Consider the following 144179-nt stretch of genomic DNA (forward strand, 5'->3'; position numbering starts at 1 on the left):
AATCCTCATTCTTCTTAGGTTTTCCTCATTTTTCTCCACCTACACCGTGGAACGTATCATCCCTATTGTCTCTGTCTGTGCTTATGGGGCTAAAACTATTCTGTGATTCTCTTTGTGCTAATGCCTCACAATGCCTCATGTAATAGCATGCTCTACAATTGCTTCTCCATTTGTCTAGTGCTGGGTTTGGCATACTAAGTTTATGTACCAATTATGCTCTTTCACAAAGCATCTCTTGGTTCCATTGTCTGACTGGATACTAGACCGAGTGGATCACTGGGCAGACCTTTTATCCTTTTGTGTTCTTAATGACAACCATCTGTTTCCTAAAGCAATTGAAATCTTCAGTTATTAGCATAAAGGAAAAACATTGACTCTGGGCACAGCCTCACACTACTGGTACATGCCTGGGGCATCAGTTACCACCAAGGTTTGCCTGTCCACCTTTCTCAGAGAGAGTCTGGGTGAAACTGGGGTTTCCTTTCAAGAACAGATGCCCACGCCCCATGTGGTTTTAAAAAAACATGCAAACTGTATATACAAGAATATTATATATCTTTGGAGTTAAATAAATAATATAGCCATCATCCCTCTCAATAGAATATTATTGGATTCCACCCAGTCCTCTGCGTACCCCTCCCCCAACCCTCCCCCAGTAATGCCAATATGCTTTTCATTATACAAAGAGTAGGAGTTGTTTGAGAGCAATACTTTCTGGATGAGTAAGTCAGATGTGATTTCCAGGTACTTTGTGTGAAAGATGCTAGCAGCAAACTTGGGAGTATTCTGCGGTTTCACATTCTATTCAAACTGATGTTTACGGAGAGCTGTTTCTGATTCTGACTTCACAACCACTGCAGCACAATAGTGTACTGAGAACAGATGTGTCAGTAAGTTGTGGTCAATGTGAAAAATTAATTTTTGCCACAGTTGGGGACACGTACTTTTATGGCAACGGCCATTAGAATATTAAGCTGAGCAGTGTTGCAGATGGTGAAAAGCAGAATTCAAACAGCAGGAGGAAAGGTGGAGAATACCAGTGAGCCAGTGTCCAAGAAAAATGGTTTCTGATAGGCAAGAACTTTGCTGTGAAACTACGTGAGAAAACTTGCGAGAGAATTTGGTCGTGGCCATAGGCATTCTACTCAAACAGGAATGCTAGTGGGATATCGTGTGCCTGTCCCTGAAGTGTCCACTCCTTCCAGGACGGCCACCAGTTCCAGTACTAAGAAAGGTGTCTCAGGGGTGCCTGGGTGGCTCAGTTAAGCGTTGACTCTTGATTTTGGCTCAGATCATGATCTCACGGTTCATGGGATGGAACCCTGCGTCAGGCTCTGCGCTAACAGTGCAGAGTTTACTTGGGATTCTCTCTCTCTCCCTCTCTCTGCCCCTCCCCCACTTGCAGGCGCTCTCTCTCAAAATAAACATTAAAAAAATGTGTCTCAAGGACCATAAAAGTGAGAACCATTACTCCAGCCAGCAGATATTTGTGAAGTGGTTTAACAAGTTTTCATTATTTATTCCCTGCCACTAATGTACCCTTTGAAATAATTTCACTGTCTGTTCCGTCCACCACTAATGAATTAGAAACACTCATGTCTGCCCAGGGCTGGAGGAAATGCAATGCAATTCTACCACAGATTTGGTGATGTCTGTATGCAGCGACTAAAAGATCCAAAAAACTGGACATAATTTTCAGTGCTATTCAGTTTGTGAGAAGATTAAGTTAAAAACAACAACAAAGAAACTTGGAACTTTAAGGAAAATTGCTTTCAGAACTTGGTGGGGGGGGGGTAGGGGACACATTTGAGGCCATGAGGCAGAAACCCTTGGAGAGATGCCCAGAAAAGTAGTATTCCCATCAATCCTTCTCTATCCATCTCCTCTCCCCTAAAAAAGGCATGACTTCCTATTCTAGAACTAGAATGTGTGTGCTTCTTGCCTGTAGGACTTGCTGAAGATGATATGGCTGCAATTGAGTGACTTGGATAACTTTCTTCACCTTTAAGATGAAGTATATGGGTGCCTGGGTGGTTCAGTTGGTTAAGCATCTGACTTTGGCTTAGGTCATGATCTCACAGTTCATGGGTTTGAGCCCCGTGTGGGGCTACGCTGACAGCTCAGAGCCTAGAGCCTACTTCAGATTGTCTCCCTCTGCCTCTCCCCTGCTCACACCCTCTGTCTCTCAAAAATGAATAAACATTGAAAAAAAGAAAAGATGCTGTATTAAGTGGCAGCCTAATTGATATGTGAACCATGTTCTTTAGGATGAGGTGTTTTTTATTTAAGTAGGCTTCACGCCCAGCATGGAGCCCAACATGGGGCTTGAATTCACAGCCCTGAGATCAAGACCTGAGCTGAGATTAAGAGTCAGATGCTTAACCAACTGAGCCATCCAGGCACCCCAGGATGAATTTTTATATCTCAGGAAACATACAGAAAATCTTCACTTGCATTCTTTTTTGTTATAGTTAGGATAGCCATATAATCATTTATCCTCAAAACCAGGACACTTGAGAATACAAGGAGGGTGCTATTAATAATTACACCTGGACAACATAAACCAGAATTGTTCCAGGCAAACTGAGATGTATGAACACTTATAGTACAACCTTGGTGTTCAATAAATGTTTTATCACGTTATGTAGCTTTTAGGCCCCAAGCATGATAATCTAATTTTTTAAGTTTATTTTGAGAGAGAGAGCAAGAGAGTGGGGGGAGGCAGAAACGAAGAGAGAATCCCAAGAAGACACAGGGGGTGACCTCACAAACCATGAGGTCATGACCTGAGCCAAAATCAAGAGTCAGACACTTAACTAAGCCACTCAGGCGCTCTAGGACAACCTAATTTGAAAGAGGAATATTAATATAGGTATTATATACTAGAGGTGTAATCTTTTAGTTATGCTAATGCACCAAATACATCCCTTTGGCTAGAGGGAAGAGTGTTCCATTTTCCCCCTTGTGTACTTCGGATACTTTGAGCATTCTGATCTGTTTTATCGTAAGGTAAGTGAGTGAGCACAGGAAGCTAGTCAATTGCAGCAAATCGCACTGCTGAGCTGAGCTCAAAGCTAAAAACTCTGTTCCCTGGAGTCCCCAGCAGTTGTGCTGTTCACTGAACCATGAATGGATGCCTTCTAGAATTTGATCAGATTTCTATTGCAGATTCACCAGAGGTGGAGACTTATTACTACTTTTCAGATAAGAAATCTGGTGAAGTTTGTAGAGTTCACATTAATCCTCTTCATCCCACTTCTACAAAAAGCGTGGGTGCTAGTTCTTCCTAATCATTAGTCATGTAGTTGGGTCTTTTTTTTGTAGAGATTTCTTTGGGCATTCAAGAAGGGATCCAGGTATTCATTAAGTTTAGTCCTTGGGATTTTTGTGTGTTGCAGTAACTAGGCAACAGTTCAGATGTTTTAACTTAGCATGTCCTGTACTAGCAAGTTTAAAAAAAGAACTGTCAAGCCATACTTGGCAGAACCTTCCTTGGACTCTCCCACCCTCTGTACAGTTCTCCTGTACATCTTGGCTGTTCCTCCACTGCTAACAGAGACCTCTTCTGTCTCGGCCACTCTGACAGCCTTGTCCAAGCCTTTCTCACCGAGGGGCAGCTAGATACCCAGTGTGCTCAATAATTGGTAGGACTGCAACTAGGGGTTTGATCACCCATTACCTTTCGTTAACAACTTTATATCCAGATCTTAAACCTACTCTTAACTGCTACGCCTTTGAACATAATTTGCCTTTGTTTATGAAGATATAACTAAGTTCTAAGTAGTTTAAGAATTGTGCTTATCCATCAACTATAAGAATATGCATTTCAGGGGCGCCTGGGTGGCGCAGTCGGTTGGGCATCCAACTTCAGCCAGGTCACAATCTCGCGGTCCGTGAGTTCGAGCCCCGCGTTGGGCTCTGGGCTGATGGCTCAGAGCCTGGAGCCTGTTTCCGAGTCTGTGTCTCCCTCTCTCTCTGCCCCTCCCCCGTTCATGCTCTGTCTCTCTCTGTCCCAGAAATAAATAAACGTTGGAAAAAAAAAATTAAAAAAAAAATATGCATTTCAAACACAAACCCTAGCTCTTTAAAGTGAATATCCAATGAAACTGATTCAGTTGACATAAAACGTGTAAAAGGCCAGCTGCGTAATGTTCAATGTTAGATGGATTGGACTTTCTAGGTATACAATTTTGGAAGCAGAACTACAGCACTAAAGCAACCAGGATAGGCACATGTAAGATGTTCTTAGTAGCAGCATTCTGTAGTACATTGGTATACATGAAAAGCTTTGCTATCAGTCACACCTAGGATTCTAATCTCAGTTCTTTACATAGGAACTGTGTGATCTCTATAACCTCTTAGCCTTAGTTGCATCATCTATAAAATGGGGATGAGAACTGTCCTTGTCTTAGAGGTTTGCTGGGAGGCTTAACTGAGATAGTGCACATAAAATGTTTAGTAGTGTCAACTACTTGTTTTTGTCTCCTCCTAGATTGTGTATTATCTCAAAAGCAGAGGTGTTAAGAATCAAATGAGCTAACGTATGTAAAATGTGCATAGAAGCTATCATTAGCCCCCAGCAAACGAAGCCATTAAGTAGGACAATATATGAAGCTCTATTTAACTTGATCTGTCTAAAAAGTTAACCAGTTATTTTGGGAGTTTTCCCACAGCTTTGGAACCTACCAGTGGCAGCTTAAGGGAACAAGAACAAGTGGAAGAGAAAAGGCAATGGTCTAGACTGGTAAGCAAGCAACTGCATAAAAAGGGTACTGGATGCCTGAACAAAAAGTAGACAAACCCTAAGCCCTGGTGACAGAGTTGGCGCCATCCATTATTACTATGACTTTGGGAATTTACTTAAATAACCTTTTTAAGGTTTCCTTATCTCTAAAAAAGGATTCTTTTTAATCTACCTAACTTTAAGGATTGCTGGTCTAAATGGCGGTTTAAAAAAGAGGCTTAACATAAAATAAGGACCACAGCAAAAACTGACCAAAGTGTTACATTTCCTCTTAGATGATACTAACACTAAGCATAGCTTAGATTCTAGGTGGCCTGAGATTCTATTATACTTGTGAATCTAGGATTGTGATTTCAGCAAACCTCAACAAAGAAACCATCATCTACAACCATTTCTGAAATTTAAAAGCAGCAAAACATCTGTTCCCCCAAGCAACTTATCTGTAAGTGCTATGAACCAACTTGTGTCCCCCCAAATTCACATCAAAGTCCTAACCCTGGATGTGATGGTACTCGAGGATGGAGCCTTTGGGAGTAATTCATTTAGATGAGGTTACAAGGGTAGGGTGCCCAGATGGGATTAGTGTCCTTATAAGAGACAACAGAGCTTGCTTCTTCTCTCTCCACTATGAGGACACAGTGAGAAGACGGCCATCTACAAGCCACAGAGTCCTTACTGGGAACTGAGCAGGACCAGCACCTTGATGGGAGGACTTCCTGTCCTCTAGAACTTTGAGAAATAAATCTCTGTTGGCTAAGCCACCCAATCTGTGATGTTTTGTTATGGCAGCCCAAGCTAATACAATAAGTAAAATGATAAAGTGGAAGAGTGGAATTGCTTTAGTCAAAGCACAGAGTAGGGAGGGACTAAGCTCTACCTTCTCCTCATCCCTGGAAGCGCAGGGCACCACAAAATGAGTGAAAATGGAACTGTTCAATGCCCACACGAGGAGAATCATGTTTACATGCCATAGGAACAAACTGAGGGATGGCCCAAATTCTCTTCTTGTATTAGAATTGTGTATTGCATTCTCTTACTGAAAATAAGTAAGCGAATAGGATTCTATTTTGCTTTAGAAATCTGCTGCAAAAGGATTGGTGCTAAGTTTTAATATGGTGGTAAAAAGAGAACCTGCTTGGGTCAGGTCCCCAGGGAAGGTGTTGGCTGAAACACTATCATCTCATGATGGAAGGAACCCTAGCCCACCTTTAGGAGATAGGAAGTAAGACATCAAATGCAACTTAAAAAAATTTACAGTTGCACGGTGTCCAATTATAAGGCAAAAAGCAGAAGGCTCTTTCAAAAGCATAATATAGTACAAGTGACTCGTTTATAGCCCCAACCACACTGGGGTTCAAGGCAGGCTAACAAACCCCCCTGTGGAAAGGGAATGGTGAACTGTACCAAGTTTATTAATGTGGCCCTCACCACAGGCACAGTAGTTATGACAAGAATAGAACAATCTTTCATAAAAGAAAGTGGGGGTGGTGGTAGCTGGGGCAGAGAAAGTCTGATTATACAGATAACCTGGTTACAAAGAATGACACAGCCTTGAAGGGAGAAGAAGAAACCCACACAATGGACACCATGTTGCTGAAAGTGGGTTTGTGGAGGGTTGTTCCCAGGCAGCCTATTTAAATGCCTTCGTGAATGCAGGTCACACACAGAGGAGCGTCTCAGACCCTTCCTTCCTTCCTTCCTTCCTTCCTTCCTTCCTTCCTTCCTCCCTCCCTCCCTCCCTCCCTCCCTCCCTCTTTCTTTCTTTCTTTCTTTCTTTCTTTCTTTCTTTCTTTCTGACAACAATTTTGCAGTTAATTAGACTAAGGACTTCTCAGGGAAGCTCAGAACTGGGCTGCAGAATAAGATACATGGAAAAAATTTGAAACCATGAAAATACATTTTTTAAAAAAGTTTTCTGGTATAATACACAAAAGCAAACAAGTTTATCTTAAAAAATATCAAGTATCACATCCATAGACTATTCCTAATTATAATTACTTCTTAAAGCAACATATGTCTTTGTTTACAAATACAGCAGCAGGTGATAAACCTAACGTTTCAAACAGATTGCTTACAGTTCATAATACAAACAAATGTCTAGGTCTCAAATCACATTGTAGGCAGTTTAACTTAAAATGCATAGACAATTACATACATTAAATTTGTCATTATTAAGTCAACTTAAAAAAAATCACAATATTAAGAAAAAGTACAAAAAAAAAAACCTTTTTATAGAGCACGCATAAGAAGTCAAGTTTACTTAATGGCAACAAATCAGTATCTGCTAACCAGGGACAGGCAGTTTAAGTGCCTTCATCCAAGGAGGAAGTGAAGAGGAAAAACGTCCCGTTACTTTGCACACATGAATAGCTGCACTGACAAACACTACGATCTTGAAAAACATTAATTTCTTACTTAAAAAAAAAAAAGGTATACCATACTTTGCTCTTTAAAATGTCCAAAGGCTGTTCTATAATTTCCACCAGCGGCAAATTAAAATGTTTATCTAGGTAAACCAAAAATGGGTGCACTACTGAATTTTCCAATGCCACCCCTAGACTGTAAGCCTCTGCAGGACAGGCATTCTCTTTCATCTCTGTATCTCTGGAATCTGGCAAAGCACCGGGATCAGACACTTAAGTGTCTCTTAAATGAATGCAGTTCTCAGTGTTTTCTATAGCCAGAAGCTTGCATGGCATTTCTTTAATACTGATTATTTTATTGACAATTTTTCTTTTACTTGGCAGAATTCTGAAAATAAAAAGTGTCTGTCTTCAATACTAAATATTGCTTAAGATTAAATTATAGTCTTCCCTGAAAGTCACCCTTTACTTTCTATGCATAGTACATATATCAGTGTGATTCATCTGATTCTAACCTTGTTTTTCAAAACCAACACCTGCAGGCCTGTGCTTAGCTTTAATTTCCAGGGTTTATAACCCTGGCATTTTATAAATCTAGCACTAGATTATTCAGGGTGAGGAAGGAAGACATTGGCACTCATCACTTAGAAGTATAGGCAACTAATTGATATGCAAACCAGGCACAGTATTGTAATTGAGACTTGAGTAGGGCTTCGTTCATCTATACCAATAGTTTCAAAAGCTGTACGTTTGAGTACGGTATGTAGCGAATTATTTGTGAGGTAAAATTTTATGGGCAAAACTGACTTCTATGCCAATATTCTGTTGTAGTGGTGTGCCAGACCAAGGCCAAAAAGTCACCCCCTTTCTTCTCTCCCCTTTTACTATTCTCTACTGAAAACAATAAACACTAAAAACAAGGCAGAAAGGAGGCGGCCCTGGGGTAACTAAAACAAATGTATTGTCTACTCCTGAATAATCGATGCATTACTTTATACAAAACAGGGCTGTGGAGTCAGACTTGTAAACAGCCATCTTCAAAAGCATGAAAAGGTGTCAGGCTAAGTCCAGTATGGACAAGCCAAGGTAGTTCACACACTCATTTAAGGAGCCTTGATTCTTGAGAAACTGCACGTGTGATAAGGACCTAAGGTCTTTATTTTCATTTTTTGTTGTCATTTTTAGGTTCGACATTTCAAAATCTAAGATTCCAACTCCAGAAGCACTATTCCTCAACACATCTCAATGATTTCCATCAAATTTGTCTTAAAGTTCTTGCTCTGAGACAGTCCAAGTGCCAGCATATCCCACACCATGTATTCCCTTCAAAGACCAGGCAAACTTTTCTAAGAAACGGTCTCCTCCCTAAACGGATGCCAGCCTAGGACTTGTTTCGAAAGCAACATTATTCCCCTGTAAAGAAAAAAAACCTTCCTCGCAACCTTTCCCCCATTCCTCCACTGAAATAACTTCTGCTTTTAACTTTACCCTGAACCTAAAAATACGTTTTTGTCCCAGAGTGCCCACAAGAATGAAGACTCTCCCAAGTTGAGAAATAATGCTCTAAAAAGCTAAAAGGAGTATAAAAGTAAATTCTAGTCCCTTTGATTCCCATTCTTATGTTAAAAAAAAATTTCCCAACTACTAGTTGGAAAGTCCTCGAAAAGCAAAGAAAAGGTGTTGTGTCATGGCCACACTGGGCAGTATGGGTTACTAGCCAAATGTATATACTTATTGGGGGTAGTAATTCCAAATCTTAGGCTCCTGGTCCTTCCCAATCCTTTAGCAGATTTTCTCCTCTAATAAACAGACTCTGCAATGACAGATTCCCAAACATGCTGCCACTTGTTTCAGTCAAGCATCATCCTCTAGTGTTAAATATTGTATCTAAAGCCAGAGCTGTCAACTTACCCCAATGTAGCACAACCAAAATAACCACAAGGAGATTTTTGCTATCTCACTTTTCCCGTCTTATTCCTCCAGTTAGCTGACAGGATATTGCCCGATCCCTAAGCTAAAATACCTCCTAAGGCTCCTGCCTTGTAAATGGGAGGCTACTTTGACAAAAGATTCCAACAGTGTTGTAGATAGTCGCAGATTGCCTTGCAAGGGGAAGAAAAAAAAGACCGCTTGTGCCACTATGTAAGAGCTGTCTAACGACATTCCCCAGTCTGAAAATATCTAAACAATTCAGTTTCAATTCTGAAAGCTTGACTCTATCATCTACTTAAAAAGGAGCTTAAACACTGAATGTTCTTCTCAAAGATGACCATCTTGCTTTCTTAAAAGGAGGTAGCTATCAAACCATTAAATTGGCAGCATTTGGCATTCTTGACATTTCAACTATAAGAGAAACAAACTACTAAATATCTCATTTCTAAGCAAAAACAAGAGCTCTAACATAAATCTCTCCTATACTAGTCAAGAAGTTCACAACATATTTTAGTAACCCGACGGATACATTCAAAGTTTCAAAATGTTATCTGACAAATAACATAGTCAGTTCTAAGAATCTAAGAATCTGATTTAAAGATAAGGTGCCAAAAAACTACTTAGGCTATTTTGGTGGTTACACTTATTTAAGCAACAGTCACACTGCTTTCAACTCAACTGCAGAGATCTACACTTATTATTTTCAGTGTTAGAACTAGAGGACAGTTGTGAAGGATGGCACTCAATTCTACCTGTTTACCTGTCAACAAATACAGAACTGACCAATTAGCCTTAAGCACTTTACAGACAGATGCAGGAAACTATGCAAGAGACCATGACCCGGCTTAACCAGACTCCGAAAGACACACATTTTGATCACGCTTGTACAAAGAGAACAGTCATGTCTAAATGACTGAAGTTCTTGAAACGTAACTGCTTTACGTGTTTACACTAGACCCCTAAAGTGTGCCAGTTTTCCGAATCAGAGAGAAACTAAGGGATGTGCTCCTTCAAGAACTGAGGGAGAGCCATCTTCCTGGAAGGGTCTGGGTAGAAGAGCGTTTTGTGGGAATGCAAGTTACTTGTCACTATGAAGCAATTTCCAGGGCTTCCTCTGGCTTGAGGTTCAAGACAGAGAGAATTATTTCCTTCTCTGAGTTCTTTCCAAAGCAATATTGACATCTCAAAATCTATTCCAAAGTAATACAGAGATCGCTAATTCTCTAATAATAATTTACACACATGTTGGCCTGCATTAAAAACAAAAAAGTTTTCATACATGGCAGATTTTAGACATGTGTGACCCATCTGGCTAACAATGAAGCAAATCAGGTGGAACTCAAAATGAAAGACAAGTTTTTACTAAAAGATCAAGGATAAAAGCAAACACTGCCTGGCTAATGAACTCAACATCAAACAATAATTACCAATAGCTTTAAAACGTACATCCAAACTACAACCTCAAGAGGACCAGATTTGGTCATCCTGTAGACAGGGCAGCTCAAGATGTTGAGAGGCATCATTTGTTTAAATTATGACAATGTGATTGTTTTCAAAGTGTGTTTATTTAGGGGAAAAAGTGATTATAGAAAAATATTTGAAATAATTTGCCAATGAGGTTGCAGATTCTAACAATAATCCACATCATCTTAGAGTTTTAAGTGTGTGGTTTCATAATTTAAACAAATCAAAAACTTGTTTTAGACAAATTGTATCAAAGAGCTATTCAATATACTTCATCACTTTAGCGTTCCATAAAAACCAAATAAAAATCACATTTGAATGATTTACTTTTACATTTTTATCTGATTGTATCCATCAGATGTACTATACATCCAAGTTACAAGAGGCAGATATCTTCTCTGAGAGGTGCAAGAGTTGTTCTTTCATGAATGCCCTCTAAGAACAGTGAAACCACCAATTTTTATGTATGCATTCATGTGCATACATATGTACTTCAAAAAGCAAAGCGTCCTCTCTTCATCCATTAACTTAATGGTAAGACTGCAATAGAAAAAAGAAAAAGTAAACCTCTAGATTTTGTAAGTGGAATTTAACAACTCCTTGCTGTGGCTTAAAATAAACGTATTGCTTAATAAATCCAAACAGCAAGTCATCTCATTTATTTTGGCTACAATTTACAAAAAAAATTTTAAAGAAAATACACATAGCAAGAATTTATACTAATGAAAGTGAGTTTTGGGAGCATTTTATTAAAACTCTTTTTCTGGGGCACCTGGGTGGCTCGGTTGGTTAAGAGTCTGACTTCAGCTCAGGTCATGATCTCATGGTTTGGGAGTTCAAGCCCTGTGTTAGGCTCTGGGCTGACAGCTCAGAGCCTGGAGCCTCCTTCAGATTCTGCGTCTTCTCTCTCACTCTGCCCCTCCCCCACTCATGTGTGTGAGTGTGTCTCATAAATAAACTTTAAAAAATTATAAAAAAGAAAAAAGATTCTTTTTCCTTTACAGTTGAGGTGGATATTTGATTAATCTAGTTGGAGATCTGATTATTTTGTTAAGAGTAAGTTGACTTTTTTCCACTAATGAGAATCAGGACTCTGAAGATTCACTTGGCTTCCTTCCGGGAGGAAGTGGGCTGCTTTTCTATTTGGTCATATGCCCAAGACAGGTTCTCCAACTAAGATGTCAACCCTACTACTCTGGCTTGGCTGACAGTAAAGCATGAAGCATTACCTGTAACTGACAATGCAGAATAGTGATAGAATATCGATCTCAATGCTGCCGAGGACCTAACAAAACTCTGGCTGAGAAACACTATGGAGAGTTACAGGAAGAATAGGCAACGTTATATATTCACTGCCTTAGATTCTCTAAAAATCGCTCTCTGTATCAAGTCAGACCAAGATTGTTTTTACTGAACTGTACTTTGTGGTGAGGCTATAAAACATGATTGAGAAATGTTTAAAAAAAAAAAAGTCCAATGAAATGCACCTGAGTTTACCTCAAGGATGTTAAGGATATTGCTTACCACATTACAAAGTCTTTGGGGATCTTTGGGAAATTGTCCTAATTTCAGTACCAAGAATATGTAGGTTTTATTCTTTTAAATGCTTTATCTCAAGCTTGAAATGTACTCTTATATACACACACCCCTTCTCTTAAAAAGTTTTATAAGCTTTCTAATCTATTCAAACTGGAGGCAAGTAATCTTTCAGTTGTGTTTATGTGACTATTAGTGCATTTTAAGTAATAAATTTAACTCACATGGGGGCCACCAGGCATCGGTGGAGCACCAGAAGGTCCTGAAGGCACTTGAAAAGGATTGTTGGGAGTGGGATAGAGTCCTGGTGTGGGATATGATCCTGCAGGGGCAGGATATGGTGCTGGTGGTCCCCAGGCTCCTGGTGGAACAGTGCCCCATGGAACAGGTGGTGCTGCCCCTGGTGCTTGGGGAGGAGGTGCGGGATATGGCCCTGGAGATGGATATGGCATATTAGGGGTAGGATATTGCCCACCCATTCCTGGTGCCCAAGGTCCAGAAGACATGGATCCCCATGGACCTAAAGGACCAGCAGCAGCTGGATCTGTGGGTGCACCATATGGTCTTGGAAGCTCCGGAAAGGGCATATTTGGTGTAGGATATGGCCCCGTGGGGCCAGGGCCTGGCACAGTTGGGGCTGGATAAGGACCACCAGGTGGGGGACATGATGGTCCAGAAGGAGGAAAGGGTGCTGGGGGTCCTGGAGGTGGTCCGGTGGGAGGCACAGAGGGATACATTCCTGTTGGTGCTGGTCCAAAAGGCACAGTGGAGGGTGTTGCACTTGGTGGGAGTCCAGATGGCACAGAAGGTGGAGCACTTGGGTTATTCCAAGGGTTAGAACTTGGCCAGCCTTGAGGAGGTTGGCCAGGTTTTGTATTGCTCACAGCAGAGGTTTTGGCAGGGGAGTGTTCAGGTAGCGCATCTGCCAACTGGAATACAAAACAGGCATGTCTTATCAATCTTCAGGGATGAGCCATGTCAAACATGATTACATACACATAAAGGACAGTAAGCTACAGAATCAGGGATTATAAACCTGTAGAACATCTTCAAAAGGCAGGCTGCTCAGTTTAAAAACAATTCATTTAATATAAAAACCAACTTCACAATGCAAATTCTTTAGAGAAGATCAAATTTTCTAAATATAATAAATCAAAATACCGTGGGTTTGAATCCTGGCTTTACAGCAAACAAGTTACATACCCTCTCTGAGCTTTAGTTTCCTCATTAAAAACAAACAAACAAAAAACTTTAGCATTAACTCGAGGCTTAAATAAGATAGTTAATGTAATATCCTTAACATAGTGTCTGGTGTATATAATATCCAATAAATGCTATTATTAACATTGCCAAGTTACTAGAGAACACAAGTAACAACACTTCTTAAATTTTTTAATTTAAGGATTCATAAAGAAATACATACAACAACAAATTTTCAAACATAATATATCTAACTCAATAAAGGCAAATCATCTATTAAAATCACATGTGCCTCCTGCCCCCAGCAAGAATCACACAAAGCATCTCTTTCAAATTAAAAGACTTGAGGCCCATAGTTAGAACTATGTCATTTTTTCAACAGTCAAAAACCTTATGAAGGATAAATGTATCAACTTACCGAAAATTCATCAGACATTTTCCTAAAGAAAAGAAAGAAAGAAAAAAAGAATACTTCAAAACCAGTGCTTACCACTTCTTGTATATCCTGTGAGGAACTTTCTCTGCATATACCACTTTTACTTAATCATGTATATAATGTCTTTTTTCTTTTTTTTTTTAATAGGGAAAACTTCCATAGCACTTCATGTGGTTTTACAAATGTCGTCCCTGTTTACTGGCTGCACGTCATATAAAAGTGATCCCCAATATAAAAAAGTGATCTGCACTCTCATTTTGGTGGTGGTTTAGGTCATTTGCATTTTGAGCGGTTTAAAACGATGATACAGTGAACACTTCTGAACACATATCCTTGTGAATCTGTCACCAGGAAAAAGTACTAGAAGTGAAATTTATAGTCAGCAGGTAAGGCTATCTAAAATCCATCTTTTTTTAAATTTTTTTTTTTCAACGTTTTTTATTTATTTTTGGGACAGAGAGAGACAGAGCATGAACGGGGGAGGGGCAGAGAGAGAGGGAGACACAGAATCGGAAACAGGCTCCAGGCTCTGAGCCATCAGCCCAGAGCCCGACGCGGGGCTCGAACTCATGGACCGCGAGATCGTGACCTGGCTGAAGTCGGACGCTTAACCGACTGTGCCACCCAGGCGCCCCTAAAATCCATCTTTTATAAAGGTCATGACACTTTAGAGTCCTTTGCAAATTTACACTATCTTTTTAAACTTCTCTTCACCACTGGATATTTAAAAAAAAAAAATTTTTTTTAACATTTATTTATTATTGAGAGACAGAGAGACAGAGCATGAGCATGGGAGGGGCAGAGAGAGGGGGAGACACAGAATCTGAAGTAAGCTCCAGGCTCTGAGCTCTCAGCACAGAGCCCGACACAAGGCTCGAACTCACAAACTGCAAGATCATGACTTGAGTCGAAGTTGGACGTGCAACCAACTGAGCCACTGAGGCACCCTGGATATTTTTTAAATTGTAAACAGTTTTTAATTATGGCAGGTTAATAACTGCCACCTTGTTGTTTCAACTTACATCTTTAAAATTACGTGGAAAGTAGAGCTGCTTTTAAATTTCATGCCCAAATCAGAATAAATTTATTTTGTGAATTTGCTCATGTCCTTGGGCCACTTTTGTCAATTTCTAAAAGGGAAGTACAATTAATACCCAATAAAATGCATGGGATGTGAGGTGTTCAGGTCAACAAGCTGACAACTATACATGCCCCATTAACCAAGAAAGATACAGACATTTTCCTTCACTACAGATTTACTCATGCTAACTTTCCAATCAACTTCTCCTTCCACTCAGCAATCATTTTCTTAGTTTTTGCCTATTCTTTAACTTCACAATGAACAGAGTAAGATAGTATGTACTCTTTTTGCCTTTGATAATTTTACAACTTAGTAGTAAATCTTTTTAACGCTTTGTTAAACTGTAAGGAAATTAGCTCTGAAACATGAGACAAAATTCACCTATGCTTCGTAACAGTAGTAATATGGTTTCATTTAAAATTTTTTTTTCTGAGCCTAAATGTCCCATCAACGGATGAATGGATAAGGAAATCGTGGTTTATATACACAGTGGAATACTACATGGCAATGAGAAAGAATGAAATATGGCCTTTTGTAGCAACGTAGATGGAGTTAAGTGAAATAAGTCATACAGAGAAAGACAGATACCATGTTTTCACTCTTATGTGGATCCTGAGAAACTTAAGAGAAGACCATGGAGGTGAGAAGAAAAAAAAAGAGGTTAGTGAGGGAGGGAGCCAAAACAGAAGAGACTCTTAAAAACTGAGAACAAACTGAGGTTTGATGGGCGGTGGGAGGGAGGGGAGGGTGGGTGATGGGTATTGAGGAGGGTACCTGTTGGAATGAGCACTGGGTGTTGTATGGAAACCAATTTGACAATAAATTTCATATTTAAAAAAAAATTTTTTTTAATCTTTTTTTCTTTCAAGTAATAATTGCCGTATAATCTATCTCTTCTCAATGGATATGACAGCTACCCCTAATACATTCTACTGCCACTATGAGCAACAAATACTTCCTAACAACAAATACCTACACAGTGTTTACCATGAATAGGCACTCTGCTAAAAGTGTTTTACATAGGTGATCTCATTGAATAGATGCAAAATTCTTTTGCCCAGTTTACAGCTTCAGAAAAGGAAGCTCATCAAGTTAACTTGCTTAAAGGTACAGAGCTAGTGGCAGGTAGAAAGGGGTTCAAACTCCAGTACAGTCTGATTCCAGAGCCAAGGTTTTTAACCACTAGGCTATAGAGCCTCCATTATTTCCCACAGATAATGTGAAATCTGATATTTTCTACTGATCTGCACCATAATATTCCATCTTAATTTCAGTACCTTTATATTTTTAACAAATTTTTAATGTAAGTTGACCTATTGTTACTGTTCACTCCCCACCCCAGATTTTCCTGAATATTGTTTATTTTTTCCAGATCATTTAGAAAAATAAGTAAGAAGAATTCGCTGCTGTTTTGGTTGGAATTGCATTAAATTTACAGATTAATATAGGGAACATGCAATATATTCAAAACATCAAAACTTTTCATTCAAGAACAAGGTATGTCTTCCTAGTTCCCATCATTGTCATTTGTCAATAGTTTTTTAAGCTTTTTTGTTTTTTTTTTTTTTATTAATGTAGGGCTCAAACTCACACCTCCAGTATCAAAAGTTGCATGCTTTACTGAGGCAGCCAGGCGCCCCTATTTAAGACTTTTTTACATTTTAGTGTATTAATTTCGTAAGTGGTGATATTACTAAATTATTTTATTCCTGACTCGGCTGATTCTCTGGGATTTCAGGTAAAGAATTATGCCATTTGCAAAAGAATAATTTTACATTGTCTTTCCAAACTAACTTCTTTTCTCCTTTGTGTTAGCTAAACTTCACAATGAAATGTTAAATAGTGATAGTGAGCACAGTGGTCTTCTTGTTCCCAACTCTTCTCAAAACGCCTCTAATGTTTAACTAAAATGCCCAATTTTAGTTTGAGATTTGAAAAAATTAAAGAAGTCTATGCCTATGTTGCTAGATTTATTTATTTCCATTTTGCTAGAGAAAAAAACATTTAGGGAAGACACTGAATTTCCTCAGATCTTTTTGACATCTAATGAGTTGATCTCAGTTTTTCTCCTTTAAGCCATCAACTTAGTTAATTACATATAAAAATTGCTTAATACTGAGCCATCCTTGCATTCTGAGAGTTTTGTTTTTTAGTATTATTAGTTGTGAGGAATGATAAAAAGAATATGAAGCCTAAGTCAGAACTGCTATAACCTTGCTATTTATCCAGAATGTCAAAAAACACATCTTAAACGTAGAGCAAATACAATTATCCATTCACTCCCATGTTAAGGTTTGTTTTATACTAAAACAGCACATCACACAATAGTAAATTCTTAGGACTAACACCTGAAGAAACTTTTCATTGCATGAAAAGTTTAGTCTATATAAGACTAACACACTTTTTAAATAGGATGAGCCTTTCTGAAACAAAATGGTTCTGTATCAAAGTTCACATTAATTCTGGAGAGGGGAACAAAGCAATCCACTCATTTTCATGTGGTCTTGCTATATGGGTCTTCAGAATTACTCCTTTCCCAGCAACTCTGGCTTTCCAAATTTGAAGTTAAAAATTAAACCCTGGAAGATAAAGGAGGTACGGGAATCTTTTTTTTTTTTTTAATTATTAAGCTTTAAAAACTATTTTTTTAATGTTTATTTATTTTGAGAGAGAGTTAAGTGCACACAAGCAGGGAAAGGGCAGAAAAAGAGGGAGAGGGAAAATCCCAAACAGGCTCTGCCCTGCCAGCGCAGAGCTGACGTGGGGCTCGAACCCATGAACCGTGAGATCATGACCTGAACCGAAACTAAGAGTTGGAAGTTTAACCAACTGAGCTACTCAGGCGCTCCAAGAATCTTTATATATGTATGTATATTTTTAGAGAATACATATAAGAATCTTATATTCTTATATGTAAGAGAGAGAGGATCCATGTGGAGCCCAACATGGGCTTGATCCCAAGACCCTGGGATCAGGATCAGAACAAAAATCCAGAGTCAGAGGCTCAACCAACTGAGCCACCCAGGCATCCTGTAGGTTCTCAAATCTTATGATTAAAGTAATGAAGCCCAATGAGGGACTCAAACCCATGACCTGTGAGTTCATGACCTGAGCCAAAACCAAGAGTCAGAATCAACTGACTAAGCTACTCAGGCTCCCCTGCAGTGTTCATATTAATGGGAAACATCCTAATTTACTCTTTTGAGAATACTTTCATTGTAAAAAGGTAAGAAATAGAGTTGCACATTAGTGTTTGAATGTGAGAAGAGTTACATCATTTTTAAAAATCTAGATTTTCTAAAAATCTATTCCCAAATATCTGGATTATGCTAATTATTAAGATGAGGCCAATGTAACTTTGAAGTGGCCCTCCTACTCCTCCCCAAAAGTTTATAATCAAGAAAGATTTCCATTCTTTCTCTTTTGGGAATACTCTAAAGCTATTACTTCTAAAACTTTCCATTACTACTTTATGGCAGGATCTATGCATCACCTGAAAAATACTAATTTTATTTTCGAAGCAGCAAGAATAGTAATTTTATTTTACTTCGAGGTTTGTTTATTTTGAGATTGAGAGAGAGAGAATGAGCAGGAGAGCGGTAGAGAGAGAAAGAATCCCAAGCAGGCTCCACACTGAAAGCGAGGGACTCGAACTCACGAAACGTGAGATCATGACCTGAGCTAAGTTCAAGAGTCGGATGCTTAAGTGACTTAGCCACATAGGGGCCCCAAGATTTATAATTTTATTAAACAAATTTTTAAAAAATGTTTATTTATTTTTGAGAGGGTGGGGAGAAGCCAAGAGAGAGGGAGACACAGACTATGAGGCAGGCTCCAGGCTCTGAGCTGTCAGCACAGAGCCAGACACAGGGCTTGAACTCACGAACCGTGAGATCATGACCTGAGCCGAAGTCACATGCTTAACTGACTGAGCCACCTCGGCACCCTGAGATTAGTAATTTTAAAACAGTACAAAATTTCTTTTGACATATACTAGAAGAGTAAAATATTTCTGTAACTCATGGCTTTTAGAGTAAAATGGCAGTCCAATCACAAGGTTTTAAAAAGTTGAACTCCATAAATTACTTACTAGTGACTACTCAACAAGGAATATTTCAAAGGGCCATCAAACTGTGATGCAGTGATAAAGAGTATAGGAGTAGACAGTTATGAAACCTAGACGTCAATCCTTCTGAATAAGTCTTTTGACTAAGGCAAACTTTAACCAGAGACCATTTATCATCCACAAAACAGTTGTTAAATCCTGACTACTTCACAGATAATTAAAAGTAACATATTTAGGGGTGCCGGGGTGGCTCAGTTAAGCTGCTGACTCTGGTCATGATTTCACAAACACCTCACGGGTCTGAGCCCCACATCAGGCTCTGTGCTGAGGGAGCATGCTTGGAATTCTCTCTGACCCTCCCCCACTCACATTCTCTTTCTTTCAAAATAAATGAATAAACTTTAAAAAAAAAGTAGCATATTTAATAATCTATGAAGTACTACAGACATGTAAAATGAAAATGAGAAGAAACTAAGAAAAATCAGGACTTTTGCACTGATTTGTTTCGTATGTGGGGAGATGACAGTAATATACCGAAAATACAAATTTTGAGTTAAAATACATCATTGTTTTTAGTATTGGTCTTTTTACCAGATACATTCTGTTTTACATTTGGCAACTCAAGGAACTCGGTCCTTATGTCAGCCATATTTTCTACATTTCCTTGGATACTTCTGTCTGGAACATACATACCAAGCACTTTGTTGGGCTTTGGGGAAGTGAATAGTACTGTGTGGAATAAATGCTTAAGGAATTCACAGTGTGGTGGAGAACTACCCTTTAAACAGTAACTACCTTACCTCAGGTGAGCACAGGGCACCGAGAGAACCTCAAAGAGCTCCTAAAGGAATCAAGGAAGGGAGTCTCAGGGGAAGAATCCTGAGAGGCAGTTCCTTTGCAGCCTGGAAGAACAATGAAGAAAGAGCTGGGTGTAGGGAATGGTGGGACAGGCCCTAGGAGAAAAGCCAACTGCGGAAAAGCTGAAGAGTACACCCTGGGAAGTGTAAGCAGTTCAGACTGGTTGGAATACAGAAAGGGGAGGAACAGGAGTCTTAGAGGGCCTTTAGTCTGAGGTCTGAATGTCTCAGTCACATTCAGCTCACCTGAGTGACCCTCCGTTTCTTCAACTATAAAGAACAGGCCAGTGATGTGAAAGACTACAAGGGACTCATAAATCAAGTGCCTATAATAACAGCGCTCGAAAAATAGTGGGTGGCCACCTCCTCTTCCTGCGTACACAGGCATATAGCTAGCACAGGTTAAAAGAGTTACAAATGCCTACATATAACTGCAGCTCTTCACTGGCTGGCTCTACACAGCTTGACCTCTCCAAACGTCAGAGGTAAAAGCAGGAATAATATCAACCTCACAGACCTGCCCTGGGACTTACATAATAAATCTCCTGGTCACTTTCTGGCACACAAGGAAAACTCAACAAACGTTAGCTTTTACGATCGCTACTCTAGGTCCGCAAACCTTTATCTGCGCTTCTCAAGTCAGAAACTTACGAAAATAAAAGAAACATTCCCAAGTTTGGCATGAAACATTCCCAAGTTTGGCGTAAAACTTACTTGGTGGCAAAACCGGACTTGATATTTATAGTTTCCATAAAGTGTAGCACACCTATAGCTACACAAATATTAATTTGAATTAGGGATGCTGCCCCGACTTTGCGGGGGTGAGATCTCTTGTCTATGCACCTTATTCTCTAAGATCTGAAGAGAAAATCCAAAGATTTCTCAATTCCAAAACACACTGGCCCCAAGGATTGTAGTTAAGGAATGGGTCTCCGTTCCTCCTGGAGAGAGGAAAAGAACGTTCTAACATACACAACCCAACTCAAGTTTTGAGGACAAACTAGTTTTGAATGGGAGGTTCAGAGACACCAGTACCAAGGAAATTTTCTGTTCTTCCAGCCCAATGAATACATCCGAACAAAGAACTTCCCAAAGACTTCTGAAGGCTACCTTGGCCTGTAGTGAAGGTTCGTGTTCAAGACAGGCCTTTACAATCATCAGGTGTAAGGGTGCTATTTCTTTAGCAGTAATGCCACAAAAAGTTTTTTTCGGGCAGGTTAGTATGGTGTGAAGCGTCAACGTTAAAAATTTTATCCAGTAAAAGCACTGCTCTTGATTTTCAAAGAGGAAATGGTTTTAGCTATATACAAGCTTCCAAGCGTAACATAAGCTCCTAAATCCTAAAAAACAGTATCACAGAACTCAGCACTTCTCACGGCTTCTGTCCTGTGTGTTCATCGAATGTATTTGCCATCAAGTCCTTTGGTAATGACCAGAACGTTGTCACACTGCGGATAATCTTAAACAAGTGCCAGATTCCTCCAAGACTCTATTCAGGCCTCTCTCTCCCGTTTTATTAGACACTAATGAATCGGGGTGGGGGTCGGGCCCAGGAGGTGAGAGCCCGGAGCCCTTTAGGACCAAACGAACAAAGGGAGTCCGGGATCAACCGGAGCGAACCGGCCTCCGAGCGGGTCGCGCCGCCAGGGAAGGGGTGGGGGAGGGGCCGGGCCCGCTCGCCGCCCCGCCCCCAAACCGATCCTGACGTCAACAGCGGAGAAACCCGTCGGGCGCGACGTGACCTGCCTCCGACGCCTTCTCCCTGGGGGGTTTTGGGGGGGCAATCGGCAGCCCGTAGGAAGATGGCGCGGGCAGACGCTGACTCCCAGCCCCCGAAGAGGCGACTCGAGGTACCTCTGTTACCACGCCCGCCTCTCGCTTGAGCGAGCTCCCTTGCTCCCCTCAATGATCCCCCTAGCGCCGAAGCAGCCTCACCCAGCAAGATCCGACACCGCAGTAAAGTCTACAAGCGGCGATGGGTCCGAGCGAACCGGGTGCGGAAGAACCGAGCGCGAACTGACTGACGGCAGTGGCGGCAGCGGCAGCAGCAGCGGCAGCACTAACAGCGCGCAGCTCCTCCTGGCGCCGGAACAGGAAGCGGCGAGCGCGCCGCCCCCGCTCGCGCTCTCCCCTCCTACCGGGGCTGGGCCGGGCCGGGCCGGGCCTCGCGCGCCTCCCGCAGGCTCCCTGCGGCACTGCAGCCTGCCCGGCGGGGCGGTGCAGCTTTCTTTTGGTGGGCGGGAGGAAAGCTCCCTGGTTTTCCGGAATTCTGAGCACTCGGTGGAAATTTCTGTAGCCAGTGACGTTTTGAGTAGCGTGGCGGAAATTGCTAACTTGTTTCCTGGAGTGGCTTGAGGTCAGATTCTGGGTTTCCTATGCTTAGATTTATACAGTCGGGCCTCGAAGCTGGCTGGGTGTGGATGCAGCCCAATTAGGGGATACCGGCCCAGGGGCCAAAATTGGGGAGAGCTAAAGGAACAAAACAGGAAAGAGAAGACGTTTACAAATGGCTTGACAATTGATATTAACTAAAAGAGCAGCTGTCTTTGCAGCTTCTTCCTGATCAATGCCTCTCCTCGCCACGTGTTCATCTCTGAATAAACCTTTTACCTATTTACTGTCACGTCTGAAGGATGATTGACACATTTCCCCAGCCATCAAGGAAACTGCTAGCGAGTAATGAAGATGCCATAAGTATATAGTATGCAGTATATATAATATGTATATGTAATACATATACCAAAACATATTGGAAGTGTGCAATATCTTTACATTTTGCTTTGTGTAACCCCATAGTGGGTCACTGGGGAGGGGCACTTTACTAGAAACTACCTAAACTAAGGTTTCCTGAGTATGCTCCACCAGTACACACACTTCTCATACTGAAAAACGAGTAATAGAGAAAATGCCAATACCTCAGCATAGGGAACTTATTTTTAAACAGGGAAAATGGTCTATGTAAAATGGTATTAGCCTGAATTACATTAATGAGTAATCTTCATTACTGAGATTTTTGGTCAGAAAATTTTTGTGCCCAAGTCGAGTGCCTCATCTCACCTTGGTCCAGGTCACATATCAGAGTGACAGCCTCGTTTTCCCACGCTCCCAGCCAATAACAGCATAGTGAGAGTTCTAGAGCTAGACCGTTCCTGTCCCATGTGGGCTCCCACAGGCACCCTTTGCTGAGAAACTAAATCCCCATTTAGCTTTTTCACAACTGTCCTGCAGTCTGAACCCCACCCTACCCAACCTTCGAATTTCTTTCATGTATGTCAGACTTGCAAAGTGGTATGAAGACTTCCACACTTTCTTTCTTCATAGGTGTTTTCCCCAATAAATCTTGCACCTTTAATGACATCTTGGCATCTGCTTCTGGAAGACCCAAACTGACACACCGAAGATGGAAAGTGTATTATAAATTAGAAAATGTGTAATATAGATTTTTAAATTTTTTTCAGATTTTAAGTTGAATGTGCTAAGTCAGGATATACAATGTTTTAAAAACAAGACACAAAGCCTTTGTATTTTATATATGAAGTTTAATTAAGAAGTGAAAATTTATTCAGGTCAATTTATTTGAACTCACACCGAAGAAGAAACATTCAACTCCAGGATTAGAAATAAAAATGTAAACAGTCTACTTCTTTTTGGGTACGGGGAAGATCACACAAGCCTGATTGACAAGAGTACTAACAGCTTTGCGAAGTTACTACTTAAACTCTGTATATTCAAGTATATATCAAGTTCATACTTGGTTTACACAGAATTTATTCAATCCTAGCAAAGTCAACAAAATTTAAGTAAACCTCCTCTCAAGTTTTACTTTAAGTCTGAAAGCTTAGATTTGATTACAACCACAACAAAAGTGATTATCTTTACTACCTGCAGATGTAATCAACTTTTAAAATAACTTAGGCAAACATCAATTTTACATAAACCTTATTAAGAGTAGGAGGAAATTGGAACTGTTCATCCAATTCCTGAGTCTAAACCATAAATCCATATTGTACTGTTATCTCTATTGTCAAACCAAGCCAAGAAAGCCTATTACAGACTAGAAGTGAATGTGAATTTGCAGGGTCCACTAAGGGATACTTTGAAAATCTATCATCACATTACTTTCAAGAAATTACAGAAATTATTTTCAAGTATGCTCCAAGAGTCACCTCTTAAATGAAGAACTAACCTTCAGCAAGTCAAGTGACAAGTATTATTTACCTACATTTTGTATGCTAGATGAAGGTAAAAATTTAGGATTGAGTAATCTATTTGAAAATAAAAAGTAAACAAAAAATAGATTCTGGTTTTATTTGAAATAGGATTCATGTGCCCCAAGTCCCTTCCCATTGGGTTATATCCATTAGTCTATATTTCTACCTAGAAGCCAATCCATTTGAAAAGTTACCTCCATTATGTGTCCAACATTATTAACGTATTAGTACAGACTCTTGTAGCACTGCTCACTTCTAGTATGCCATTAAAAAAAGGGGAAAAAAAAACCTTTGTGCTTTGCATTCATTTTTTAGAAATAATAAACGTAAAACTGATTATGGTTAAAACCAAAATTGTAAAGAATTTTTTCCAAATTAGAAACAATAATCTGCATGACTTAAAATCTTTTATTCATTTGGGTATTAAATTACTTAACACACAGGTTTACATTTAAACATTGTTCTCCCTGTGTTGTCTCAAGAAATAATTATGTCTATTTTCCTGTGAAGTCTGTCTACTAAAATCAATGTATAACCTATTGATTACACAGATTTTAGCTATAATCATATCTAAAAGTGACAAAAAAGATTATAAATGAAAGCTAAGAGTATATTTATAAGAGTTAGGTTTTAAGGTTTTTGTTTCATAGGAAGAAACCTATTATGTGGGTCTATAAAATGATCCAAACTTCAGAGAGACAGGAAGCTGATAACTTGATTTGTCTTCTTAATGGCTTTGGCTCATGAATAAATGATAATGGTTTGTGTTTTTCTTATCAAAAGAAATGGAATTTGTATGAGTCCTATTTGCCACATTTGCTCTACTTTTTAAAGGATTTCTAATTGCTAAGACATTCTTTATATTATTTATAATAAGTCAAAACTTTAACTGAAAGCCATTCTTTGACCATTAGCTGAATTTCAGGAAAGAAAACAGTTCGGTTCACCAAATCAATAAATCTAGCCACAGGCTGACTAAAAGCTTCCTTTAATCTTCTTCCTATTAGGTCTTCCTCTAAATTAAGCCATTCCCTGTATGAATTATTTAAGTGAATGGCATGGCTATAGAAAGATCACATATGATTCTTTATACAAAAATGCTCAAGGAACCTAAAAACATATCCATTCAGCATATTTCAGGAATTATAGTATGAATCAAGATGCTGTGTAGCTTAAAAAAAAGAAGATGCACGGTGGTGGCAGTGGTGGCGGTGACGGTGGTGTCCTGAAAAGCTTGAGAAATAGAAAAGTCAAGTTTATTTCCTGATTAGTGCAGAATGATTCCCAAAGGGCAGTTAAGTGTCTGGTCCAGACCAGCTATTAGCGATTAAGTAGTTCCCTTTCACTGTCAAGGCTCTTCCCTGAGGTGATGCCTAAATTCTTAATTTTAATATTTTATCTTGTTTCTTTTAGCTCCATCCTTTCTCACCAATAACTCTACACATTTCCACCATGCTGAATGCTTTCTCAACTCTGGAATTTACACTTTTCAAATGCCAACAAACTTAGTTACAAAATTTATATTTAGATATATTTGTATTTTTCCTTGTGTTCCTCTCAAAACTTAATCATTTTAGTTATATGTTCCAATAATTACATATTTCACATTTTTAAATTTAGTTTGTGAATACTGGATGCTCTTCCAAATGTGTCCTCACAAAGTCACTGAGAAAGAAATTAACCTTTCTAAATTTCAATTCTTTAATGCTTTAAAAATTAATTTATTATTACTCTTCTTTTTCCTTCATGGTAAACAATTCCCTTCTCCAGTCTTTATATTTCTACTTTCCAGATTTCTTTTCACTGTAGCAAACATCAAAGGAAAAATACAAACCATTTCAGAGTAAATAAGTCTCTTCCCTGCTCTCATTTATTAGATCTACTTCAAGGCTATATATATGGCAGTATTTTGAAAATGTTAACAGCTATTAATACCTTGAAGTTGGAAAAATAAGAAAGCCAGAGAAAATATATCACAAGCAACCAGTTTGAATATATGAAAAGCTACTTAGATCTTGATTTTCATATAAACATTAATTTTTACCATTATAAAAGACAACGTAATTATATTTCATTTTTCTTTATAAAATTACTCTTTAACAGAATACTTGTTAGCTAGTCATCCCTTAGGTTTTTCTGTACTGATAAAAAGTTATTTTTAAAAGAAAAATATTTAAAACAATAATTGTTTCACAGAAACAGAAAGTCTCATTATCAAATTCTGATAAAAAACTATAATCACGGGTAGATTCTTACTATACTATTAATGTTCTTTCACCAAAAATGGATATTTAGGAAGTGTTCTGTTGGTAAACAAGACAAGCTTCTCAGTGATCTACAAAAGCGTCACAATAAAAGATGAGGTAGTATGAGACTTCTCTACTTTTGTAAAAGGGAAATATCTTTAGAAGAGATATTTATCCTAGTATCGGTGTTAATGATATCCTGAGCCTCATTACTCCATAGACAGGTGCCATACTTAGTAGTTACCCCTCACTGTAACCAAGACAATTTTGAGATCACTGAGAAAAAAAAAAATGATAGAAGATAATGGTAACAGAGATTTTCCTGGTTCAATTTTGTGGTAATGGCTAAAAATTTATTTTAAAGCTATTACTGAAAAATGCCATCTTTATGTTAACAGAACTGCAGGAAAGCAAAATGCCACTTCAACATAAAAGCAATGATACCTATGAAACACCTGTTCTGAGTTGGAAAGTTGAGTCAAATTTCTTTCAATCCAGGTAGAAGTAGCTTACTACTGGACCTAAATTAGCATTGAGAAATCAATTACTATGATATTAAAAATGCCACTTTGTACAAAGGGCTAGACAGCTCACCAGAAGAAACTACTATCTAGGAAATTATGCACTGACTATTAAAAAAAAGAGGAGTTAGATAGGCTATCACTCCATTTACCTTTATTATACTGGGATAATGATGTTTCTAAATATACTTCCCTATCGAGACAGTAAATTTAAAATATTAGTCCCAGTGCCCAGTACTGTTCAGTATGGCATAAGCCATGTAGCTCTCAAAATGTTTTCCCTTTGTTGAAGCCACAGTAAAGACATGTTAATTCTGAAAACAGGAGTAAGTATTTGAAAACTGAAAATCAAAACCAATATCAAGCTTCTTAAAAACAGAGCTCCACGTTTACTTCTTAAATCTTTAGTCAAGCTCAATTTAAAATAATGAAGACTACTTAGGTCCTCCTTGGTTATCAATGGCAATTTGTAGCTGTTTATAATATTGTGGCATTTCCCCAAAGTAACAGGCTCAGAGTTTCTATAAAAAGGCTAATTAGAAGCAACAGTTCATAAGTAAATACAGAAAAACCCCATAGTTGCTTAAATATGTTAGTAACTACTAGTTACTGATAGTGTTATCATTACTTTTTAAGCTTCCAGTGAGAAAGGAACAATATTCATGTTCTGAAAAGAGCAACTCATCTAAGTTGAGTGAAAGACCTATTCAAAAATAACAAATGACCACGCCACAGTGTAGAAAATAAATTCACCTCCAAAAAGTCATGTTCTCATTTGATTCTTCCCAATCAATCAAATTTAGTAGTAGTTAATATTTAAAGTGAAACACTTCAAGTTTAATTTTAAACCATTTTGTTACCTTCAGCATTCCTATTATTAAATTACAAAACTCAATTACATTGGTATAGATTGTGAATTATAACACTCAGCTTTACTGAAGAATTTTAAAACAACTCTGAAAGGGGGACAGGGAAACTATATTTTATGTATAGGAATGCCAATGGCATAGGTTAACAAGGAATTTACATTAGGAAAGAACATAAGATTATTTTTAAAGAAAAATACAAAATACCGATTACTTAACTGTATTTGCATTGCCTACCAAATTCCAAATATCCCTGGATCATAAGCAAATTACAATTAAGAAAAAAAATCTTACAATCTATTTGGTAAAAACAAAAACCAAACACGTGGTCAAAAATATTCATTAACCCCTACTGTGTAACTTTAAACAATTATTGTTATCATAAGAAAAATAAACTGATCTGGAAGTAAAATTTAGGGCAGAGATTTATTTTGGATTTCAACTGCCCTTGTAGAAAAATTCAAAGTGGTATAAGAAAAATAAAATATTAAATGAAAATATGTATATAATCATTCTCATATACCTACACTTTTCCTAGCACTGTTGTTCTGGTGCATCAATCCTGAGTACTCTAACTTTTGATTTATAGTGATATTCCTTCAGATATAATTTCATAGAAGAAGGAATTGGAAGGGCATCAATGCCATCGTAAGTTGTACAGTTACAAATAACTGTTCTGCATATATGTTGCAAGGAAAAAGGGAAAGTCCGAATTAAAGGAGTGGATAAAAGTGGTTCAAAGAACATACAGGCACTTGGGTCCTTATAATGTTCTAGGAGCCCAGTAATGTCAGGAGAATGGAAGACACAAGGATCATGTGCATCAAAGCTAAAATTGTGATTCCACTGTTCAATTCTAGCGTGAAGAGAACGACTATAGCGTCTAAAACTAACAGAGAATAAATAGTCTTCCTGTGCTGAGTCTCGAAGTAAAAAGGTACCCTCTGGTTTTCCCTCTAGTAGAGCTTCAGCTGCATATTTATCCATAACTCCCCAGTAACATGGATTGTTATTGATCTGAAGGAGGTCTGGTACAAGACAGTGGACGTAATCAATCTGGGTATGGTACTTAGGAGGTGTTTCCAGCTGCAGGATTTCTTCATCCATTTCCCATTTGGGTTTGTTTCTTTTTCTGGAACTTGTGCAAAGTGTAATAATTTCATCATCTGAATCCATATCACTATCTTCTATACTGTTATTTGAAACCAGGTTCATCACAGAGGCAGTCACAGGACCACCTCTACATGAAGCATTGTTGGTGGTTATGACACAGGGCTGAACATCAGTATGTGAGAAGCAGTTCACCTCTTCTTCCACATTTCTTCTTTGTTTTAGCTGACCATCCCTCAATTCACTCTGAGCCAAGTCTGTGCTTACCCACTCACTGGATTTGGGATTTATAGGAGCAGTGTGTCGTTTAATAAAATGCCACCTAAAGGCTAAATCTGATCGAGGTGGAAAAGGACACTTATCTAACATGAGTTCACTGATATGAATTTTCCTTTTAGATGGAAGCCCCGAAGAGTGCCGACCACTACAATTCTTTATTGGGAAACACTGCCCCACGGCATCTTGCAGTTTCTGTTTAAGAGATCGGCCTAAAAATCTATGCCCACAGGAATGATCTAAATCCAACTCGATGGATGAACAGCTGTGCTTCCTTTCTTGGCTCCTTAAAGGAACTTCAGTTTTCTCTATAGCATTCACTGTTTCAGCATCTGAACAACTTTCACTCTTTTTTGACCAAGATAATTTCTTTCCACTCCACACATACCCGTCCTTTCTGTCAGCACTTCTACTTCGACTAGTTTTGGGCCTTACATCTACATTTTTGCTAGTATTTTCACTACTTTCTGCCATTTTGATAAATTATCCACAAATTCCAGTGTTATAAATACTGCTTTTTTAGTTTTTCCAGGAGGGAGTTTCTTCTGGGCACTCTCTGGATGTATCTAAAGAAAAAAAAATCATTAGTCATTTGTCATTCATTTTGTATACAGTTTATATATTAACCCCCGACAGAAGATGAAAAACCAAAATTAGTACAGGTACAAGATAAGAGTACTGGATATATTGGAAGGCAGTTCCAAGATATTTTGTTTTCATTTAAATAATCTGCTTTACTATATACTAATAATTTCATAGGGCCAGGGAGTCAAGAACCTGAGTTCTTTTCCCACACCTAATTCTCGATATAGATTAGAAAAACTGAAGCTTCCTCTCTTAGCCAAACTGTATGCTCAAAATGTGAATAATTTCTAGTCTTGAGATACAGCTTATGCCAATATTTCCTCCCCTTATTTTTATTTCACAGCAAACCAGTCAGTGAATTGTTTGTAAGAGACAGTGAGAAATCTATGACTTGGTGTTTGAGAACCACTACCCTATAGTTCCTTTACTTTCCTCTCCTTGTTTTATTTCCTATTGATTGAAAATACGAACTTTTAAATTATAAAATCTCTTAAAATTTTATTAAATAATCACCACTGAACAGTATGAATGCCATGCAAGCATTTGCAACGCAATTCTGTCAACTCATTTCAGTAACTGCTCAATTTCACTATTAGTCTAGGCAATTCTTAGAAAATATGGAATAGAATAAGAATTTTTTATTTTACATACACACACACCCTTGTATTTTTCTTGGTAATTCTGAGAAACAGGTATAAACTTCTATAGGGCAATGACGTTCCCATGAAATTGGCTAGATATAGGGAATTTACAATGTGAAATACTGAATTTTATTAAGACAAATAGTAATGATTGGTCATAGATGGGATTAAATTAACTCTTCTTAGGTGGAATAAGATTTAAACCCAGAATTGGGGGTAAGGATTCTATAATCTCAAATATTTTACAGATCAAAGTTGAATTTGGAGACTGAGAAAATCAGTCTCACTCAGCACACTAATTATGATTAAGTTTCTGATTATGTCAGAGGAACATTACAATCCTGTCAAGTAAATGTTTATAGCCATTTGAATGTATTTTCAAAGCAATATGATTTGAAACAAACATCTGTAGTAAATACTTAAGCAAGTACCTAAAACTGTGAACTAATGAGTCAGACTTGCCAAATAAAGTACTCCATTGCTAAACACTGAATGGCACCTGGTGATTATACTGATTATTTTTATTTAGTGGGTTCACTAGTATATAGTCATTTAAAATCTATAGGGAAAATATTTTTAATTATAATTTTGGAAGATACATCATCACTTAGTATGCCAAAATTACATTCAACAGTATGCTCTGGCTGTTTATTGACTAAATTCCATTGAGCAAAAATAAACAAGGAGAAGAAACAAAGTAGGCTGAAGAATATGAAGAGTCATGGATTAGAAGAGACACTTGTTACTAAGAGACTGCACACATTTTTCTTTTTTTTTTTTTTTTATTTTTTTATTTATTATTTTTTTTAAATTTTTTTTTTTCAACGTTTATTTATTTTTGGGACAGAGAGAGACAGAGCATGAACGGGGGAGGGGCAGAGAGAGAGGGAGACACAGAATCGGAAACAGGCTCCAGGCTCTGAGCCATCAGCCCAGAGCCCGACGCGGGGCTCGAACTCACGGACCGCGAGATCGTGACCTGGCTGAAGTCGGACGCTTAACCGACTGCGCCACCCAGGCGCCCCTGCACACATTTTTCAAGATAAAAAAGTAATAAGGGAGTCCCAAGCAGATATTTTTCATTAATACAACATAGTTTCTACTTTTTTTCTTTTTATGTTTATTTTTATTTTTGAGAGAGAGAGACAGAGTGCAAGTGGGGGAAGGGCAGAGAGAGAGAGAGAAAGAGAGAGAGAGAGAGAGAGAGGGAGGGAGACACAGAATCTGAGGCAGGCTCTAGGCTCTGAGCTATCAGCACAGAGCCCAACACGGGGCTCAAACTCACGAACTGTGAGATCATGACCTAAGCTGAAGTCAGATGTTTAATCGACTGAGCCACATAGGTACCCCAGTTTCTACTTTTTTTACTCAGTTGTGAAAAATATGTAAGATTTGAAATGCCTGGTGATTTACTAAAAAAATCAATATAGCAGTTTATTAAACTCTGTGACCAACTCAACTACACTGGATATGAGCTCCTTCATCTTGCCTCCCTGTTACCCCTACATTGTACTGTTCCTATTATCAGAGATAAACTCTCTCTCTGTTCTTGACGACATTCCCAATTTACCAGGGCCTGTTTCAGTTTCTCTCAAGTTCTGTCTTCAATAACCAAGTCTCCTATAAAATCCTATAGTGATTCTAATGCTTCTTTAGCTACTATACCTGCTGCTTTCTATTACTAAATATCTTAGTGAGTAGTATAACTTCATTTCCTCTCAAAATGAAAGTAGCTTTTTGTTTTTTTCTGATTATAAAATAAATAATTGTCCGGCTTGAAATGGCCAAGTGGGGGCACCTGGGTGACTTAATTGGTTGACCATCCACCTCTTGGTTGCAAATCAGGTCATCATCCTAGGGTCATGGGATTGAACCTTGCATCAGGCTCTGCACTGAGTGTGGAGCCTGCTTAAGATCCTCTCCCTCCCTCCCTCCCTCCCTCTCTCCCCCCACCCCTCTCCTCTCCCCCACTCATGTTATCTCTTATTCTCTCAAGAGAATAAGAATTCTCTCAATAAGAGAATATAAATAAATAAAATGGTCAAGTGAAAATCTTTTCACTTCATCCTTTTCTCATAAGTTAGCCCAAAACAAGGAAAAATCAGAAATTAAAATACAAAGCTTTTATCTTCAATGAGACTAGCAGATATCTATCACCTGAATCACAAAATATGAGGACAGAATATGAATGGAGGACCAATATCTGACTCAGCAACAGAAGAGGTACCAACAGAGAGGTAGGTAACAGTAGGCACAGAAGTGACATGAATGAGAAGCAAGCCAACAGAGTGGGCGAAGTCCAGGAACCAGAGGCACCAGGTACTATAGAAAATGTGGGTGGAGAACAGGGTGGAAAATGGAGAGGTACGTACTTCCAGCAGATGTATAGCTCTGGTTCTTACTCCTACACTTAGAGGAGATGGGATATGTATCATTTGGAGAAACTGAACCAGAGAGGCTCAGGGCTTTGGATACCAGACACAGGGGTAGAAGGGAGGTTGGGATTAAAATCAGAATGAAAGTTCCTGCCTCCTTCTTCAATCTGGCTTCCAGAACTCCAGCATCCAGACTCGTATCTCCTAATAGGGAATTAAAAGAGACTTTGCCAAAGAATGGAATGGACAAGGAGAAAAGACCTCTAGATGCTGACACCTGGGACTCCTCCAATAAAAAGCTGGAAGGCCACCCAAGCATACAGAGAAGCTTGCTAGTCCATAAGCCCCACCTACTCACAGCTGTCAGGCAGCATTGTTGTGCTTCATTCACTCTGGAATATGAATGAATAGTCATAGGTCATCAGACTTTTGAGGAAAGTCTCTAACAGAAACTAAAAAAACATTAAGAACTGAAAGAAAACAATACCTATAAAAAGAGCAGAACACAAAACTGATTTCTTCCAAGTTAAGAGAAGATATTACATCTATGAATGAGCAAGAGAAGTATGGGACAATCAGAGAATAAGAAAGCTTTGGGAATTAAAAATATGATTACAGAAATAAAATATTCAATAGGAAAATTGGAGGATAAATTGAGGAAATACTAGGAAGTAGGAAAAAATGATTAGAAGAGATAAGAAAACTAGAGGAACAATACATACATTTCATACCAAATAACAAAATAAAGGGGGAGAAACTATACAAGAAACCACATTAGGAAATTTCCTAGAACCAAAGTACATGAGCCTCCATAATGAAAGAGCTTTCAGTACCCAGCACAATGGGGCAAAATACACAATGGGCTATATTATTCTAAAATTTTACAACCCTAGAGATGAAGACATAATATAGTTAAGAGAGTAGATCTCACGTTAAGCATTCTTACCGTAGTTAAATAAACAAATAAGTCTAAGCCAAAAAAAAAAAAAAAAAATTAAAAAAATAAAAAACAGTCTTCTTGTGGGAAAAAAGTCACAAAGGAATGTAAATAAAATGGCATCTGTTTCTCAATAGTAATATTAGGAGCTAGAGGCTAGTTTTGGAATCTAGAAGCTAGTTTCCAACTTTGAAGAGACAACCAAATTATCAATCAAGTATCAGGATAAGAGGGGCACCTGGGTGGCTCAGATGGGTGAGTGCTCAACTTTGGCTCAGGTCATGATCTCACAGTTGATGAGTTCGAGTCCCACATCAGGCTCATTGCTGTTGGCATGGAGCCTGCTTTGGATCCTCTGACCCCCTCTTTCTACTCCCCCCTCCCGGCTTTTGCACTCTCTCTCAAAAACAAATAAGCATAAAAAAAAAAACAACCACAAATTTCCAGACATGCAAAACATCAACAATTTTACCTCATACTGGAAGATACAGTCTTCTAAAATTAGAGTCGTACAACACATCAAAAGATATAACACAGGAAATAAGACATTTAACATAGCAGAAAGGAAATCTGAATTCTTAGGGTGATGAAGAAGGAAAGTCTCTAGACAACAGGGTATCCAGAGCAACTAGTCGATAAAATTACACAAGGCCATAGGCTCCAAAGCGGAGGATCTTGAGGAAAAAAAAAACAAAATAGAACTGACTTTCCCCTGCTTGTGCTCTCTCTCAAAATAAATAGACATTAAGAAGAAAGAAGAAGAAGAAGAAGAAGAAGAAGAAGAAGAAGAAGAAGAAGAAGAAGAAAGGGGTGCCTGGGTGGCTTAGTTAGTTGAGGATCTGACTTCAGCTCAGGTCATGATCTCGTGGTTCATGGGTTCGAGCCCCGCATCAGGTTCTGCGCTGACAGCTCAGAGCCTGGAGCCTGCTTTGGATTCCGTGTCTCCCTTTCTCTCTGCCCGTCCCCTGCTTGTGCTCTGTCTCTCTCCCTCTCTCTCAAAAATAAACATTAAAAAATTAAAAAAAAGAAAACAGAATTGTAAAACACCTGACTCAGCCATGAATGATATTTACATATTCACCAAAACTCTGATATAATTGAGAAAACAAAATGAAAAGAAGGAAACTAAAAGAGTTAAATCCTCATCTATCATGAGAGAAACTCAACTGATGTCTGTTAACTGATGAACCAAGAAAGAGAAGTATAAGCATATGATTTAGAAATATAAAGGTAAATATCAGAAAAACAGAGATTGAAAGTAGATGCCTCTGGGATGGGTTCAATTGCAGCATTTCTTAGCTTATCTAAACTTCCAGTTTAATTTAAATTTTAACCTAGACACATATATTGTTTTGATAGAAATAATAATAATTCATACTCACTGGGACAAATTCAAACTAAGCTTCAAGTTATCAGGAAAAACCCAAAATTATCCATAATCCTACCACCCAGCAGTAACCATTTTAACATTTTCAATATCTCTATGCATGTATATGACAAGGATGCAGTTCCACAGCACAATGACAATGGGCATTAGTAATATGGTTTGAGTCCAGTTTATTTTATACTAGCCATATCACCTGAAACCTCAGTTTCTTCCATCTGAAAAATGGAGATATTAATGCCATCTATTTCATTGAGCTGTTGGGGATTAAACAGAATAATGTATGTTAAGTACTCAGCCAGATCCTAAATGTATTAAGCACTCAATAAATTTTTTTTAAAGAAAGATAGTAGATATATTGTTTTATTAAGGCACGTAAGCCAGTTTAACAGAAATAGTTAATGACAAAAATCACAAGAATACTTCTGTCTCTAGCCGAATTCTAACTACAAAGTTTATGAGCAAATATAATTTTCAGGAGGATAACAAAATGTTTCAAAGTGAAAAGGGATCAATATGCCAGATATAGCTGAAACTCAACAGACCACGAAGCTAGAGAATAATTTGACATTTTCCCCCAGAGAACTAGTTTCCAGCCTTAATAAAGTTTACTTGCCAACATAACAGGTTTACTTCGGCAAGGCTTACCAACTTGTATATGCTAGGTACCTATTAGTTAAGTATCTCTGGATTTTAGGTTAACTGTTCTTATGTGTGTAAATGCTGTAGGTGTCCACAGAATAAAATGAAATACCATTGCCCTAGATGAATTTTCCATACATTTATCTGTACTTCGAGTTTGTGCACAGAAAATCTTGACTTATTTTCAAAAGTATCTCAGAACTATGGCCTTATATAAATTTCACATAGCTATTCTTTTGCTAGAAAATTGAGTTCATCTTCAGAAGTTCATCCCACTTTTATAAATTATTGCAAAAATTTGATTTGGTAAAATGTACCATATCAATATATGTATATGGGTTAGAATGTCATTTAATGTTGTAATCTTCAAGGTAATAAGAAAATTTAACTTCTATTTATATTTGTATAAATAATAGAAAAATTAAAATTTATTAATATTGAATACATGGTTGGCAATGTTCCCATCACTTGTTGTCAGATGGTTACGTGCTGGATGGTGTGCTGTTCCTGGGAGAAGAATAGGAGTTCCAAAAAGTTGAGGACCTGATGCCAGCCCTCTCCAATTCTTTGTTCACCTTTATGGATTGCACCTGCTTCCATGTTACTGGAAAAGATTTATGGATTATATTACCTTAAATAAGTAAATCTTCACAATACTTTGTAAATAGACACAATGATGGAAATTTTATAACATACTAGGTTTGCTAGCTACCTCAGAGCAAAGTACTTAAGTTGTTGAAATTGAAGATGAGTTATGCATTTTTCTTTCACAAAATGACAGGTGTTCTAAAATTGATGATCTTTATTTACTGGGATAAGTTGCTCTCAGCAGCTATTTAGCAGATATATGAAGAAAGAAAGGCAAAACAAAATATCTAAGTGGTCATTTCATGGTATAGGTAACATCTTAATTACTATGAAAGTAACTGCTTAAAAGAAAACATGCCATGGAGAAATCTTTTTATAAAAAAGATATTCAAATTTCCCTATTACATGATTTTTTTTACAAAAATGATAAAAATGCATCATGTATATAAACTCTCACATCTTTACACTTAAGATGCATGGAAAAATAATTTTCTAATCTCTTTCACAAGTTTCATTAAACCTTAAAATTCTTTTTTTTTTTTTTTTAATTTTTTTTTTTTTAACGTTTATTTTTTTTTTATTTTTGGGACAGAGAGAGACAGAGCATGAACGGGGGAGGGGCAGAGAGAGAGGGAGACACAGAATCGGAAACAGGCTCCAGGCTCTGAGCCATCAGCCCAGAGCCCGACGCGGGGCTCGAACTCACGGACCGCGAGATCGTGACCTGGCTGAAGTCGGACGCTTAACCAACTGCGCCACCCAGGCGCCCCAACCTTAAAATTCTTAAAAGTAAAAAAATTAAATCACACTGTTACCAATAAAAATAACATTAATTTTTAGTGAGAACAAAATTATTTTTATTGTTATATTTTTCAAGACTAAAGATGAATTTTGGAGAAGTGCTTTGGTGTCTTGCCTATACAGGTAAAATCTGAATGTAAAAAAAAAAACTGTAGGGTTCTAAATCTGAACAAATCCTTTCAAATAGCCTATCATTAATTCTTGGAATTTTATGGACTTTGCATAAACGAAGCAGAAGAGACACAAATTCCTAAGAAAGTAGCTTTACTACCATTTTAATGTAGTATAGAAATCAAAGATGATATTTTAAAACGTGCTGACAAATCAAAGATCTTTGTTGGTAACTGCAGAGGTGTTTTTTGTTTTGTTTTGTTTTAAGAGGGTGAAAAAAAATCACTTGGGAGAAGGTTGCTTTGGCTTTTGATTCAATAATTAATTTGTTATGAAGGCAGCTAAATTACATTGCTCTGGGGAGTACACAGTGACATCTTTCAAAAAAATTATTTCTTTAAAAAAAATTTTTTTTTTAATGTTTATTTATTTCTGAGACAGAGAGAGACAGAGCATGAGTGAGGGAGGGGCAGAGAGAGAGGGAGACACAGAATCAGAAGCAGGCTCCAGGCTCTGAGCTGCCAGCACAGAGACCAACGCGGGGCTCGAACTCACAAACCATGAGATCATGACCTGAGTCGAAGTCAGTCTCTCAACCAACTGAGCCACCTAGGCGCCCCCAAAAAATTATTTCTTAATAAGCAAGAGGCAAATATCTAAAAAGCAAATTTATATAAAAGTCATTTTCAAGAAAGCAAGTTCCCAGATTCAGTAACCATTTGATCCCAAATACTACCACTAGTTGCAAGGATGGTGAAATGAAAATGAAATCCAACATGAACATTCTACAAGCAAAAGCTTTAAATAACATTTAGTTAGTTCTACTGAATAAGGTCAGATAGGTGATTTTAATTCAAGATTTCTACAGAAAACTGTTAAAAAGCCAGTAATTAAAAGGTTAAACTTCATCAATCTGGAAAACTCATTGTATTCTCTCTCTATAATGTTGGATACCAGAGCATTATTGTATATATTAATTATTCATTGAACAAGTACTTTATCTATAATGCTGATACATATCTAAGACCAGAATTCATGTGAATACTAAATTAAAATAAATTTGATCCTAATAGAATTATTTATTACACTACATTAAGAATTTAAAAATAAATTATTACTCTGGTAGTAATTCAGACCTGGGAATTTCTTACCAAATTCATGATTCCAAAGTTTACTTGCCATTATGTGGCCCAAAACTCCCTGAAAGCATTCTGATCATAGTCTGTGATATTTGAATTAGATTCTGTGGGTCATAGTCCTTAACATTTGATCATAGTCTGATACTTAAGGAGGATTCTGTGGCACATTTAGGGCCCACAAATGGAATACACTGGATAGTAGATGACAGATGAATTCCTTGAAATGTTAAGAAAAAAATGTGAAAAATAAATTTGTTCATATGAAAAAATCTCCGAACTAAAATACATTTTTTTCTCATTACAAAAGCAATACAGGTTCATTTTTCAGTAAATATTTTTAGTGTCTCTTTTATTCATGCTACCAAGGAAGGGCTCACGAGACTTGATCCGATTAAAAAACAAAACAAAACAAGCAAAAGGAATTATTGATTAGTACCACTACATTCTCCTCTTCTCCCCACTCTCCATTTACTTTCCCAATTATAGGTTGCTTATGTCACTGTCCCCCAATCTACTTTTGTGGACACTAGTTCTAAAAGATGTTAATACACTTTCTAGAGAAATAGGGGTTTCTTTGACAAACAAGTTTAGTAATGGCTTCCCCTCTGAAAGATCATGTTGCACATTTTGTAAAGGTTCTGAGAGGTCCTTCAGTTAAGAAGCCTGGTTAAGCCCTAGTTTCCTATACTTGGCTTACAGAAATCCTTCTAGAGCACATTTTAGGGGAAACATTAACTTGGTCTAATATTTAAATGATTGTACATTCCCTGAGCCAAAAAGAAATGTCTGGGAACCTGTCACTGAAGAAGGTGAGTAAAGAGAGCAGAAAACTAAGCTGGCAGTACCTAGACTTTTAAAAGTGGAAGGACCTTAAAAGAATCTCAGAAACCAGAACCTTTAAGATAGAGGATTGCAACTCTTTAGGGAATAAACTAGATTGAACGGATGTATTTTTTCTTTCCAATTTGTAATTTTTAAATATAAAAACAATATATGCTCAGTATAAGATATATGGAACATTCAGACAAGTTTAAAAAGGAGGAAAAAACTATAATTCAATTACCTAGAGACAATCAGTTTAGACATTTTAGCTTATTTCCTTGCAATCTTTTTTCCTATGAAAGAAATTCAGTCTAAAGAGAAAATTTTAATGGTTTAAAGATCTATAAAAAATTAATAATCTGCACTTTTTCACTACACTATATTTAAAAATGAAGCATGGTGGGGTGCCTGGGTGTCTCAGCTGATTAGGAGTCCAACTGGTGAGTTTGGCTCCAGTCATGATTTCATCGTTTTTGAGTTTCAGCCCCACATCGGGCTTTGCATTGACAAGTGTGGAGCCTGCTTGGGATTCTCTCTCTTTCCCTCTCTCTCTGCCCATCCTCTGCTGGTGCACACGCTTGCAGTCACTCTCTCTCTCTCTCTCTCGTTCTCTCAAAATGAATAAATAAACTTAAAAAAAAAGTGAAGCATGGTGCAGATGAAATAGCATAAGGGTCTAAATCATCAAACATGGGCTAAAATTCAGAATTTGTCACTTACTAGTTATGTCACCTGATTTTTAAAATCTAATTTAGCTTCAGTTTTCACATTGTAAAATCTGGATAACGCAAGCTGTCTCCTGTTTTCACTGCCAGGATTAAGGCATATGAAAATAGCATAGCATTGAGCTTAATGAAAATACATATTTGCTACTTTCTATTATTATTCAGGACTTTTCACGTAGAAGTTAATTTCTAAAAACGAGAGGTTGGAAAGTTGCAAAATTTTTAAAAAGTAACAAGAGGAAACAGGCCATCTATAAGGCTAGAAAATCTACACAAAAATATACCTCGAAAATCTGAGATGGAGGAGGCTTCAGCATCTGAAATATCATAAAACACTTTATGTTATTCCTGATATTAAACAGTGTCTTTTTAGAAAGTTATAAAACTTTACAAATTCTTTATAAAAATATTATGGGTATAAATAACCAAACTTTTAATTATTAAAGAAACTGTAGTTTCTTGCAAGCTAACTTAGTAAATATATAGATTTCAACAGAAATAGTAGGTAGGTTTTTTTTTAACTAATTATAAATTATTCTTTCCACTGTTTTGCAATAATTACATATGCTTACATTTTAGCCTGGGTGACGTTTTACCTATGCTAGTTGTTAACAAACTACTATAAGATGATTCTTTTAAGATGATTCATTTAAATAAAATACTTTAGTGTCCTGATATGTTTTATTAAATTCTAAGTTTTATGGCAACAGTTATGATTTGGAGAGGCAGTATAGTAGACTACCTTGAACCAGAAGGAAAAAGATCTGTGCTCTAAAAAAAAAAAAAGACATGTGTTCTACTTCTAGTTCCGACATTTGGTAGGAGTATGACTTTGGACAAACCACAATCTTTCCAAATCTTGGTTTCTTCATCAATAAAAGAGTGATTATATTTGTCTTGCTGTGTAAGGATCCACTATCCATGTTAACAACATAATCAAATAGTATGGCTGTCTTTAGCCACAGGAACTGGATAGCTGGAAATAGAACTTTTACTATATTGCCTTTTACACCTTAGGAAGTTTATACATATGCCAAGTAATATTTACTCCAAAAATTAAATAGCTGGTAAATTTCAGGACACCTTCAGAGATACACAAATCAGATTTCTAAACTGTCTTCGTTGTTATTTTTTTCAATACTCTGTTCCCTTCAGTTATTTTAACCTTCTCTTCCAGCCTTCTTTCACATAATTAGTGATTTTTACATCGAGTACATATTTTATTGAAAAGGCATTTTTTAAACTCCTTCCATAAGGTAATACTGATATACTTCTCAGATAAACTGAGTCTCTCCGAGTATATGATATAGATAACACTCATCACCATCAGCAGAATGATAATATATATTCGTGTTCTCTCACCCTATTGCCCTTGAGAACAGTATTTGTGAACCTAAGGGTTCTAAAAGTGGTCGCAACAGAGCAAAGCTAATCTTCATTGCATTGAAACTGCGACCTTGGGATCATTTTCAGTGAGTTCATTCAGCTACCCACTCCTGTGAGACACACACTATGAATGATAAATAAATCCATTTGGAAAATTTTAACAGCCAGATCAGTGACAGCTACAATGGATTTTTTAAAAAAGCTATGTTATCCTAAATAACCAAACAATTTTGCAAACATTTAAGTTACATGCATTTCATTACTACACTAATACATGTTTGAATGTCAGTTTCCATTAACAAGACCATGAACTCATTGACATTAAAATTTGCAGGCTTTTGAACGAGAAATGGGACTTGTGAAAATATTATACTCGCAAAAGAATACATCTTTTAATGTTTGAAAACTATTTTAAAAATTTTGCTTAATGATTTAAACAAAAATAAATTCCAATTTGAATAAAAACATTAAGTACCCACCCACGCACCCTGTTAATAACACCAGACATTAGTAACAATTAGTTTTATACATCCATGAGTATCTCCTATATACTATAACAATCAATGGAAGTAATGTCTCCATTTTAGAGATGAGGAATATGACATTCAGAAAAAGTAAAGCATATTCAAGGTCATACAATGAGTAACTGACAGAGTGAAAATTAAAACCTACAGTTGTTTAACTCTAAGGCCCAAGTTCTTGTCAAACGTGAAATTTGTAAAGGAAATTTTTCTTTAACGTATGAATCACAGGGCCTGATTGCTAAGACAGAGTGAAGGGAGAGAAGTACAGACACCATTCAGAGTTTAAAGTTACATGGTGTTATAGATATCATAGTTAGGTCATTTTATACCTATAACTGTTGGTCCAATTTATAGATTCTTCTTAGCCTGAGGTCTGAATATTACTACCTTGAAATCTCATCATGATATACTCAGTATAGAGACAAATATTATCAGAGTTCATCTTTAATCCCATAGTTTATCCAGTTATATTCACTTGGATAAAAAAATTACAAATCAGTCTATGTTAAAACTAACAAATGATATCCAAATAAAATTAAGTCACTCAGAAAGAATCATCTCAGGTATCTTTTGCTGTTGCGGGAAATCAACAATAGGTTGGCTATTTTCCCATAAATCCCAAGTTCATTTTTGGCTCATCATTCTTCCTCTTCATTCATATACCAAACTTAAGTATCTAGGAAGCCTACTGGGAGCGCTAGTACTCAAAACAACTCTTCACACAATGCCAAGACCTTAAGAACAATAGCAAGTTTGTGTAACTGTGCAACTTTTCACAATGGGACTAGATTAAAAAACAATGGGGAAATCTCTATAACAAAAAAAGTCTCATTTATGTCATAAACTAGTGTCCGATGGAGACTACAAGGTGGGTACCACAAAAATATGCAATTGTGAAGGTATTCAACAGAGACTGTTCCACCAACATGGGGACACAATCTAAACCATAAACTTAATGGCCAAGACCCTTCGCGCAGACTGCAAGCAGCTAAGTATTCAACAATATATTTTAGTTCTGGCTCTTCTTTTAGATCTAAGTACTCACTCCAGTGAACTTCAGGTCGGGTCTAAACGGGGAAACCCAAGTTACTTTCTTCTTCTGGGATATATATATATATATATATATATATATATATATATATATGTAAAGAGTGCCCCCCAAATAAGCATTAATGTACAGGCCATACCTCCAGAGACTGAGAACTAAGATTAAAGTCTTCCCTTCTTTATCTCCATAGAAACGACAAGGTGAGGGCGCGAAGGATGCCAAAATGAAAGGTTTGGGAAGAGTCTTGCTCTCCCGGGGAGAAGATGCTCAAATACCTCATTCTTTAGCAGGGCCCCACGGAGGGGCTGGACAAGTTCAGGAACTCGGATATGGTTGCATGTTAGGAGAGCCTGGAAAGCGGTAGCAGACCCCAATCGACAAGGCCAGGCAGCAACCACCCTTCCCCCACTCACCTTTCAGAGCGCAGCTTAACTGGGGCTGTCCGAGTAACTGCCGCCATCACCATCGCCATCACTCTGGGTACTCGCTAAGGTGAAGGGAGGCCCAGTCACTCCTGCACCTCCTGTAGGTCCTATAAGGCGGATGCCTTTCTGCAAGCTGACACCCCTCGGCGCTGGGTTCTGGTCTCAGAGGATGCGGTCACCGCCTCCACCTGCTCCCAAGGCGCTGCCATCACTTCCGTGTTCGGCACCCTCCCTTTCTTCCTCACTCCCCCAAGCAACCGGCTTTTTCCTTTGCAGGCGGCGCGTAGCTGACGCCACCACCCGGCGACTTCGGTCTTGCTCTGCGCCGGGCGTGGGCGGTCGGGCGGGCCGGCGCAGGCGCAGTGGTAGCGAGCACGCCAGAGCGCGGGAAGCGGCCCGGCGCGGGCGTTTGTTCCACGCTTTTCCTCACCGGCGTAGCTCGGTTCTCTCGGTGAGTACCCCCTTGCGCTGCCAGTGGCCTTACAGCGCACCGAAGGGAAACGTGTCCCCTTCCCGGCTAATTGTCTGGCAGACCCTCTGCTCTGTCTTGTTTGTGCCACTCGGGTGGGGGGAAAGGGGGCCACCGGGAGACTAACTTCCCTGCTTCTTCAGCCACCGGCTTTTCCTCCCCTTTAAACTAATACTAGTTTTGATAAAACATTTTTAGGTGGGTAGAAGGAAAGATGCCTGCCACCCAGAAGCCGATGAGATTTGGACATACCGAGGGACACACAGATGTCTGTTTTGATGATTTGGGGAGGTAAGGTACTTTGAGAAACGAAAAAGAACGTTTGAGGTGTAAATATTACAGAATTTATTGTTCTGCGTCAGATAAGCAGCCTAAAATGACGCAACCAGACAGAAAAAAGACTGAAGTCTAAAATGGCACATGTATTTTCCTTAGGTTTATTGTTCGATTCGGGCCGTCCTTGTAGTTTTAGTATGTCTAAAAAGTTAACGAGTGTAAAATCTTACTTCCAGAGGAGTTGGAAAGATGTGAGCTTTCTCCCATATTTATCTTTTGTTCACTTGCCCTCTGCATCCCACGTGATTATTTTGTCAGATGGCTAGCTGCCTCTTTCTCAAATTCAGTGGCCCTTTCTGTCGTTTTGGTGTTGTGTCTTTCCTTGGCTTTTGTGATACTATTTCCTTTTTTTACTGTTTCTAACTTTTGACTTTTTTCCCCCCAGCTTACTTCCTTTGCTTAATTGATTGTGATCTTTTCCCAGGGTTATTCTGGTCTCTTTTTTATCTTTCTAAATCTCATTACTCTGCAGTACTATCCAGTTTCGTGGCTTCCACTGTTACTCCTATATTGATTGACTTATTGAAAAAATATTTGCGTGTCAACTCTGGTGGAGGCTAGAGATACAGTAGTACAAACAAGTCTCTTCATTGACCTTAGAGTCTTTTTAGATTGACCGACATTCTGCACAGATTAATCACCACAGTGAATGTACGTTTAGAATTATACTTAGCAATATTAAATGATAGGTATAATGATAAGCATATATGAAAGAATGTTGATACAGTTTGGAAGGTGGGGAAGGTTTCTCAGAAGAAGTGTTTCTTGAGATGAGATCTGAAGATTGAGTAGGTGTTAGGGAGTATAAAGAGATGGGGGGAGGCAGTGGGGTGGTGGTGTTGGCATTCCAGGCAGAGTGAACCCTGAAAAATTCCAGTGGGGTAGGGACCATGGTATGCTCAAAGGACAGAAAGAAAGCTAGTGATGCCAAAATGTAGAGTGTGATGCAGAGGTTGATGAGAGATGAAATCTGTGATGGTAAGCATTGGGCATCCTATCTAAGACCTTCTGGGCTTTATTGAGGAATCTTGTTTTCATTTTAAAAGCCATAGGAAGGTATTAAAAACTTGAAGCAGAGAGATGTGATCAGACTTTTTTTTTTTAGTGTTTGTTTATTTTTGAGAGAGAGACAGACAGAATGCGAGCAGGGGAGGGGCAGAGAGAGGGAGACACAGAACCCTAGGCAGGCTCCAGGCTCTGAGCTGTCAGCATAGAGCCCCACGCGGGGTTTGAACTCATGAACTGTGAGATCCTGACCTGAGCTGAAGTCGGACATTTAACCGACTGAGCCACCCAGGCATCCCCAGACTCTTGTTTTTGAGAAGTTATGTGGAAGATGAAGTGGAAAAGTAGAAGTGGATGCAGAAAGACTGAGGAGGTACCTGCATTAGTCTTGTGGAGTGTGATGGAAGCTTGGACTAGAGAAGACATGACATGGAAAAAGGAGGATGCATTCAGGAAATATTTGAAAGGTAGAATCAACAGGATAGATCAGACATTAATGATGAAGGAGATGGAGATGTGTGGGATCACATCTATGTCTCCGGGTGTTACATTTGGGGAGATGACAGTGCCATTCACAGATATCTGAAATGTTTGGAGAGGAGCTTATTTCAGAGGTAGAAGAAGAGTGGAGATTATGAGTTTACATTTGAACATTTGGAATATTTCTTTGAGATATTCAACTAGAGGTGTAGACAGATAAATGGGTCTAAAGCTAAGAAATGTGAGCTAGAAATAGAAATCTGTATCTTGCTGATGTCTCCTGGAGTTAAGGATTGAGGTCTTGACTGGAAATCTAGATGTGGAAGTTAATAAATAGATGTTTAATGCTATGAACTTGGGTGAAATCACCTAGAGAGGGAGTAAATGTAGTTGCGAAAAAAAGTTTAAGGGCTAAGCCCTCGGACACTACAAAATATTTAGAGATCCAATTAAAGAAGGAAGACCCAGCTAAGGAGACTTCAGACGGGCTGGCTAGAAAAGTAGAAAACAAGAGACAAGAATGATGTCTAGAAGCCAAATGAAGTAAGCATTTTAAGGAGGAGGAAATAATAAACGATGTCAAATGCTGCTGGTGGGTCAAGTTGAGGACTGAGAATTTACCATTAGATTTGGTAATATGGGTGATCTATTGTTACGGAGTGGTGAGAATGAAAACCTTGTTGCAGTGTATTCATAAAACTGGAAAGGGAGGAATTAGAGTTAGCGAGGATGGCACTCAAAGAGTAAGGGTAGTTGGATAGGGATGTGAGGTCAGGAAAGGTTTTTGTTTTAATGTTTATTATTTTTGAGAGAGAAAGAGAGAGAGAGCAAGCAGGGGAGGGGCAGAGAGAGAGGGAGACACAGAATTGGAAGGAGGCTCCAGGCTCTGAGCTGTCAGCACAGAGCCTGGCGCGGGGCTCAAATCCACAGACAGCGAGATTATGACCTGAGCTGAAGTCGGCCGCTTAACTGACTGAGCCACCCAGGCACCCTGGGAAGGTTTTTGTTTTAAAGTGAGAGATGCAGTATATGTATGAATGGCGATGATCCATATCCCAGGGAGGGATAAGTTGATGTTATGGTAGGAAGAGGGAGAATTGCAGGAGTGATGGCCTTGAGTAGGTAAGAGGGATTACAATATAGTGCACAAGGGAGAGAAAGTGGCCAAAGGTAGGAACTTTGTCAAATTCACAAGTGGAGGGAAGGAGCACCTAGGAGGCATAGTGAGAATATGAGGCTAATTTCTACAGACTGCTTCAGTTTTCTGAGTAAAATAGGAAGCAAAGTTTTTAGCTGAGAGTGGGGAGGCTGTGGGGGTTTGAAGAAAGAGGAGTAGATATGAGATAGATGATTAGAAAAGAAGGACCTAGGGGCGCCTGGGTGGCTCAGTCGGTTAAGCGTCTGACTTCAGCTCAGGTCATGATCTCACGGTTGGTGAGTTCAAGCCCCGCGTCAGCCTCTGTACTGACAGCTCAGAGCCTGGAGCCTGTTTCAGATTCTGTGTCTCCCTCTCTCTGACCCTCCCCCATTCATGCTCTATCTCTCTCTGTCTCAAAAATAAATAAACGTTAAAAAAAATTTAAAAAAAAGAAAAGAAGGACCTAGGGAAATATAGTTAGTTGGAATAGTGGGCAACACTAATGGTCTACTTTAGGTTAGCGATCATGAATTTAAAGTGATATCAGACAACCTAGTTATGTGTTTTTTGCTAGCCACGTTTAGCTGCAAATGTTACTTACCAATGGGCATAGAGTTGGATTTAACCACGGTTGGGGTTTTGTCAGGTAAGTATGACAAAGGGAGGGGGTTTGAGGATGATGCAAAGAAGTGATTTTAAGAACAGGTTGTGGAATCTAAGCCAGATTAGGAGGGATGTGAGAATTTGTGAGGGAGTGAGAGATAGTGAGAAGTTAGTTTCAATAGATTGTAGATCCTAATAGAAGTAAAAAATGGTTGAAGTTAAGATATTAAGGGTACAGGTAAAAAGATAAGTGATTAGGATGATTGAAATTGAAATTATGAAGAATTTGCAATATTGGTAAAGACAAAATCTACTGTATGACAATGAGAGTCTGAGATGAAGTGAAGGACAAGACTTAGTATAAGAAGGCTTCGTGTATATGGATATTACAAATACTAAGAATTATGATAGGAATAGTGTTGTTCAGAGCACCTGGGTGGCTCAGTGGGTTAAGCATCCAGCTCTCAGGTCATGATCTCACAGTTAGGAGATAGAGCCCCGAGTCAGGCTCTGAGCTGCTAGTGTGGAGCTTGCTTGGGATTTTCTCTATCTCTCTCTCTCTACCCCTCCCCTGCTCATTCTCTCTCTCTCTCTCTCTCTCTCTCTCTCTCTCAAAATTCACAAATAAACATTTTTTTTTAAAAGGCATAGTGTTGTTAGGGAATGACAATGAACCTTGTGCTAAAAATCCTTAGGGAATATGGGAGATTTCTCTTTAGGAATTTGTAGGTGGTCTCAAAGCAGTTTTTTGCCCCTCCCCCCTTTTTAAAGAGAGTGGGGTGTAGCAATAGAATGGAAGTGGTAATGAAATGGAACGAAGGCCCACTGACAGGCCCCAAAGGAACGTAGAAGAGAAATCAACCACCTTTAAAAATTTCTTTTAACGTTTATTTATTATTGAGAGAGAGAGAGAGCATGAGCATGGTAGGGGCAGACACAGAATCTGAAGCAAGCTCCAGGCTCTGAGCTGTCAGCACAGAGCCTGATGCGGGGCTTGAACTCACAAACTGCAAGATCATGACCTGAGCTGAAGTTGGACACTTAACCGACTGAGCCTCCCAGGCACCCCAGAAATCAACCACCTTTTAAGAGGATTGAAGAGGAATCTGTGTTCTCAGAAGTGTTCAGGAAAAAAGCTGAGGATAGTCTGGTGCCTAACCATGAATTTCATGAGGCACAATGGAAGGGTTTGGGAGAGGTGGTCAGATTAGGAAAAGAACATTGCTCAGTGAGGATGGAGAATCTAGATGGTGAGAAATGCCTTGATAATCGTTGGCTTCTTGTAGTTATGTCACAAAGAGGATAAAGACATGATATAATTAGTCCTTATACTCAGAAACTTACAGTGGTTTTCTTATCATCTAAACCGGGACACCTTTGGGAATGGGGAGAAGGATTTCAAAAGAATTAAAATTATAATTTTTAAAATTATTTATTGATTAGCAAATTATTCTGTTTTGATAGAGCTATAACATTTCTGTTCAAAAAGTGTTTTGGGCACCTAGGTGGCTCAGTTGGTTAAGCATCTGATTTCCTGATTTCGGCTCAGGTCATGATCTCCCGGTTGTGAGATTAAGCCCCCAGTTAGGCTCTGTGCTGAGCATGGAGCCTGTCTGAGGTTCTCTCTCTCTCTCTCTCTCTCTCTCTCTCTCCCTCCCTCTCTCTCCCTCTCTCTCCCTCTCTCTCCCTCTCTCTCCCTCTCTCTCCCTCTCTCTCCCTCTCCCTCCCTCTCCCTCCCTCTCCCTCCCTCTCCCTCCCTCTCCCTCCCTCTCCCACTGCCCCTCTCCCTTGCTTTCATGCTCACTCACGTGCTCTCTCTCTCTCTAAAATAAACAAAACAACAACACAAAAACCTGTTTTAAAATATTTTTCCTAAAGACGTATTTATGATATTAAAACATTTAAAAAATTTACATTGATTTTCTAAATATTAAACATATAAACATTTACATAAGTAGAATATTCTTGGTACATACTCATCTACTTTAGTCAGTTCTTTTAACCTGTCTCTAACATGGCATTTTTCTGAAAAATATATTTTTTTCAATATAGTCTTATTTTTATTTTTATTTTTCTTATAAAATTGGCTGCAGTCATCCTCAGAGTTGCATTTATGCTGAGACCTTGAAGTGAGATGAGTTAACTCTTTTTTTAAGACCATAATATTTTTTCTTCTTTTTTTTTATGCTTATTTATTTGTTTTTGAGAGAGAGCCCCAGCACAGGGGCAGAAAGAGAGAATCCCAAGCAGGCTCCATCCCATGAACTGTGAGATCATGACCTGAGCTGAAATCAAGAGCCAGACGCTTAACCGACTCAGCCACCCAAGTGCCCTAGGGTCATAATATTTTTCAGTATAAGAAAATAACTTTCTTTAGGTTCTCACATACCTGGTAAGCTCAGAAAATTCTACTAACTGGAAGACTCTTCAATTTTTAAAAATCTATTTTAATTGAAATGGGTAAATCTTTTACTTTCAGTATTTTTATGGGTTCTGTCTTTTTACCTTCATTCAGAGTACCCTTTTTCAATAGTAAGTTCTTCAATATTTTTTACTTTTTATTTTTTTATATTTTATATATGTATTTTTTTTTCTTTAATTCATCAAGTAAGTTTTCTGGTTTCTTTGAATGTTTCACAAATTTTAAGCCTACTCAGTTTCATTTTATTTTGGCACAGAATATAAATTTATATAGTTAAAAAGAGGGGTTCCCTCAGAAGATTCTTACAAGTCAAGATATTCCAGAGTACAATGAGAGAATTTCAAAATGATATCATTCACTCTTTCAGCTTTTAATGTACAAGTTGTTCAATTCTTAATTTGCTTTTGTAGGGATATATTTTAGTGTCTTCTTGTCCATAAGCTTTGTTTTCATTAACTGCCTTTCACCAAAAGCTTCAAAGGCTTGAGTCGAATGCTTCAAGATCGTTAACTGATTTTGAACAAAATGCAACTAAGACTTAGGGAACGTGTTTCCAGTAGTGGTGGTGGTGGTGGTGGTGGTGATGATGATGATGATAGTAACACCATCATTATAGGACACTTAGGTTTTATAAAGTCACTCTTCAAAGACTCATATATTTTAAAAATCTAATTGATGGGCAGGAGAGAAACCATCTCATGCAATGCTGAAGTATTTTTGTGTATCTAATATCAGTTTGTTTTGAAAATTTTGTTCAGTCATTGTGGGTATAAACTAAATTATCTCAAAATTCAACTACTGTGGCTTCTGTTTTGATTCATACATTTTTATAGTTCATTTGGTTATGAATTATAGTTTCAATTCCAAGTACATTTGTGTTTCATAGATTTCTTAATTTAGTAAGTGCATTGTTTTTACCACAGTGCTGTGCTCTACCAAAATGGGTATTACTGTGAAAATTAAGAATTTTATCTTTAGCATTAAACTTTGCAAATGTTAGAATTCCCAATAGTGTTAGATGTTTTACTTCCACAGAATAAACTTTCAGAAGCTTTACTTTGTTTCTGTGAACTGGAGAGAAAACTAAACCATTATTGGAATCAATCTGACTGATTTTCTATTTAAACGTTGTAATGACATTGTAATAAAACCAGTATCATTTAACTGTTTGAAAAGTTCTTTTAAAAAAAAAAGGTTTTTTTTTAACATTTATTCATTTTTGAGAGTGAGAGACAGAGCATGAGCGGGGGAGGGTCAGAGAGAGAGGGAGACACAGAGTCCAAAGCAGGCTCCAGGCTCTGAGCTGTCAGTACAGAGCCTGATGTGGGGGCTCGAACTCACGGACCGCGAGATCATGACCTGAGCTGAAGTTGTACGCTTAACCGACTGAGCCACCCAGGCGCGCCGAAAAGTTCTCTTACTAATGGTGACTGCATATTAACAGCTATAACTTTACTCCCTACTTGCACTAGAAAAAATGAAAAATGAACAAAATTAATTTAGAACCACTGTTGTTTGTTCTAGTTCTAGTACAATAGCCTAGCCACATGTGGCTATTTAGATTTGAATTAATTAAAGTTAACTAAATTTAACATTCAGGTCCTCAAGTCACACTAGCCACATTTGAAACCACATTTTAATTGCTCAGGAGCCAAACAATTTCCATCCTCTCAGCAAGTTCTATTGGACAGTACTTAATTATTATGAAAAGTCATGCCTGACAAGATGCCAACTCACTTTCTGCAGCTGCAGAAACATGGTTTTCAGGAAGTTTCAAGATAACTACTAGCTTACAAAGTAGATGCTCAAGTTTCTTCAGGAGTTCTGTGTCTTCTGTCTTTCCTGTGTTTGGTATTATCACAACAGCCTCTGTAACAAATGTCCACTAACATTTTGTTCATGTTAACATTTTTATTATCAGCTTCTTGAGAAGCAGAAATTTAGTGTTTAATATTTTGTTAAACGTGTACTTGATATCTTTTTTTTTTAGTTTGTTGCTACTGAAAGGTGTTTTATTAAAAGGCATAATCAATAATAAAATGAATGTTTTATTCCTATAGTAAGTGACAAAAACAGTGTCAGAAGAATATTCAGACTACTCTAAAAGTTCTTCAGGGGACTGTTGAGCTATTTTTTGCATATATTTCTCATTAATTCCACCACATTTCACTCTAATATTCTAATGGTACCACCAACTGACACCTGCAACTTTCTACATCTCCTTTGCTGCCTAGCTGGTTGCACCAAATAGTTAGTAGGGGCAGCAATATGAAATACTTATCCCATCACCATTGAAGACTGAAAGAAATCGTTCTCTCTAGGGCCTCCTGACTGTTTTCACTTTGGTTTTAATCAAAGTGAACCAACTGTTAACACCTGTTGTCTGTGAAGGGTGGTATTATGTTGCATAAAGAAAGGATTGGAATGGGGAGATGGGTTGTCACTGGTTGCCTTTCAGATTTACCTATGTGATAAAGTGAGAACTCTGTTCGTTGTACATGTTACACTACTAAACAAGACCATGGCAGAAGCTGGAAGTGCAAAGAAGAGGTCTGTCAAACCCACCCAACAAATTTGGATGCATGTAATACTAATATATTTTTTTTAAGATACTACATTTTATTTATTTTTTAAAGTTTATACATTTCCTCGGTAATCTCTACACCCAACATGGGGCTCTAATGCTCAGCCCCGAGATCAAGAGTCACATGCTCTTCTGAGTCAGCCAGGTGTGCTGATACTAATATGTTTTAAAGTGAAAAATCGAGGACAGATTACAAACTAGCAGGATGCATAAATCAGGAAAGTCCTGGGCAAACAGACTAACGGTCCTCCTATTTACTTCCTATAGAAGGGAGTCCAAGCTCCTTACTCTGGCATTAAGATCATTGTGAATAGGATGACCCCCAATCTACATTTTTTTTTCTCAATTTCCTGTACTGTCTGCTAAGTAAACTCCCTATTCTTTACTAACATCGTGTTTTTGTTCATGTGGTTTCCTCTGTTTGGAGCTGCTCTTTTCACCAATCTCAGCATATCTAATTCTACTTGCCCTACTTGCCCTTTGACTTCCCAGTGTCTTCTTTCTTTTGAATCCCTCTGATTTTCCAGGTGGGAATTAATCCTTTTCTTCTGAACCTCTATAGTTCTTTATATGGCTTCTCTTTGCCATTGACCATGTTATTTTTGTGTTTTGTTTCCTTTTGTATGTGTCACAACACCTACAGATAGGACACACACCAAATGAATAAAGCACCAGGAAACAAGAGGTTTAAAACAAGATTTGAGTGTTACAGCCATTTGAATAATCAGCTTTGGATAATTGAGTTCTTGTATCCGTCCACTTACTCATTTTACAAACATTTATCAAGGCTTCTATTTGTCAGAGATTGCTTTGTGCCAGGGGCACAATGGTGAGCAAGGTTGACTTAGTCCCTGTTGTTAGATTACACACTCATCTTTCTTACATTATTACAAAGAATTTTATGCCAGGGAGGAACTGTAGGGAACATTAAATTCACCCTTCATTTTATAGAATAGGAGATTAGCAGTCCTCGTTATTGAAGTTTAGGTATGTAAAATAAGAAAACATTGATTAACACCTTGATTTTATTGGAAAAAAAGATAAAGTAGTATTCTAAAAAAATTAATAAGGCTGAAACTGGGTGACCTTTTAATGACTGTGTTTCCTCCACAGCTGTATTGTGACTTGTGGAAGTGATGGTGATGTGAGGATTTGGGAAGATTTGGATGATGATGATCCTAAATCTATTAACGTTGGAGAAAAGGCATATTCATGTGCTTTGAAGGTATTGAAAACAGTTACAGCTAACAATGAGAAATGATACTGCTGTGTGATTTTTATGCAAGGGTGAAGAATATTTTTGTTGAAGTTTTTAATGTAGAGGTATTTTTTGTTTCTCTTATGAAATAGTAATATTCAAATATGTATAATGCCATAAATTTTTACAGGTAAAACCTAAATCTGAATGGCTTTAAAATCTGAATGGTTTAGGGTTCCTGGGTGGCTCAGTCCATTAATCATCTGACTTCAGCATAGGTCATGATATCAACGTTTGTGAGTTTGAACTCCACATCGGGCTCTGTGCTGACAGCTCAGAGCCTGGAGCCTGCTTCAGATTCTGTGTCTCCCTCTCTCTGCTTCTCCCCCACTTGCGTTCTCTCTTTTCAAAAATAAATAAATATTTAAAATTTTTTAAATCTGGATGTTTTATTAAAGATGATTAATGTGTTAATGGTAAACCAGTTAAAATATATGCAAGAAATTATATGTTTTCTTTTGAGATTTAAATGTTCCCTTTTCTCTTTGAGAGAAAACTCCATGGCATTTTCAGGTTTTTAGTTCACTAATTTAGATAACTTGAAGAATCACACTAGAAAAGAGGAATATTCTAGCTTTTCAAGATATTTATGTGTTTCATGTTTCTGACGTTTTATGTAAGGTAAGTCTGGAAATGAGATGTAGGTCATTTGGAGAATGGAGACATGTTTTTCAGAAGGACTTGGCTATCTAAATATTTAAAAACGACTAAACTTTTAATTTGTGATGAATTTTAAGTTGAGTGTATTGTATTTGGGTAGAAAAAAATCTTTTCACAGAAATACATATTTTCAAACTCAGGCTCATTAAAGTAAATTAATGAGATGGTCTTTATTTTATTATTTTTTTAATGTTTATTTAAAGAGAGAGAAACAGTGCAAACGGGACGGGCAGAGAGAAAGGAGACACAGAATCTGAAGCAGGCTCCAGGCTCTGAGCTGTCAGCACAGAGCCTGACGTGGGGCTCGAACTCATGAACCGTGAGATTGTGACCTGAGCCAAAGTCAGATGTGATGCTTAACTGACTGAGCCACCCAGGCACCCCTGAATGAGATGGTCTTTAGATATTAGATATTCTTTTTTAAATGGTCACATATAAGAGAAAATATATTCCCAGAAGGAAAAATACAAAAGACTAACATACATTAGATACAAGTTAAATCTCACTAATAAGCAAAGAAGTACAAATTAAACAACTGGAATTTTTTTTTTCCATTAGATTGGCAAGGATGAAAAATATCACTAATTCCAACAATAGTGAGGATTTGGAGAAGTATTTATAAATGAAAAAGACTCACTTGTGGTTTTCTGTTACACTCACACTACTACCATGCTCCTAACACCTCAACCACTGGATGTGTGGATTTTTCCCCCACACCAAACAAATTTCTGTAATATTAGCTGGGTGTCCTATAGTTCAGTTCAATTCTGACACTAGCACAGAGTTAGCACAGACCTCACAGGTTAGGGGCTCAGTGCCACAAGACTGCTCCCCACTTTAGATACAAGTTGAAAGTAGTAAATCCCCAGCTTACCCACAGCATCTGTCCTACTTGGCTGCAAATCAGAGGTTCCCATGCCGCCCCCCCCCCCCCCCCCCCCCCCGAAAATGAAATGGTTTCAGTCATTTGCTACAAATAGCTCACAGAATTCAGGCGGAAACACTGGTACCAGTTCATTATATAATGAAGTATAGATAAAGGTACAGGTAAACAGGCAGATGAAGAGATACATAGTATGAGGTCTGGGAGGGTATTTTTTCCCCATGGAGTTGGGGTCTGAACATCCTCCTGGTACGTGAATATATTCACCAACCTGGAAACTCCTTGAACCTCATGCTATTGGGATTTTTATGAAGGCTTCGTTACATTGACATGGTTGTTTATTAATTCCATTTCTAGCTCTTCTCCCTTTCCTGGATGAAGTGGGGTAGGGCTAAAAGTTCCAAGCCTCTAATTTTGATTTTTTTTTTTAATGTTTATTTATTTTTGAGAGGCCGGGGAGGGGCAGAGACAGACACAGAATCCAAAGCAGGCTCCAGGCTCTGCGCTGTCAGCATACAGCCTGATGTGGGGCTTGAACTCACAAACTGTGGGTTCATGACCTGAGCTGAAGTTGGATACCCAACCAACTGAGCCACCCAGGTGCCCCATGGTTTGATTTTTCTAATCATGAGCCCTCATTCTGAAGTTATCCAGGAGTCTGCCAAGAATTGCCTCCTTAGGACAAAAGACATTTCTATCACCGATGAAATTCCAAGAGATTTAAGAGCTTTGTGTCAGGAACCAGGGTCAAAGACCAAATATTAGAACAAAAGCTGTTCCTAGTAGTCTTATCACTTAGGAAGTTTCAAGGGTTTTAGAACTCTGCCAGGAATGGGAGGTAAAGGCTAATATCTATTTTCTATTATTTTACAGTATTGCACAACAGTTGCTGGAAGTGTAACTGGGGAGCTTTTTAAAAAGTAAATTGATACCATACATCAAACTTAGAATGCACATAGTCATTTCTGGCTATTTACCCTGAGGAAATACGTACTTTCATATTTATGTGGACAAGGATATATTAGTAAAACTACTTTTTATAATAGCAAAAATTAGCACCAGTTGTTCTTCAAAAGAGAATTTGTTTTGTAAATTGGTAGAGCCCTGTAATGTAATACTATGCAGATACAAAAAAAAAATGAGGGTGTGGCTATATATCTATCAGCAAAGATGTTTACAGTGAGTTGAAAAATTAAAAAGTTGCACAGCAGCCTGTATTGTATAGTCTTATGTTTGTTAAAATAAAGGATACACAGACATATATATACTTGAAATTTGCATATGTGTGTAAGAAAGTTAGAAAGATTTAACTCAAAATGTTAACAGAGATTACTTCATAAGAGTAGGGAAACTCACTCTTTGCCCAGAACACTTTCATGTTGTTATTTTTCTTCTAGAGTAAGTATGCACTACATTTATATATGAAGACTGTAAAGAAGGAAAAAAAGTGGTCTTGTAGTAGTTTCCTAGGGAAGCTGGAACAAATTGTCAAACCCTTGGTGGCTTAAAACAACAGAAAATTATTGTCTCATGGTTCAGAAGGCAAGAAGCCTGAAACCAAGGTGTTGGCACGGTTAGCTCCTTTAGAGGCTCTGAGGGAGTCTGTTCTATGCCTCTCTCCTAGCTTCTGGTCGTTGTCAGTAATCCTCAGTGTTGCTTGGTTGGAAGAAACATCGATCTGTGCCTCCCATGTTCCCATTGCCTTTTTCTCTGTGTCTTTGTGTCTCAAATCTCCTCTCCTTTTTCTTATAAGGACACCAATCATTGGATTTACATCCTTAATTTACTATATCGGCCAAAGATGCTCTTTCCAAATAAGATCACATTCACAGGTACCTAGGTTTAGGATTTAGGCATGCCTTTCGGGGGTCATTATTCAGTCCACTAGAAATCTGATAATCTGCGCTAAAATGTTTTCTTTGGCTTTAGAAATAAAGGTGATGGTACTTCATTGAAATGACATTACCAAATAACCATGTAAAGTTGACAGCTTTACAACACATTTTATTTAAAACATAATTGTTTATGGTTTTGGAGTCAGTGGTACAGGAAAGTACAGTTAGATGTTTTATTGGATAACAAAATGGAGAAAATATCACTCTAAAATAGTGAAACTGAAATTAATCAATTGGTTAAGTAATAGTTAACGTCTGCATGGTATTTTACGTTGTCAAGGCCTTTTAACAAAGTTATAGAGAAGTATGTGGAATTACCTCTGTTTTATTCATGGGAAAGTCAAAGCTCTGAGGAAGGTCAAATGACACAGTTGGTAAGAAACACCGTGGACTAGAGCTCAAGTCAGCTGGTGCTGGGATCCATTCCTGTCAGTCCACCAGGGAGAAGAGTGATCTGACCAGAGCCCTGATCTTTTGGGTGTTTTCTTTTTTTCAATTTTACTAGTTGACAAAGTACTGATAGTGATTTGATTTCTCAGTAGATTGGTTGGAAATTGATTTCAAAACAAGTCCTTTGTTCAGGTCTCCTGGGTGAGGAAGTATAGATATACTTTAATATTTTCATATGAATAGAGGGCTAGTTAATGTGTTATTTAAAAATTACCGAAATTGTTTATTAGAGCTGAGGGTGCTTCGTTGATTTTACTGAGAGATCTGTCTGTCAAGTAAAGCACAGCCAGGTTGCATAATTCCTGTATATGCACACAGATAGTGGGTGTTTCTGCAGTTTTGACAAAGAATATGTAGCATCATCAGTGTTGTCTTGAGTTGGTTATAGTTTTTCCTTGATTCTCTTGTTTTCACATTAAATTATTGTTAGCGTCAACATTATAGATGTAGTCTTTTGTGGATTGTTTAATTACATCCAGTAGTTACAATGTAGGCATAAACAGTACTTTTTACCAGTTTTCCAGTATTTGAAGATAAGTATATATTGTAGTTCAAATCTGAATCATCTGTACTGTTACTTGAACAGATGTATACATCTTCCCAAATTTTTCTGTATAGTAACATGTCACTGTATTACTAAGTTCTTTTTCCACTGGAGTGAGAGCAGGTGCTATAGATAGACAGAGGGTCTTACATGTTCAAATATGGCTGAGATCTGTTGCTATAGGATATTCATTAACAAACTTGAGTATTTGATTTTTTTGGCAGTTACCATTTAATCTAAATTAATAAATTGACCATATGATTTATCAGAGCCCCTCCTAGAGAAGTAATAAAATTAAGTTTCCAGGGCAGATACTTTACCTTTTATGATTCTTAGCTAAAATCTCTGCAAAGCAATGGTCTCTGCTGATCATTTTCATATCCTAAAGTTTTCCATTTATTTAGTGTTCTTAATTTTTAAATTTAATTTTATTATTTGATGTTTATTATTAGAGTGCATGTGGGAGCACAGGAGGGCAGAGGGAGAAGAAGAGAGAGAATCTTTTTTTTTTTTTTTTTGAGAGAGAGAATGAGAGAGAGAGAGAGAGAGTGAGTGTGCATGAGCTGGGGAAGAACAGGGAGAGAGGAGGAGGGCGAGAATTCCAAGCAGGCTCTGCACTATCTGCACAGAGCCCAACTTGGGGCTTGAACTGCTAACCATGAGATCGTGACCTGAGCCAAAATCAAGAGTCAAACACTCAACTGACTGAGCCACCCAGGCACCCTGGAAGAGAGAGAATCTTAAGCAGGCTCCATGCCCAGTATGGAGCCCAATGTGGGGCTCATTCTCACCACCATGAGATCATGACCTGAGCCAAAATCAAGAGTCAGATGCTTAACTAAGTGAGCCACCCAGCCACCCCTAATTTAATTTTATTATTTAAAAAAATTATTTATATTTTTAACTCCAGTATAATTAACGTATAGTGTTATATTAGTTTCAGGTGTATGATATAGTAATTCAACAATTCTATACATTATTCGTTGCTCATCATTCTAAGTATACTCTGTTTAGGATCCTCCTACTCCACCATCTTTCTGTCTAGTGTTTTAAGGGGCACCTGGACAACTTGGTTGAGTGTCCGACTCTTAATTTCCGTTCAGGTCATGATCTTGCAGTTCGTGGGATCAAGCCCCATGTTGGGCTCTGTTGGCAGCGTGGAGCCTGCTTGGGACACTCTGTCCCTCTGTCTCTACCCCTTTCCCACTTGCGTTCTGTCTCTCTCTCTCTCTCTCTCTCAAAATAAATAAACATTAACAAAAACCACCTTTCTGGGGCACCTGGGTGACTCAGCCTGTTAAACATCTGACTTCGGTTCTAGTCATGACATTGCAGTTCATGAGTTCGAGCCCCGCAATGGGGTCTGTGCTGACAGCTCAGAGCCTGGAGCCTGCTTTGGATTCTGTCTCCCTTTCTCCGCCCCTCTTCTGCTCATGCTCTCTGTCTGTCTCTTTCTCTCTCTGTCAAAAATAAATAAACATTAAAAAAAAATAAAAAAGCCCCAAGAACCACCTTTAAAAAAAGAAAATCCAGAGGCTAAAAATTTGGCTGGTGAAGGGGGAATTAAATTATATAAAGATGGTAAATAAATTTTTCTTGCTAATAGACATTCAGGAAAGTTGTATACTGAGTGATGATTTTTCTCTTGACATTAACTACATTTATAAGATTTTTTTTTTTAACGTTTTTTATTTATTTTTGAGACAGAGCGAGACAGAGCATGAACGGGGGAGGGGCAGAGAGAGAGGGAGACACAGAATCAGAAGCAGGCTCCAGGCTCTGAGCCATTAGCCCAGAGCCCCACGCGGGGCTCGAACTCACGGACCGCGAGATCGTGACCTGAGCTGAAGTCGGCCGCTTAACCGACTGAGCCACCCAGGCGCCCCTATAAGATTTTTTAAATAGGATTGTTAAGTGTGAAGAGACTCTCAATTGATTTGGATTTTTTTTTTTTGTAATATTTCTTTTATTTTTCTTTTAGAATGGGAAATTGGTCACTGCAGTATCTAACAATACTATTCAAGTCCACACATTTCCTGAAGGAGTTCCAGATGGTATATTGACTCGCTTTACCACAAATGCAAACCATGTGGTCTTTAATGGAGATGGTGTAAAAATTGCTGCCGGATCTAGGTGAGGCTCTTTGATACCAGAAAAGGAAGTAATACTAGAACAGAATGGTCATGTGTTGGTTTCAGGGTAGCATTTTCAGGACTTTGCCCTTTTTTTGTTGTTGTTAATTTTTATATTCAAGTGTTCAGTAAAGGTTTTTGAGGACAACCTACTCTTTGTGAATTGAGATACATTGCTTTGCAGACAACCTGTTCAGTAAATGCTGAAACAGATTAGGGAAACATAGTTTGATACAAAATTTCAAAAATCATTAGGGTAGAATGTGGACTGTACTGTAGGATTTTTGTTGTTTCTCTTGATGCTTATTTGTCACAGGAAAAAAAAAACAATTAAATTACTGAGGTGGAGTAAAAGGCATAGTACTTTTAAATATGGTTGAGGAGTGCCTGGGTGGCTTAGTTGGTTAAGCATCTGACTCTTGATTTTGGTTCAGGTCATGATCTCACGGTTTGTGGGTTCAAGGCCTGCATGAGGCTCTATGCTGACAATGCGGAGCCTGTTTGAGATTCTTTCTCTCTCTCTCTCTGCCTCTTTCCCGCTCTTGCTCTTTCCTTCTCTCTCAAAATAAATGGATAAACTTTTAAAAAATAAATATTATTGAGACTTTAAAAAATGGTCGTGACTTTAATTAATTGGTAAATAATAGAAGCTTAAGATGTAACTGAGGAAGTCACTTAGGAAGTATTTCTATTTTTAATTTTTTTAAATTTTTATTATTTTTTAACGTTTTTATTTAATTTTGAGAGACAGGGAAAGAGAGTGCAAGCAGGAGAGGGGCAGAGAGAGAGGGAAGCAGAGGATCTGAAGTGGGCTCTGAGCTGACAGCAGAGAGCCTGACCAGGGGTCAAACTCAACGAACTGTGAGATCGTGACCTGAGTGGAAATCAGACACTTAATGACAGCCATCCAGGAGCCCCAGAAAGTATTTGTATTTTAATGGGAAATCTTGAATCGTGTTTATGGTATTTTTACAGAGCAAAATTAAAAGGTAAGTCCTTAAATTTTGATGCCAAATTTTACAAATTGCTATAAAAAAATTACGGCATTTATTCTTGAAATATTTGAGTCAGGTTTTAGGAGAGGCTTTGTATTGACATTTATATTAATGCCTGTTATACATTACTCTTACTGTTCACAGTGATTTTCTAGTCAAAGTTGTGGATGTGATGGATTGCAGCCAACAGAAAACATTTCGAGGACATGATGCCCCTATTTTAAGTCTTTCTTTTGATCCTAAGGACATCTTTCTGGTAATCATTTTTTCCCCTTTGTTTGTTTGTTTGTTTTTCTTCAGTAGGTTTAAAATTATAAGAGAATTAGAATATTTCACACAGTTGATAAAAAGGCTGTTTGATTTATCAGTTGAACCAGTTTCCATATAGTATTATGGTTGTAACTATAGAGAAATTTATTGTTTTATTTCTGCAGGCATCAGCTAGTTGTGATGGATCTGTCAAAGTGTGGCAAATTTCAGATCAGGTAAACTTCTCAACTTGAATTTAAAACTTTTTGCTCATTTCTGTCATAAATGGGGTGTTACATATCATTGGGCTAAATTAATTTTTTTTCTTTTTAGTTTTTTTCTTTTGAGTAGCATTGAATACTGTTTCTGTGATCAAATCCTATGATAATCTAATGCAAAAGTGTGTTGAAGACTAATTGCTTTTGTACCCAATCACAAGGGAAGCAATAGATTTATATTTCATTTTTAGGTTTTATAAATCAGTGGGGAAAATTCAGTCAATGTATATTTACAAATGAACTACCATGTGTAGGGACCTTGATGTTGGGGATACAAAAACAAAGACATTGGCCACACTTTAGTTGGAGAATCACATAAACGACTTATTCTAACCAACCTGTTAAAAGTTTTGAAGGAGATATCAAGAAAGTGCTCTCTAGATTGGCACAGGGAACAATTAATTCTTCCTGAGGCATTCTAGAGATCATGTGGCTGATGAGAAAAATATCCCCCCACAGGTATGCCTCCTCAATAGGCACAGTTTCTTCCCCTCATGTTTGAACTGTTCAGAAGGGTTGACTTTGACACCTTAACATTTTCTAGGAGATCTCTTAAATTTATTTTTGTAGACACTTTAATATTTTAATGTATTGGGGTTTTTGTGTGTGTGTGTGTGTGTACATTTATTCAGAGTATATTGTTCGCTTATTCTACACAGGAAATACTCTAATTTAATTATTTAAGACTTTTGCTCTTTATACCTGTGAATTACTTAAAGTAATTTAGTAATTTCATCATAATTAGATGAAAGTGAATTCAGTTGCTTTTCTCTTAGCCATATATCAGTTTGAAGAAATCACCTAGAAATTTATTCTATTCTGCATATCTTTTTGGAAGAAATTTAGTAAAGAGAAATAAATTTCTTTTTTAAAAATCAGACATGTGCTATTAGTTGGCCACTGCTACAAAAATGCAATGATGTGATAAATGCAAAATCAATCTGCAGACTTGCTTGGCAGCCAAAAGGTGGGAAGGTAAGTGACTCTTATTTTTCAACCTTTGTTTTTGTTATTTCTTCTAGTTCTTGTCAACTTTGAATGTGAGAATAGTAGAATTAGTTTTTTAAGTTTTAGCTATTTTATGTAGGTTATAAGTTTTAGTGCCCCAAGCCAACTAATTAATTCTGAAATGTTTTAAGAAATGTTTTAACTTCATAAAGGTTTTTTCTGAAGAGTACATTTTGAATGAATTAATGTCATATTCTTCTTTACATTGTATTTAATGGAACAACTCTGGAAACAGTCTTGTTATGTCTGCTCTTTCTACTACCATTTCACATTTTGGAGGTAGTAACTGATGGTAGAAAGATAGGACCTGCTTGAAGAGAGGAAAGAGAATGAAATGCTTGAATATAAGGAGATCTTAAGAAATCAATGGAGGGAAAAATATTACTAATAAGAAAATTCAATAAGGTAGCTGGAAACAAACTAATACACAAAGCCACTAGCAATCATATATAAATAATAGCCATTTAGAAAACATGGTGTGGAAAAAAATGATGCATTTACTGTGAAATCAAAAAAGATGAAATAACTAGGGATAAACTTACCAAAAATGTGAAAGAGCTATAAAAATTTTAACTTGCTATCAAGAGCAGTAAAAGAAGACTTAAAGAAAAAAAATATAGGGGCGCCTGGGTGGCGCAGTCGGTTAAGCGTCCGACTTCAGCCAGGTCACGATCTCGCGGTCCGGGAGTTCGAGCCCCGCGTCAGGCTCTGGGCTGATGGCTCGGAGCCTGGAGCCTGTTTCCGATTCTGTGTCTCCCTCTCTCTCTGCCCCTCCCCCGTTCATGCTCTGTCTCTCTCTGTCCCAAAAATAAATAAAAAACGTTAAAAAAAAAGAAAAAATATATTCCATTCTTAGGAATTAAGAAAAAAAATTTTTTTTAACACTTACTAGTTTTTGAGAGAGAGACAGTGCAATTGAGGGTGGGGCAGAGAGAGAGGGAGACAGAATCCAAAACAGTCTCTAGGCTCCGAGCTGTCAACACAGAGACCGACGTGGGGCTGGAACCCATGAACTGTGAGATCATGACCTGAGCCGAAATCAGGAATGAAAGTCACCCCTCTATGTGTTCTTGTAGAGTCTATGCTTATGTGTACCTTTGGGAAGTAGAAATAGGATTTAGAGATGGGAGGGAGACTTTATTTAATCTATGTCCTTTGTATCATCAACTTTTTTTTTTTTTTTTAAGTTTGTTTATTTATTTTGAGAGACAGAGAGGAATAACACTCGTGGGAGGGGCAGAGAGAGAGAGAATCCTGAGCAGGCTCCATACCATCAGTGCGGAGCCAGACACTGGACTCAAACCCACGAAACCATGAGATCATGACCTGGGCTGAAATCAAGAGTCGGATGCCTAACTGACTGAGCCATCCAGATGCCCCTATGTCATGTGACCTCTTAAGATTACATTCTGCGTTTAAGTGATAGTTGTAGAATTTAGGATTTATTTTTCTTTGCTTATGAAACATTAATTAATTTAAAAATCAATACAATTAACATAGTTTTTCTGTTCATAAATAATACTTTTTTCTTTTTGTGATAAACATAGAATATACTGATTTTATTTTTTCTATTTGCTTGGAAGAATATGTAAGTCGATAAGTTTCCTTTTAAGATGTTTAAAGCATTCTGGATCTATTTCTTTCCTTTTAGCAAATGAGATGAATTTTTAGATCCAAAGGGCTTAGATTCCTGAAAAGCAGTATTAAAAATACATAACTATAAGTACTCTGGTTTTCAGTGCAAGCAAATAGAGTGATCATTCATTCTTTGCTTATCAAAATTTTAAGTAGTTTTCTGAGTTTTTAGTTGCCAATTAAAATACAAATTTGCTTTTATGTTTTCTAGGCTTATTTTGATGAACTTTTTGCCTTTTTTTTCCCTCTCAAATTTAATTTATCGTAAATTTTTGTTTAAATCATTTTTCTTTCCTAATAGTTACTGGCAGTTCCTGTGGAAAAATCTGTTAAGCTATATAGAAGAGAAACTTGGAATAATCAGTTTGATCTTTCAGATAATTTCATCTCTCAGGTAAGTTTTATAAGTGACACTTTGAATTAGCTAACAGGAATATTTCAGGTATACTTGGACTAAATATAATCGCAGTTAAGTGGTGTTGGAAATGCAGAACAATGCCAGATTGTTGTTCATGTGTCCAACTTTGTCCCTCAACCTGTCTTCATTTAGCCAGTAACTGGACAGTAGATAGGTCTTTGCTAGGTCTTGTCTGAGCTTTCTCTTTGTGAAGTTGGTAAGAAAATTTCTTAATTTATAAGAAGTCAAATTTAACTCTAACATAGTATTAGAACATGTTATTTTCACATGATCAGTAATTAGCCTTTATTGTTAAATGAGTTTTATTGAGACTTATGATCATGGACTCTGGAATTTTAGAGCAGGAAAGGTTGTTGCTCTATATTCTCTCTCTCCTCTTATACACACCCATTCGGCACGTAAGGAAACAAGAGGCCCAGTAGGTCAGCAGTGGCTTAGTACAGTTCATTTCACTTACTAGTTCTCTTCATCTTGGTGATGACTGCTAAGAGGATACCTTTTGTTATCTCTCTAGGATAATAACAGTTTTTAGCTTTTGCTTTTAAAATTGTGCCAGCATAATTTTCTCATGGTAAACAAAGTAATAACCACTTAGTGGTAGTTGAATTATTATTGAAAAAGAAAGTTGAATAAGCAAACTGTCTTGCCATTTGTGAATTGATTTAATTAGAAGTTACACAGAATATGGGTTATAAAAATTTGAATTTGGCAGTAAGTGTTTATTTTCAAATTATGCAAATTGTTATTTATTGTTTTTCCTATAGGCCCTGAATATAGTAACCTGGTCTCCCTGTGGGCAATATTTAGCTGCAGGGAGTATTAATGGTTTAATTATAGTTTGGCATGTGGAAACCAAAGGTTGCATGGAAAGGTATGATTCAACTTATTTGTTTGTTTGTTTATTTATTTTTAAAAGTAATCTGTACACCCAGTGTGGGGCTTGAACTCATGGCCCCAAGATCAAGAGTTGTATGCTTTACTGACTGAACCACCAGACTGAACCAGCCACGCACCCCTCTTTTGCTTTTTTTTTTTTTCTATTAGATTTTGGTTTGTTTTATTTTGAAACATTACAAATTTACAATTATTAGATTGTCAAAATACGAACATAGTTAATAGTTTGTTAGAAATCATTTAACGTTTTCTAACTAAAATTTTCCTAAAGAAATGTATAGTTTATATATTTTTTGGTAGCGTTTTAAGAACTCACTTTTTAATTTTTAGGGTGAAACATGAAAAAGGTTATGCAATTTGTGGCCTGGCATGGCATCCTACTTCTGGTCGAATAGCTTATACTGATGCAGAAGGAAATCTAGGGCTCCTGGAAAATGTTTGTGAACCCAATGGAAAGACATCAAGTAGTAAGGTAATAAGTAATATGTGGTAGAATAGTTTCTTCAGTCTTTTGTGGTCATATGGATTTGGAAAACATCACAAAAAACATTACTTTCTTGGAAAGTTATAATTCGTTATTATTATTAGAGGCTCACTAATGATTTATCATAAAGAAAACTGTTTAAACTTGTTTAACGTAATATTTCCCAAATATATTTTACTGAGAAACTTTTTCCCCTCAATATAATGCCTATTAATATTCCTTGGCTTTATAAGGAATACCTTTGTGAAGTACTATTTTAGTATCCTGATGTTCTGGGGATTGTTATTTAAGTAAATATAGATAAAATTAGAGTTAATAATTATAACTTAGTGTAGCCTATCAACCTTTTCAGCTCTGAATTCACTTTAATTCTTAGAGCTATCCTTATATCTCTTAATCCTTAGCCATCCAGCCTTACTAACTAAATTGCTTTAAATAGGCCATCATGTTTTATACAAGTCCTTGGTTTTGTTCATTATTCCCCCTGCCTGGCAAATATACCCAGTCAAACTTAAGTCTTGGTTTAGAGTTCCAGTTAAAGATCGTGGACTTAATACATCCATTTATGTCTGCTCAGACAACCTGATATTTGGAACCCCCACTAAAATTACACTAAATAGTTCTTTTTAAATGCATAATCTGATAAAGTTAAAGAAGACAGTTGAAGTGGTGATAGTAACAAAATTTTGGAGGCTGAAAAACAGAAGCATGATTGGAAACTAAGTTTAGCTTCTCAAAAAGTCAAAAAATTGATTCCAAAGACTGCAGTTGGGGGAAAGCTGGGATGCAGTTCAGCTTGCCTGACTGAATCCTCAATGATTCAGAATTTGGTAGCACTAGTTACTTCTAGAAGTGAGGCTAAAAATAGGAGGGTTGGTTTAATGAACAAGTAGATGTCTCCAGTCTCAACGTTGGTGTGCATAGCTAGGTAACTGCCTTCCTTCACCGGCATGTATATTCTGGCAGGATGCTGGAGATTAGATCTCTGGAAAAGGTAAAACAGAGAAGGTCTTTGGTCAGAACACTGGGTACAGTTGAACGGCACTGGGCAAAAGAGGAATACTGTACTGAAAAGGATTAAATGAAAGTGTATATACTTGAATGTTAAAATTCTCAGCTTATTTTTCATCCTTGACTCCTAGAGCGTTGTCAGTCAGTCTTAGGTTTTTCAGGCAAGAGATTGGAAGAATCGTCTTTGGAGAATCTATCCAAGAAGAAAGACCTAAAGAGAGAGATGATTTTTAACTCCAGGAAAAAAGTTGTAAAAAAAGGGAAAAGTGATCATTATATACCACATTTATAAAATGAGGATAGGAATAATGCCTACTACCTAGGATTTTAGTGTGAGGATTATATCAGTTATGTATAGAATTAGAACAGTCTCTAGCACAGTTTATAAGTGTTGCTATTATCTTTATTCTACTAGGAATAGCATTTAAATGGTCATAATAATCTAATTCCTGCATATTGATCCAACCAAAATGAGAATTTATCTATATTGGGAGGATATACATAAATATAAGAGAGTAGGGGTGGTTGAGAATTATAACAAATCTTCATCTTTCCTAATATAGGGAAGTTAATAGGATCGATTAAATAGATAATGATTAAAACTGAAACTGTCATATGTCTAAATGTAGGAGTTTAGAAGCATTTGTTTTCTGTTCTCTTATTTCATTAAACATTAGTTTTCTAGAACACAATCTTATGTACTCAATCTAAAATATTTTTGATAAAGTTCCTTTTCAATCTTTTTAAATTTTTTTTAATGTTTATTTTTTGAGAGAAAGGCAGACCGTGAGTGGGGGAGGGACAGAGAGGGAGACCCAGAATTTCAAGCAGGCTTCAGACTCTGAGCTGTCGGCACAGAGCCTGATGCGAAGCTTGAACTCAAGAACTGTGAGATCATGACCCAAGCTGAAACCAGGAGTTGGATGCTCAACCAACTGAGCCACCCAGGCACCCCAGTTCCTTTTGAATCTTAATGGTGCTATCATTAGAATTTTATACCATACTTGGGGTGCCTAGATGGCTCAGTCAGACTCTTGGTTTCAGCTCAGGTCATGATCTCACAGTTTGTGAGACTGAGCCTCACATCAGGCTCTGTGCTGGCAGTGTGGAGCCTGCTTGGGATTTTCTCTCTCCCCCACCCCCCTCTCTCTCTGCCCTTCCCCCACTCACACTCACTTGCTCTCTCAAAATTAAAAAAAAGTAAAAAAATAATTTTATACCACAAGTTTTCATTGTCTTATTTAACATTTGTACAGTTTTCATTCATGCTATAGGAGTCACTTGTGAGCTCTACAGTGTATCTGCTTACTATTCACTTTTTTTTTTTAATATGAAATTCATTGTCAAATTGGTTTCCATACAACACCCAGTGCTCATCCCAAAAGGTGCCCTCCTCAATGCCCATCACCCACTTTCTCCTGTCTCCCACCCCCCATGAACCCTCAGTTTATTCTCAGTTTTTTTTATTTTTTATTAAAAAAAAAATTTTTTTTTAACGTTTTATTTATTTTTGAGACAGGGAGAGACAGAGCATGAACAGAGGAGGGTCAGAGAGAGGGAGACACAATCTGAAACAGGCTCCAGGCTCTGAGCTGTCAGCACAGAGCCCGATGCGGGGCTCAAACTCAGTGGACCGCGAGGTCATGACCTGAGCCGAAGTCGGCCGCTTAACCGACTGAGCCACCCAGGCGCTCCAGTTTATTCTCAGTTTTTAAGAGTCTCTTATGGTTTGCCTCCTTCCATCTCTGTAACTTTTTTTTCCCCCCTTCCCCTCCGCCATGGTCTTCTGTTAAGTTTCTCAGGATCCACATAAGAGTGAAAACATGGTATCCGTCTTTCCCTGTAGGACTTATTTCACTTAGCGTAACACTCTCCAGTTCCATCCACGTTGCTACAAAAGGCCACATTTCATTCTTTCTCATTGCCAAGTAGTATTCCATTGTGTATATAAACCACAACTTCTTTATCCATTCATCAGTTGATGGACATTTAGGCTCTTCCCATAATTTGGCTATTGTTGAAAGTGCTGCTATAAACATTGGGGTACAAATGCCCCTCTGCATCAGCACTCCTGTATCCCTTGGGTAAATTCCTAGCAGTGCTATTGCTGGGTCATAGGGTAGATCTATTTTTAATTTTTTGAGGAATCTCCATACTTTTCCAGAGTGGCTGCACCAGTTTGCATTCCCACCAACAGTGCAAGAGGGTTCCTGTTTCATAAAATACCTAGGAGTAAACCTAACCAAAGATGTAAAAGATCTGTATGCTGAAAACTATAGAAAGCTTATGAAGGAAATTAAAGAAGATACAAAGAAATGGAAAAACATTCCGTGTTCATGGATTGGAAGAATAAATATTGTTAAGATGTTAATACTACCCAAAGCAATCTACGCATTCAATGCAATCCCAATCAAAATTGTACCAGCATTCTCGAAGCTAGAACAAGCAATCCTAAAATTTGTAAGGAATCACAAAAGACCCCAAATAGCCAAAGTAATATTGAAGAAGAAAACCAAAGTGGGAGGCATCACAATCCCATAGTTTAGTCTTTACTACAAAGCTGTAATCATCAAGACAGAATGGTATTGGCACAAAAACAGACACATCAACCAAGGGAATAGAATAGAGACTCCAGAATTGGACCCACAAATGTATGGCCAACTAATCTTTGACAAAGCAAGAAAGAATATCCAGTGGAAAAAAGACAGTCTCTTTAACAAATGGTGCTGGGAGAACTGGACAGCAACATGCAGAAGAATGAAACTAGACCACTTTCTTACACCATTCACAAAAATAAACTCAAAATGGATGAAGGACCTGAATGTGAGACAGGAAACCATCAAAACCCTAGAGGAGAAAGCAGGAAAAAACCTCTCTGACCTCAGCCGCAGCAATTTCTTAATTGACACATCTCCAAAGGCAAGGGAATTAAAAGCAAAAATGAACTATTGGGACCTCATCAAGATAAAAAATCTTCTGCACTGCAAAGAAAACAATCAAGAAAACTAAAAGGCAGCCGACAGAATGGGAAAAGATATTTGCAAATGACATATTGGACGAAGGGCTAGTATCCAAAATCTATAAAGAACTCATCAAACTCCACACCTGAAAAACAATCCAGTGAAGAAATAGGCAGAAGACATGAACAGACACTTCTCTAAAGAAGGCATCCAGATGGCCAACAGGTACATGAAAAGATGCTCAACGTCACTCCTCATCAGGGAAATACAAATCAAAACCACACTGAGATACCACCTCATGCTAGTCCGAGTGGCTAAAATGAACAAATCAGGAGACTATAGATGCTGGAGAGGATGTGGAGAAACTATTTGTTTTTCAAAGTGATCTTATGGGGCACCTGGCTGGCTTAGTCTAGTAGAGCATTGCAACTCCTGATGTCAGGGTCATGAGTTTGACTCCCACATTGGATGTGGAGATTACCTAACAAATAAATAAATAAAGTGATCTAAAAAATCATTTACAGTGACATCTAGTGTTTGCAATGGTATGTTCATATTCCTAGGAATGAAGGATTAATGTTGAATTTCCTTGCCTCCTTTATTTTTTTATTGGTTCTATCCATTTACTTTTATAAGCATCAAAAAAAAAAAAAAACCCACAAAAAACTAGCTTTAACTGAGATAATTGAAAGCAAACATATCCTACCTAAGCAAAATAAAACAAAATAAATTTAAAATAAAAGTAAATGAATGGGGTGCCTGAGTGGCTCAATCAGTAAGCGTCCAACTTCAGCTCAGGTCATGATCTCACAGTTTGTGAGTTCGAGCCCTACATCGGGCTCTGTGCTGACAGCTCACAGTCTGGAGCCTGCTTCAGATTCTGTGTCTCCCTCTCTCTCTGCTCCTCCCCCACTCACACTCTGTCTCTCTCTCAAAAATAAACATTAAAAAATTTTTAAAAAAATAAAATAAATGAATGACTAATGAGAGACTTTGTAGGAACTTATAGGTCACTTCTCTGGAGAATGACTTTTGAGGAGTAAAACCTTGCCTTGTATTTGGGTATATACAGTATTTTTTTATATGTCTGTTGTACACTCCTGTCCCATCCATAAATACTATAAGGCATTTAAAATAAGGACTGGGGTGGGGGGGCGGTGCCTGGGTGGCTCAGTCTGTTAAACGTCCGACTTCAGCTCAGGTCATGAACTTGCAGTTTGTGAGTTCAAGCTCCACGTCAGACCCTGTGCTGACAGCTCAGAGCCTGGAGCCTGCTTTGGATTCTATGTCTCCCTCTCTCTTTGCCCCTCCCCTGCTCATGCTCTGTCTCTCTCACTCTCAAAAATGAATAAATGTTAAAAAAAAAATTAAAATATGGACTAAGTCTCACAGAAATATAATTCTTATAAATACATTTATTAATTAATTCTTGTTAGGGAATTTACTTACTTGGTAGAATATATAGGTGCACATTACAGAATTGGCTTTTGAGTAATTGCATTTATTTAAATAGTTCACTAATCTTTGTAATTTGTGTTAATTTGTTCAAGGTCTCTAGCAGAGTAGAAAAAGATTACAGTGATCTTTTTGATGGAGATGATACAAATAATGCTGGTGATTTTCTAAATGACAATGCAGTGGAGACCCCTTCTTTTTCAAAAAGAATTATAAATGATGAGGAAGAAGATGACGACCTCATGCTGGCTTCAGGTCGTCCTAGACAGCGAAGTCACATTCTAGAAGATGATGAAAACTCAGTTGGTATGTATTGACTTTGTGGATGTGATGATTCATCCTGTCAATTGATATTTTACAATTTTTTTATTAAAACTATTATTTGAAGTCATTATTAAGTTTGTAGAATGTAGCTAACGTAGTGGGTAGAGGGAAGTATGTAGTATTAAGTACTTATGTTAAAGAAGATTTCAAATCAATTATCTAAGCTTCTGCTTTAGCAAATTAGAAACAGAAGAAGAGATTAAACTCCAAACTAGCAGAAGGAAGGAAATAAAAAACAGAATTCAATGATATTGACAACCAAAAGCTGTAAAGAAAGTCAGTGAAACCAAAAGCTAGTTCTTTGAAAAGATCAGTAACATTTTTAAACCTTTATTGTGACTGATCAGAAAGAAAGAGAAGGCATAAATGACTAATACAAGTAATGAAAGGGGGCTGTCACCATAGATTGTATAGATATGTACTGTCCAGTATGGTGGCCATTAAGCCATCTGTGGCTTTTGAGCACTTGAGATATGGCTAGTTCAAAATGAGATGTGTTATAAGTATAGAATGCAACCAGACTTTGAAGACAGTATGAAAAAAAGAATGTAAAATATTTTAGTCATTTTTTAACATTGAATACATGTCAAAATTATAATACTTTAATACAGTATAATATTAAAATTAAACCTTTTTTTACTATTTAAAATATGGTTACTAAAAATTTTTAAATTATATATATAACTCCTATTTCTGTGAGATAGCACTGCTATTAATAACAAAATAATAACAATAGTATGACCAATTTTGTGCCCATAAATACAACAACTAAGATAAAATGGACAAATTCTTTGAAAGACATAAGCTACCAAGCTAACTCAAGAAGAAATAGGGGCACCTGGTTGGCTCAGTCCGTTATGTGTCCAACTTTGGCTCAGGTCATGTATGATCTCACAGTTCACGAGATCAGCCCATTGGGCTCTCCGCTGTCAGCACAGAGCCCCCTTCAGATCCTCTGTCCCCCCTCCCCTCTGCTTCTCTCCCGTTTGCGTGCTCTCTTTCTCAAAGATAAACATTAAAAAATTTTTTTAATAAAAAGTAATACGAATAATAGTGTCTGTTAAGGAAATTGATGTTACAGTAAAAAAACCTTCAAATAAACTGCTAAAATAGCACATTTGACCATTGTCAAGTAAAATGCCAAATACATTTTATGGCGGTAAATTTTGCTACATTTAAATCATATAGGGTTTTATAGGACTGGAGTCCTTAAATATTTGGTCTCCAGAGTTTATTACATTCTTAAAAACTTTTGTGGACCCCAAAGAGAATTATTTATGGAATTTATATACTGTTATTTACCATGTTAGAAATTAAAACAAAATTTAAATTTTTTTTTTTTTTCAACGTTTTTATTTATTTTTGGGACAGAGAGAGACAGAGCATGAACGGGGGAGGGGCAGAGAGAGAGGGAGACACAGAATCGGAAACAGGCTCCAGGCTCTGAGCCATCAGCCCAGAGCCCGACGCGGGGCTCGAACTCACGGACCGCGAGATCGTGACCTGGCTGAAGTCGGACGCTTAACCGACTGTGCCACCCAGGCGCCCCTAAAACAAAATTTAAATATATTTATTTACTTTTTAAATTTTTATTTATTACGTATGTATGTATGTATGTAAACATAAGTAACATTTCAAATGAAAAACTTAATAAGAAAAGTGGCATTATTTTACTCTTTTGAAAATTTATTCCATGTCTGGAATAGAAGATAACTGAATTCTTTCATGCTTCAGAATTCATTCTACTGACATACGTGTTGTTTTGCTTAATTGCTTAAAGTATGTGAAGAATATTCAGGCTCAACACAAACATGTAATTTGAAAAGGAAGTATTTCAATAACCTATTGAAATAATTGTGGATATCCTTTGCTACTGTACCAAAACTCAACAAGTGATCATTTCATAAAGATTATTTGCAATGTGGAATCTGAAAACTCTCCAGTGAACTTTCCAACTATATTATATTAAGATCCATTGGTCTGACTTGAATGAATCTTTTAGTTTACCATGTTTGATTTTGAAATACATGCATTGGTAATTTAGAAAATACTGGTTCACTGAGGTTTGCAGGCCTTTGTAATACTGATACATTATCTAGGATTGTATTTGTTAGTATCATCACCAATCTTGTCAGAAGTTTTTAAATATTAGGAAGCAGTCAAGCTCATGGTGGCAGGTAAAAGTTTTCTGATTCTTGCTTGAAAACTCAAATTTTATCATTGGCAACAGATTGTGTCAGTTATTTTTCTTAAATGACCAGCCTACTTCGTTATTTTCAAGAAAATGTTGACCAAAATACCAAAGTCAGCATAATCATACTTTATCTGGCATTCTTTCAAGTAAAAATGGTGTTTCATGAGAAAATCAACAGTTCAGCTTACAACTCATTTGTACAAATGGTTTCTTTTTTTCTGAGGCAGACATCACACGTCTTCATGCACACTTCTCATTTTAGCACAGAGAACATTTTTTAAAAATCTGTGCAAAGATTAGGGTTTAACAGAGTTGATATTTTTACTGCAATTGAGTTGTGGTTAACAGTGAGTCGACTGCTAATACAGATGGGTGCCGCTGCCTGGATTTATGTCACAGCACCGACAGTTTTACCCTCTACTGTTTTTGCACCATTGCTGTTAACATTAACACAGTGGAGGAGGCAGATAGCATGTTAGTATTATTAAGTATGAATGGAAAATGTTATTTGGATTTTATAATGCTTTTTTTTTTAGGTCATTGGTATTTATGATTCTCTAAGTATAATTCTTTGTTTTCTAGATGTTACAATGTTAAAAACTGGTTCTAATCTTCTCAAGGAGGAGGAGGAAGATGATCAGGCAGACAGCATTCATAATCTACCACTTGTAACATCCCAAAGGCCATTTTATGATGGGCCGATGCCAACTCCCCGGCAAAAGCCATTCCAGTCAGGTTCTACACCCGTGCATCTCACTCATAGATTCATGGTAAGCTTTGGATCTACACTTCACTTCAAAATAGTTTTATGTTATATATTATGTTATGTTATGTTATGTTATGTTATGTTATGTTATGTTATGTTATGTTATGTTATGTTATATTATATATTCTTTTACCTTTAAGAATTTTTTCTCAATATAGTTAGTTCTGTTTGGTAAAAAATATTTTTAAAAACCTTGATTAACTGGCCTACAGCACTTTGGTACAGAATTTTGTGGTTTATTTTTTTATGGTTAATTCAGTTTTAATCTTATTTCAACCTTATTATGTTAAATAAAATTCTGCTTTGCAGAGTGACAAAATGAACATAAAGTTAATATGACTGTATATCTTGCAGTACCTCTTGGTTATACTTCCAAACTTTATTTCTCATATTAATTTTTATATAATAGTTTATACTGATTCCAAAACACTAGTGAGAAGATGTTTTTTAGAAGACAACTCTTAGTATGATATATTAGAAAGTGATAAGTGCTATGGAAAAAAAAAACTCTCTGCCTCTTTTCCCCATCCACCCCACTGGAATGTAAACTCCGAAGGATAAGAGATGTTTCTGTTTTGTTTATTGATAGCACTTAGAACAAGGTATGGGGCGCCTGGGTGGGTCAGTCGGTTAAGCATCCAACTTTGGCTCAGGTCACATCTCACGGTTCTATTTGTGGGTTCGAGCCCCACGTTGGGCTCTATGCTGACAATGTGGAAGCCTGCTTGGGATTCTCTGTCTTTTCCTCTCTCTCTCTGCCCCTCTCCAACTCGCACTTTCTCTCTCTCTCAAAAATAAATAAACTTAAAAAAAGAGCAAGGTATGGCACAGTAGGCATTAAGAATATATTTCTAGGGGTGCCTGGGTGGCTCAGTTGGTTAAGCGTCCGCCTTCAGCTCAGGTCATGATCTCACAGTCTGTGAGTTAGAGCCCTGTGTTGGGCTCTGTGCTGACAGGTCAGAGCCTGGAGCCTGCTTCAGATTCTGTGTCTCCCTCTCTCTCTGCCCCTCCCCTGCTCATGCTCTGTCTCTCTCTGTCTCAAAAATTAAAAAAAATAAAAAATAAGAAATTAAAAAAATATATATTTCTAAAATGGATAAGTGAATATATTAGCTTTTTATTTTAAGCTTGAGAGTTAAAAAGTTTAATATTTTTATTTGTTGGTCATTTGAGGTTTTCCACCTCATGAGGACTTTGCCTGGTATCCACCTGGCATAAATTTGTAGGTAAATATTAAAGTTGATGTTTTATTTTAATAAGACTTTTTGTTGCTGTCAGTAATCATCAAGTAATAGGTCTTAATTTTTTATTGTCAATTGTTTTATGTATAGTTATTTGTGGTAGAGGAAAGGAAACACTAGGGCCTAGTGTGAACCTGTAGTGTACATAGATGGAAGATAAGTTTTCTAAATGATATCAGTTTATGTTGCTTTAAAATGTATATATTTTGGGGCGCCTGGGTGGCGCAGTTGGTTAAGCGTCCGACTTCAGCCAGGTCACGATCTCGCGGTCCGTGAGTTCGAGCCCCGCGTCAGGCTCTGGGCTGATGGCTCGGAGCCTGGAGCCTGTTTCCGATTCTGTGTCTCCCTCTCTCTCTGCCCCTCCCCCGTTCATGCTCTGTCTCTCTCTGTCCCAAAAATAAATAAAAAAAAAAGTTGAAAAAAAAAATTAAAATGTATATATTTATTCTTATAATTTAAGCCAGTTAGTTGGAACAGGAAAATATGCTGTCATTTATGTCTGTATTTATAAGTAAATACAGTTTTGAAATATTTCTTTTGGGGAATTTAATGGTTTGGTTGTACAAAATTGTATTTTTTTATGGCAGTAGTATAATTTTTAAAATATTAAATGGAATACTCCATTTGCTAATAAATAAGTATGTGCCTTCTTCTCATGAAAAGAGTAGATAATAATTGTAGTCCTGATGTCACTACTCTTACTTGAAACTATTTAAAGGTAGATAAGCTGTGGTTGTTCCCATAACTTAAATTTCGATACAGACTGAATTATAGTATTTGTTAATTTGTAGTTTAGTCTACTGATCCTGGGACCTTTTAATTTTTCTCAAGCTTGTATTTAACCTTAATGCTTGTAGGTGTGGAACTCTATTGGAATTATTCGCTGCTATAATGATGAACAAGACAATGCCATAGATGTGGAGTTCCATGATACCGCCATACACCATGCAACACATTTATCAAACACTTTGAATTACACAATAGCAGATCTTTCTCATGAAGCTATTTTGTTGGCATGTGAAAGCTCGGATGAACTAGCAAGGTAAATTCAAGATTATGAGGAAAAATTCGTCATTGCTGAGTTGTTAGATATAGAAGTGTTTCATACATAAGACTTCAGAACATGTCTGTTTTTGCCTAATTGTCCCCTCACTTACATTCTCTAACTACAAATGAAGATATGACAGTTTGTAATTGCAAGAGAAATGGGGCTATTTTTTATATTGTTACTGTGTTTCATTAGTATTACAAGAATAATACATATGAATTATAAACAAACATTCTTAAGCAGTACAGAATTTTTAGGAAGAAAAAGTCCCCCCAGAATTCTGTCAGACATAACCACTGTTAACAGTTTGATGTGTATCCTTCTAGATTTCTTTTTGTATAAATCCCTGTCCTTTTTAAATTTACTTTATTAGTATAATTTATGTACGATAAAATGCACCCATTTTAGGTGTACAATTTGATGAGTTTAACGAATGTGTATATATTCAGATAATCACTGTCCCAATCAAAAAAAGTTTTTAAGATTTTATTTTTAAGGAATTCCCTATACCCAGTGTAGTGCTTGAACCCACAACCCACGACCAAGTGTCATACGCTATATCAACTGAGACAGCCAGGCGTCCCTCAAAATTATTTTTTATCACCCAAAATGGTCTTGTATCCCTAGACAGTTAATCCAGTACTTTCCTTGGACAAGTTTTTTGTCACCTGGGTTTTTTGTGTGTTGGTTTTGGGTTTTTTTGTCACTATAATTAGATTAGAAACTTCGCTATTTTGGGTTTTTTTTTTTTTTAATTTTTTTTTTTTTTTTTTTACATTCATTTCTGAGAGAGAGACAGAGCACAAGCGGGGGAGGGGCAGAGAGAGAGGGAGACACAGAATCCAAAGCAGGCTCCAGGCTCTGAGCTGTCAGCGCAGAGCCCGACGCGGGGCTCCCAACTCACCAGCTGTGAGATCATGACCTGAGCCAAAGTCAGACGCCTAATGGACTGAGCCACCCAGGCACCCCTTGAAACTTCTTTAAAAAAAGAAGGGGGGAGAATGATATTTGGAAAAATAGACAAAAAAATTATGGTGGAGAAGCAGTAGAGGCTGAATCCTTTTTTTTTTTTAAAGAAGAAAAAACATTTTTACTTAACTTTCTGTTATTTCAGCCAGATTACCCTCTCCTGATCTCTATTCTTCAGCAGATTGTAGTGCTTATACACTTGATCGTAGATTTTTACCGACTCTGAGGTGATTTGAAATTAAAATCTTTCTGATTGGATACATTAGCTTCTTGCTGCTCAAAGTGTAGTTCACAAATTAGGGGCATGGGTCACCTGGAAGCTTATTGAAAACAGAATTTCAGACCCCACCCCAGACTTTCTAAATCAGAATGTGCATTTTAATGAGATCCATGGGTGATTGAGTATGCATTAGAGTCTAACAAATACATTTAAAAAAAATTTTTTTTTCAACGTTTATTTATTTTTGGGACAGAGAGAGACAGAGCATGAACGGGGGAGGGGCAGAGAGACAGGGAGACACAGAATAACAAATACATTTTAATTGGTTTCCTAATTTATACATTGTTAAATCCACTCTATACTTCATTATTGAATTAAATCAGTTTACTAATAGAAACCACTGTTGACTCCATGTCTCTGACTCAGAATCTTACATAAATAGAACATTTATTTCCATGTACAGTTTTTTTCCAGATATCTTTTTCTTTGTTTTCCTGGGTATATTATTTCACAGCTGAATACAATGTTACTTTTCATTTTAAAATTGAATTTAAGTATTCTTCAGTAACATGACTGTTAATGGTTTTAATACATTCCATTTTAAGGATATTTCATAAATATTTCAAAGCTATTTTTGTACCATTTATGTTTAAAAGAAAAATTATTTGGTTTTTGTCACTGGGTATCATGATTAGCTTCATATATATAACACATCAAATAGGAATGTTTGATTGTTTCTGTCTTATTTTAATTTATAGCAAGCTTCACTGCCTGCACTTTAGTTCTTGGGACTCAAGCAAAGAGTGGATAGTAGACATGCCTCAGAATGAAGATATTGAAGCCATATGTCTTGGTCTGGGATGGGCAGCTGCTGCCACTAGTGCCTTGCTCCTTCGATTGTTCACTATTGGAGGTGTTCAAAAAGAGGTCTTCAGTCTTCCTGGGCCTGTAGTATCAATGGCAGGACATGGAGAACAGCTTTTCATTGTTTATCATAGAGGTAGATTTTTTTTCTAGTCTTTTATGATCTTGCCATGACTTGAAGTAAAATGAAAATTACTTGAGCTTTCTTTGTCTTTCTCATACTTTGTTTTGGATTATATACATCCTTTTGCATTCATTTTAGCATTTGAATCTGTGTAATCTATGAATGTACAGAATTTTGTTGTATTCACTAGTAGGAATGAAAATATTTTATTTATAGAAAAACTATATTCTAGAAAGAATTCCAAGGTAGAACTTGGCTAGTTACTTCCATGTCTATATCTCATAAGAATTTTCAGCATTTAAATACCTCAAAAAAAAATAAAGTAACTTCCAGTGTGCAAGACCAAGACAGTTTGAATATGACTAAAAAGTTGCTGCTTCCTTTTCCTCACCTTATACTGTGTCCTTAGTCCCCACCACTGTTTGAAGACTGATTTTTTTCAACGTTATTGATATGGGGCAGCTGGTTGGTTCAGTAGGTAGAGCATGGGACCTTGGTCTCAGGGCCATGAGTTGAAGCCCCATGTTGGGTCCAGAGCTTACTTTAAAAAAAAAAAAAAAAAAGATTACCAATAATCTTTTTATGCTTATTTTTTGGTAATTCCATCAGAAACGCTTTCTTTTCTTAAAAATTGTAATTCCAGTATAGTTAAAATAGTGTTTTATTAGTTTCAGGTGTACAATATAGTAATTCAGTAATTCCATACATCACCCAGTACTCATCCTGAGAAATGTACTTCTTAATCCCCATCACCTATTTTACCCATTCCCCACCCAACACTTTATTTTCTTGGATACTGTGACATCAGTCCTGATGTTTTTCTTACTGATAACTCCTTCAGCTCTTCCACTAGCTGCTCCTCCTATGCCATCCTCTTAGCTGGAGTGCTCCAGGACTCTGTCACAATCCCTCTTCTCTAGTACCTCTCTAGATGAGGAGCTTTCAGTCTTTTGACTGCTTAGCCCTAGTAAGAAATATGCTCTATTTTGCTAATCTATACATATCAGTAAATGTAACTACAGAAGTCTCATGGACAATATGTACTCTCTGATTTCAGTTTTCTTTAAATGCTATTTGCAACTTTAAACTGATTTCATGACTTGTGGCTCAAAAATGCAGTTTGAGAAACTACCCTGGGTTATGTCCTAAAGGCCTATGTCTTTAAATACATCTGTATGTCCATGACTTATAAATTAATATCACCAGCCCTGCCCTCTCCTTGTGTCTACAGACTTACATATCCAGTGGCTACTTGAAATCTCTTGGTAGAGTTTTGATATGCATTTCAAACTTGGTCACAATAAAACCTTTGGGTTTTTTTTTCCCTTCCACCTTGCCTTTCACTTAGTTTTCTCCATCTGAGTAAATACCATACTATTAATCCAGCCACTCAAGGCAGAAATGTAAGAGTTATCATGGAGTTTTCTCTTTCCCTTACTCCCCATGTCAACCCCATCATGTCAGTTCTATGAAATAACACATTCCAAACCCTCTGTTTTCATCTCCTCCACTGAAACCCCAGTTCAACCCAGATGTCTTCTCTTGGACTATTGTAGTTGTCCCGTAACTAGCTTGTCAGGTTCAATCCTTGCCTTCCACAATCCATTCTCCACCTGGCAGCCTAAGTGATTTTTTAAAAACATAAAGTCAGAACACATCCTTCTCAAGTTTTTGTGACTTTCCATTGCTTTAGAATAAAAATCAAGCTTTTCATCACAGCCAGCAGGGTCCTACATGATCTGACCTTTGCTTGCCTCTTGAACCTCATCTGTTGCCACTTTTTCTTGTTACTCATTCTAGCAATACTAGCTTCTTTGTAGTCTTCAAATTTACCAAGCTTGTCCCTATTTTAGGACCTTTTCATTAGCTGTTCCTTCTGTTTACTATAGTGCTCCTCCCCCTGACCTTTGGATGGCTGGCTTCAGCATGCATTTTTTTAAATGCTTATTTATTCTTAAGAGACAGAGCACGAGCAGGGGAGGGGCAGAGAGAGAGAGAGAGAGAGAGACACCGAATCTGAAGCAGGCTCCAGGCTCTGAACTGTCAGCACAGAACCCAATGCAGGGTTCAGACTCAAACCATGAGAACATGACCTGAGCTGGACGCTTAACCGACTGAACCACCCAGGCACCCCTCCAACTTGCAATTTATGTCTCAGCTAAATTTCACTTTCTCAAAGAGGCCACCTTTGTCTAATCTAAGGTAACCATTCAGTGTAACGCTCTGTATCATATTATTATTTTAACTCTTTGGAGACACTTAGCATTTTTTTCTTTTTAAAAATTAGTCTTCTCTTACCTGAATATGAATTTCATGAGAACAGTGTGACTTCATTTTCTTTACCATTGTAGCCCCGATACCCGGCATATATAAGCTCTTGTAAATATTTGAGTGAATGAATTACCTCTTATATCACTTTATATAAGTAGTCCATGTAATATAGTATTCTAATACCTGAATGATATGTCAGTCAGGTGGGTTATCCATAAAAAGTAGTGCTAGTTAATCTAAGAATTTATCACAAAATCATTTCAAGTCACAGAAAGTACTTTAGACTGCATTATAGCTAAATAACCTTTGATACCTGATTTATATTTATACTTTCTCACTAGGTACAGGATTTGATGGTGATCAGTGCCTTGGAGTTCAACTGCTAGAGCTGGGGAAAAAGAAAAAGCAAATTTTACATGGTGATCCTCTTCCTCTTACAAGGAAATCCTACATAGTGTGGGTTGGATTTTCAGCTGAAGGCAAGATAAACCCATTTGTTTATATTAAAAACATTTTTCCAGTAGAAATTGTTCCATTGTTTTACTCCTAATTAATTTTTAAAGATAACTGTCTATATTATATGTTTAAATATCTTAATTATGTTGGCAGTGGGAAACTGGAATTGTTAGGCAAGGTAGCCATTATTTTATGTATAAGATCTGTTCTTCATGTGAATTCTGGTTAGAAAACTTACAAAGAGAGAAATATATTTCTCTAAAAGTTTGTTATGGGTACCAAGGAGGAGATACAAATCAGTGGTGAAGTTGTGGCTTTTCCTGAAGATTCTACACAGAAAATAGGATATTTCTATAGCTGCACTATCCACTACAGTAACCCAGTCACATGTGGCTAATCTAAACTGAGATGTGCTATAAGTATAAAATACTCTCAGAATTTTGAAGACTTAGTTTAAAAAAAGAAAGTAAAAAATTTCAATAATTCTTTTACATTGATTACATGTTAAAATGATAATATTTTGGATATATTGGGTTTAATAAAATATGTTCTTAAAATTCACTTTTTCCATTTCCTCATGTAGCACTGAGAAATTAAAAATTACATTTATAGATTCATTTATTAGTGGCTTATAACCGATGATGATTTGAAATACCTTATTTAGCCCTGTCTCCTAGCTAAAATATTATTTCTATTGGAGATTCTTGCCCTTCACTTATATTATTGGAAACTCCAGTTTGTCTTTTACATTTCTGAACAGAGAGGGAGGGAGGCAAACCATGAGACTCTTGGACACAGAGAACAAACTGAGGGTTGAGGGAGGGGTAGGGGAGAGGGGAAGATAGGTGATGGACATTGAGGAGGGCAGTTGTTGGGATGAGCACTGGGTGTTGTATGTTAAGTGATGAATCATGGGAATCTACTCCCAAAACCAAGAGCACACTGTACACACTGTATGCCAGCAAATTTGACAGTAAATTATATTAAAAATCAACCATTTCTGGATGTGTTTTCTAGTGGGATATTATTGGTCATTTATGTTCTAATCATGTGACCATTTGTAACTTCCATTTATATGTCTTTATTTTTTTCCGCCAATTACTAATCAGATCTAGACTTAAGGATAACTGCTACTTGCAGAGTGAGAGGTGTGTGAAGTCACAGATACAAGGGATAATTAGGGAATAATGCTATGCACTTCCTGAGATGGGGGCAGAGTAAGTGGGAAACAGAATAGCTTACCTAGGAGTTGGGGAACACAATGACAAGGCCAAGAAAGAGCAAGAGGAAGAAGAGTACTAAAGGCAAATTTCTCTACATCATCATGGTACATTAGGTTCTGGTTGTTTTTCTAGTCTTTCATAACCAGCAAAACTTCAGATTCAGAATTTAACATTTTTATTGAAATTGGCTTTTAAAAATATTGCTATATTCCAGCAGGTGGCATAGTTCTCACTGAAACTATCAGCTTATTCTCTTGAGTAAATTTTAGTCCTATCACAGGCAGGTTTTTTTCTTCTATTGAGTTAGAGCTTATTCTGTGCAGCTAATTAAGTTTTGTGGGAAATAATCTTGAATTATTCGCCTTGTTTTGTTTTTTGCTTTTGAACTGAAAGTTGAATCATTGGTATGTATTTTTGAAATAGGATTTATTTAACAAACATGTAGCTGTGTCTCCAAGTGATTTCTTTTTCTTTTGGTGTATAGGTACCCCCTGTTATGTGGATTCAGAAGGCATTGTTCGAATGCTTAACAGAGGGCTTGGTAATACATGGACTCCTGTATGTAACACAAGAGAACACTGTAAAGGAAAATCTGATCACTACTGGGTGGTTGGTATCCATGAAAACCCCCAGCAACTGAGGTGGGCTATTACAAAATGCTTAGTTGATTCTTTTTTAAAAAGTACTTTGAAAGTTTTTGTTTTGTACTCTTTAAAGGTATTTAATTTTTTTTTTTTTTTTTTTTTTGCTCTTTCACCTTAGTTCATTTATTTGCTTTCCATATTCACTAAATTAGAAATTGGTTTATATTCATTTTGAAGTTTGCAACTGATTGCTGGACTTAAACTAAATAGAAATTAAGCATATTAGTGTGACTAGTATTATTTCAGCCAAATGGGGAAGACAGTTCTGGTTAAATGTGGCATTTCATCTTTTACTTCAGCCTTTTATTTTTTTTTTTAATTTTTTTTTTTCAACGTTTATTTATTTTTGGGACAGAGAGAGACAGAGCATGAACGGGCGAGGGGCAGAGAGAGAGGGAGACACAGAATCGGAAACAGGCTCCAGGCTCTGAGCCGTCAGCCCAGAGCCTGACGCGGGGCTCGAACTCACGGACCGTGAGATCGTGACCTGGTTGAAGTCGGACGCTTAACCGACTGCGCCACCCAGGCGCCCCTTAATTTTTTTGTTGTTGTTGTTGTTAATGTTTATTTGAGACAGCACACACAGCGAGGGAGGGGTGAAGAAAGGGGTGACAGAGAATCAGAAGCAGGCTTTGCACTATCCAGCACGAAGCCAGATATGGGTCTGGAATTCACAAAAACTGTGACATCATAACTTGAGCTGAAGTTGGATGCTCAACCAGCTGAGCCACCCAGGTGCCCCTCTGCCTTTAACTTTAAACTGTGATTTAGAATTGAATAATTTAGTGGCTTTTTGAGATTTTTTATAAGGCTCAATTTTTGTCACCAGGCAGAGGGCTAGTAGAAATGTAGTAGTTGACTCGTAGTGTAAAACTCTCAATCCGTGTAGTCCCTATTCAGTATTGTATTAGATACTTTTCTCTCTTTTGAAACCTGATGTCTTTTTGGTCTCAACAACTGGCAGGGACATTGAGTAGGTACTTGGTGAACAAAGAGATCTCTGCTTTCATGGAGCTTATAGACTGACTGGGGAGACAGATAACAGAAACAAGTAAATGTTAATTACTCCTTGAGATAAATACCATAAATTAATCTGAGCAGACCCATGGTGGAGAATAACAGAAGGACACATTCTAGGTAGCATCATCACATAAGACTCTTAATAGAGGTAGTATTTAAAATGAGACTCGAGGCCAGGAAGTCTGTTTGGAAAGAGTGAAGTGACAAATGATCATTGCAGAATAGACAGCATGTATAAAGGACCACAGATCGGAAAGAACTAGGTATGTTTAAAGAATTAAAGGATGTAAATGTGAATAGCATACAAGAAGCAAGGATTGGTGAGAGGCATGATCTCAGAAAGTTAGACCAGGCTGCATTATAGACCATACAGAGAAGTTAATATTTTATTTGAAGTTGTGTCATGAAGCCATTCAAGGGTTTTATCTGGGGAATGATGTAATCTGATTTATACTATAAAAAGAAACTATATGTGGCAAATGGATTGGCAGAGGTAAGATTGAAAGTAGGGAGACAAGTTTTCACCCAGGGGATTTATCCTGCTTTCTGTGGGGATGTTTGGAGATGTGAGAAATGTGGGGTATTATTTATAGCTGTCACAATGATTTGGGGTTACCCTGGCATTTAGAGAACTGGGGCCAGCACTGTCAAACATCTTGCAGTGTGCAGAATGGTCCTGCTCAACTACAGATTGTCATTCCCAAATGCTATCAGTGCCTTCATTGAGAAACACTAAGGAGGATTTTGCAGTCATCTAAGTGAGCTATAAGTACAGCTGGAACTAGTGTGGGGGCAGCAGAAATTATGGGAACCAGATTTGAGATAGAAACAGTAGGACTGGGGCGCCTGGATGGCTCAGTCAGTTAAGTGTCTGACTCTTGATTTTGGCTCAGGTGATGATCTTACGGGTTCAGGCCCCACATAGGGCTCCATGCTGACAGTGCAGAACCCGCTTGGGATTCTCTCTCTCTCTCTCTCTCTCTCTCTCTCTCTGCCCCTTCCCTGCTTGCACACACTCTCTCTCTCTCTCTCAAAACAAGTAAGTAAACTTGAAAAAGAAACAGGATTTTCTGGTAGGTTGGGGGTTGGTAGTGATGGAGAAGACTCAATAATGACACCCATGTTTCCAATTGAAGCAACTAGATGGATAATCATACCATTTATAGAAATAAGAGAGATAAAAACAATTTCTTTCTTGGCTGTATTAAGTTTGAATTGCCTGCAAAATGTCCAAATGGAGATATCAAGAAGATACTAGAATACATGATTTTAAGATATAAATTTGGGTATCACCAGAATATAGAAGGTATTTAAAGTCACAGTAATAAGTGAGATCACATAGAAGAAAGAGTAACAAAAAAAGGTCACAGAATCCAACACTTAGAAATTTCAACATTTAGAGGGGCATCTGAGTGGCTCAATTGGTTAAGCATCCAACTCTTGATTTCGGCTCAGTTCATGATCTCATGATTGTGAGATCGAGCTCCATATCTCACCCCTGAGCATGGAGCCTGCTTGGGATTCTCTCTCTCCCTCTCTCTCTACCCCTCCCTCACTTATGCACGAGTGTTCTATCAAAATAAATAAACATTAAAAAAAAAAAATTCCAACATTTAGAGGTCAGATATTGGAACACGTAGCTTTTGAATGAGGAAGAAGACTATTAGCTAAGCAAGTAAGAGAAAAATCACTTGAGGGTCATATCACAGAAGCTGTAATTGGAGACTTCCAAGAAAGGAAGTAATCAGGGAAATAAAAATGGCTCTTGAATATATAAAAAGATGATATCAAATAAGATAAATACAAATCAAAACTAAAATTCTCTTCTTATCAAATGAGGAAAATCTGAAAATCTGAAAACACTCTTGGTGAGGCTATGGGGGAATAATCACATTTGTAATTGCTGATGGGAGTATAAATTGGTTACAATCCCTATGGAAGGCAATTTGTCAAGAACTACCAGAATTAGAAATGCATATGCTCTTTGATCCAATAATTCTGCCTTAGGATTTGTCCTACAGACATACTGGTACTTGTTATTTAAAGTGTGATCCATGGACCAGCAGCATCAGCATCACCAGAGAGCTTAGTTATTAGAAATGCTGAATCTCAGGCATCACTTTCAGACCTACTGAATCAGAACCTGCATTTTAACAAGATCTTCAGGTGATTCGTGTGTACATTAAAGTTTAGGAAGTACTGCTGCTAGCACATGTGGGAATGATGATACACGTGAAAGATTTTCTACATTGTAAGATTGTTGATACTGCTAAGATTGGAACCCTAAATTTCCATTACTAGAAGAATAGGGAAATAATATTTTATACAACTATACATTAGAATACTATATAGGGGCGCCTGGGTGGCTCAGTTGGTTAAGTGTCCAACTTTGGCTCAAGTCATGATCTCAGGCTTCGTGAGTTTGAGCCCTGCATTGGACTTTGTGCTGACAGCTCAGAGCCTGGAGCCTGTTTCAAATTCTCTGTTGCCCTCTTTTTTCTGCCCCTCTCCTGCTCATGCTCGCTCTCTCTCTTTCAAAAATAAATAAACATTAAAAAAATTAAAAAATACTATGTAGATTTTTTTAAACAGTGAAGCAAATCATTTATGTGATAAGAGTTATGTATCAGAGTATATAAAGAACTCTTGTAACTCAAAAGACAACTCAATTAAAAAATAGGCAAAGTGTTTGAATAGACGCTTCTCAAAAGAAAATACACATATGGCTAATAAGCATATAAAAACATATTTAGCATCATAAGTTATTATGGAAATGCAAATCAAAACCACAGAGATTCCACTTTATACCCACTAGAATGATTATCACCCAAAAGATGGAAAGTTCTGTTGAGCACGTGGAGAAATTGGAACCCTAAACATTGCTAGGTGGGATATAAACTGGTACAGTTTGGCAGTTCCTCAAACGGTTAAATACAGAGTTACCATATGACCTAGTTGTTCAACTCCTAGGGATATAATTAAAAGAATTAAAAACATGTCATTTGAATCAGTACAAAACACCTGCCTTTAATTATGAATATGAGTAATTACTAATCTGTAGAAATATCACTCCTACCTCTAGCAAATTTTTTAGCAAAAATTGTCTTTATTGTTTCCACTGAAGATTTTTTTTTTCCATGATCACTACTGGTTAACGTATAACTGAGAGGTTACTAATTTTGTGTGGTACTGTCTTATTTGCTCTCTATAAACATCTTTTTTTTTTCTTTTTAAAAGTTCTTAAGAGTTATTTGGCATGCTTAAAGACAAAAATTTTTTTTTGTTTTGTTCATTTAACAAGCATTTGTTATAGTACTGACTATATGTGCTATATTACACAAAGGTAAATAAGGTCAGTAGCCAGGAAGTGTTGGCTAGTAAAATCATTATCAACTCCTGAGTAAACGCTCAAAACAAGTTGTGAACAAAGTCTCCTCCATGCAACCGAGAACACAAAGCAAAACTCATTGCTGAGGGGAAGCTTAGTCTGGATATTGGCCCAAGCGTCTCCAGTTTGATATGTTTTCAACTCTTTCTTTAACACGAGAACAAGTTTTATGGTTTATTTGAAAAAGAATTAAAGTGATTTTGTCTTAGTAAACTGTAGTTTATTTTTTCACATCTTCTCCAGATGGTTTAGCCACATAGTTTCCAGGAAGCTCATTCATTGTAGGCAAAAACCACCAAATTAGCAGTCAAATGAGTTTGTTTTTCCTCTTCATCCATGAAAGGGACACTTAATGGATAACAGGTCTTTTTACTTCAAGTCTAAAAGGATAAGAAATGTGAATTAGTACTCTGCTTTGATATAAATGTGGCTTTAAAAAACTATTAATAAAATCCTAGGTTTTTATAGTGATAATTGCTTACTATGACTAAATCAGTAAAGTATTTGAGCTATAAAATGTTTTTACACAAGACAGTATGTCTTTTTACAGAAAAAATAATGTTAAAGCATTAAGATTACTCCCAATGTTCTTTCTGGTTTTGTTAATATATGTATATGTGTATGTAATTGGACTTGTCCTTTTCTGAATGCATATGCCCTTTTTCATCTTGCATGACTAATAAACCACTGGCTTTTGTGAATGACAGAATTGCCACAAGAGATTTTTCAAACTGTAGGTATTCACACTGCCACCTCCTATTGTGTGGTGAAAACCACTGATTTATATGAACTCATAAAAGGAGAGGAAGAAGAAGAAATGGGATTGTATGTTCAAAATATTGGGGGGGGGGCACCTGGGTGGCTCAGTCGGGTGAGCGTACGACTTTGGCTCAGGTCATGATCTCACAGTTCACAAGTTTAATCGGGCTCTGTGCTGACTGAGCCTAGAGCTTGCTTCAAATTCTGTGTCTCCCTCTCTCTCTGTTCCTCCCCAGCTCATGCTCTGTCTCTCTATTTCTCAAAAATAAATAAAAACTTAAAAAAAATAAAAAACAAAATAAAATAAACAAAAATACTGGAACTCTAAAAACATGTTTGTATTTTTATCGTATGGTCACAAAAACAAAAAGGTGTGTTCAAATCTCACTAGGAAGGGGACCTGGGTAGTTTGAAAAAGATTCCTGTGTACTGCCATTATTTAATTTTTAACTACTCTAGTGGGCATTTGATAATACGAGAAGATACTTTTGGAAAAAAAAATTTAAACCTACATAGTATTTCCCTTTAAGAAAGGCATGACTTTAAGCCATGACTAAAAGGCTGTACTATAAATTAAGTGGGTGGTTATTAGTAAGCACTGGACATTGTACTGTATTTTAAAGTGACTATAAAAATTAGAAAGTTTGCCTAAGGTACTTACAGTGTGTAGGTATGGTTTTCCAGTGGTTTCCTTATAAATAACTTGGAATACATAAGTTAAAAGAGTATTCTATGTGCATATATCATTCTGTGATTAATGAATGCTTTTTAATTAATAAATTCCATTAGTATTAATGCTGAGGGGCATCTTTAAATACTTTACATGTCCTAGTCAGAAAAGGTTTAGACAGTGTTCTTGCCCACTAAGCTATTTATTACCATGTAAGGCAACCTTTGATTTAGCAGAGCAGGTATATATTATAACCTTTTAAATGATACTGGACTTTCTGCTTCACTCTCACCAATATCTAGTAATAGACACTCATCTGTATTGGACATTTCACCATCTTTTTCTCTTGTTTGACACTTTTTACCAGCAGTAAAAAGACTGACAAAAGTGAATATGCTTCATCAGTATCTTATCTTGGGTGATCTGTTTTATAATGTGAATCCCATGACAGCTATTTATGGCACAGCTTCTGTATTTTAAAAGTGGGCAGTTTGCTAAGGAAAAGCTGATGAGAACCTATTTCACTTTCTTTTTTTTTTAAGGTTCATTCACTTATTTTGAGAGAGAGAGAGTGAGGCAGGGGCAGAGAGAGAAGGAGAGAATCCCAAGCAGGCTTCACACTGTCAGTGCAAAGCCCAGTGTGGGGCTCAAACTCACAAACTGCAAGATCATGACCTGAGCCAGAATCAAGAGTTGGATGCTTAACCCACTGAATCACCCCGGTGCCCCAGGCCTGTTTCACTTTAAGTGATAGTTTAATAAAGCTGATATAAAGAGGGATTTTTGAAATGCATAGGGAGGGATTAATTTTTATACCTAATCAGGTGTGAAGTACTTTACTTTTTAAGTTTTTTTATTTTGAGAAAGAGAGAACAAGTGTGGGGGGAGAAGGAGAGAATGCCAGCTTCGTGCTGTCAGCGCGGAGCTGGATGCGGGGCTCGAACTCCCAAACTGCGAGATGATGACCTGAGCCAAAACCAGTGGTTGGACACTTAACCAACTGAGCCACTTTTAAAAAATTAAAGTACTTTTTTTTAAAAAAAGAGTAATTTATTGTTTATTATTAAGCTAGCTATTGGAATAATATTCCAAGTTACTGACTTTTGGAAAATTTATATTTTAACAGTTTTTATGATGTTGGAGGAAATTTTTGTGGTGAGACTTTTTCTTTACTGACAGGTGCATTCCTTGTAAAGGTTCTCGGTTTCCTCCCACCCTTCCACGCCCTGCTGTAGCTATATTATCCTTTAAGCTTCCTTATTGTCAGACTGCAACAGAGAAAGGACAAATGGAGGTATGTGGAAATCTTGCCTTGACACTCTGAATTTGATAATACATTGCTTATGATGTAGGCATTTAAAAATTACCCTGATGACCATTGTTGACTACTCATTACTTTATAATTAAATAATTAGTTGTAGCAGGGAGGGAGGACTGCTTATTACCACCAGGGTAACTGATTGCCATCACTACTTCCAGGGATTTTGTCTATGAGATAAATGAGTATGATCATCAGGGCCTCACTAGGGCAAGGCATTCACTGTCAGAGTTGAGCTGAGTGCCTAAGAGAGTGGGCCTCCATAAATTTTGTGTCTTAGGCACCAGGCTTGCCCCACTATGGTCCTAGCCTTGTGCCATCAAGTCATTTGAAACCTTGCAATTAGTTTCTCTAACCAAGAAGCAAATCGGTCTCTTAAAAAATAGTTTAACAAGTTCTCTGAGCATTAACTATGATAGCTAAGAAACTGTTTAAAATACTATATTCCCTTTTTTTTTTAAGGATAGAAGATAAAGTCAAACTTTGGTATCACATTAAAATTTGAATTATAAAATAAACTATAGAAAGAATATTTCAAAAAATATTTTATTCAGAAACTGTTATCTTAAGATAAATATTTAACACTTGCCTGGTATTAAGCTGATAGTTTTCTCTAAGCAGTTTTTTCCCTTTTGTAGGAACAATTTTGGCGTTCCGTTATATTTCACAATCACCTTGATTATTTAGCTAAAAATGGTTATGAATATGAAGAAAGTAGTAAAAATCAAGCAATAAAAGAACAACAGGAATTATTAATGAAAATGCTTGCGGTGAGTAAAATAAATATACTGGAAAAATTAAAGTTACACTTTTCTATAGATTGTGTTTCCTAAAAGTATGTGAGTTAGCACCAAGTTCCACAACCTCAAAATCTTTTTTTTTTAATTAAAAAAAAATCTGAAATTAGATATAATTAACAGTGTTATATTAGTTTCAGGTTATAGTACAATGATTCAACAGTTCTCTACTCAGTTCTGTTTCCCAGTTGATAATTGCAGTTAAAATATTTAAAACATTACCTTGTAACTAAGATCATAAGCAGATAAGCGTGCTTTTAATCCCCTTCACCTATTTCACCCTTCTCCCTTCTCACAGCCCCTCTGGTAACCATCAGTTTGTTCTCTACAGTTAAGAGTCTGTTCGTTTGTTTGTTTGTTTTAATGTTTATTTTTAAAAGAGAACACATGCATGTGTATGGGGGTGGGGAGAGGCAGAGAAAGAGGGAGAGAGAGAATCCCAAGCAGGCTCTGCATTGTCAGCAGTGAGCCTGATGTGGAGGTCTAACTCAAAAACTGTGAGATCATGACCTGAGCAAAAGTCAGGTGCTTAACCGACTGTGAACCACCCACATGCCCCAAAAGTGTGTTTGTCTCTTTTTCCTGTTTGTTTCTTTTTTTTTTTTTTTTTTAATGTTTATTTATTTTTGAGAGAGAGCAAGCAGGGGAAGGGCCGAGAGATAGGGAGATAGAGGATCTGAAGCAGGTTGTGTGCTGACAGCAGAGAGCCCAACACAGGGCTCGAACTCACCAACTGCGAGATCATGACCTGAGCTGAAGTCGGATGCTTAACCAACTGAGCCACCCATGCACCCCTGTTTGTTTTGTTTCTTAAATTCTACATATGAGTGAAATCATATGGTATTTGTCTTTCTCTGACTGACTTATTTCACTTAGCGTTATACTCTCTAGATCCATCCATGTTATTGCAAATGATAAGATTTCATTCTTTCTTATGGCTAATACTCCATTGTGTATATATATTCCACATGTTCATCCATTCATCTATGGATGGACACTTGGGTTACTTCCATAATTTGGCTATTATAAATAATGCAGTAGTAAACATAAGGGTGCATATGTCTTTTAGAATTAGTGCTTTTGGGGGACAACTGGGTGGCTCACTCAGTTAAGCATATGGCTTCTGATTTCAGCTCAGGTCATGATCTCATGATTCATGGGATCGAGCCCTGCATTGGGTTCTGTGCTGACAGTGCAGAGCCTGGTGGGGATTCTCTCTCTCTATCTGCCCCACCCATCCTCAAAATTAAAAAAAAGAAAATTTCTATAGAATTATTGCTTTTTTATTCTTTGGGTAAATACCCAATAGTGGAATTACTGGATTATATGGCAATTCTGTTTTTAATTTTTTGAGGAACCTTCATACTATTTTCCACAGTGGCTGCACCAGTTTGCATTCCCACCAACAGGGCACAACCTCCAATTCTTAAGTTGCATCCAGTAGTGTTTTTCTTCCTTGAAAGTTCTGTTTCCAAGTTGATACTGCAGTTAACATATTTGAAACATTACCTATAGCTAAGATCATAGGCAGAAATAAACTGTTCTGGTGCTATCTCCCTTTTTGCTTTTGGTCACTTGTCTATGTTTTCACAGGCACTCCAGGTATTCTGATGTTTAATAAAATTTGTGAACTGGCTATAGCTCCTACAACAAAATAAAGTTTGAGTGTGGGCTTTTAGACCTCCAGGGCTGAGTAATCTTAAGAACTTTGTTTGATGAGGCTTATAGATATGCTTGCCTTTTGTCATCTCTTAAGCAATCGTGTGATGAAAGTTTGTCTATAGCCAGTAACCAGGTTTCATGCCCTGGATATTTTAAGTCTATTTATCTCTAGAGATAAATATACATATATTTGATATATAAATATAGTTAAAATATAAAGTGCATATGTTTCGTGTCCTCACTTGAGGTTGGTTTATGGTGAGGAGTATAACCTAATTTCTTTGTTCATTTTGCACAAAGGACAGTTCATTTCATTCTTTGTTCATTTTGCCCCTTAAGGACAGTGATCACGTCTTCTTTACCACTGTATGCTGGGTGCTTATATGGTGTGTAATACATAATAGACTTCAGTATTTCTTGAGAGAGTAAATGGTCCATACTTTTCATTTCAAAGTTGAGGAAAAAAGATTCTGAGGGAAAAGTGGTATCTAAGACCACAGAGCTAATTATAACTCCAGTTTCCAAGAGGTGGTATTCACTACTGTCACCACTATGCAACACTGCCTTGAGTTTAGTATTAAAGAAATGTAGTTTATTGTAAAGTAAGTTTTGTTTCTTTTATAAAATGTCATTTGTAGGGGCACCCGAGTGTTTCAGTCGGTTAAGTGTCCAATTTCGGCTCAGGTCATGATCTCATGGTTTGTGAGTTCGAGCCCCGCATTGGGCTCTGTGCTGACAGCTCAGAGCCTGGAGCCTGCTTCAGATTCTGTGTCTCCCTCTGTCTGCCCCTCCACCGCTTGCACTCTGTCTCTCTCATTGTCTCAAAAATAAACATTAAAAAAAAAAAAAAGTTAAAATGTCATTTGTGTAACTAGTAACCTTTTCTCTTTGTACAACATATGTAAGAAAATATGTTTGGTTTATTTACCATTTATCATTAGAGGAGCTTTTCCTCTGGGACAGTGTTGTTAGTAGGGTATCAGTAGCTTGAGGACTGGTCAGTTCTTTAGCATTCCTGTCCCCCTGGCAAATGCCTGAAGTTTAACCTTGTTACTCTGAGAACCATACTACTTCTTTTCATTTCCAAACACCCTCTGAGGCAGAGTACTACCCTGATTAAGAGGTATTGTTTATACAATAGTGATAGTAGAAAACTTGAAAAGGACATGCAGGTGACTATCTAAAGCTTCTGTGCTGATCCATCAGATGTGGGATGTCTGAGTAACAAAATAATCCTTCTACTCTATGAATTATGAGACCCTTAGTCTTTGAAGTACTAATTTTCCTTACATTGTACTTGAGTTGCCTCACTTTGAGTTGTCAGAATGCATACCAAAAGGAAAATAATCAATGGCACAAAAACAGACACTCAGATCAATGGAATAGAATAGAGAACCCAGCAATGGACCCAGAAATGTTTGTTGGTATGGCCAACTGATATTTGACAAAGCAGGAAAGAATATCCAATGGAACAAAGACAGTCTCTTCAGCAAGGTAAAATTGGACAGCGACATGCAGAAAAACGAACCTGGACCACTTTCTTACACCATACACAAAAATAAACTCAAAATGGATTAAAGACCTAAACGTAAGACAGAAAGCCATCGAAATCCTAGAGGAGAAAGCAGGCAAAGACCTCTTTGGCCTTGGCCGCAGCAACTTCTTACTCAATATGTCTCCTGAGGCAAGGGTAACCAAAGCAAAAATGAACTATTGTGACCTCATCAAAATAAAAACCTTCTCCAAAACAAAGGAAACAATCAGCAAAACTAAAAGGCAACTGACGGAATGGGACAAGATACTTGCAAACAACATATCAGGTAAAGGGTTAGTATCCAAAATCTATAGAGAACTTACGAAACTCAACACCCAAAAAATAAATAACCCAGTGAAGAAAGGGTATATAACTGGCAAATAACCCAGTGAAGAAAGAAATAACCCAGGGCAAAAGACATGAATAGACACTTCTCCAAAGAAGACATCCAGATGGCTAACCGACACATGAAAAAGTGTTCAGCATCAGGGAAATACAAATCAAAACTACAATGAGATACCACGTTTCAGAATGGCTAACATTAACAACTCCAGCAACAACAGATGTTGGCGACGATGCAGAGAAAGAGGATCTCTTTTGCACTGCTGGTGGGAATGCAAACTGGTGCAGCCACTATGGAAAACAGTATGGAGGTTCCTCAAAAAAGTAAAAATAGAACTACCTTCTGACCCAGCATTTGCAGTGCTAGGTATTTATCCAAGGGATACAGGTGTGCTGTTTCAAAGGGACACATGCACCCCCATGTTTATAGCAGCACTATCTGCAATGGCCAAAGTATGGAAAGAGCCCAAATGTCCATTGACGGATGAATGGATAAAGAAGATGTAGTATATATATACAATAGAGTATTACTCGGCAATAAAAAAGAATGAAATCTTGCCATTTGCAACTACATGGATAGAACTAGAGGGTATTATGCTAAGGGAAATAAGTCAGAGAAAGACAAAAATCTTATGACTTCACTCATATGAGGACTTTAAGATACAAAACAGATGAACATAAGGGAAGGGAAGCAAAAATAATATAAAAACAGGGAGGAGGACCAAACATAAGAGACTCTTTTTTTTTTTTTTTTTTTTTTTTTAATGTTTGTTTATTTTTGACAGAGAGACAGACAGAGCATGAGTGGGGAGGGGCAGAGAGAGAGAGAGGGAGACACAGAATCCAAAGCAGGTTCCAGGCTGTGAGCTGTCAGGACAGAGCCTGATGCAGGGCTTGAACTCACAGACTGCGAGATCATGACCTGAGCTGAAGTCGGACACTCAACCGACTGAGCCACCCAGGCGCCCCAAACATAAGAGACTCTTAAATATGGAGAACAAACAGAGGTTGCTGGAGGGGTTGTGGGAGGGGGGATGGGCTAAACAGGTAAGGGACGTTAAGGAATCTACTCCTGAAATCATTGTTGTACCATATGCTAACTAACTTGGATGTAAATTAAAAAATAAACAAAAAATGAAACTAAAAAAAAAATAAACTTAAAAAAAAAGTAATCAAGTGTTTTCAAAGATATTTAATGAATGCCCTTTGTTTTTTATTGAAATTTTTATTAAAATACAGCAAGAAAAAGGAAGTTGTTTATTTGTAAGTTGTATAACTATTTCTGGTAATTGGAAATCATAGACAATCACACTTAAAAAAAATGAGTGGATAAATCTACTCCTCCCGCCTCCCTCCTCCCCCCCCCCCCCCCCGATTCACTTGTAGTATTTGTGTGCCAGTTCTGGGAAAAATAATAACTAATTAATCATTTATAATTTATTCCTTCTTTGAATTTGCTACCCTATTTGATGAGGGCAGGATGAGGGTGGGTGGGCAGCAAAATGAGTTTAAGAAAACCACATTTGAATTTTAAAGGAAAATCTTACTTCCTTTGTAATTAATAGCTTGAAATCACATGCCTTATTTCATTGAATCTAAGCTACTAGTGATTGTAAAATGCACCATTATTTTATTTATATAAGCCAAAAAAATGCTGCAAACTCTGACCCACCATAAATTGTAAGATGCTTCCTACTTTCAGAGATGCTAAACTGAGTAAAAACTATGCATCTTAGAATCAGTGAGATACATTATCTAGAAAACCAGTATTTTCTCAGATACTAGTAGTATCATTCTCTTATTTTTAAAAGTTTTGCTTGATGTGATTTTTTTTTTTTTTTTTTTTTTTCCATTTTGGGTTAGCTTTCTTGTAAACTGGAGCGGGAATTTCGTTGTGTGGAACTTGCTGATTTAATGACTCAAAATGCTGTGAATTTAGCCATTAAATATGCTTCTCGTTCCCGGAGATTAATATTGGCCCAAAGACTTAGTGAACTGGCTGTGGAAAAGGCAGCAGAATTGGCAGCAACCCAGGTGGAAGAAGAAGAAGAGGAAGATTTCAGAAAAGGGCTGAATGCTGGGTAAGAAATAATCAGTTGTTTAAATTATTCTTTACTATTCTGAAAATTTAATTGGTCTTTGCATAGCTCTTAATTGAATAATATTATTGTCTTTTAGTTACAGTAATACTGCTACAGAGTGGAGCCAGCTAAGGCTCAGAAACCAAGTTGAAGAAGATGAAGAGGATACTGGAGAAGCTGATGATAAAGAAGAAAAACCAGAAATACATAAGTATGGTAAGATACATTTTTAAAGCAGTTTAAAGATGAGAAATGCAATATTTTGTGGCTTTCCTCATTTTGCTTGGCTGAGGAAAACTGAATACCTGTACTGTGTCAAGACACCTTTGCTGATTGTTGATTATAGAGAGGAACTTTATCTCCCCATTTACACTGCATTGTTTTATCTTAATTATTTTATAGGACAGAATCCATTTTCCAAAAATGCAAACTCCTCTGATGTGCCAGCTGTGAAGTCAGGTAAGAAATATTTGTGATTTTGTAATATCAGGAAAATTGTTCAAGTAGTCTTTTAAAGTGATATATGTACTTAAACCACCCCACACACATACTCTGCCATCCTAAGTTTGTTTTTATCAGAAATTTTGTTTGCGAAGCTGGTCATTTTACAAATATTTATTAAATGCCTATTATGTTTGACTAGGTGGGAGATACCAAAAGTCAAATAGACATGCATGGTTGATTCCTGCATAAATCTTATATAGTACCAACTGACTTTTTTTTTTTTTAAGTTTATTTATTTATTTTGGAGAGAGAGAGAGAGAGACAGAAAATCCCAGGCAGGTTCTATGCTGTTAGCACAGAGAGAGAGAGAATCCCAGGTAGGTTCTGTGCTGTTAGCACAGAGCCAGACATGGGGTTCGAATCCATGAGCCATAAGATCATAACTTGAGCCAAAATCAAGAGTCAGACACTTAAAACCGACTGAGCCACCCAGGCACTCCCCAACTTTTTAAACCATGTACATAAATTACTTTGATTTTTAAAATTTACCTGTAAAAACATGTACAGAGGAGTATATAATAGTTTGCTTTAATCTAGTCAGTGGTGATAGATAGGTGGGGACCCCAAGGGAGGCCTCATGAAATGTTTAAAGCAGAGACCTGCAGGATGATTAAGAGTCAGCTAGGCAAAAGTGGGTGAGAGCAGAAGCAGAGGAAAAGTGTATGACTTAAGGAACAGCATGTGCTAAGATTGTAAGAGTGGTGTGAAGAGCACAGACAGAAAGTGGTGCTGAGTGGTTTGGGAGTGATGGACAAGAGCTAAATAGTGCAGATCCATGTAGGCCACAGTAAAGATTTTTGATCTTTATTCTAAGGTCTCTGGGAGGCTGTTGTAGGCTTTAAGCAGGCATAGCACGGCACACTGGCAGAGGAGGAATACAAATAAGGAGACTACTGAGGAATTCCAAAAGTGACGTTGAATAGTGGCTTGGATAGGGTGGTGGTGACCAATGAAAGAATGAGAAGAATTGAAGAGGTGTTTCTGAAAAAGATGTAGAGAGTATGGAAGTTTAGGGTGTAAAGAAAGACTCCGTTTCCAGCTTGAATACATGAGTGAATGGTGGAACCACTTACTGAGTCAGAAAACACTAGGGAAATGCAGATTTTGATAAGATGATGATGAATTACTATTGGATATTTTGGTTAGGAGCTTAGAAAAGTAGTCTGGGAGGGAGATGTAAAGTGAAAATTACTGGCATAACCATAGCAATTTAAACCCTGGGCATAGATGAGGATATAAAGTGAGAAGAAAAGTGAGTTTAGGCCTAGGGAATCCCCAACATTTTTTTTTTTTTTTTGAGAGTCAAATGAGAGTTTATTTGAGATTAAAGAATTGCAGTTAGGGAAGGGAATCCCCAACATTTAAACATTAGGCCCAGGAGGTTAAGGAGGAGGAACCATCAAAAGAGAATGAGATCAAAGAGGAACGAGGTGGGAATGGGGAATCTCAGAAGTCAAGGGAAGAAGACAGTGTCAAGAAGAAAAGAACACTTAGCTATGTAGAATGCTTTTGAGGGGGTCAAATAAGATGATGACTGAAAACTATCCACCAGATTTGGCCAAATGGAGTTTATTGAGTCCTTAGCAAGAACAAATTCTATAGGGTAGTAGGGCTGGAAGCCATATAATTGTGGATGTTGGAATGTAGGGGCAGTGAGGAACTGGGAATAACCATGTAGACAACTCTTGAGAATTTGACTGTATAGACGAGGGAGAAATAAATGGTGGCTAGAGGTGATGTGAAATTGAGAGGGTTTGTTTTTGTTTGTTAGGAAACTTGAGTAGTCAATGAAGAGTGAAAAGTCCAAAGATGGAATAGCTGTTGATAAGACAAGTTTCTTGACAAAGCAGGAGTGGATAGGATCTAGAGCACAAGTAGATGAATTATTAACCTTAGCTAAAATAAGGCACCATTCTTCCATGGTAACAGGAGAAAAGGATAGATCTATACAGGTTTATATATTTCATAGTGAGAAGTTGGGATACTTTCCATTTAATAGCTTTTACTTTTATTTTGTCTTGGAAAATAGATAGGAGGTCATATAGAGTTGTTAATTCTAAAGTTGCAAAGCACATTTGTTTTTATATAATACAGATTAAAATGACCTATTATTACAGAAGTCAGAAGTCTTCTATGTTTTACCACTATTAAGTGAGGGTTTCTTTCTTATGAAAGGTGCAGTTATCTCTAGCAACCAAGGACGAGTAAACCCCTTCAAGGTAAACTCTTTCCAGTGATACTTAACATGTTTTTAAGTACATTTTAATACAGAGAAATATTTCCAAACCACCAGATGACCCTCCTAAGACTTGGAAACATTAAAGATTGAAACAGATCTTTGTGAAAACAGTTGAAAGCAGCACTAGTTCATGCTTGGGCTAAGACTTATCTTCTGAATACCTATGGTTTTGAACGATAGTCCCTGTTTTTCTTAGGGATGTGTTATATTTAATATGTGTGTCAGTCTTAATATGGATTATACAAAATGTATTCAATTCCAAATGTGACACAATATAGACTTAAAAGACACTTAAATATACATTTTTTTTAATGTTTGTTTATTTTTGAGAGAGAGGGAGAAAGAGCGCATGAGTTGGGGAGGGGCAGAGAGAGAGGACAGAGTACCTGAAGCGGGCTCTGTGCTGACACTAGGGAGTCCAACATGGGACTTGACCCATGAGCCATGAGATCATGACCTAAGCCAAAGTTGGACACTCAACCAACTGAGCTACCCAGGCGCCCCTAGACTTAACAGAAATTTAGAGGAAAAATGAATCTCTTGGAGTTTTTCTTCTTTAAACATAAAATGCTAATAGTAGTTTGCTCTTTAGGTATCAGCCAATTCCAAAGAGCCAGCCATTTCAGTGAATTCAGCACGTTCTACTAATATTTTAGACAATATGAACAAATCATCCAAGAAATCTGCACTCAGTCGAGCTACAAATAATGAAAAGTCTCCAGTTATAAAGCCTCTAGTTCCAAAGCCAAAGTCTAAGCAGGTACTATTTCAACTACCCACATCAGCAACAAGTAGCACATGATCTGTTTGTCTTGCTTTAGTTTTTGTTCACTCTTTCAGGTATGGGGAAGGAGGCTCCAGTTGTTTATCATTGATTGCCTAGGGAGGGTAGTGGTTCTCAAATCTGATTTTGCTTCAGAATCACTTTTTAAAATATATACAGTAAAACCTTGGTTTGTAAGCATAATTTGTTCTGCAAACATGCTTGTAATCCAAAGTACTTGTATATGAAAGCGAATTTCCCCCATAAGAAATAATGGAAACTCCAATGATTCATTCCACAACCCAAAAACATTCACATAAAAATGATTACAGTACTGTAATACAAAATAATAAATAAAATACAAAGTATAAAGAAAAATAAATTAACCTGCACTTACCTTTGAAAACCTTCATGGCTGGTGTGAGGGAGACGAGTAGAGGGTTATTGTGTAGGACGGCTATCACTATCATTAATGGAATCACTGCTATCTGTTGGCTCAGTGGAATCTCTTTCTTCATGGGGGCCATTGTATACGTTTGCACAATGTTGACTACCATACAGTATTAATAAAGTTTTGTCATACACTGTATTTAATGTAACTATCAATAAGGCAGTAGGGGAAAGGGTCTATATCTGCAGGCAGCCTGCCTAGAATGAAACAAAGCATTCCTAAGCTTACTCTTGTATGGAAAAGCGGAGGACTGTCCACAGGTGTTTGAAGTGACAAAAAATAAACTAGGGCCAGTTGTGGGCACCTTCCTATGTTCTGAAAAATCACTGATTTCTGCCAAACACTGCAGCCTGAGACTGAGCATCTGAGCACGCGAGATGATCACACACAATCTTGCAGCCAGTGAGAGAGAGAAAAACATTGGCTCAGTTGTGATCATGGTGTAACATACTACTTGTATTGCAAGACATTGCTTATTTATCAAGTTAAAATTTGTTAGAAATGTGTGCTAATTCTGTGAAACATTTGGAGAACAAGTTACTCACAATCCAAGGTTTTACTGTGTACACTCAGGCCCCAAAGACTCAGGCATCTGTCTGGCTTTTAAAAAAATTTCCCAGATGATTCTGACGCATATCTTTTTTTTAATGATGATGCCGGCCCCAATCTTTCCTTCTTCCGTATTCTGATTTTGCCTTCTAGATTTCATCCCAGATTTGGTATTTCACCTCACATTTGTCATTAGTATAATAGATCTTTTATCTTTTCCATTTTATATAATTTTATTCATTTAGAAAACATGGAATTTGAAGTAATAGTTTTTTTGGGTTTTATGTCTATAGGCATGTTTATATTCAACTGAGAACTTCAGGACTTCACATGTTGGTATAAGAATACTAAATAATTATAAATATTTTTCCATATTTTTCAAAACTTGATTGTAGTGTATAAAATTGTACTAGATTTTTGTTGCAGTATTCATTATGTTTGTTTTTACAGGCATCTGCAGCATCCTATTTCCAGAAAAGAACTTCCCAAGCTGATAAGAATGAGGATGCGAATGAAGAAAATCCTAAAAATTCATCATCTGAAACCCCAGCTCCATGTCCTCAAAACACTGAAAGTCAAAGGTTAGTACATAGATAAATTTATTATTCTCAAGATTCAGTATTCCAATAAAAGACATACAGAAACAGCAATACAAAATTATGCAACTGTCTTGTTCACTGTTACAAATAATACATTGGCACTGGTGGTGGACATTCTGAACACATAACTTTCTTTTTAATATTTATTTATTTTGAGAGAGAGCATGGGAAGGGCAGAGAGAGGGAGGGAGGGAGAATACTTTTTTTTTTAATTTTTTAAAATATTTATTTATTTTTGGGAGAGAGAGAGAGAGCATGCAAGAGAACAGGGGAGGGACAGAGAGAGAAAGGGAGACACAGAATCCAGAGCAGGCTCCAGGTTCTGAGCTCTCAGCACAGAGCCCGATGCAGGGCTTGAACTCAGAAAGTGTGAAATCATGATCTGAGCTGAAATCTGATGCTTAACCAACTGAGCCACCCAGGTGCCCTGAGGGAGGGAGAATCTTAAGCGGGCTTCTTGCCCAGCACAGAGCCCAACACGGGGCTCAATCTCATAACCATGAGATCATGACTTGAACTGAGATCAAGAGTTGGATGCTTAACTGACTGAGGCACCCAGGCATCCCTGAATACATAACTTTAAGGAGGCCATAAATATTGGTTAATGTCTACTTAATACTTGGGTATGCTCTGATAAGTTATATATGTGTTTTAAATTGTACTATGTTTTACGGGGCGCCTGGGTGGCTCAGTCAGTTGGGTGTTCTGCTTCGGCTCAGGTCATGATCTCACAGTTGGTGGGTTTAAGCCCCGCATCGGGCTCTGTGCTGATAGCTCAGAGCCTGAAGCCTGCTTCAGATTCTTCCCTCTGCCCCTCCCATGCTCATGCTCTATCTCACTCTGTCTCTCAAAATAAACGTAAAAAAAATTTAAAAATAAAATAAAATAAATTGTATTGTGCTTTAAATTGTTTTAAATTAAAATTTAAAACATATATTTTATAATTCTTCTTTTGTTTTAAAATAAATATAGTTAAGTGGGAGAAGCAGTGAAAGGATACAAAAGAAAGTCTGATAAAGAATAAATATCTTCCGGGGCGCCTGGGTGGCGCAGTCGGTTAAGCGTCCGACTTCAGCCAGGTCACGATCTCGCGGTCCGTGAGTTCGAGCCCCGCGTCAGGCTCTGGGCTGATGGCTCAGAGCCTGGAGCCTGTTTCCGATTCTGTGTCTCCCTCTCTCTCTGCCCCTCCCCCGTTCATGCTCTGTCTCTCTCTGTCCCAAAAATAAATAAACGTTGAAAAAAAAAAAAAAAAAAAAGAATAAATATCTTCCATATCCACTCAGTTCCCCTCTTTACAAATAGTCACTACAACAAATTTCTTACATAGCCCTCCAGAATTGTTCTGTAAGTGTTCAAACACTTGTATTTATCTGTTTATTTTAACAGAAATGGTAGCATACACATTGTTCTGTACATTACTATTTTTTCACATAGCAGCTTTTGCAGATCATCTCATATTACTACACAGTTTATTTAATCTTTTTATATCCATTGAATGGATATGCCATAATTTATTCAGTTCTCTACTGGTGGACAGAGGGTGATTGCTGGTCTTTTGCTAGAGTACAAGTAGTACTGCAATGAATTACTTTATATGAATGTCATTTCTCACATATACATATAGCCGTAAGATGGATATCTGTATGATTCAAGTTAATGTGCACTTGTAATTCCAATAGACATTGCCAAATTTTTCTCCATTAATCTTGTATCATTTTCTATACCTCCAGCAATGAGTTCCTATTTGCCTGTATCCTATTTGTTTGCCAGTGCAATATGTTACATTTCGTGATCTCTCTAAATGCTGGATTTATTTAAAATGCATCAGTTAAGGAGTGCCTGGGTGGCTCAGTAGGTTAAGCATCAGACTTTGGCTCAGGTCATGATCTCACCATTCATGGGTTCGAGCCTCGCATTCGGCTCTGTGCTGACAGTTTGGAGCCTGGAGCCTGCCTCAGATTCTGTGTCTCCCTCTCTCTCTGCCCCTCCCATACTCGCACTCTCTCTCTTAAAAATAAACATTTTTAAAAAAACTTTAATGCCTCAGTTAAAAAGAAAAAGTCACCATTTCATTTTTATCATTGAATATCTCCTGTTAACCAGTTTATTTATCTATCTACTTTTTTAAAGAGTCTATTTTTAAGTAATCTCTGCACCCAACGTGGGGCTCGAACTCCTAGCCCCGATATCAAGAGCCATATGCTTTACCGATTGAGCTAGCAGGCATCCTTCATGTTAACCAGTTTAATTTGAGGGGTAGCTTTGGTTTTTATTTTTTCTGTTTTGCCCTGAATTCAAATTAGGTATTAAGCAGTGAAGGTTTTATTTAAGAAGATTCAATTTTTTGTACTTTCAATACAGAAAACTTATTTAATTGGAATGTCATTAAGGAGTTATAACTGTTTAACTAAATATTTTGTCATGAGTATTGATAAACTGAATCAGAAGAGAAATATTCAATTTTGTTTTTCTTTTGAAAAACAGCTGTTTAGGGGCAGGGAGATTGCCTGCTGTTAGCTAGATTTGTGACATTGCTTCAAGTTTGATTAAAATGAATGTTTATTAATTTCAGGAAATTCAAGAAACTTTGTTTACCATTTGTTTTGATTTGTTCTATTATTTTTCTGGAAGTAGAATTATATTAAGATTACTTGAAATTTGTATATTTCCACAAATTAGGCAATGCTAGTAATATTTTTTATAGCTTGTTTTTCTAAAAATTAAAAAATTTAGACAAAAATCCCTCAATTACTCATAAAGATAATTTTTTAAATCTTTTTTATTAAAATTAAGATTCTACATTTAGTGGGCTCTGCATCAGAGATGGAATGTTACAACCTGTGGTCTTGTTTCCATTTAAAATTTTATCATAGGGGTGCCTGGGTGGCTCAGTCGGTTGAGTGTCCGACTTCAGCTCAGGTCATTATCTCGCTGCTCATGGGTTCGAGCCCTGCCTGGGACTGTGTGCTGACAGCTCAGAGCTTGGAGCCTGTTTCAGATTCTGTGTCTCCCTCTCTCTGCACCTCCCCTGCTCGCACTCTGTCACTCTCAAAAATAAACCTTATAAATAAATAAATGTTTAAAAATAAGTAAAATAAAATTTTATCATAAACATTTTCCTCTGGTATTTTTGCCACTAATTTTTGCTGTATATTTAAATTTGTTATTCAAGATCCATTTGGTTACAGTGTAGTAAGGGCCAGTACAGCTGCTGTGTGAAGTATGGGGACTCTGCAGTCAAACTGCCAAGGTATTAAATCCCAGGTCTGCCTTTGGCTATCTGTGTGACCTAGAGTAAGTTATTTCACATTTCTTTTCTTTTCTTTTTTTAATTTGTTTAATATTTATTCATTTTTGAGAGAGAGAGAGATGGAGCCCAAGCGGGGGTGGGCAGAGAGAGAGGGAGACAAAATCCAAAGCAGGCTCCAGGCTCTGAGCTGTCAGCACAGAGCCTAACACGGGGCTCAAACCCACGAACCGTGAAATCATGACCTGAGCTGAAGTCAGACACTTAACCAACTGAGCCACCCAGGCGCCCCTAAGTTATCTCACATTTCTGAGCCTTGATTTCCTCCTCTATGGAATAGAGATAGTAATTGCACCTACCCTCACAGGGTTATGATAGATGAAATGAGGTAATACACACAAAGTATTTAGAACAATACCTAGCAGATAGTAAGTGCTCAGTAAATATTAAATGTTTGCATTAAATCTTCACTTGTGACCTAAAGATAATTTGTGTCAAAAGCAAAGTCTAGGGGCATCTGAGTGGCTCAGTCAGTTAGGCATCTGACTTTGGCTCAGGTCATGATCTCATGGTTTGTGAGTTGAGCCCCACACTGGGCTCGTGCTGACAGCTCAGAGCCTGGAGCCTGCTTTGGATTTTGTGACTCCCCCACTCTCTGCCCCTCCTCCACTCAGGGTCTGTCTCTGTCTCTCAAAAATAAATAAACATAAAAAAAAAGTCAAGTCTAATGAAATTGATAAGTATGCTGTGTGTATGCTTTACATAATAATTATATGAGAAAGGACATACACGCCCAGGTCATCTGTGAGAACAATGGTGAGGGGATGGGATAGGAGCTTGAGAAAAGTAAAAATTAAAGATAGCTGGTTTTGGAAATGGAGAAAGAACCCACCAAGGATTGGAAGAATTTTACTGGGCCAGAGGGGCTGAGTGAAACTGGAGACCTTGAGCCTGTCAGCATTCCAAAAAGGAGCTGAAAGTGCAGAGTTCATGGTTGCTCCACTTGGAAAATACATATGTGAGTAAACCCTTTGAATTGATCTTACAAGGGGTTTTTCAGTTCATTATTTCCATGGTCTTCAAGCAGTTTTAGGTAATATGTAGTATGAATATTAACAAGTGTAATTAATTGTGTCTTTCTTAGTATATATAGGTATGCAAAGACTAATGGTTAATTACTAACCTGAAAAATCATAAAGCACTTTAAACTGTGTCTTAAGTATGAAATTTTTTCAATAATTGCTATTTTAGGCCAAAGACTGGGTTCCAGATGTGGCTGGAAGAAAACAGAAGTAATATTTTGTCTGACAATCCTGACTTTTCAGATGAAGCAGACATAATAAAAGAAGGAATGATTCGATTTAGAGTACTGTCACCTGAAGAAAGGAAGGTAAGAATAATTTTGCTGAGATTGAGATCTTAGTAAATTCCCAGGGGTTTTGTTTTTGTTTTTATTTTTTTCAAATTTGTTTATTTATTTTGAGAAAGAGAGAGAAGAGCACAAGCAGGGAACGGCAGAGAGAGAATCCCAAGGAGGCCCAGCACTGTCAGCGCAAAGCCTGACGTGGACCTGAACTCATGAACCCATGAGATCATGATCTGAGCCAAAACCGAAAGTTGGTCACTTAACCGACTAAGTCACCCAGGTGCCCCCTAGGTCTTAAAAATTCTTATAGAAAATGCCTTTTTCTGTTCTGGAAATTGCATATATTCTGGTAAACTCTTGGTGGAGAGGAAATTAAATAACTGAAATGTTAGTTCTAAACATATGGATGTGTAATAGTTATTAGTGCTAATGGTTAAATTTGGGGCATATGTACTGTTTATATCTGTATAAGTTCCTGCATGTTGTAAGTTAGGAGGATACCCCAAGAAAAAGTACATTACTTACAAATCAAAAGCAAATAAAATTAAGAAGTAAAAATGAAATTAAATGTACATGTTTGGACTACTACCTTAGGGTACTTGGGATTCTCTCTCTCTGCCCCTTCCCTGCTTGCACTCACTCTCTTTACCTCTCTCTCAAAATAAATAAATAAACTTAAAAAATTTCTTTAAAAAGCAGAATTTTTTAAAATGCTATTTACTTCCACATTGAATATAAAATGAGAATACTGGGGTACCTGGTTGGCTCAGTCGATAGAGCATGTGACTCTTAACCTCAGGGTTGTGAGTTCAAGGCCCACATTGAGCATAGAGCTTACTTTAAAAAACAAAAACAAAGTCAAAGTGAGAGTACTGCTTTTCGGGCAGTGGAAGACCTGGTGTTCTGTTCTAGCCTTTCATGTGGAAATTAGGACAGGTGGCTGGTACCTTATTGCCCCTTGTATAAATTTCTGCCTTATGAGGGAGGGCTAGGAGCAGTTTTCTGTTGCAAGGGGAAGGAATGTGTGTGGTATATCAATTAAATCCTCAGATATCATTTCCCCAGGGATGCAGTATGCGGCATGGGCATGCAGTATTCACCTGGTGAAATAGATACTTGCCTTGATAAACTGAATTTTAAGAATAGAGCTGATAAACTGAATTTTAAGAATAGAGCTATTACAAAATGAGGAAGCTAGAAACTGGTCCAACCACCTCAAGCCTATTTAGAATCTCATTGGCAACTTTGTATTTCTCATTTTTTGTAAGACTTTATAAAAGGATAATAAAGAATTAGATAAATGGTATCTAAATGATCTTATGCAGTAAAAAATGTGATTGTGTTTTTGAATACTTGAAAATGTAATCAGTATTTTTAAGTTAAACCTTAATCCAGTCTGTTAATGTGAGAAATTCTACAGCTCCAAAGGGTCTCTTTTCTATAGTAAATAAATGGAAAGGAAATAAAGTGAAAGGAGGAGGAACTATTACATATTAAAATAGATTTAAGTGACTCAGTCAGTTGAGCGTCCAATATTTATCTTGGCTCAGGTCATGATCCCAGGGTTGTGAGATCGAGCCCTGCATTGGGATTGAGATTCCGTGTCTCTCCCTCTGCCCCTCTCCCCACCTCATGCACACGCTCTTGCTCTCTCTCTAATTAAAAAAAAAAAAAAAAAAAGATTTAGGAGACAGATGGAAATGACTGAACTTTTTAAGGTTCTTGTGCTTATTGAATAAAGCCAGCCCCAAAAGAGTATCTGAAATGTCATTCCTGAAGTGACAGAGTGATAGGGATGAAGAACAGAGAACTAATTACCAGGAGTTAGGGCCTGGATGAGAAATGTAGTTTGGAGGAACAACATGAGGGATCCTTGTGGTGATGGTACTGTTTTGTATCTTGAATGTGGAGCCTACATGGGAATTAAATATGCATACACACATACACACAAATGAGTAGAAGTAAAAATGGGAGGATTGTATTGATGTCAGTACTCTGGTTGTGATATATTAGCTTTGGAAGATGCTATGATTGGGGGAAACTGGGAAAAGAGTACACGAGATCCTTCTGTATTATTTCCTACAACTGCATATGAAAAATCTCAAAATAAAAAGTTTCATTTTTAAAAAAAGTACCTGCAGTTATATATTTTGCACTTAATATGGTTAAATATAAGCAGAGTTTAGGTTGAAATATTACAGAGGTAGACATAAATTTTTTAACCTGCTCTGCAATTAATAAGACATTTGTTAACAATGAGAATCCTTAATGATTAGCTTAACAATTCAAGTACTAATTATGCTTTTTTTTAATTAAAAAAAAATTTTTTTAATGTTTATTTTTGAGAGAGAGACAGAGCATGAGGTGGTGGAGACTGAGCCACCCAGATGCCCCTGCTTTTTTTTTTTTAATGCTGCTTTTTATATACAGGATTGTTACCTAAAAAAGTGAGGAAATCATTTCCTTCCTAGTTCTTTGTTATTGCCTAAAAATCTTTTCTCCCATATTTCTACAAAGGCATGGGCTACCAAGGCCAAAGGAGGTACTACAAGTGATGGAGCTGAAGCAAAGAAGCGAAAACGTGTGATTGATGAAAGTCATGAAACTGAAAACCAGAAAGAAAAAGCAAAGGAGAATCTCAATTTGCCAAAAAAGCAAAAACCTTTAGATCTTTCTACCAATCAGAAACTATCAGCTTTTGCATTTAAGCAGGAATAGACAGAGTTAAGGAAATGACCTTAGGGAAGTAATAGATTTTTTACTCATCATTGATGAATCTGGACTTAAAAAAATGTTATCTTTAGAAAATTCGTTATATATTTTTAAAAGAGTTTAATGACAACTTTTTGTCTTTATTAAGGTAATATAGTAACAGGGAGTGTGTAAAAACTTTCATGCCTACAGATTGCTCTGCCCCCAAATAGAAGGCCATTCAGAAGCATTATGATTGTAGGCACTGACTTGAAGCCACTGGCATGTCACAGTGGAAGCCAGTTTGATTTTGTTTCTTACCTTCAAAATCATCAAAGCCAAGGTCTTAAAACCTCTGAACATTGAAGTACCTTCAAGGGGTTTCCTCATTTGGTTTGTGTCATACACTGGGAAGTACTACAGAAATCCTCTTCCAGGTGTGTTACCGTAGACTGTTTCTCTATGTCTATATTGGACTGGGGACCATGTTTTTTAATATGGGCCCTCAACATGTAAATAATTTTGTAGGTGTGATTTTTTTCATTTGTTTGTTTTGGAAATTTCTTCATGTATGGCTTTCAGTTGTCTTTGTATAGCCTGGTTTTTAAAAAAATAAGACTTTCACATTTCCAAATTTAGTTTGCTGTGGTCTTTTTTTTTTTAATGTTTATTATTTTTGAGAGAGAGACAGAGTGTGAGCAAGGGAGGGAGGGCAGAGAGAGATATAGGGAGGCACAGAATCTGAAATAGGCTCCTGGCTCTCTGCTGTCAGCGCAGAGCCTGATGCGGGGCTTGAACTCACAAACCGTGAGACCATGACCTGAGCCGAAGTCAGAGCCTTAACCTACTGAGCCACCCAGGCACCCCATAGTTTGCTGTGGTCTTATCATTTTTCCATGAAATGAAAATGTTTCTAGAAAACATAGTTTACATTTATTACCATAATTTCTACCATCACCCCCATCCTGCTACACATCATAACACACAGAAGAGAAGATGGAGGACAGTTTTGAAAGTTTTTCATCCCGGGGCATAATGTGCCCCTGGTAAGATCCTCTGATTATCAACATCAGCAGTATTTTCCTGAGCAAGTCTTCGAAGCCTTGATATGAGAGTAAAGAGGGAAAGTGTTTAATAACTCCTTTTATTTTGAACAAATAAGATTTAAATATTTCATACGTTTTTTATTATTATTCTAGGCAGAGCTTAATGCAAATGCAGCCACTTAATGAGGGCAGAATACAGGGGTGGGCTTGGCAGAGTCAGGGGCAGGTTGTAGTAAAATAAAATCAGGTGGCTCAGGATGAGAATGGTTTTATATGTTGGAAGGAATATAATAGGTTGAAAATTTAGGTATGTAGAAGCCAAAGATACTCCTTATCTCACAATGACCAAGGTTAGGAAGGAATACATTTCTGATGTTTTAATTAGTGGCTGGTATAGAGAGATATTATAGCACAATGGTTAGGAGCACAGATTTCAAAGCCAAACTACTTGGGTCTGAAGACCCACTATGGTATGTACCAGCTGAATGAACCTTGGGCAAATTTCTAGCCTTTGACCACTCATCTGTAAAATGGTTTTAATAATTTTACTTCATAGCATTGTTAATGAGAATTAAATGAGATAAAAGCACTTAATTCCTGGTACATAGTAATGTTTTCTATAAATGTCAGCTATTTTTTTTTTTAATGTTTATTTATTATAGAGAAACACAGAGCAAGAGCATGGGAGGGGCAGAGAGAGGGGGAGACACAGAATCTGAATCAGGCTCCAGGCTCCTGTCAGCACAGAGCCCGACGCGGGGCTCGAACTCACAAATCGTGATATCATGACCTGAGCCAAAGTTGGACGCCCAACCGACTGAGCCACCCAGGCGCCCCAAATGTCAGCCATTCTTAATCATGCTATTGACTATTTCATCTTGCTTTATCTTTGGGTTTCATTGTGAATACTGTATGAATTTTTATTTCAAGATCCTGAAGTAAAAGTTTATTTATAATGCTTTGGAAAGGGTGTTATATTGTAGATCTATAGGAACCTGATAATACCACGGATTTGCAAAAAGTGTTTTTAGTCCCCTAGTTTTATTTGGTTGAAGGAGCATTTTTGTATATGCCATAGCAAGCACAGGAACATTTTTGTATTGACTTGGTTTAACTTGTAAATCAGAACTTTGAAACCAAGACCTTATCCTTATTCCTTTGCTGTATATGATTAAACCCTAAAAAAAAAAAAAAAAAAAACAAAACTGCTTTTCCAGAGAATTAGTGCTTAATGGTGGGAAAGTGGAAACAGAAATAAATGAATATATTAGCCACCATCATGGTGTCAGTAATATTGCCTATTCTGAGCTTTTTCTGTGCTGTTGAATATTGCCATTTGCTTAATTTCATTCACTGGTAGTAAAGACTTTTCAAAAAGGAGGTAATTTTAATACTTCACAGTCATCCAAAGGGCATCATCTGATTATTCCAGAGAGCAAGTTAGTGAGCACTGAGTTAGGCCTGCCAACTCCAGGGGCTGTGGTACTCTACAGCCTCTCCGGTCAGTGCAGCAGCCTGTGGTGAGCCACTAGCATTAACATGGAACAGATCCCTGGAGACAAAAGGATGAGATCCATCCATGTAGAAAGTATCTTCATCAGTGACTGGTTGTCTTATGGGCCTTTGTTGTCCTCCAACTGCTTTATTATAGAAGTATATAATTTTCTCCCATTTTTATTTTGGAAAATTTCAAGTAGTATAGTGAACATACATACACCCTTTATCTAGATCGACTTATTGTTGACATTTTGCTATACATGCTTTATAAATAGTGTTTTTCTCAAGTCATTTGAAATATGCATCATGACATTTTACCCCTCAGTACCTCAACATGTGTCCCCTAAAAAGAGACATACTTCTACATAACCACAATATCATTATTATGCCACAGAAATTTAAGAGAAGAATATTATTGCCTAACATGCATTTCGTATTAAAATTTCCCCCAGGGGCGCCTGGGTGGCTTGGTCGGTTAAGCGTCCGACTTCGGCTCAGGTCATGATCTCACGGTACGTGAGTTCAAGCCCCGCGTCGGGGCTGTTTCAGAGCCTGGAGCCTGTTTCAGATTCTGTGTCTCCCTCTCTTTCTGCCCCTCCCCTGTTCATGCTCTGTCTCTCTCTGTCTCAAAAATAAATAAACGTTTAAAAAAAATAATAAAAGAAATAAATAAAATTTCCCCCAAAGTACCATTTAGCCTCCCCCGCCCCAATCTAGGATCAATCAAGAAACCTACATTAAAAAATAAAATAGTCCTGCATCACATTTAATTAGAAATAATACTTTTTTAGTTGAAGTACAGCTGACACAGTGTTATATTAGTTTCAGGTGTATAACATAGCAATTATACATATGTACACATTACTATAAAAGTACATATTAAATACAGGAAGAATGAGGAAAAACATCATCCCCAATCCTAATACCCAGAGATAACCCCTTAACATTTTGATATATGTCATTAGGCTTTTTTCTGTGCATGTGCTTTTCTTTCACATAGATCCCAAGAAGTGTTTAAAAAAAAAAAAAAGAAAAAAACTTAAGCCTAAAATTTTAAGTGTGGCCTTTTGCTGGAATGGACTAATGGTTGATACCAATTTCTCCCTTCTCTGGGACTGTATCATAAGAGGCAAAAAGTGATGGAATTGAAAATAAACATAATGGAATCAGCCAAAAGTTGGTTCTTTGAAAGACGCAAGTTAGAAAAATACTTGGCAAGATTAATCATGATGAAAAGCACAGATAAGTGATACTAGGAATGAAGAGGAATTTATTAACTACAGATGGTACAGATTTTTCATAGGCCTATCACAATCAGTTTTATTTGTCAATTGGCTTAGCCACAGTTGCCAGTTATTCAATGAAACACTAACCTATGTTAGTATATTAGTATAACCTATGAAAGTATATTATAGATTATATTAAATTCCATAATCTGGTGACTTGAAGTAAGATGATCCAAGATAATATGGGCGGGCTTGATTCAATCATTTGAAAGACTAAAAAGCAGAACTGAGGCTTTCCTGAGGGAGAAGTTATACCTGTAGACAGCAGTTTCAGCTCAAGCCAGATTTCTTGCCTGCCCTTCTTGGAGGTCTACCCTGTGGATCTGGGGTTTCACACTTTGTCTTCCAGCCTCCACAATGTGTGTATGAATTCCTTGCAATAAATCTTTTAATTTCTCCTGCTGCTTCTATTTCTCTGGTTGAACACTGACTAATTCAAGACTACTCTAAGTAAGTTTATGACAATAAATTGGAAAATTTTGATGAAATGAATACCTACAAAAGCGGAGCTTATTAAAACTGACTCAAGACATCAAAAGTCTAAAATACTTAGGAATAAATTTAACAAATAAGTGCAAAACTTATACTCTAACCTACAAAACATTGTTGAAAGACATAAGAGAAGACCTAAGTAAATGCAAAGACCTCCTGTGTTTATGGGCCAAAAGATTTAACATTGCATTATTAAAATAGCAATACTCCCAAAATGATCTAGAGATTCAATGCTTTCCTTATCAAAATTCCAGCTGGCTTTTTTTGCAGAAAATGACCAGCTGATCCTAAAATTCATATGGAAATTCAAGGAGCCCAAAATAGCCAAAATAATTTTGGAAAAAAAAAAAAAAAAAAAAAAAGAGGATTCACACTTCACAATTTCAAAACAATACAAAGCTACAACATGGCATAAGAATAGACCTATAGATCAATGCAATGGAATTGAGGGTCTAGAAAATAAACTCTCACATTTATAGTCAATTGATTTTTTACAAGATTGCCAGGACAATTCAATGGGAAAAGGATAGTCTTTTCCATAAATGATGCTAGGACAATTGGATGAAATTGAAAAGAATGAAATTGAACCCCTATTTCACACTGTATAAAAAAATTAATTCCAGGGGCACCTGGGTGGCTCAGTCAGTTGAGTGTCTAACTTCAGCTTGGGTCATGACCCTGTGGTTTGTGGGTTCAGGCCCTGTGTCAGGCTCTCTGTCAGCTCGAAGCCCAGTCCAGATACTCTGTCCCCCTTTCTCTGTCCTCTCTCGCTTGCTTTCTCTCTTAAAGATAAATAACCATTAAAAAGAATTAATTCCAGGGCACCTGAGTGGCTCAACTGGTTAAGCATCCAACTCTGGTTTTCAGCCCAGGTCATGATCTCATGGTTGTGAGATCGAGCCCCACATCAGGCTGAGCATGGAACTTGCTTGGGATTCTCTCTCTCCCCCTCTCTCTGCCCCTCCCTGCCTCTCAAAATAAATAAACTTAAAACAAATTTAATTCCAAATGGATCAAGACCTAAATGTAAGAGCTAAAAATTATAAAATTCTTAGAAGGAAACAAGTGTAAATCTTTGTGACCTTGGATTAAACAATGATTTCTTAGATATAAACCAGGAACACAAGCAACAACAGAAATATGTGGGCGGGGGGGGGGGTGAAATGGGTGATGGGGATTAAGCAGTGCACTTGTGATGAGCAGTGGATGATGTGTGGAAGTGTTGAATCACTATATTGTACACCTGAAACTAATATAACACTGTATGTTAACTAACTGGAATTTGAATATAAGGAAACAAGCAAACAAAAATAGACGAAGGCAACATCATCAAAATTAAAAACTGCTTCAAAAACACTTATCAAGAACATGAAAAAAGCCACAGAATGGGAATTTTTTTTTGCAAATCATATCTGCTAAGCGACTTGCATCTACAATACATAAACAACTCTGGGATGTCTCAGTGACTTGGTTAAGCGTCTGACTTCTGCTCAGGTCATGATCTTCCAGTTCGTGGGTTCAAGCCCTGCGTCGGCTCTATGCTGACAGCTCAGAGCCTGGAACCTGCTTTAGACTCTGTTTCTCCCTTTCTCTCTGCCCCTCCCCAGTTCATGTGCGCCCTCTCTCTCTCAAATAAGCATTTAAAAAAATGAGAATATGTAAACAACTCTTAAAACTCAATAATTAAAGGACAACCCAATTTAAAAATGGTCAAAGGACTCGAACAGACATTTCTCTAAAGACAGTACACAAATGGCCTATAACACATGAAAAGGTGCTCAATATCTTTTGCCATCAGGAAAATGAAAAAACTACAGAGAGATATCTCTTCACCCCCAACTAAGATGGCTATAATGAAAAAGATGTACAATAACAAGTGTTGGTGAGGAGGATGTGGGGAAATTGGAACCCTCAGATAGTGGAACATAGGAACATATAATGGTAGTTTGGCAGTTCAGTCAGCTGAGTGTTTGACTCTTGATTTAGGCTCAGGTCATGATCCCAGTGTTGTGGGATCAAGCCCCATGTCAGGCTCTGTGCTGAGCTTGGAGTCTGCTTGGGATTCTCTCTCTCTCTGCTCCACTCCTGCTCGCTCACTCTCTCTCAAATTATATTTTAAAAAATTTTTTTAATGTTTGTTTATTTCTGAGAGAGAGACAGAGTGCGAGCAGGGGAGGGGCAGAGAGAGGGAGACAGAGAATCCAAGCAGGTTCCAGGCTCTGAGTTGTCAGCACAGAGCACAACACAGGGCTTGAACCCACAAACCGTGAGATCATGACCTGAGCCAAAGCCGGACACTTAACAGACTGAGCCACCCACACGCCCCTCTCTCTCTAAAACTATAAACAAACAAACAAACAAACATAGAGTTATGACCCAGCATTTCCACAACTAGGTATAAGTCCCAAGAGTAATGAAAACATATGTCCACACAAAAACTTGTACATAAATGCTCAGAGCACTATTACTTACAACAGCCAAAAAGTAAAAACATCTCAAATGTCCATCAAGTGATGCATGGACAAACCAAAGGTGGTATATCCATACAATGAAAATTTTGGCAATAAAAAAAATGGAGTACTGCTACATGTTGCAACATGGATGAAACATGAAAATATTATAAGAAGCCAGTCACAAAAGACCATATACTATATGATTCCATTTATATGAAATGTGCAGAATAGGCACTTTCTCTCTATGGAGAGAAAGTGTTTGGGTGGTTGCCTAGGGTTGGGGACTAAGAGGAAAGGGTAAGTGGCTGCTAATGGTTGCAGGGTTTCTTTTTGGAGTGATGAAAATGTTCTGGAATTGGATAGTGGCAGTGTTTGTAAAACTCTGATTTACTAGAAACCACTGAATTGTATGCTTTTAAGTGGGTGACTGTATGGCATGTCTCTATGAAGTTGTTATTTTAAAAAAACTGATTTGAAGAAAAGAATATCTGAATAGTCTGTAACCAATTTTAGAAATTTAGGCTGTATTTGGGGTGCCTGGGTGACTCAGTTGGTTTAGCATCCAAGTCTTGATTTCAGCTCAGGTCATGATCTCACCATTTGTGGGTTCAAGACCCATGTCAGGCTCTGTGCTGACAGTGTGGAACCTGCTTGGGATTCTCTCTCTCTCTCTCTCTCTCTCTCTCTCTCTCTCTGCCCTTCCCCTGCTTGCACATGCTTTCTCTCTCTCTCTCAAAATATTTAAAAATTCTTCTTATAAAGAAACTACCAGGCTAGATGAATTTAGAAACAAGTTCTATCGACAGTCAAGCAAAAATTCCAATCTTATAGAAATTATTGAATATAGCAGCTGTCATAATCTTAATATCAAAATCTGACAAAGTTAGTTCTAGAAGGCAAATCATAAACCAAATCTCACTGATGAACATGGATGAAAACTCCTAAAAATTTTAGTAGGCCGGATCCCATAGTGTATAAAAAAAAGATACAATTTAGTTATCCTATTGACTTAATCCTAAGAATATAGCATTGATTTAACATTAGAAAGTTAGTTAAAGCTGATTAAAGGGCAAAAATTGCATAAAAGCATGTATCTTATTTACAGGGATTTGTGCCATTCTGGTTTTTTCTATCACTTTACGGAGTTAACTCTGTATGTCAGTGAACCACGTCACCCAAAGGCTCATAAACACAATAAAGTATTTTGATGAGGAGGATAATAAAATAAGTATAGAGTTAAACTACTAGAAAATTCATTAAGAAAGGAATAATGCTATTGTTCTTTTAATTATAAATTGTATTTCATTTAACAGATCTCTGTTTTCTGTTTTCTCCTGGTATATTTCTGTGTTGGAATTCATGTGTTTCTACTGTAACTGCATACTTGTTAGTCTCACTAAGAGACCCAGGTTTTCGAGGGCAGGAACCATGTTGGTAGATGGTTAGCATAGTCGACACAGTGCAAGCATTGGAGCCTGATAGGTTTAGGGTTTCTGTCCTGCCTCTACTTCCTCTACTGGAGCTACATGGCTCTGGGAACCACTTAACCTCTCTGACTTTCTTTTCCCTCTGGTCCTTGTAATAAAAATAACAGTAATTTTCTACTCAGACCTCCTTAGTTTCAGAAAACCTGCACAGGCCAGATCCCCAGAACAGACACCTACCCCATACCACTTGCCTGCACTTCCCCAGGCCACAGCTGCACTTGAGATGCACAACTGCCCCCAATATTCAGGGACCCAGTCTCTCTCCCAGAAACATGGAATTTGGACACAGAAGCAGAATCAGTTAACCCGAGGAAGTGAGCTTCATAGGCACGTAGAAGTGAGTGCCATAACCACAGCAGAGGGAAACTAAGGTTGTGGGGAAGCAGAGAAATGAGTGGGCAGAAGACGCCCATCTAGTGAAAGTGGAAAAGTTGGGGGAAGATGTTAAAACAAACAGAAAAATTGCCATGTCCACATTATCTCAGCTGCTTTTGTGGCTCTGATAACAAAAACCCTAGAGAAAGAAGGATGAAGAGCTGGCACTTTAATTTTTAAAGAAGAGTGTGAAGCAGATTAATGGCAAATAAAAAGTTTTGTCTAGGGTTGGAACCTGCCCCCACCCCCAAGAGTGTTCCTTGATGAAGACAGCTGGATTGGAATTGATATAAATGGTTTTTCTAAAGAGGGAGGAGTATCAGTGTGGTTCAATGAGATAGAGACTCTTCATGACATCATTTCTCCCTCAAATTAAACACTATATCAGCTGATTAAAAAATAGTTACTGGGTGTATCTAGAATATATATGTAAAGAACTCTTAAACTCAGCATTAAAAATAAAACATACAGTCCAATCAGAAAATGAGCAAAAGACATAAATGCACTTCATGAAAAGATGTGCATGAAGTGCACATGAAAACACATGAAAAGATATGCAATATCATTAGCCATTAGAGAAATTCAAATTAAGACTACAACGAGATACACTACACACGTATCAGAGCAGCTAAAATGTACAATATTGACAATACCAAATGTAGGTGAGGATGCAGAGAAACGGGCTCACTCATATTGCTGTGGGAATGTAAAATGGTACCACCACTCTAGAAAATAATTTGGCAATTTCTTTCAAAACTAAAATGAACTTACTATATGACCAGCAATTGCCCTCTTAGGCACTTTACCCAGAGAAATGAAAATTTACTTCACACGGGAACTTGTACATCTCTGTTCATAGCAGCTTTATTCTTAATAGCCTCACACTAGAAACCACCCAAATGTCCCTCAATGGCTAACTGGTAAAACAAACTATGGTACGTTCATCCCATGGTACACAATTCAGCAACAAAAAGGAATCAAATATTGATACATACAACAGTTTGTATTAATCTCAAAGAAATCATGCTAAGAAAAGCCAGCCTGAAAGGATATTTTGTTTCCATTGCACTATATGATTGCACTTATATAATATTCATAAAATAATATACAGTTGGAGAACCGATGAGTGGTTGCTAGAGTTAAAGATGGGGAGGAGAGGGATATGGCTATACAGGAGTGACAAGAGCAAGTCCTGTGGTGATGGTACAGTTGAGTATCTTGATCACGGGGGTGGTTTCACAAGGCTTTACATGTGTTAAAGTTGCATTGAGTTATACACACACACACATACACAAATAAATCTGTACTGGTAAAATCTGAATAAATTGCATGAATTGTTCCAATGTCAACTTCTTGGTTTTGATACTCTACTATAGTTGTTTAAGGAGTTAACATTGGAGGAAGCTGGGGGGAAATAGCTGACGATATCCTACGATTGACAATGACATTTGTAGCTAATGGGAAAAAATTTATATTCCTGACTCCCAATAGGGTTGTAAGCCCTTCAAAACCAGGCCTGTTCTGTGTATCTTCAGAGCCTGGCACAGTGCCTCTCCTAAACAGTATGTTTTCCTCATTGACACTGATAAAGGATTCTGAGCCCACAACTGGGTAATCTGAGTAATCTTTGTCAATATACCAAGAACAATATTTATTACCATTTTATTTTTATTTATTTTTTTAATGTTTATTTTTGAAAGAGAGAAAGAGAGAGAGAGAGACAGTGTGAGTGGGGGAAGGGCAGAGAGAGAGGGAGACAGAGTCCAAAGCAGACTCCAGGCTCCAGGCTGTCAGCACAGAGCCCAACGCGGGGCTCGAACCCATATACCACAAGATCATGACCTGAGCCGAAGCCAGACACTCAACCGGCTGAGCCACCCAGGTGCCCCTATTACCATTTTAAAGTCATCTTATGATTAATTTGTAGAAATATACAAGGATAGTAAGAAAAAAAAACTTTATTAGAAAAGTTAACAAGAATTTATACATAACAGGGGCACCTGGGTGGCTCAGTCAGTTAAGCGTCCTACTTCAGCTCAGGTCATGATCTCGCAGTTCTTGGGTTCAAGTCCTGCATTGGGCTCTGTGCTGACAGCTCAGAGCCTGGAGTCTGCTTCAGATTCTATGACTCCCTCTCTCTCTGCTGCTTCTCCACTCACACTCTGTCTCTGCTGTCAAAAAATAAGTGAACGTTAAAAAAATTTTTTTTAATTGAAAAAAAAAGAATTTATACACAACAAACCACTCAAATACTGGTATACAAACAATAAGAGAGATATAAAGAATACTATCATACATCCTTTTAGCAAAACGAGATAGTCCAGGTTCTTGTCACAAAATATTGTATAATAATAACATGCTTCTTGTCGAATTAATGATTAACTGGATGAAAATACCATATTTCCTTCTCTGTCCTTAGAAATATATAGGTCATTTATTGATTTTTGAGTTTGGGAAAATTCATCTGAAACATCATCATCTGAAAACTCATCTGAGATTTCATTTATCTGATCAATTCCACCATCATTAGAGTCTAGAGTGCTGCTATCTGTGTCTTTGCATTTATCTTCTGATTCATCTAATAATTTTGAAACATTTCCCCTTGTCAATTCCTTTTCCTTTGCTACTATGGATGGAAAATGAAAAATTCTGAAATCTCAACTTGTTCTGTGAAATGTTAAAGCAAACTATAAAATGGTTCCTCCAGTCTTCTTTTATTCCTTCTTGAAAACTGATCCAATACTTTGGGCAATGCAGTAAGAAAACCGAAGGATAGGGGCACCTGGGTGGCTCAGTGGCTTAGTTGTCCAACACATGATCTTGGCTCAGGTCACGATCTCACAGTTTGTGAGATCAAGCCCTCAGACGGGCTCTGTACTGACAGCGCATGTTTGGGATTCTCTCTCTCTCTCTCTCTCTCTCTCTCTCTGCTCCTCCCCCATTTGTGGCGCACGCACACACATTCTCACAAATAAATAAACATTAAAAAAAAAAAAGAAAACTGAAGGATAACATTACAATGGCATCAGCCTTTTAGGTGAATCTATCATTTTTCCATTTTCTTAAAATTTAATTGCTTTTTAAAATATAGTGAGGGGGCGCCTGGGTGGCTCAGTGGGTTAAGTGTCCAATTCTTGATTCAGCTCAGGTCGTGATCTCACGGTTCATGGGTTCGAGCCCTGCATCTGGCTCTGTGCTGGCAATGCAGAGCCTGCTTGGGATTCTCTGTCTTCCTCTCTCTCTGCCCCTCTCCTGCTTATGCATGGGCTCTCTCTCTCTCTCTCTCTCTCTCTCTCTCTCTCAAAATAAATAAACTTCTAAAAAAATATAGCTAAGAAAAATTGAAGAGTATGAGAAAGAATTCCCTAAATGATGAAATGGCAAAACATAAAGAAAAATCAGGTCCATAAGATCCCCTAACGTAACTTAAATTTACAAAAGTGTCAGTGAACCCATATGGTAATCACCAAAACAGAATGAGTTTTATTCTGTTTCTTTTTAAATTAAATTTCTCTTTGTTCTTTGGAAGACCCCTAAGAAAGAATTAAAGTCATGGAATATTACTTCTTACAAATAGAACTGCACTAAAAAGAAAATAAAAATTAATACAAGGTCCAACTGAGCCTGATGGCATCCCACAGGTTAATGATGAATTGTCGCTAATGTGTTTGGGATAGCAGAGACAGACACTGTTGATCGCCCACCTAACAGTCATCCCCCTCTTTTTACTTAGCTTAATGGAACCCTCATTTTGTTTTGTAATGGCAACAGGGTAACTGATACAAGCCATTCTTCTTTACTGGTCACTGGGTAGTTGGTCTGAGGGTGTTCTGGCCGATGAAATAAGAAGAAATCTGAGGTGGGGGAGAGGGGCGTGTTCCTAGAAAGCTTTCCTTGCTGACAAAGAACAAGTCCTCCCTTTTCCTGCTGTGTTTGAACACATTAATGTTTGGAGCTACAGCGGCCATCTGTATCAGGGTGGAGACACTAACAACATGCTAAGAATGACTAAGGAGAAAGTTGGGAAGAGCCCAAGTCATTGATGACATAGTGAGTCCCTGAGCCATGCCTACAGTGCCATCTCCAGACTTGCGGTTAAGTGAAACAATAAGTGTCTGCACTGTGTAACCCCGTGGTTCTCAACCTTGGCTGTACATGAGACTCACCCTCAATGCCTAGGTCACATCCCAGACCAATGAGATCAGACCTTGCCTGGTGGAAGCCAGGTTTCCCAGGCAATTCCAATGTGCAGCCAATTTTGAAAGACACTACTTCAAGCTACTTTAGTAGGGTATTCAGTTTCTGGCAGGAAAAAAAAAATCTACGTGGTACAGTTTCTGATTGAAAACATCTATTTTCAGCCAGATAAAACTCAGATCCCCAAAATGGTGAAAAGATCAGAACCAGTTTGTTTTCTCATCAGCTTTGGTTCATCCATCTGTGAAACATTCATAACATTGCAGTTAATTTCCACAAATACTTGGATGACGGGCTGGGACAAATGTACAGTCGCAGTAGTGATGCTAAAAATAAAAATACATCCAGAACAACAAAGAAACATGGTTTTGCATGTCTCTGCTAAGCTGTTCCATTCCCTTTGTTTTTATTGTAATTTCTGGCAGAATGGTGGCCACCAGTCTTACAGGCAGCAGAGTCTCTCAGTTTTCCAGGTGTAAAGTAATCAACCAGAGGGCATCAGGAGACTCCTGCGTGAGAAATTGTTCCACTAAGATCATAAACATCTGTCATCCCCTCTCACATCTGTGCTCTCGTTGAGAGGATGGCTGAAAACCACAAGCAAGCAAACAAAACAAAAACAGCACATGGCAAAATTTTCTATTCCTCTAGTGTTTTAAGACCTATGTCTGAAGGCTGTCAAAATGCTGAATTACCAACCACACAACTTTTTTCCTTTGTCTCTAGAGATCCTATGAAATATGGAAAAGAAATGAAAATAAAAAGCAAATAAATTGGGGCGCCTGGGTGGCTCAGTCGGTTAAGCATCTGACTTTGGCTCAGGTCATGAATTTTACAGTTCCTGAGTTCGAGCCCTGCATCAGGCTCTGTGCTGACAGCTTGGAGCCTGGAGCCTGCTTCAGATTCTGTGTCTCCCTCGCTCTCTGCCCCTCCCCCACTCTCTCTTTCTCTCTCAAAAATAAATAAGCATTAAAACATTTTTTTAAAACAGTAAATAAATCTACAAAATCAATGGGTGCCTGGATGGCTCAGTTGGTTTAAGTATATGACTCGATTTTGGCTTGGGTCATGATCTCACAGTTCGTGAGTCTGAGGCCCAAGTCTGGCTCTGCCCTAACAGTGCAGAGCCTGCTTGAGATTCTCTCGTACTCTCTCTCTAAAAATAAATAATAAACTTAAAAAGAATCAATGATGAAGTGAAAAGGGTGGGGAACATCCATGCATAATTGAATATATTTAGGAAGACAGAAAAGGGGGGGATGCCCAATGAAGCAAGTGCAAGAAACTATAGTCTAGACCCGTTCTTTTCTCAATCTGCCTAGGAGTCACTAAGAGATCTTGTTAAACTGCAGGTGACAAAGTTCCGCATCTCTAACAAGCTCCCAGGTGATGCCACTGAGACTGTTCTGGTTCGTGGACCACATGTTGAGGGAGGGAGAATACATAAGGAGAACGCATAAGGAGAACAGAATACTGTTCAGGAGAGGCACAGCCTGCCCCATGGAACCTGAGAGAGGCAGGGATGAGACGTGGGGCTGGAGCCAAGGAGATTAAGTGCAAGTCTGTATTTCAAGGGTTCAACACCCATTACCACAGGGGTCAGACGAGTAAAGGAAATAAATGGAAGAAAGCTGGGCTGCTGCACATTACTGCAGAATCAGAGTCCAGTTACCCAGTCTGGTAATTTTTCAATAGAAGAGAGAAATCTAGAGTTTATGTGAATTCTACTGAATTTGTTTTATTCTTGGCAACCAATTGAAAGGAAAGGCTGCTCTAAAGAAAGTAAGCAAATTTTTATGGAGAACCAGAGCCAGCACATTCTGGCATTTAGGGGGTTCCTGCGTGCTCACAAGCCTGAGAAAGGAGGAGTAAGCCAAAGAGACAAAATCAGATGCCCAGACAATGACTGACCGGGTAGTAGTGAGAAGTTGGAAAAACATGATGAAGATTCGATTAAGGGATTTAGTGGAGGTGAAAGGTTAGAATCCCTATCTCAGTTTGACATGGGGAATATTCTCCACTAAGTGACAGGTGGTCATGAGCCCGGCCCTGGGGAAAAGAACTCCTAACATGCTACTTGATCTGCAGTGACTCATGTTTACATCATCATGGAAATGTAAATTTTATTAGTTTTCCATCTTGTAAGATGAACTTAGACAAATCATGGACATTTGAGTGGTGGTTTTAAAACAGGATGAAGGGGCGCCTGGGTGGCGCAGTCGGTTAAGCGTCCGACTTCAGCCAGGTCACGATCTCACGGTCCGTGAGTTCGAGCCCCGCGTCAGGCTCTGGGCTGATGGCTCGGAGCCTGGAGCCTGTTTCCGATTCTGTGTCTCCCTCTCTCTCTGCCCCTCCCCCGTTCATGCTCTGTCTCTGTCTGTCCCATAAATAAATAAAAACGTTGAAAAAAAAAATTAAAAAAAAACAGGATGAAAATGTTATAAATTGACAATGTAAAAAAAGGGGGCAGCCTTTAGATGAAGGGATGAGGGTAAGGAATTAGAATATTAATATCCTTTACCTACAAAGTGGCAGACCAGTTGTCTTTCCATGGTGGCTGGAACACAAGTGGAGACTTAGCATGTTTGTTGAGGATACAGAGGTGACCAGCAGAAAAACAAGAATAGTTATATCTCTATGGGAGAGAGGGAGTAAATGGGCTAAACTGTTTTTCATGGTAGGAAGTTAAAACAAAACGTCCACAGTTGATCAGTAAGAAATAGCAGTAGAAGTGTATTATTTAGAGATGTGTAGGTTTCGGGAGAACCCAAGGCAAAAGGGATTGGTTAAAATATTGCCTCTGAGGAGCAGAACTGAGGGTAGAACTATAGCTTTGCATGGGGCGCCTGGGTAACTCAGTCGGTTGAGCATCTGACTCTTGGTTTTGGCTCAGGTCATGATCTCATGGTTTGTGGGTTCAAGCCCCATGCTGACAGAGTCTGCTTAGGATTCTCTCTCTCTCCCTCTCTGTCCATCCCTCCCCCACTCACTCTGTCTCTCTCAAAAAAAATAAACTTAAAAAAAATAAAAAATAAAAAAAAGACCTATGGCTTTCCATTATAAAGTCATCTTTTCTATTTAATTTTTTGGCCATATGTGTTCATCGCTTTGATAAACTATAAATGCGTGTGTCTGTGTGTGTATACATATGTATACATATAAAAGCATATGCTGAGTTATAAATTATAGGAAACAAGTACTAGTTCACATGAAGGAAATGATTATAAATAAAATACATTGAGAGGCACTTGGCTGGCTCAGTCTAGAGCATGTGACTCTTGATCTCCAGGTCATGAGTTTGTGACCCACATTGAGCAGAAAGCTTGCTTAAAAAAAAAAAGAGAGAAAGAAAATACATTGAGCTCATACAGTTTTCAGTGACTTGAAACAGTGAGAGAGATATGATGAAGCAAGCATGGTAAATGTTAACATTTAGGGATCTCAGGGGGCCTGGTTGACTTCAGTCAGTTAAACCTCCAACTCTTGATTTCGGCTCAGGTCATAATCTCACAGTTCATGGGTTTGAGCCCCACGTTGGGCTCCAGACTGACAGCCTGCTTGGGATTCTTTCTCCCTCCCTTTCTGCCCCTACTCTGCTCGCACGCACATCCTCTCTCTCTCAAAATAAATAAATAAACTTAAAAATGTTTTTTAGAGATTTCATAGAAGGGTTTATGGGAACTTTTTGTGCTCATTTTGCAAATTGTCTTTAAAATTATTTCAAAATCATTTCTTTTATTTGAAAATATCGTAGTTTTTCTTCCTCTTCCCCATACAAGGCATTTTAAAATCTTTGAAAAATATCTTATAGTAAATTTCAAATGTGGACTCCATTATAAAATTTTGCTTAGAATACCATCTAGACATTTGAAGGCTAAAGAAAAATAATATGTCCTGCCCTTTGCAGGAGAGCAATCTTGTGTTGTCTGGTGGAGTTTCTGAGATTTGCTTTGACAACTGAAAGGAGCTTGGCCTAGCTTGCCTGGAGGCACTGAGCTGACCAGTGCAGAGAGCCGCTGTGTGGCTGTGTCGTGGTCTGAGACCAGACCAAAGAGGGAGCCTGGCAGTGCCTGACAAAGACAAGCGCGGCACTGCTGGATCAGGAGTTAACATTTTCCATTTACTGTGTGACATATTTCTCTAGGCTGTCCCCTACGCTTTGGGCAAGGTCATAACCTAATTTCATATCTGTTAATAAAAGCCCAACAGTTCCTGGGGCGCCTGGGTGGCTCAGTTGGTTAAGCGTCTGACTTTGGCTCAGGTCATGATCTCAAGGTTCCTGAATTCTAGCCCCGCACTGGGCTGTCTGCTCTCAGCACAGAGCTTGCTTTGGATCCTCTGTCTCCCTCTCTCTCTTCCCCTCCCCAGCTTGCTCTCTGTTGCTCTCTCTCTCAAAATAAATAAACTTAAAAAACAAAAAAAGTCCAACAGTTCCTTTTCCATTTACTTTGACTGGAAATGAATCTTTTAACAAATACACACTTCATTTATCAGTAGCATTTATGATCGCTTAGCATATGAAAGGAATTGATTTCACATGTTCTTGAACTGGATTCTATTATCATCCCCATTTTACAGACAAAAGGGCTGAGTTTAGAGGATAAATAACTTATGCAAGGACACAGCACTTGTAATATTCCTGTACTTCAGATTTTTCTAAGTACAGAATAAGGAAAAGTACCTTGAAAGTAAAGAGTAGTTTGTTTATCTATGCCTGGTACAAATTTAGGACCCTGGCAAAGGTCATCTGAGAAGGATTGTTCTTGAGTGATAGTCAATAACAGTGAATTCTATTGGTTTTTTTTTTCCCTAATGTTTACTTTTTGAGAGAGAGAAAGTGTGAGCAGGGGAGGGGCAGAGAGAGAGGCAAAGAGAGGGAAACAGGATCTAAAGTGGGTTCCATGCTGATAGCAGAGAGGACAGTGCGGGGCTCAAACTCATAACCTGAGCTGAAGTCAGACACTTAACTGACTGAGCCACCCAGGCTCCTCTGAACTCTATTGTTAATAAAAGATTTATCAAATAAACTGGATTGTAAGCTACTTTTTCTTTTTTTTTTTTTGTAAGCTACTTGTTTTTAAAGCATCTATAAAAATTTTGTTGTAACATGGAAAAATTCATGTAATATAGAGGTGAAAGAAAAAAGCAGGTTGCCAATGAAATATAACAATGTGAAATAAAAATAACTGTTTGTATGCAGGAAATTAAAAATATTAAAAAGAAATACAGCAAATCGATGACAATTGTGTTGAAGTTATAGGGGATTTTCGCCCTATCAAAAATAATTATCATTATTTTTCAAATCAAAAAAACTGTACATTATTATTTAAAAGTATGATTAATTTGCTTAGCAATCACAAAAAACCACTTTAGTGAATATCAAAGTAAACATCTTGCCTACAGGAATTCAAACAACATAAAGTTTAAAAAATTTGATTTGGAAGGAATAAAGGGAAATTAAAGTGAAGGATATTTACACTTAAAACCTGGAAATTTTATATACTATTTGCTAAATGGTTTGGCAATATCTTGACTGTTGTTTTGCCTTCAAGGTACTTGCCAGCCTGCTCCCAGTGGAAAGAGAGAAAATGTCACGGTAGCCTCTTGTGCAGGAAAATCAGATTATTTCCTGGGTGTCTCTTGATCATCAATAGTTGTTGAAATTCCTGCCTTTCCTTCCAGTCAGAAAACCCTGGGAATAAATCTGTCCTGCTCTGTTTGTATGGCACAAAAATACCTGCCAAACTCCCTTCAAAGAGACTATGGCGGCCTCGGCTATGACTGCTCAGTATCATAAAATCCCAAGAAAGACAGTGTATAAACACAACATTAACTCATTTCCCTTGAGTAGGCATAATCCTAATATTCATGGAAGGTTGCAAAGAGCCACTTGATGCAGGAGCCAGGTGATCACAAATGACAAAGGAAATTCACCTGAATTGGTTCAAGATGTGTGTTGCTGGGAAACTATGTCCAGGGGCAAATAATTGTATTGATTCTTGGAAAATGGTGACACTGTGTAAGTGAACAGACAGGTGCAGCAACACAAACACCAGTTAGGCTTTTTGTTCTTAGATGAAAGGCTTGCTCTTATTTTGTTTAAAGCTAATGGAAGATTTTAAGGAAGAAAAAGAATAAAGAATTATTTGCTATAATCATTATAACAATTATTAACAAGGTCTTTTACGTTCATTATTTTCATAACAGCTTTTCCCTTTTTGCAAATGAGGAAAATGCAGCCCAGAGAGGTTAAGTATTTTCTCAAGGTCACACGGTATAGAGAAGAGTTAAGATTTGGAATCTAGGTCTGTCAGACTTTGGCCCGGACTCTTCTACCCATAGCTGCCAAATGATCATTTCCTTGTGGTCAGAGGAAAATATTAAAATAATAAGAATCTTCTCTGTGGGCCCAAAGGATGTTGGGCATGGCTTTAGATTCTGTTTGTGGGAATTGGATATATGTTTGCCAGTGAAAAATTTTTCTGATATTTTCCTAATACACACTAGGGGAAGATAAATAATTGAGAACCGTTTAACTTGCATGTCATTAGAGTTATTCACACTCACCATACAGATGCCAGCATTCTTTTTTTTTTTTATGGTTTTTTTTTTCAATATATGAAATTATCAAATTGGTTTCCATACAACACCCAGTGCTCATCCCAAAAGGTGCCCTCCTCAATACCCATCACCCACCCTCCCCTCCCTCCCACCCCCCATCAACCCTCAGTTTGTTCTCAGTTTTTAAGAGTCTCTTATGCTTTGATGCCAACATTCTTAATTGCTTCTTTGCAGGGTATCATAGAAAGATATGCAGATACTTGAGGTGGGTTACATTCTTTTTTTTTTTTTTTTTTTTTTTTTTTTCAACGTTTTTTATTTATTTTTGGGACAGAGAGAGACAGAGCATGAACGGGGGAGGGGCAGAGAGAGAGGGAGACACAGAATCGGAAACAGGCTCCAGGCTCTGAGCCATCAGCCCAGAGCCCGACACGGGGCTTGAACTCACGGACCGCGAGATCGTGACCTGGCTGAAGTCGGACGCTTAACCGACTGCGCCACCCAGGCGCCCCAAGGTGGGTTACATTCTTTTGATAAAGTCAGACAGGGTTGTGAAGGGAAGGTGGGATGAGAAAACTGCCACAGACAGATCACTTCCCTATAGTGATATCTAAGTAGTGGTGGACATCAATAATACGGAAATTGCTGTGCATCCCACTGGAATTTGGTCTTAGGGCTAGGCGACAGGTGGAAGACAAATGGTGTGTGAAAGAAAGTGTCCCAGTGATCCTCTAGGGCCTTGGTTGTCAACCCTGGGTCTTCCAAGAGCCATCAGAGTCAGGAGGGAGGCCCTCCAACCTTTTTCTCCTAAGGCAGGAACTACATCCAAAACTGCTGATACCTTGGCCTTCCTTTTTGCCACACGGGGGTTAAATGGTGAGTTGATCCAGTTGGGGCTTCATGCTACTCACCAGCTGAGCAAATTAGTAACATTCTGTAAGTAAAAACCAGTTTCTGCCTCTGTGAAATGGGAATAACAATCCTTACCTCTGAAGTGCTGCTTCCTGCTAAATTTCTCTGCCCCCTTTCCCTATTAATCACCTCTGTTCATTTATTTAAACTTGGCAACTCATGTTGATCTGTTCTTTTCAGCTGATAACATCAATCAGATTCTAATTTTCCCTGGGGTCTGGGCTAAGCCAAATAAGTGAACTTCCAGATCTTGTTTAAAGATATGTTTTTGCTCCTCTATAACTGTTTTTTTTTTTTTTTTTTTTTGGTCAATAGTTAATGTTGTTTTTTTTTGTTTTTTTCAACGTTTATTTATTTTTGGGACAGAGAGAGACAGAGCATGAACGGGGGAGGGGCAGAGAGAGAGGGAGACACAGAATCGGAAACAGGCTCCAGGCTCTGAGCCATCAGCCCAGAGCCTGACGCGGGGCTCGAGCTCACGGACCGCGAGATCGTGACCTGGCTGAAGTCGGACGCTTAACTGACTGCGCCACCCAGGCGCCCCAATAGTTAATGTTTTAGTTTAATTCTGACACACTAAAAGGTGTCAGTCTGGGAAACGTGGATTGTGGGGTAGGGGCAAGAGGGCAGTTAGGAGTCAAGGGGTAGTATATATTTGGGTTATTATTTCCTACTCCGGTTTATGGAGTCCTCCCATTACTGACATCTAAATAAATGCAGACTCAAATCAATAAAGTCCTGTATCCAAACTGTTTGGAAAATTGTGATAGTGAAAGAAAATTATGAAAATGAGTATTTCATTTTAAATGTCTTCTCCTGTCAGTGTTATAATAAATAGGGCTACCAAATCAAGGCCTGATTAGATCAACCACCTTGATTATATCAAAGCTCATCCCAGTTTTTTGATAGCAAAATTTGCGTGTTTAACTGGTGGAAACCGATTTTTCTTTTTTTTTTTTTTTAATTTTTTTTTTCAACGTTTATTTATTTTTGCGAGAGAGAGAGACAGAGCATGAACGGGGGAGGGGCAGAGAGAGAGGGAGACACAGAATCGGAAACAGGCTCCAGGCTCTGAGCCATCAGCCCAGAGCCCGACGCGGGGCTCGAACTCCCGGACCGCGAGATCGTGACCTGGCTGAAGTCGGACGCTTAACCGACTGCGCCACCCAGGCGCCCCCGATTTTTCATTTAAAATGGACATAAGCAGGCCTAAATGGTGGATGGATCAGACGAGGGGGGAAGATTTTAGGGCATCTCTAATAGGAGATCCTCTTCAATGATATGAAATGTAGTTTTCCACACCTTCCAGCTACTTCCTTCTCTAATGCTAATAACAGTTTTTCTCAAATTCCCATGTGGGTTGTTAATGACATGTTATGCTTCTGCACAAACTAATCAGAACCTTTAAAATCGGGCTTCATTCTTATTGATTTCTCAATCGCATATAATTCAGCAGGTTTTCACATCTAAAATGGACAACAAATAACAACTCTCACTCATTGAGTCCCTAGAATCTCTTAGGCACAGTACTAGGACCTTATGTATGTCATTTCTTTCAAATTTAACAAAAGTCAAATATGTTTACATATAGAAAAGTGCCCAGAACATAAATGGAAAGCTCAGTAAAATATCACTGTGCCCTTTCTCAACTAATCTACTTTCATATCATATACATTATATTTTTAAAAATCATTTCATTAGCTTTGCAAGGAGGATACTGTTAGTCCCATTTTCCAGAAGATGAAAATGAAGTACACAGACCTGCCCAAGGTACAGAGCTTCTAGTAAGGGGCTAAATTGGAATTCCACAGGCCTGTCTAAATGCCAACCTGTGTTCTTTCTCTATATCATTGCCAAAATCAGAACGGATGGCTTTCAGAGGCTCTTTCAATCTCTGCCACTGCTCACAGATTTCCATGTAAAGACTATATCAGCCTAGTGCTCAGTTGTGGCTTTCTCTTTTGGATTGAGGGAGTGTGGTGAGGGGACATGGAGTGTGGGGGAGTTTCTCTGCCTTCTGGTCATTTCTTGATTTCTGTTTGATCCTTATTTAGTTGGATACCATTCTTGGCTTGGCCCAAAAGGGCCTGTTCTCTTCATGGTTTGAATCATATATGTATGAATATATATAACTTTATTTTTATTTATTTTGAAAAAGAGAGAGCATGCATGAGTGCAGGAGGGGCAGAGAGAGAGGGAGAGAGAGAGAATCCCAAGCAGGTTCCACACTGTCAGTGCAGAGCCTGATGCAGGGCTCAATCCCACGAACCATGAGATCATGACCTGAGCTGAAATCAAGAGTTGGTCACTTAACTGACTGAGCCCTGAGGCACCCCAGGATATACTGTTTAAACACAGGCTCCTATTATGTTAACATTCTGGAGAGTCTCATTGTTCTTCTAATTAAGCTACATCTCCCAAACTCATCCTCAAATTTTACAACCACCTACTCCTATATAATTCTTTGTAGATTTCAATAAGAAGATATCAATATTTATATTGATATTGATATAGATATACACCCGAACACAGTTTGGAAATATATTTCATTTCTTTAAATAATAATTAATATTAGGTATACAACAAAAGTGAGAAGGGCAGATTTTGGCAAGCGGGGAATAAGCCAAGAGAAGAGGAAAGAAACAGGTCAAGTAAACCCAGGGAGTTAAGAGAAGGAAATTGACTTAGCCTTGGAGAGGAAAGTTTATACAACTCTCCTTTTAGATTCTTCCCAACTTTGCAGATATACAGACCTACTTAATGCTATTTCCCAAGGCCCAGGATTTATGGTTGTTGCTGGGATATACTCCTTTTTCCAATGCCACTAAAGACTCTCTCATTTCCCCCCTCACCTTTCAGTACATGGAAGCCGAAGACAGCTCTGTTTAGAGGCTGAAGGTTGGGAGTGGGGGCTTCTTATTCATTGGAAACTGAGGGGTGCTGAGGCTTTCCTGCTCAAAAATACCTCCCTACCAGTCTAAAATTCTAATATTTTTGTCTCTAGGTTTCCTCACAAAAATGTAAGTCTGATACCTGAACAGGACTGCAGTTTAACTCACCTGATGGGTATAAACAAACACACACAGCTTTAATATTAATGATCACACTCCTTAGATTTAGAAAAGCCATTTATACTGCACCGATGGAGTATGAAGAAATTGTCAGGGCTTTAGACTGTTAAATTAATTAAACAAGGAGTCCATTAGACTGAGGTAGCTTTAATGCCTTCGTGGCCTGACTAAGCAAACCAAATCCTAAGACTGAAAACTACTCATGGTAAAGAAATCAAAACCTAAGGATAGCAACCAATCACAAACAGCCAACGAGGCTTTCCCAAATAAGGCAACCGCTTAAGCTATAGTCAATCAAATAATTTCCTTGCATTGTTTGCACAACTTCTCTATAAAGTCTTTTCCCTGACTCCTTTTGGTGGAGCATTTCTAACCACTTCTGGTTTAGTGCTGCCTGACTGGAATCAATTTTTGCTCAAAAACTCTTAAAAATTTAATATGCTTCAGTTTATCTTTTAACAGGATAAACTCAATCCATACATCTTAGGTTAGGAATTTCCTCTGTGGACCAAGCTTTCCCATGGATATTAAGTTATAGAGAACTGCAAGAAATAGCTACAAGTTGTTTGAGGAAGCTTTGGGATTTTGAGATAACATACACGTAAGAGGGAAAATGTTAGTTTGAGTGAATACCGTATTCTTTTTAGGGGAGAAAAATTGTCTATAATAAGCAAAATATCTTTTGGGAATAGAAAGTACATGATCATCAGGACTTAGCAAGGCTGAGACCTGGAGTATAGATGAACTAATTTACCAAATAAATGGACAGGAATGTAATGGTTGACACGGTGGGTAAAAAAGAGCTAATCCTGAGAAGAGGAAAAGTGGTAGGAGAGGGACCCAGCATCTGAAAAGAGATGGGTGAAGTGGGATATGGCCAAAAGTTGTCTGATATTTTTCTATTGTCTACAATAAAGTCGGTATATTTTGTAGTATGTCAGAGAATTCTTACTCAAACTGTCAGAGTAGCGGTGGGTGTTTGACTGCTAATACAGTAATCACTAATATTTTGACTACTTACTTATATCCTTTGTGATTAGGTTTAACTTCACTTAACCCAACCCCCTAAATAGCAATGGTATGAATACACAAAAGATGGGTTTTTTCTTTTGTAAAAGTCCTGAGGTGGATAGTCCAGGACTCCTATGATTGCTCTATAGTAATGACGGGCCAGATTCCTCTTATTTTTCCAATCTGCCATCATTAGTGCACTCATTCTGAAAGTGGCCTCATGGTCCAAGATGGCTGTAAGAGTGCCAGTCAACACCCCGGAATCCCAGGAAAGGAAAGGAGAAATGGCAAAAGGACTCGAATCAACTGTATGTCCCTCTCAATTAGTCTTTGCATCCATCCAACAACTTCTGTTTGCATTTCTTTAACCAGAACAACTATAACATGTGTCTGAGCGGCAGAAAGATTCAGACAAAAATTTCACAAAATCATGAATAATTAGCATCCGTTTCCAGGGTTGTGTTTTTGTTTTTTTGTTTTGTTTTGTATTGAACTTCTGTTCAGATTACAGTTCCATTATAAAGGAAGGACTAAGTAGTAAGAAGCAACTTCTTAGCAATTTCCCTGCTTGGTGAATACCTAACCATCTTTAAGATGCATACCAAATGCCCCCTCCTTTATGAAGCCCTTTCCTAACACAACCAGTATTTCAAGTTTTGCTTCCTCTGTACTCCCCAAGTATTTCACACTCCCTCTTTAATTGTATTTATTACACTGCATTGTAATTAGATTTACACATCTGTTTCTTTTAGTAGATGAGAAGGTCCTTATCCTATTATTCTCTGTACTTCTCTAACACCTAACATTCTACTTGGCATATGATGGACAATCAACAAATGTTGGTTGAGAATGAAAGGAAGAAAGAAAGTAGAAAGGTAGTTATAGATAAAAACTCAGAAGCTCTGGGAAAAGTAACAGAGTAATATATTTTAAGCATAATTAGTGTCACCAACCATTCTGGTTTTCTCAAGAATGAGGGTTTTTCTGTGCTTGCAGTGCTAAAACTCGGGAGATCTCAGGCAAACTAGGATGGTTGTCACCTTACACCACACCCCAGTTGTCAAGTCTAGACATTCAAACACTGACTCAAACAAGAAAAAACTAGAAAGTCAAAGGGGAATGGCAAGATCATTTCTCCGATAGTTTAAACAGAGTCCCTGACAGCTACAGAAAGGGATCTGGAGGCTCTGAGACTAGAAGTCATCAGGGAGGGGTCTAATTCCAGGAAAGATTCAGAGTTGTTTTTGTTAAAATGTGGAGTTTCTCCTCTGCAATCCAGAGTTATACAACAATGATGTCAGTTAAAGATTGGTGACTCAGATAAATCATGCAGGATACCAACATGATATGACTGACATTTGTATTTCTTTAGGTCTGGCTCTGAAGTCTAAATTGTATATCCCAGTTGTATTAATTATGACATAGGTTCTATTGTTGGCTCTATTAGCCAACAATAGAGGTCCAAAATACCAGTGGCTTAAACAACAGAGGAATTTATTTTTCTCTCAAGTATATGACTGGACTGACAGAGTGGCTCTGCTCCATAGTCACCAAGGCTCCAGGCTCCATCTGTCTGGTGGTTCCACCATCTATAGGAAATTGCTTTGTCTACATAATCCATTAAGCCCCGATGTTCCTATTCCAGGCTATAAGAAGTGAGATGCAACCTAAAAGTTGCATACATTCCTTTTCTGAACATCCCATTGACCGGAAATCAATGTCCTCATCTAAGTGTGAGGATGGCTGCAAAGTGTCTTCATTCAGGGTGGCCATGTACCCATATTAATATTAGGATTCTATTACTTTAGAAGAAGGGGAGAATGTAGACAGAAACACCTAGAATTCTCTGCTACACTAGTCATATAGTAATTAGCAAATGTTTATGCCTCACTGTTATAATAAAACAAATTTACAATTTTGTGGTTTTTTTTTAAAGCATCAAGTATAAACATTAATCATTTGTATAGAGAGCCTGCCTCCATGGGGGACATGATGCCTGAACCCAAGAACCACCTCCTCACAGGTGGATACAAGAAGAAATACATAGCGTGATCAAGCAAAGACTTTAAAAAGCCCAAATTCATAAGGCAAGAGCAACTAGCACAGAGGCCAAAGGCAAAATGAGAATGATGACAAAGAATGAAGAAAAATAATACTAATGTAACATTAAAGTGTGGTATACAAGAGCTAACACACTTGGATTAATCCTGGCTCTGCTACTCACTCATTCTAAGTGTGTGATCTTGGACAAGATACCTAGCTTACCTGTGCCCTCTGTACATACAAAACTATTATAATAATAGTTTCCACTAACAGAACTAACTTATCAATAATCTTATGTTATGGCATTGTGGTGAAGAATAAATCAGTTACTAAAGTTCTTAGAACAGTGCCTGGCACATGACAGTATTCAAAAAGTGTTTTATTATTGTCTTATGTTTTGGCTAGGGATGGATATCAGAAAGTCCAGTTTGTGTAGGTTATGTATGTATATATGTAGGTAGGTAGGTAGGTATTTTTAAAGTAAACTCTATGCCCAATGTGGGGCTCAAACTTATGACACTGAGATCAAGAGTCACATTCTCTACCAACTGAGCCAGCCAGGTGCCCCTCCAACCTAGTTATTTATTCAATCTGTAAATTGTTCACTTTCCTGAAGCAAGGATAATAAATTAGCAGATAATAGTAAAACCGACAAAAGCAAGATTCTTATCCTTGCACATTCTGAAGTGAGACAAAAATAGGATGATAAGATTGTTCCATTTAGTTATTCAGCAAATTCCTCTGAAATAGTTTGCATATACCCAGCACCATGCAAAGTACTTGGAGTTGTTCATCTCATTTATGTGCCTTAACTAGAATGGATTCTATAGTGTAAAATGCAAATAAAATATAAAGGATCATTCTTTTTACCCAGTAGGAAGTCTGGAGGTGGCAGAGCTCATCTAGAATGACTTGGCAATACTACCATGGACAAGATCCCATCTCTCTTCCTAATCTGCCATCATAGTGCTAAATGAGGCACAGCAAGCAAGGTACAGCAGAGCCAGTTTGATCAAATGCCTTGCCAAAACAGGGACCACTATCTTTCCAGCCTCCAACAGGTGGGTCTTTAAAGCCCTCTATCCGAACACTAATTAGTTTCCCTTCTTACCTGCAGCATTCTGCTTACAGGCACCAAATTTTGTATCAGTTAGGAGTTGTTTGGCTTTTAATGACAGGGACTCAAACACTAGTGGTTTGATAAATCGTTTCACTTTTGTCAAGTAATGAGAAGCCTGGAGGGAGGTGGTCCAGGGCTGGAAAGAAGGCTTTGCTGTGTTATCAGGGACTTAGGATCTTCCTATCCTTCTGCTCAGCCATCCAGAGCATGTGCTTGTGGCCACAAGATGACTGATCCTTTGAGCATGGCCTCAGCACTCCTGAGAGAAAGAATGTGAAGGACACAATGTGCCTATCAGCTGAGCACCTATCCATATCCTTTGAAAGGCACATGTCCTTTGAAGTGCTACCCAGTGACTGATAATTCTTTGGACGGAACTATGCCACAAGACCACTGCAGCTACAGAGAGCTTGGAAAATGTGTGTTTTTAGCCAAGTCCAGGCACATTGTCTCTCTGAACTAAGTTGGAGATCCTTCAGTAAACAAAGAAGGTGAGAAAAAATATTGGGTAGGCATCTAGCAGTGACTGTCAGAAACCAATGGTCTATCCAGTGCGGGCCTTCATCTTGCTATAAGGCACCTCTCTCATAAGAGATCATGGCTGCCCTCTAGATGAAATCCTGCAAAGGACCAACCACAGTCTTGAAAACATCAAATCATTACAAATTTGAATGTATCTTCTCAAACACCTCTTTTGGTAATAAAGATATTTTCAATTTATATAGGATTCTTTCTCTGGTTATTTAACAAGTTAGTAGGATTTAAAAATGTATTAAAATTGCTTCAGATCCATCACTGTCGCGAATGATGTTAGGAAGTATTTGCCAGGAGCCAAACATTTGAACAGCTTTAACCATGGCATCAGAAAAACTACAATTACATTCAGGAAAGAACTGCTTGATGTGTGACATTAAAATGCAGTTCCCCAGGCAACTGAGAGGGAGATACATTCAGTAACAACAGAGCTTCAATGAACTGCTAAGATCTTACAGAATTTGCAACACCTTTTGTTTATTTTTCATTGACACTTAAATTACCACTTGAAAGCATCCGCTGACTAGAAAACAAATCCTCTACTCTGGATAAACTAGGAATCTTCCAGAAATAAGTAGCACATTAACTGATAGAGGACATTGGGACAAGGGGACATTCCAGGATGGGATGTGCAGCCTTGCCATCAGACGTGGCTGTGTTGGGGATGGCACTCTTTGCAGAGCACTGCCTCATTCTTTCTGTCATACATGAGTTTGCCAGCCTTTCTTGCTGACTCATACCGCTGCACAGTGCCTGGTCAGGAGCTCAATGTATGGGCATTTAACACTAAATGTTATTCACTGAATAGGTATAATTCTGTACTTCCACGATCGGGGTTGTACAAAGTGCATTAAATAAGATAATGAACTTGCAGTATTTACACAGCTTTGCCCCAATTACAATCTATTACTGAAAGACCTAAATATTCTTTTTTTAAAATTCCTTTTTTTCAACGTTTATTTATTTTTGGGACAGAGAGAGACAGAGCATGAACGGGGGAGGGGCAGAGAGAGAGGGAGACACAGAATCGGAAACAGGCTCCAGGCTCTGAGCCATCAGCCTAGAGCCTGACGCGGGGCTCGAACTCCCGGACCGCGAGATCGTGACCTGGCTGAAGTCGGACGCTCAACCGACTGCGCCACCCAGGCGCCCCAAGACCTAAATATTCTTATTGATTCACATTATTTTAATTTCTGATTAATTTTCAGTTAATCATAAGAGATGTCACTAAGTTTTTCTGATCCGAACTAGATTCCCTTGAGTAAATCGATACTTAAATACTCCTTTTCCAAGGGATCTTTCAATAATTAAAATATTCTTTTTGTATTTTAAACAACTTTGCTATTAACAATGGCTAACATAGGTCACTCAATTGTTATGTATCTAGTGCTATTGCTAAACTCTACCTGGATAGTCTCACATCCCCATACAAGCCTATGGAGAAAGTCCTATTATTATACCACCCATTTTCCAGATGCAGAAATCGAGGCTTTAAGAGGTTAGGAGACTTACCCATGGTCACTAAGTTGATAATTAATGGAGCCAGGGCATGAACCCAGAGTGTGACACCACAGGTTGTTTCTTAACCACAACATGACATGACTCTTATTTTTTCTAACTTGTGAGCTTACATAGTTTTACTTTTTAAGGGGCAACAGTCTCTAGAATTTTTCCAAAATCAATAATAATAAAAAGCAGATATGTTGTAGACATAACAACATCAAAGAACTTGTTGAATGAATAAATGTCAGCTCCTTGAAGGCAGAGTTTTTGTGTCTTTTTTCACTGTTGCATTCCCTGTGCCTTGCACAGAGCCTGACATATAGTAGATGTTCACTGAATATTTGTTGAACGAATAAATGACTCCTGATCTTGATGGTATCATGGGGCCATTGGGGCCATAGCAATGGAACCCCTCTCTGAAGTTTATCAACTCAGTGAGAGCAGATTACAAACTTAATTTTGTTAATCTCTAAAACCACAAATTTTTTTGCACATTGTGGGTTTTAGACCAGAAAGGGCCCCCTAAACATACTCAGAATTGGACTAAAACCCTGAGAGAACCAGCTCAAAGTGAAAGCATTTGGACTATTTCATGAAACTTTAAATTTCTCCTTGTTGGCTTGGGATTCTCAACCTCAAGGTTCACATCTGGTTTTGGGTCCAATACAGGATAGGGGAAATTGTCTCTAGGGGATCTTCTATTGGTGCCTACTGACATAGACAAGTTTAAATGGAACATGGATAGAAAGAGGTTTGTTGCATTTTACAGAAGGTTTGCAGGTGGTCCTGAGCCAGGGAAGTAATTGAAGGAAGGGATCCCAGGACTGAAGCCCCACTCTCACCCCCATTATCCAACAGACTGAAGAATGCTTCACATCTAGCTCTCTCTATGAATTCACATCCTTAGCACAACTTAGGGTGATGACAGCACGTGTTGCCTGACTTTTTTCATAGCTACCCAGGAAACAGGAACTTGGATTTTGCTTTCCCTACCATATTTCCCATGCTGCAATTAACATGTTACACACCCAGAGGAGAAACATGGCTATAACAGCATTCCCAAATGGCATTTACCTGATTGTCTACCCTGGGCATCAGGATCCAGTCTTCAGTTGGGGTTCCATGTGGCTTATTCTATACTTGGGATTTTAATGGAATTTATCACTGAGCCTACCCTATAGAATGAGAACCACATACAGTTTAGTGGATCGCTGACTATGAATACCACGCAGTGGCATTATAATATGAATTTCCAGTTCTTCAGTAAAAGCTGGTTGAAACCCTTTGCCAAATAGCATCCTATCAGAAATTCTGTTTTTTAAGAAACACTTACATCTACTTTATTTGAATTCAATAGAAGAAAAGGGATCTGAAGCAAATCTGAAGAAATCTATTTCGAAAAATCTGTATTAGGTTTCTCCAGAGAAACAGAACCAATAAAATATATATAGAGAGATATATAAGAGGAGATTTATTATAGGAATTAACTCACGTGGTTATAGTGGCCAAAAAGTCCCACAATCTGCCTTCAGCAAGCTGGAAGGCCAGGAAAGCCAGAGCCATACTTTTAGTCTGAGTCCATAAGGCCTGAGAACGGGTGTAGGATGAGGGGGGCTGATGATATAAGTCCTGATCTGAGGCAGAAAGCCTGAAAACCAGGAGCAGTGATGTCCAGTGCCTGAGGGTGGGAGAAGATGGGTGTCTCAGTTCAAGCAGAGAGAGTGAATTTGCCCTTCCTCTGCCTCTTTGTTCTATTCAGGCCCACCACAGATTGGATGATGCCCACCCACTTTGGGGAAGGCAATCTTCTTGACTCAGTTCACCAATTCAAATATTACTCTCTTCTGGAAACAGCCCCACAGATGAACCCAGAAATGTTTTACCAGATATCTGGGCAAGTTGACGCATAAAATTTCTTTGTGGTATTTCTTTAACAATTCCTCTAAAGCTAAAAAAATGAAGATTTTTTTACTAATATGTTCCAGTTTAAATAATATTAAAACAATTTTTTTAATGTTTATTCACTTTTGAGAGACAGAGTGAGAGTGGGGGAGGGGCAGAGAGAGAGGGAAACACAGGATCTGAAGCAGGCTCCAGGCTCTGAGCTGTCAGCACAGAGCCCACCCGACGTGGGGCTTGAACTCACAAGCTATGAGATCATGACCTGAGCCGAAGTTGAATGTCCAACCGACTGAGCCACCCAGGCGTCCCACCAGCTTAAATAGTATTACTGACCCTTTTTAATGAAGGGTGAAGACTGTGCCCATCTCCCTTTCTTCAGTTTTTAGTTTTGGTTAGTTGTATTATTCTTATATTGTCCAGGTTCATACTGTTCATGTTCTGTTCTGTGACAGTGATATTAGGTGTTTTAGCATTGGCTTTATACTTAGAATTGTTTTTATATTTAAAAAATTTAAATTGATTTTATATTTAAATGCTTACCATACCATCTGAATTCTTGAGTTCTTTATTTTGATTATCTCTTAATTAGCAGGATCTCATATCAAGTGGTTTTCTCAGTAAGGAACTTATATACATATTGTGTTTTCTGAGTTCATACATGTTTGAGGCAGTGTATCCTTCTATTTGAATGCTTTCTTGAGTGGGTATAACTTACTTTCCTTAAAGCTATAAAACTTTCTCCTTCAGAAAAAAATTGTATTGTTTTTTTGGCAATGACTGTTGCTGTGGAAAAACTGGAGGATAGCCTATGTCCTTACTCCCAAACCTTTTTAGGCAATTTGTTTTGTTTTGTTTTGTTTTGTTTTGTTTTTTTGCATGGATGCTTGAAAAACTCTATCCTTGAAACTGTCCTTATTCTTGAAGTTTATCCAGCTTGGTGTTAAGCATTCTGTCTTAAATTTTTCTAGAAGATATTGTTCTACAAAATTATATATATATGGATATATATACATATTTTTTGCAAATTGTATTTTAGTTTTTAAGAGGAATATCCTTTTTTATGGAGATATAATTCATATACCATAAAATTTATTCTTTTAATCTGTACAGTTTAGTAGTTTTTAATATATTCACAAAGTTGTGCAAATATCACCACTAATTCCAGAAAATTTTCATTACCCCAAAAAGAAACCCCACACTTATTAGTGGTTACTCCCTAGTCCCATAAGGCCTTGGCAACCACTAATCTGATTTGTCTTGATACATTTGCTTATTCTAGGTATTTCATACAATAGAATCACACAATATGTGGCCTTTTGCATCAGCTTTTTTCACTTAGTATAATGTTTTCAAGGTTCATCCATGTTATTGGCTATATCAGTACTTCATTTTTATGGCTGAATAATATTCCAGTGTACATGTATATCACACTTAGTTTATCCACTCATTAGTTGATGGACATTTGAGTTGTGTCCACTTTTATTTAATGTTTATTTATTTACTCTGAGAGAAAGAGAGAGAAAGCACAAGTGGGGAAGGGGCGGAGAGAGAAGGAGAGAGAATCCCAAGCAGACTCCATGCTGTCAGCAAAGAGCCCAATGTGGGAGCTTGATCTCATGACCAGGAGATCATGACCTGAACTGAAATCAAGAGTCAGATGCTCAACCAACCGAGCCACCCAGGCACCCCTGGGTTGTTTCTACTTTTGGGCTATTGTGAATAATGGTGCTATAAACATTCATGTGCAAGTTTTGTATAGGCATGTGTTACTCCTGTGTTTTGTTACTCCTGTGTTTCTACTTGCTGTGGAATTGCTGGGTCATATGAGAATTCTGTGTTTAGCCTTTTGAGGAGCTGCCAGTTCATTTATTTTTTTTTAAATTTTTTTTAACGTTTATTTATTTTTGAGACAGAGAGAGACAGAGCATGAATGGGGGAGGGTCAGAGAGAGGGAGACACAGAATCTGAAACAGGCTTCAGGCTCCGAGCTGTCAGCACAGAGCCAGACGCGGGGCTCGAACCCACAGACCGCGAGATCATGACCTGAGCCGAAGTCGGCCGCCCAACCGACTGAGCCACCCAGGCGCCCCTGGAGCTGCCAGTTTCTAATGCAGCTGCACTATTTTATATTCCCACTAGCAGTGTATAAGAATTCCAGTTTCTTCACGTCCTTTGAAACACTTGTTATCATCTTTTTTAATACAGCCATCCTAGGGGGTGTGAAGTAATATTCACTTAGGCCCTAATTTGCATTTCCCTGATAGCTAATGTTGAGCATCTTTTCATGTGCTTATTGGTCATGTGTATACCTACTTTGGATAAATGTCAATTCAAATCCTTTGGCCATTTGTATATTAGGTTATTGGTCTTTTTATTGAGTTGTTAGAGTTCTTTATATATTCTAGATACTAGTCCCTTATTAGATACATGATTTGCAAGTATTTTCTCCCATTCTGTGGGTTATATTTTAATTTTTATTTTAATTTTTTTTTTCAATTTTTTTTTCAACGTTTATTTATTTTTGGGACAGAGAGAGACAGAGCATGAACGGGGGAGGGGCAGAGAGAGAGGGAGACACAGAATCGGAAACAGGCTCCAGGCTCTGAGCCATCAGCCCAGAGCCCGACGCGGGGCTCGAACTCACGGACCGCGAGATCGTGACCTGGCTGAAGTCGGACGCTTAACCAACTGCGCCACCCAGGCTCCCCGGTTATATTTTAAATTTTGGTGAAGCCTAGTTTATCTTTTCTTTTTCCCTTTTTTGCTTTCTACTTCATGAGTCATTTTATTTATTTATTTATTTATTTATTTATTTATTTATTTATTTATGGGCATCTGTTGGCTCAGTTGGTTAAGTGTCCGACTTTGGCTTAGGTCATGATCTCACAATTCATGGGTTTGAGACCCATGTCAGGCTCTGTGCTGACAGCTCAGAGCCTGGAGCCTCCTTCAGATTCTGTGTCTCCCTCTCTCTCTGTCCCTCCTCTGCTCATGTTATCTCTCTCTCTCTCAAAAATAAATGATAAAAACATTTTTAAAAATTGCCATTTATTTATTTTCTCAAATTTTTATTTACA

At 37.8% G+C, this 144179-nt stretch overlaps 3 protein-coding genes and 1 long non-coding RNA gene across 6 annotated transcripts; 2 read left to right on the top strand and 2 right to left on the bottom strand.

Annotated features, from left to right (window-relative positions):
* The first annotated feature begins 4056 nt into the window (after positions 1-4056).
* On the top strand, positions 4057-5510 carry LOC147579949 (uncharacterized). The gene is made up of 2 exons (XR_015252358.1): positions 4057-5186; positions 5377-5510. It is a non-coding gene; the product is annotated as an uncharacterized LOC147579949 (long non-coding RNA).
* Positions 5511-6638: 1128 nt separating this feature from the next.
* Positions 6639-21726, bottom strand: MAPK1IP1L (mitogen-activated protein kinase 1 interacting protein 1 like). Of its 2 annotated transcripts, XM_086709706.1 has the most exons (5): positions 21615-21726; positions 19623-19724; positions 13658-13679; positions 12264-12968; positions 6639-11043 (listed from the first exon to the last, which is right to left on the bottom strand). In XM_086709706.1, exons 3-5 carry the CDS (start codon positions 13673-13675, stop codon positions 11032-11034), a joined length of 735 nt encoding a protein of 244 aa, XP_086565832.1. In that variant the 5' UTR covers positions 13676-13679; positions 19623-19724; positions 21615-21726; the 3' UTR covers positions 6639-11031. The 2 variants fall into 2 exon arrangements, with proteins under 2 accessions (XP_086565832.1, XP_025774746.1); XM_025918961.2 differs by lacking the exon at positions 19623-19724.
* Positions 21727-24280: 2554 nt separating this feature from the next.
* Positions 24281-29383, bottom strand: SOCS4 (suppressor of cytokine signaling 4). Its single transcript, XM_086709703.1, has one exon. It carries the CDS (start codon positions 29381-29383, stop codon positions 28058-28060), a length of 1326 nt encoding a protein of 441 aa, XP_086565829.1. The 3' UTR covers positions 24281-28057.
* A 13988-nt stretch (positions 29384-43371) lies between these two features.
* WDHD1 (WD repeat and HMG-box DNA binding protein 1) lies at positions 43372-110246 on the top strand. 2 transcript variants are annotated; one of them, XM_025919629.2, is made up of 26 exons: positions 43372-43493; positions 43710-43802; positions 53193-53304; positions 59751-59902; positions 61041-61152; positions 61331-61381; positions 62303-62398; positions 64368-64460; positions 65249-65355; positions 65709-65850; positions 71384-71594; positions 74389-74576; positions 76671-76855; positions 78809-79050; positions 81651-81788; positions 83473-83629; positions 90649-90763; positions 91426-91557; positions 96986-97203; positions 97301-97419; positions 97606-97662; positions 99883-99926; positions 100539-100706; positions 102160-102290; positions 106807-106945; positions 109439-110246. In XM_025919629.2, exons 2-26 carry the CDS (start codon positions 43726-43728, stop codon positions 109637-109639), a joined length of 3387 nt encoding a protein of 1128 aa, XP_025775414.1. In that variant the 5' UTR covers positions 43372-43493; positions 43710-43725; the 3' UTR covers positions 109640-110246. The 2 variants fall into 2 exon arrangements, with proteins under 2 accessions (XP_025775414.1, XP_086565824.1); XM_086709698.1 differs by lacking the exons at positions 43372-43493; positions 53193-53304 and adding an exon at positions 60649-60890.
* The last annotated feature ends 33933 nt before the right edge of the window (positions 110247-144179 follow it).

This window comes from Puma concolor, chromosome B3 (assembly GCF_028749965.1).
Source record: "Puma concolor isolate L17-30 chromosome B3, mPumCon1.1.hap2, whole genome shotgun sequence".
Lineage (NCBI taxonomy): Eukaryota > Metazoa > Chordata > Mammalia > Carnivora > Felidae > Puma > Puma concolor.

What these genes read in the sequence shown, in the direction of transcription:
- SOCS4 (XM_086709703.1), bottom strand. Translation starts at nt 29,383, where the DNA reads ATGGCAGAAAGTAGTGAAAATACTAGCAAAAATGTAGATGTAAGGCCC.
- WDHD1 (XM_025919629.2), top strand. Translation starts at nt 43,726, where the DNA reads ATGCCTGCCACCCAGAAGCCGATGAGATTTGGACATACCGAGGGACAC. An exon ending in TGTGGCAAATTTCAGATCAG is followed by an intron (nt 61,382 to 62,302) that starts GTAAACTTCTCA and finishes TTTAAAAATCAG; the next exon opens with ACATGTGCTATTAGTTGGCC. An exon ending in ATCTCACTCATAGATTCATG is followed by an intron (nt 74,577 to 76,670) that starts GTAAGCTTTGGA and finishes TAATGCTTGTAG; the next exon opens with GTGTGGAACTCTATTGGAAT.